At 40.8% G+C, this 144,179-nt stretch overlaps 3 protein-coding genes across 3 annotated transcripts in view; 1 reads left to right on the top strand and 2 right to left on the bottom strand.

The window, feature by feature from the left end:
- Positions 1-73,297: 73,297 nt before the first annotated feature.
- LOC306980972 (palmitoyltransferase ZDHHC3) lies at positions 73,298-79,129 on the bottom strand. Its single transcript, XM_079580520.1, has 9 exons — positions 78,995-79,129; positions 78,283-78,371; positions 78,126-78,199; positions 77,942-78,054; positions 76,728-76,789; positions 76,539-76,659; positions 76,268-76,340; positions 73,670-73,853; positions 73,298-73,573 (listed from the first exon to the last, which is right to left on the bottom strand). Exons 1-9 carry the CDS (start codon positions 79,117-79,119, stop codon positions 73,482-73,484), a joined length of 933 nt encoding a protein of 310 aa, XP_079436646.1. The 5' UTR covers positions 79,120-79,129; the 3' UTR covers positions 73,298-73,481.
- A 1,367-nt stretch (positions 79,130-80,496) lies between these two features.
- stk26 (serine/threonine protein kinase 26) lies at positions 80,497-123,384 on the top strand. Its single transcript, XM_079579952.1, has 12 exons — positions 80,497-80,663; positions 106,198-106,266; positions 107,080-107,241; positions 107,353-107,409; positions 107,690-107,798; positions 110,184-110,341; positions 118,565-118,750; positions 118,898-119,040; positions 120,115-120,223; positions 120,353-120,421; positions 121,330-121,466; positions 123,143-123,384. The coding sequence occupies exons 1-12, from the start codon at positions 80,643-80,645 to the stop codon at positions 123,156-123,158; spliced, it is 1,236 nt and encodes a 411-aa protein (XP_079436078.1). The 5' UTR covers positions 80,497-80,642; the 3' UTR covers positions 123,159-123,384.
- A 5,350-nt stretch (positions 123,385-128,734) lies between these two features.
- LOC306980489 (FERM domain-containing protein 7-like) overlaps positions 128,735-144,179 on the bottom strand; it is a 20,883-nt gene continuing 5,438 nt past the window's right edge. Inside the window, exons 2-13 of the mRNA XM_079579895.1 lie at positions 141,417-141,521; positions 141,302-141,344; positions 139,611-139,689; positions 139,441-139,538; positions 139,249-139,363; positions 138,060-138,207; positions 134,509-134,604; positions 134,260-134,423; positions 132,963-133,031; positions 132,818-132,893; positions 131,070-131,262; positions 128,735-129,840 (exon numbers count right to left, since the gene is read on the bottom strand). Coding sequence (XP_079436021.1) covers positions 128,816-129,840; positions 131,070-131,262; positions 132,818-132,893; positions 132,963-133,031; positions 134,260-134,423; positions 134,509-134,604; positions 138,060-138,207; positions 139,249-139,363; positions 139,441-139,538; positions 139,611-139,689; positions 141,302-141,344; positions 141,417-141,521 — 2,211 coding nt within the window. The 3' untranslated portion in view covers positions 128,735-128,815. The remainder of the gene's footprint in view (positions 129,841-131,069; positions 131,263-132,817; positions 132,894-132,962; positions 133,032-134,259; positions 134,424-134,508; positions 134,605-138,059; positions 138,208-139,248; positions 139,364-139,440; positions 139,539-139,610; positions 139,690-141,301; positions 141,345-141,416; positions 141,522-144,179) is intronic.

The raw sequence follows: 144,179 nt of genomic DNA, 5'->3' as shown, positions 1-144,179 counted from the left end.
ACTATTAGTCCGTTCTATAGCTGTCCTGTATAGAACGAGGGGAGTACTATTAGTCCGTTCTATAGCTGTCCTGTATAGAACGAGGGGGGTACTACTAGTCCGTTCTATAGCTGTCCTGTATGGATGAGGGGGGTACTATTAGTCCGTTCTATAGCTGTCCTGTATAGAACGAGGGGGGTACTATTAGTCCGTTCTATAGCTGTCATGTATCACTGTTGTTGTGAGTTTTTCCAGACAATGGTCCATTGGTTAGGGTTGCAGCACATATGGCAGAACAACATACAGTACAAAAACATTCACGTGAAAACAGGAGTTTGTAGCCTCAGATTTTCTTGAGCACCTTCTCAACAGCCGTGAGTGGATTACGTTATAGTTCCTGGTAGTTTTCGCGCCACAGCAGTGTTCTATCATGGGTTTGTCGCTTGTTCCTTGCTGCGTTGTTTGAGGAGACGATGCAGGAAACGCACTGGCATCACGAGACTGCTGGGAATGTTGAACCACTGCACAGACGCTTCAAAAAGACAGAACTGAGTGTCATCGAAAGTTCCAGACAAATACACCATGAACAGGACAAACAGCGTGACAAACTTCAGCATCAGTGCCGCCGCAATGGCCGTCACGGTGTAGAAAGCCCGGCGTTTCATCCGGTCCACGTGCCTCCTTTCTCCCAGACCCGGACGAGTCAGGACGAAGAGGACGCTGGCGCAGAAGAAGGAGACCAGCACGAGGGATAAAACCTCCGTGGTGATGACAGTTAACAGACTGAACAAGGGGATTTCCATGTGGTTCACGGAGGTCATGGCGGCGCTGAGAAGCCAAACCGCCGCGATGCTGACGTTCCTGATGTCCGGGCCGTTCTTCTTCAGGCGCAGGTAAGTGACCGGGTGACCCACGGCTAAGTATTGCTCCAAACAAACCAGGATGTGCAACAGGGCTTGGCCAAACATCGCCAGAGTATTCAGGATTTCTCCCGGAACCGTCAGAGCTTCGTTCTTTACGTGGAGAGCTGCGATGATGATGCAGTAGGCCAGGATCCCGATCACCTCGAAGGCGGCCAGGTGGAAGGTGAAGAAGTCAGAGTGGGTCACGGTCGAGGAACGGGAGCGCGGATTCTTGCAGTGTTGAAATCCAAAGAAAATGACAAACAGAAAAACAGGCAGCAGTGACAAGTACACACAACTCCCCGCCACGTAGATGTAATCGCAGGTCGCCATGGCGTCGTTCCTTGAGATGTTCATCTTGACAAAAACTGAAACAAAGAGTGTGTTGTGATGTTACTTTGTTATTGGCGACTGGCAAGTGGAAGGAGAGGCTGGAGCTGACAAAGGCATGTTGTCATGTCGCAATTTGAGTCGGAGCAAGAAATAAATCTCCAGTGAGAAAATATCCAAATGTTTTTCTGATCATTATTTGGAAGTGATTAGATTCACAAACCTGACCACCTTTTGGAATATTGTCTCCACTTTTGGACGCCTTTATGAGACAGTCATGTGACATTAGTTCAAATGTGCTGAGAGAGAAGACCATGGACTTTGTGTTTGTTTCATGTGGACGGGTCCAGCCGGGACGAAGAGATTACCCTTTAAGTCCAAAATTCAGCATTTTGACAATTCTCATTGTTACCATGATCGAATTATCAGCTGCACCCAGTTTTTAAATCATAGAAAGTTAACAATATTGTGATGTTATGGGAACCATTTTTTTTTTTGGATCCCCAGACAATGCTTTTCTGTGCGGTGTTTGCATGTTCTCTGTGTCTGCGTAGGTTTCCTCCTCATCTCATCTTAGATAAATGGCTTGAATTAAGACAAAGAATGAGTGGGTTCGGACTGTCATGAAGATGTCCATCTTCAATGAAGGTTCTTGAGTCATCTTCTGACTCAAGAGCCTTCATTGAACTTGAATAAGAGAAATCTGTGTAAGCTCTCAGTCGTAGTGGAGTTAAAGACAAGAAAAATCAATCTTAAGATAAGATCACTAAAAGTTAACATACTCAAAATCAGCACAAATTCTGATCATTCAGACACTTTTAAGTCTGAGATCAGTGAGGAAAGATAGGCCAGAATGAATGTGTCAACCCCAGGGGAAGCTACGTAGCCACCTCCGTGTGGAGTGAAAGAAGAACAAATCTCCTAAAATTGTGTGAAGCTCATTGGGCGACCTGCGTCACGTGGAAAGCGCCATACAGTGATGTTTCTAGGTTAAGTTTGCCTCAAGACTTGAACATGGGTTCAAATGAGGTTCCATCGAGATTGATAATTTACTTACAAAGCTAAAAACCTGCACATACAATATTGTGTCGGCCTTCGATTCACAAAGTGGTTGTAGTGAAGCACTGAGCCGGAGTTCCAAGACTATTTCAAGATATCATTGTCATATCATATCATTCTGAGTATATTAGATAAGAAAAGCAGCCTAAATCAGTTAATCCCTATATCAGACTAAAAAGTTCCCAAGCCTTTGCTCTCACCTGTCCTCTGCTTCAGTCGTTCTGCGTCTGGAGTTTGCAGCTATAACATTATCACAGCTGCAGGACTCTGAGCTTTGCATAGTTTACTCAAAATGACGGTTTCTGTGGAGCTTTCATGAATTCCAGAATTTGCATGTTTGCTGCACCGACAGAAACAACACTCAGGTGATTTGAATTGAGTCATGGAACGATTGTGATGAATCTACGTCTTGTGCCAGATTTTTGTTTTGAGGTGTTATGTGTCGCCAACCGACAAGCACAGGTGCTTTTGGTCCAATAAAAACAGGGGTGGGCAGGTTTGCTTGGTCTGCGCCAGGCGTGAAATGGAACCCTCTGAAGTTAAATAGACACCATGATATCACAAAAGGGCTACACACAGATTTTATTATTGTCACATTCAAAGACAAAGTTTAGAATGTGTGCGACAGGCGAAAAATAAACTGAAGTAAAAATATAGAAGTTCTACACGATACAAGGGGGATTAGGGGGATTTGTTTTGGGGCCTTTTAGCGTTGTTTGACTCGACGATACAGAAAGAGCAGGGGCGTCACGAAGCTGCTGGGGATGTGGAACCACAGGACAGACACTCTAAGCAGACATCGTTGATGCTCATCCAATATGTGAGACATGAATGCCATGAACAAAACAAACAAAGAGACAAACTTCAGCATCAAAGCCACAGTAATGGCCGCCACGGTGTGAAATGCCCTGCGTTTTGTTTGATCCACGTGACTCCTGTTGCCGGCCCTTTCTCCCGGCCCGGGACGGATCAGAGCGTAGAGAACACTGGCACAGAAGAATGAGACTAACGCTTGAGATAAAACACCGGTGATGATGATGGTAAACCAATTAACAAAGAGAATGTCCACATTAGACACGCACCCAATGGCAACGCTGACCAGCCAAACCGAAGCCAGGCTGACGCTCCTGATGACGGCTCCGTTCTTCTTCATCCTCAGGAAGGTGATGGGGTGAACCACGGCTAAGTAACGCTCCAAACAAACCAGGATGTGCAACAGGGTTTGGCCAACTGTTGTCAAAAAGCTCACTGAATCTACCACCTTTTGTAGATTACTGTGGTTTGTGTTGAAGAGCGAAACAGCGATGCAGGCGTTCAGAACCCCCAGCATCTCGATGGCGGCCATGTTGAAGGTGAAGACGTCAGAGTGGGTTGTGGTTGAGGAATGAGAACGCGCTTTGCGACACTGCTGAAAGCCCACGCAGAGGACGAACAGAAAAACAGGTGACAGCAAGACGTGTGCTGAAGTCCAGGCCACAAAGATGTTGCTGCAGATCGTCGGGTTGACGTCGAAGGAGGAGTTCACTGAGATGTTCATCCTGCCCAAACAAGAACAATGAGCTTGTTAGATTACGCTCGTGACCAAGACACTACAGTGCATCCGGAAAGTTTTCACACCACTACATTTTAGAACATCAATCTCCAGATGTGAACTTCGATACAAACCTGTTATAGAGGTCAGACAGTTCCTTTGACTCCAAGGCTTGGTTTCTGCTGTAAGCGAGACCAGGTGGTGCAGCCGAGGGAGGAGGAAGGCGCCTGGAATCAAGACGGACCCATCACGGCCCAGAGAACCGAGAGCTGCCTCGGATCACGCTGCTGCTTCTGCTTCTCCTACACACAGACGCCTCATCATCAGTGTAGACGATAAACTCTCCTCTTACAATTTACAGTTTAGGGTTAACATGGAAAATAAACTTCTGCTAAATGTATGTTGGACACATCGTTGATCAAGTCAGATCCATCTGTGTTGACAAAACTTAATTTCCCATAATCTGTCATCAAGTTCTTCATGGTGGCACAGTATCGCAGCAGTTAACACTTAGAAGGTCCCGGGTTCGATTCCCAGTTGGACGGGTCCTTTCTGTGCGGAGTTTGCATGTTCTACCCGTGTCTGTGTAGGTTTCCTCCGGGTTCCCCTTCCACTAAAACATGTATAATAGTCCTTCAGGCAGGTGATTCTGACCATTAGCCTGACCCCACATCGGGAGGTGGGTCTCTGGGCGTGGTACTGCCGTCACCCACTGCTCCTTACGGGTTGCCCCAGCGGCATCAAAGATGGAGAGGACAAATGTACCTTCCGGAACAATCAAGTACACCTTTGTAGGTCAGGCGGCAAAGCCAGGAAGTGAAAACCTAGCCCAGGAGCTGCAGCCCCCTCGCTCTCACAAAAATCAATCAATCAAACTTTATTTATAAGGCGTTAAAAAACATGAACGTTCTCTGCAGTCCTGAGCTCCTCCGGCAGGTGGTTCCAGAGGCGAGGGCCGTAAAATTGGAAAGACGCCTCACCATGAGTCTTTTTGTTGACTTTAGGAATAACTAGGAGACCCCTGCCGGAGGAGCGAAGGGGCCGTGAAGGTTCGTAAGGTAAAAAGCAGTTCTGAAAGATATGAAGGACCAAGACCATTAAGACATTTAAAAACCATTAAAAGAACTTTAAAATCCCGGCATCTTAGACACCACTCCCCTGCAAAGACTAGGCCCATCTTAAACACACCTAATGTGGGAAAAAGCTGGGGTGTCAATCATTTCCAAAAGCACTGTATAATTGAGCCCAGCCCAGGGTCAAAGAACAATACATTTCCAGGGTCTTTCTTGCACTAAGAGGATTGTTACTATTTTTAGCAGCGTTTTTGTATTACCAGGTAACTTCTACATTTAAGCAAAACTTTAGCATCTGCTCTCACCTGTTGCTGCGTCAGTGGTTCTGCTGCTGGAGCCGTTTGTACGAGGCTTTAACATATCACAGCAGAAAGACCCAAGAGCTTTGCATAGTTCATAAACAATGATGGATTCAGTGGGGTTTTGCATGGAGAATAGTGGGGAATTTGCATGTTCATGACGCCGACAAAAACAACAGGAACAATGAATATGGAATGAACTGAGTCATGGACTTCTCGTGCTCCGTCGAAGTGAAGTGTTCTGTGGATTTAAAGGTATCGTGTTGAAGGTTTTTATGGCGCCAAGCGATAAAGAACAATCCTTATGCCACAAAAAAACACTTGAGGGACACACAGTTTTCTTTATTGTCACATTTCAAGACAATGATTATGTTTACATGCCTCCAATATTCCGGTTTCTGAAACGTTTGGAAAAACAGGTACTTCCTTAAAATGTACACAATAAACCGCTTCAGTTGTTTGAATGAGGCTTCAACATTATCACAGCAGAAAGACCCTGGAGCTTTGCATACTTCATCGACTCCGCGGAGTTTTGCATGGGGAATAGTGGGGAGTTTGCATGTTCTCAACACCGATTAAAAAAATACAGATGGATTTCATGGGTTTAATTTGGCTCATGAAATGCTTGAGTAAAGTAGCTTCTATAGCGTGCACTTTAACCCCTTAACTCCCACCTGAACCGAGCACATTTTCTCCAGTTTGGCTTTACCCCAATCCAAAAGCTTCTGGAAAAAAGCTGTGAAAATTGCGACAGAACTGAGACAAAAACAATGATGAAGATGTGACAAAAAAGTGAGAACTTTGACAAAAATGTGACAAAAAATGACGAAAAATGTGACAAATAAATGACCAAAAAATGTGACCAAAAAATGACAAAAAAGTGACGAAAAAATGACAAAAAATGACATAAAAAAGAAAAAAAAATTACAAAAAATTACAATAAATGTGACAAAAAATGACGAAAAAATGTGACAAAAAATGACATAAAAAAGAAACAAAAATTACAAAAAATTACAATAAATGTGACAAAAAAATTACAAAAAACTTACAAAAAAGTGATAAAAAAATTACAAAAATGTGACTAAAAAATGACGGAAAAATGTGACAAAAAAGAGCAAAAATGACAAAAGATGACTTAAAAAGCCAAAAAAATACAATAAATGTGACAAAAAAGTGATGACAAAATGACAAAAAATGACAAAAAGTGACGAAAAAATGACAAAAATGTGACAAAAAAATTACAAAAAATGTGACAAAAAAATGACAAAAAAGTTACAAAAATGAGTTGAATGAAGATGGAAAAAAAATTTATGACGTGAGGAAAAAGATCCATTTAGATGAGTTTTGTAGATCTTAGCTTTCAAAAGAGGTGTTTACACTGGCCAACAGGATTTGGGTAAAGCTGAACTTGTGAAAATGCTCTCGGTTCAGGTGGGAGTTAAGATGTTAAGGCACCGTGTTGTGTGACCAGGGGAAGACCAGATTTCTCTGCCTTTTCCTCCTGGCATCACAAGACGGGGGAAACGAGCCACTCCAGGGCGGTTCAAACTCATGCATTGCTCAGCTGTTTGCAAGTGTTTCGATGTGTGTTGTGTCAGTTATAGTTTAGGTTATCCCTGACACCTGTATAATCTACGGGCACGCTATCGGAACAATCCTTCAAGGAGTTAGGAGTTCAAAACAGTGCAAACATGACACACGTTCACAATAATCCTACAATTATAAGGCCATGCAAATAAAGAGGTTCAAGTAAAGTAAATTTAAGCTAATATTATTTACATTTAGCGATAAAACAAGCAGCTTAGATGACTTTTAGTTATCGAAGGCTCATTCCTGTCCACTCCTTTGTCCTTTAGCCTCGATGTCGGGAGGGTGTTTCCATTTACCATTGACTATCACTGAATGACTAGCGGAGTAGAAGTGTGTTCAAAATATCATTCTTGAGAAGGTAATTGAGAGATAAAAAACAGTAATGGTTAAAAGTGAAGAAAGAGTAGAAAGAGAGGTAGAGGAATGTTATTTTGTGTCTGTTTTTATTTTGTGGGAGGAATACGGGATGTGGAGGGCGACCAGATTTTCCAATTCAAAACCTGGGACACAATTCGGGAATGTGCCTCAGGGGTTTCTTCTTGAGGACGAGCTAGTGTCGGCCAAACGCCGGGACAGATGAGTCAGAGACGGAATAAAACTGGGACAAATCAGTGGGTTTGGTGAAAAAGAAGTTAAAAAAAAGGATTCAAAGCCGGGACATCAGGTCGCCGTACCAATATGGTGGTTTCCATGGGAGACTGTGCAGGTTTGTCACCTCGAAAAAACATTTACACATCATATATACAAGTGCAAGTACTTGAGTAACTTTTAAGAACTGTGCTTATTAGAGTAGTTGTATCATTCTGTACCTTTACTTTAACTTGAGTAAAAAGAGTAAAAAGAAATAATTACTGTACATTTTAAAGTTAAAAAAGCTTCATGTCAACATAAAATATATTTGTGTTTCATGCCCCCTTTTCTTCAGAAATATACATATTACATACATACAAATACATTTACAAGTTTTGTTTCTAAATAAAGAACTAAATAAAGTATCAGACTTTTACGCTCAAACAGTGACTCACCGTACTCACGCTACATGTTCTCCAAGTACTTTTTTACTTTAGGTCTTTTTTATTTATCTTTATTTCTGTCACTTCTTTGTTCTTTTACATGAATGAAATTACTTTGGCAACCACCTGTTTGTAGTCATTCTTGTCTTACCGATTCAACTAATGGGTATTAAATACAGGTGAGTTTATTAACCTCTTAACTCCCGCCTGAACCGAGAGGATATTTTTCATCACGTTATCAGATTTTTTTTTTCCATCATTTTTTTGTTGGGCGTTCAACTCATTTTTGTCTTAACTTATTTGTCTTTTTTGTCTTTTTTTTTTTTTTTTTTTTTGTCAATTTTTTTGTCGTTTTTTGTCACATTTTTGTCATTTTTTCATCCATTTTTTGTCAATTTCTTGTGACATTTTTGTGACATTTTTTGCCACTTTTTCCATCCATTTTTCGTCACTTTTTTGCCAATTTTTTCTCACTTTTTTGTCACATTTCCATCATTGTTTTCGCCTCAGTTTTGTTGCGATTTTCACAGCTTTTTTCCAGAGGCTTTTGGACTGGGGTAAAGCCAAACTGGAGAAAATGTGCTCGGTTCAGGTGGGAGTTAAGGGGTTAATGACCTCAGTAGGAAGAGCTACAGCATCGAGCTAGGCTAACCATTAGCATGTTCACATCCTTATTGCGCCTCTGACAACAGCTGTGAAGGAGAGATTACAGTATGTTTTCAAATGAGTGTGTTCATACGTAGGTGAGGTGTAAAGGCTCATTTATGCTTTACATTTGGATACGCCTGGAGCTTTCTCAGTCGGTTTGTTTTACCAGACCAGGTAAGGATCACATCAGTGGAGCAGAAGACGAGCTAACCACAGTAATTTAAAGGAATAGGCCACCGTTTTTACATACTGAGATATGTTCTTACCTCAGCTTTGACGAGTTCTATAGGACCTGTCTGATCTTCACCCGTGCCTTCAGTCACGTAAACACAGCGCAGACGGCGTTAGCATTTAGCCTCTCCCTCTCTCCACTATAGCTCCAAAACAGGTCAAGATAGAAGCTACCGAGCTCTTCCACGTTTTCCCTGTTTAAATATGGTTACGTGAAGTGTTACACTACAAAGTATAATTACACAAAATTAAACAACGTGGATTTTCTAAGCGGATAGAAGGGGGAACTATATTGTAAGGCGTAATAATACCAGGAGTAGTTCGAAATCCGCGCAGTAATCTTCACTTTACTGCGCAGTAATCTTCACTTTACTGTGCGGATGCCAAACTACTCCTGGTATTATTACGCCTTACAATATAGTCCCCCCCTTTTATCCGCTTAGAAAATCCACATTGTTTAATTTTGTGTAATTATACTTTGTAGTGGAACACTTCACGTAACCATATTTAAATAGGGAAAACGTGGAAGAGCTTGGTAGCTTCTATCTTGACCTGTTTTGGAGCTATAGTGGAGAGAGGGAGAGGCTAAATGCTAACGCCGTCTGCGCTGTGTTTACGTGACTGAAGGCACGGGGGAAGATCAGACAGGTCCTGAAGAACTCGTCAAAGCTAAGGTAAGAACATATCTCAGTATGTAAAAACGGTGGCCTATTCCTTTAAACAAGTTTGACCTCTTTTCTCGTGTATTCTTCAGTAACTGTGGAGTAAAATCTATCAGAAGTGGCTCCATATTGCTTACCTTTCTCCTCTCACTTTTTTATTTTCTGACGCGCCCTCTGGTGGTAACTTTTGATAACATATGCCTGCCATTAGAAACCTGTGGAAGCATAAATGCAATGGCAGTAAATACGCTTAGAACGCATGGATTTGTTTACAAAATTGGAGCATGAATGAGCCTGAAGTAAAGGCGTTTGTGCTAACACCGAGGACGGTCCGGCCACACGGTTTGCTTTATTTTGTATTTGTTTTGCATGGTTGGACTCGTCGACACAGAAACAGCAGTGGCATGACGAGGCTGCTGGGGATGTTGAACCACTGTGCCACCAGACCCAGCGCACATTTTTTAAGTTGATTGTGCTTATCTGACAGATCCACCATGTACGCGACGAACATAGTGACAAACTTCAGCATCAAAACCGCCGTGATGGCCGTCATGGTGTGCAAAGCCCTGCGTTTCGATTGGTCAACGCGCTTCCTGACCCCGCCCCTGTTTCCCGGGCCCGGACGAACCAGAACGCAAAGAACACTAGCGCACAAGAAAGTGATTAACGCTAGCGATAATGCGCCCGTGGTCATGAGAATTAACAAGAACTTTCCACGCTCAAAAGGGTAAACAAACCCCATGCCAAAGCTGAGCATCCAAGCCGCCGCGATGCTGGCGTTCCTGACGGCGGCTCCGTTCTTCTTCATGTGCAGGTAAGTGATGGGGTGAACCACGGCTAAGTAACGATCCAAACAAACCAGAATATGCAACAGAGTTTGGCCAAATGATACCATGTGCATCAGGGTTTTTATCACTTCTTTACCAAAGAATAAGCGCGGAGTGAACAAGAGAACCATGTAGATGCAGGCGCTCACCACCCCGACCATCTCCACGGCGGCCATGTTGAAGGTGAAGACGTCAGAGTGGGTTGAGTTTGAAGAGCTGGAGCGCGTTTTCCTGCACTGTTTAAGTCCGACGTAAAGCATGTACACAAAAACAGGTGACAGCAAGGTGTATGTGCAGGTCCACGGCACGCTGGCATACTGACAGACCAAGAGCACGTCCAGCGAGTGGTTTTTCGGGATGTTCATCCTTCTAGAACTGAGACAAAATGCAGTTATAGATTATATTTAAATCAGGCCTTTCTTTGTGGACTTTCTACAGACTTCCCTTGTTCTGACAAGCAGAGCCGTGCACAAACAGGTGCCTTCTGCATGACGGCGCGCCAACTAAGTGACTCCATCTGGACGGGGTACATGCTAATGAACTCCAGATAAACTCACACCAACGTTTCATTTAAAATCTACATTTCAAAACCGCTGAAATGCCTGAAAACTTGTTGCGCAGTTGGATTCAAATTAGTGGTGTCAGAATTTCTCATGTCTTTACTCTTTTAAAGGAACAGGCCACCGTTTTTACACACTGAGATATGTTCTTACCTTAGCTTTGACGAGTTCTTTAGGACCTGTCTGATCTTCCCCCGTGCCTTCAGTCACGTAAACACAGCGCAGACGGCGTTAGCATTTAGCCTCTCCCTCTCTCCTCTATAGCTCCAAAACAGGTCAAGATAGAAGCTACCAAGCTCTTCCACGTTTTCCCTATTTAAATATGGTTACGTGAAGTGTTCCACTACAAAGTATATTTACACAAAATTAAACAATGTGGATTTTCTAAGCGGATAAAAGGGGGGACTATATTGTAAGGCGTAATAATACCAGGAGTAATTTGGCATCCGCACAGTAAAGTGAAGATTACTGCGCGGATTTCGAATTACTCCTGGTTTACGTGACTGAAGGCACGGGTGAAGACCAGACAGGTCCTAAAGAACTCGTCAAAGCTAAGGTGAGAACATATCTCAGTATGTAAACACGGTGGCTTATTCCTTTAATGGGGTCCCATTGTACTTTTCAATCGGATATCTCATCAAATTATTGGCCTATTGAAAACTGCTGTAGCATAGAAGGATTTACTGTTCATTAATCTGTGAAAGATAACTATCTATACAACAAGCTGAGTGTCCAATTCAGTGTGTTTTACAGTATTATTAGCCTGCTGGTTTAGCGAAGTGTCAAGTAACTTACTCCGGACAATGAGAATATCCTTTCTTTTTGGTTGCCATACCGTGGTTGCCGTATTCGATACCCATCCTGACTCAAAATATCTGTATGCAGAAAAGCTTTTATGCTTTCAATGATTTTCCTGTGTATGAAGACGGAAAGTCTTTCAAGAAACTATGTACTATGTAAATATAGCCAAACTCGGGGACTATGTCGGCCAAACACCGGGACAGATGTGTCAGAGACTGAGTAAACTGGGACAAATCAATGTGTTTGGAGAAAAAGAGGTACAATAAGGACTCAAAGCAGGGACATCCGGTCGTCGTACCAATATGGTGGTTTCTCGACCAAAACAGGAGACTGTACAGGTATCATATATACAAGTGCAAGTACTTGAGTAACTTTTTGAAAGGACTGTACTTATTAGAGTAGTTGTATCATTCTGTACCTGTACAGAATGATACAATGATATGATACATGATACAGTCTGTACTTTAACCTTTTTTTTAGTTAGTTTTAGTTTATTTCAGTCAGTATCTTCACACAGACACGATTTACTACAAAACATGAAAACACAGAACAATGACTGAAAAGGGTTTTGGCTGAAGTGAAACACTTATCTAAAGCCAAACCCTATTGCAACTTGAGTAAAAAGAAAGAAACATTTTAAAGTTAAAAAAGCTTCATGTCAACATAAAATATATTTGTGTTTCATGCCCCTTTTTCTTCAGAAATATACATATTACACACATACAAATACATTTACGAGTTTTGTTTCTAAATAAAGAACTCGAGTGAAGGTATGTTGACCGAGAACTTCACGTCAGTAAATAGGCCGGAAGCGTGTATGAGTCTGGAATATCCAACAATGACAGTTTGTTTGCAAATCGAAGTGCCGCATTTCCATGTAAGTGAGAAAACACTGCATAATCGTGTGGAATCGCGATCGTTTTCTGTTGCATTCGCCATTTTTGTGTCTGGGAGACACCTATAGAGACTTAAGCACATGCCCTTTGTGCCATTTAAAGTGATATGAACAACTAGGGAACTCAGATCCAAACGATTTTGTTTCGATTCCCCCAGTCGTTTTCCCCAGGTGAGCGGTCGTTCATGTGCATTTTCCAACTGGGGAAAAGGGCCACATGCACACAGCAATGGTTTGCAAAATAAAGGGAGCGAGAATAAACCTACAAAGGTAAAACATTCGAGCTCCTTCTGTCACGGTTTAGTGTAAAAATAAAGAAAGGCTCAAAATGCAAACTGCGACGAAACTGGTTTAATAAGTGAAAAACCCCAAACTAAAACATGGGGCAACTGAAAAACAAACTCACAGACAGGAACATGAAGACAATGAACTGACAAAGAACAAGGGAAACACAGGGGTAGAAATACGTGAGGAAACAGGGCACAGGTGAGACATTAAGGCGGGGCAGGCAATAACGAGAGGGAAGTCAAAATCCCAACAGACCAAAAAAACATGTCAAAATAAAGCAAGGACATAAACACAAGAAAACAAACCAAAAAGCGACATTTAAACAATAAAGACATGAACATAAACCTCGGTGTTTGCTCTCACCTGTTGCTGCGTCAGTCGTTCTGCCGCTGGAGCCTGTTTGAATGTGGCTTTAACATTATCACAGCAGATGGAGCCTGGAGTTTTGCATAGTTTCCCCTAAATGGTGGATTCTGTGGAGCGTCCAGGGGGAATTTACATGAGCACGGACACGAACAACACTCGGACGTGCAATGGATTTGAATTTGAGTCATGGAACATTAAAGCCTCGGTCAGATCAGACTCATGAAGCTAAATGCGTTCTGTGCAGGATGTTTTTGTGCATTTCAAAGCTTCTTTAATCGAACACTGTACCAAAATGAGCCCAGTGAGGGTGGTTTTGTTGGCAAATGTGGGCTGAAGATCCACAAAGAGAAAACCAGGGGGGAGAGTTCACAGCCCTGGGGGAAGCCGGTCTGCCAAACTGAAGTTAAACAGAAACCATACAATTTCAATTCAATTTGTCTTTATTCCCAACTCCTCGTCCATTTAGAAACAAGACAAACACTTGCTGTATAAACAAATAAATGGGTATTTTGAAAAGGAACTCTTCCCAGTGTCAGACTGACAGCGTATTGAGGGACGCTATCATTACATTTTCAGAGTCCACATGACTAAATGATTACATTTATCACAAAAACACTCAAAAAGCTACACACATGTCTTTGTGTCACAATACAAGGCAATGACAAAGTCTAGCATGTGCGCTACAGGCTAAGGTAAGGCAGGGGAAATCTATTTATAAGCCTAGGGTGACCATATTTTCCACACTGTCCCCCCAATGTCAATTAAATGGGACTTTTGTGCTTGTTTATTGGTTCGTGCAATGGAAAGTTCATGTTTGATGCACACATTCCCAAAAGTCAAAGTTTCAAGTAAAAAAACGCTGCTTACGGCCTGGGACTGGGACACAGCTTGTATCAAACTATGTATCAAATCAATGGTTTTGGATAAAACCACGGGGACATGGGACATAGGCTTCAAAACTGGGGTAAACTGGAACATCTGGCCACCCTATATAAGACATATCTCGTGCCTTAGAGAAGGAGCAATAATTTATGTTCAAAGCAATATTAATGAGATTGCACAGAGAAGAACAATCATAGAACATAACAGAACATAAATATAATCATAAATTAATTACATCAAAACAAAATGTTCTCCTAATATATTTTCAGCTGTTGTGGGCAATCCTAAAAAGAGCTGTTTTTAGCCTGGATTGTACATCAGTGTATCCACCTGGGCCTTACAGTTTCAGATTGTTCTTTTTTCTTGCACAACTGGGACCCATCCCCTTTTACCATTTCAACAGAGACAAACAAGTGAATGAATGGACTTAGACTCCTGCAGCTGGAGATGCCAAGGAAGGAAGGAAGATGTTGGATTTGTTTGGGATAAAGATGGAAATGTTGTTGAATGACTGAGAATGGAGAGGGGGTGTTGGAGGAGATTCAGAGAGCCAGTGACAGGAAGAGCGAGGAGGAAGTGATTTTAGGAGCCTTTGTTTCAGCGTGGATTCACTTTGCGTTGTTTGACTCGTCGATGCAGAAACAGCAGCGGCATCACGAGGCTGGAGGGGAGGTTGAACCACAGGGTGGCTATGTATGTCACAACTCCTTTTGAATTGTCAAAGTGATTGGTTAAAAATATGATACTTGTGACAAAGAACAAGCCAAACTTCAACAGCAAAGCCACCGTAACGGCGGCTATGGTGAAAAAAGCCCTGCGTTTCGATTGGTCGACGTGCTTCCTGTCTCCAGGCCCTGGACGGATCAGAACATGGAGGACACGAGCGCAGAAAAAACTGACTGACACTAGAGTGAAAATGCTTGTGCTGAAAATAATCACCCAGCAAATATGAGACAAGTGGTAGGTTACGCCGATGCAGAGGCCGAGCAGCCAAACCCCGGCGATGCTGACGTTCCTCATGGCCGCGGCGTTCTTCTTCAGGCGCAGGTAAGCGATGGGATGAACCACGGCGAGGTAACGCTCCAAACAAATGAGCAGATGCAAAACAAGTTGGCCAAATGTTGACATGGAGAGCAGGGTTTCTTCAAAAACAACAACGCTGGGCTTTGTGTAGGAGGCCACAATGCTGATGCAAGACCTCGAAATCCCGATCACCTCGAAGGCAGCCAGGTTGAAGGTGAAGACGTCGGAGTGGGTCGCGCTTGAGGATCGGGAGCGTGGTTTCCTGCACTGTCGAAACCCGATGCAGATGATGAACAGAAACACAGGCAGGAGTGATATGTGCGTACAGCTCCACGCCAAGTAGAAGTAATAGTTTGTGGAGACGTTTGTGGAGACGTTTGTGGAGACGTTTGTGGAGACGTTTGTGGAGACGTTCGTGGAGACGTTTGCGGAGACGTTTGCGGAGACGTTCATCCTGGCGAAAACTGAACAAAAAACATCACCATGAATCAGGTTAGTAGAGATGCGCAGGTTGGCTTTTTTCCTGACCCGCACCAACCCGACCCGCTGTAATTTAAACCCGACCCACCTGACCCGGAGGAAAGCCTCTCAGTTTGCCGACCCACACTGCAGGTGGCTGTCACTCAAACGGGAGTTTACAGGAGAATTAGCACTTGATGCTTTGTTTTGCTACTGCACCGCTGAGGAACCTTTGAAATCGCTTATGGACTTATCAGGAAACGAGGAGCAGAAACTATCACGAGGCTTTACTTCCACCACGTCATGGACGACTCTTTCTGTCAAACTAAACGGAGTTTGGACTTTGGAAGTGGAGGAGCTTTACCTGACGCTAAGAAGATGCCCTCCTCAGGTTATTAAGATGCTGTGTCTTTGATTTTAGTTTCACCTTGCCTCTTGTTGATGCATTACTTTCATCACATGCACGTGTCATTATGTGCTTGGGAACGGCTATTGTGACGCATTGGTAGCGGTGATCAAAGTCATACAGAAGCGATAGGTCTGGTGACATCTAAACATAACATGCTATGACACGTTTACCCCATAAAACTAAATATTCATCTTTGTGACATTTATGGACCCCTCCTGGACCCACCACCTTAACGTGGTGGAGGGGTTTGAGCGCCCGAATGATCCTGGGGGCTCTGTTGTCGGTGCTTCGTGCCCCTGGTAGGGTCTCCCAGGGCAAACAGGTCCTAGGTGACGGGTCAGACAAAGAGCGGTTCAGAAACCCCTTATGAGAGACCAACAGGCCTATTTAATCGTGAGGCCGTCCTCCCGTGAACCCACCACCTGCAGGAGGAGCCATAGGGGGCTGGTGCAATGTGATTTACGACCCGGCAACGGACAAGTGGAAGAAGATGGATGGATGGATGGATGGATGGATGGATGGATGGATGGATGGATGGATGGATGGATGGATGGATAGGAATGCACTGTATGTTGTAAAGCGCACAATATAAGGACAAAAAAGTGTGCTTCATGACCCGACCCACCCGCACCCGAAGTTTGCCGTAATTTTGAGGAACCCGACCGAATCCGTGGGTTTCAGGTCGACCCGCGCACCAGGTCAGACACATCCTGCAGCACTGCACGCACAGCTCCTGCAGGTGCGAGCGCTGACCTGCTCTATCAGTGTCACTAAGGCGTGGCACCGTGTGGCGCTCACCGAGTTTGTCATTGGTAAAACCATCAATACTTCAATGTGAGGATGAAGCCACAGATCTACAAAAGTTATTATTTTCTTGGCATTTCGAAAACTAAACCAGGACCAGGGCCAAAGGCAAAACTAATGCAGAGCAAGTGTTTACGGAGGAAGGAGAATGTGCGTCAGGGGAGACTCTACAGGCAAAACGATTTCTTATTTTTTTTCATATTATAGGTTTTGGGCCAAATTGTTTAACCTGGAAACCAAAAACATACTTAGGCTTCATAATATCATGTTAACATGTTACTCCATAGATTTATTTGGGAAATTAAACAATATTTTGAAAGTCTGATTTATTAAGCTTTGAATTAAAAAAACAAGTTTACAGATTTTTTTTAAAAACTTAACAAGATCCGAAATCCCTTTGCAATTAATATGTCACAAAAAAAGCAAACGGGGAAAAAACTGGCTCAATCCATGTGAAATTGTTGGCCTTTTTTTGGCATAAAACTCCTTATTTTCATTTGAAAACTTAAAATGACAGAAAACTTGCAGCACATTTTCCCCTCATATTTATGTCAGCAATCTATAGTTAAATGTCTCTACAATATTTACCCTCTTAACCCCCGCGTGAACTAGTCTACAGTTTGGCCTAAATCTGAAAGCAAAAAAGTGGCAAAAGAGCAACAAAACATGTCGGAAAAGCAACAATAACAACATTTTAAAAAAGCAAAAGAGAGTGATGAAATAGCAACAAAAAAGCCACAAAAAGATGAGATTAAAAAAAAGCACTCGGTAAGAGCGTCTCGCCTTAAAATTACACTTTAAACAGCACAGAATACGAATAATAATATCAAATTGTAGGTTCTAAATGTGAAAGTTTCCCCCGGTGTCTCTCACCTGTTCAAACCTCAGTCGTTCTGGAGCCTGAGTGAGACTAAATCACAGCCACACGACCCTGGAGCTTTGCATAGTTCCTTCAAAATGATGGAGTTTTCATTGGATTATTTGCCTGTTCGACGCACTGACAAAAACCACACTAACAAAGTATTTGAATGGAGTCATGGAACATTTCACTGTCAGACCAGAGAGTCCTGACAAACTGAGACAGGTCCAGGATTTAACGGTTGTGTTTTTTTTTTTAAACTACTTTTAGTGCAAACGTTTATAAGGTTCTTCTATGTTGTTAAAGGAACAGGCCACCGTTTTTCCACACTGAGACATGTTCTTACCTGAGCTTAGATGAGTTGATGTGTACCTGTCTGGTCTTTGTGCGTGCGCTCAGTCACGCAAATAGACCAAAGTTGCTATTAGCATTTAGCCTCTCCCAGTATGTTCCTATAGTTGGAAGTGAAGTTGGAAGCGAACAAAATAGCGTACCCCTGCCTTAACCGTGCACATTTTCTCCAGCTTTAACCAAATCTAGTTTACAGCCTATAGGCCAGACACACCTCATTTGAAAGCTAAGCTACAAAACTGATCAAAGATATTTCCTCGTGCGGTTATTTTTTGTTGCTTTTCATCACTTTGTTTTGCCTGTTTTGTTGTATTTTTGTTGTTGTTTTAGGATTTCTTATCATTTAAATATGTCACTCCAATACAGGTGGTAGCAGACCAATAAATGCATTGTTGTAGTAGTTCATGTTTCACGTTTCAGTCCATCAAACAAAAAGATAAACACTTTGGATGTCCATTTATGTTAAAGAGGGGGTATTTTGTTTCTTTCAGTCACATAGCACCAGTCTATATCACACTACAATGATGACCAAACCTTCTGTTGGTCTGTAAATGCAGTAAATTAGAATAACTGCCTTGTATAGAATTTCTCTCTCAAAATGGCTGTAGTGAGGCCTTGCTGTGGATTCCCTTAGCGTTGTTTGACTCTGCGATACAGAAACAGCAGCGGCATCACGAGGCTGCTGGGGATGTGGAACCAGTTGACGGACGTCGTCATCAGGCAGATCCTCGCCGGATGAAGCGCTTTAGCCCAATACAGCGTCATGGAAACCGAGATCGTGCCAAACTTCAGCATCAGCGCCGCCGTCGAGGCCGCGATGGTGTGAAAAGCCCTGCGTTTTGATCGGTCGACGCGCTTCCTTTCTCCCGGCCCCGGACGAACCAGAACGTACAGGACACGAGGTGAAAACGTTCAACCAAACTGCTTTTTATTTCCCTTATGTGTCACTTTTTTAATGGCACTATTGCCATTTGCTTGATTTTTGCCTTTTTTTTTTGCTGGATTTCTGTCTTTTTTTGCTGGATTTTTGTCATTTTTTGCTGATTTTTTGTAATTTTTTTGCTGAATTTTAATTTTTTTTTTGCTGATTTGTTTGTCATTTTTTGCTGGATTTTTGTCTTTTTTTTTGATGGATTTTTGTCTTTTTTCTTTTATGGATTTTTGTCATTTTTTATGGATTTTTGTCATTTTTTGATGGATTTTTGTCTTTTTTTGATGGATTTTTGTCTTTTTTTTTTATGGATTTTTGTCATTTTTTGCTGGATTTTTGTCTTTTTTTGATGGATTTTTGTCTTTTTTTGATGGATTTTTGTCTTTTTTTTGATGGATTTTTGTCTTTTATTGATGGATTTTTGTAATTTTTTTGCTGGATTTTTGTCATTTTTTGCTGGATTTTTGTCATTTTTTTGCTGGATTTTTGTCATTTTTTGCTGGATTTTTGTCATTTTTTTGCTGGATTTTTGTCATTTTTTTGCTGGATTTTTGTCATTTTTTGCTGGTTTTTTGTCTTTTATTGATGGATTTTTGTCATTTTTTGCTGGATTTTTGTCATTTTTTTGATGGATTTTTGTAATTTTTGGATGGATTTTTGTCATTTTTTTGTCACATGTTTTGCTGGATTTTTGTCTTTTTTTGTTGAATTTTTGTCACATTTTTATTGAATTTTTGTCACATTTTTATTGAATATTTGTCACATTTTTGTTGAATTTTTGTCACATTTTTGTTGAATTTTTGTCACATTTTTGTTGCATTTTTGTTGCATTTTTATCACATTTTTGTTGAATTTTTGTCACATTTTTGTTGAATTTTTGTCACATTTTTGTTGAATTTTTGTCACATTTTTATTGAATTTTTGTCACATTTTGGTTGAATTTTTGTCACATTTTGGTTGAATTTTTGTCACATTTTTGTTGCATTTTGGTCACTCTTTGGTTGAGTGGATTCCCTTAGCGTTGTTTGACTCTCCGATACAGAAACAGCAGCGGCATCACGAGGCTGCTGGGGATGTGGAACCAGTTGACGGACGTCGTCATCAGGCAGATCCTCGCCGGATGAAGCGCTTTAGCCCAATACAGCGTCATGGAAACCGAGATCGTGCCAAACTTCAGCATCAGCGCCGCCGTCGAGGCCGCGATGGTGTGAAAAGCCCTGCGTTTCGATCGGTCGACGCGCTTCCTTTCTCCCGGCCCCGGACGAACCAGAACGTACAGGACGCGAGCGCAGAGGAAACTGACCGACACGAGAGATGCGAGTCCTGAGGCGAAAACGGTCAACCAAACTGCTTTTTATTTCCCTTATGTGTCACTTTTTTAATGGCACTATTGCCATTTGCTTGATTTTTGCCTTTTTTTTTTGCTGGATTTCTGTCTTTTTTTGCTGGATTTTTGTCATTTTTTGCTGATTTTTTGTAATTTTTTTGCTGAATTTTATTTATTTTTTTGCTGATTTGTTTGTCATTTTTTGCTGGATTTTTGTCTTTTTTTTTGATGGATTTTTGTCTTTTTTCTTTTATGGATTTTTGTCATTTTTTATGGATTTTTGTCATTTTTTGATGGATTTTTGTCTTTTTTTTATGGATTTTTGTCTTTTTTTTTTATGGATTTTTGTCTTTTTTTGCTGGATTTTTGTCTTTTTTTGATGGATTTTTGTCTTTTTTTGATGGATTTTTGTCTTTTTTTTGATGGATTTTTGTCTTTTATTGATGGATTTTTGTAATTTTTTTGCTGGATTTTTGTCATTTTTTGCTGGATTTTTGTCATTTTTTTGCTGGATTTTTGTCATTTTTTGCTGGATTTTTGTCATTTTTTTGCTGGATTTTTGTCATTTTTTGCTGGATTTTTGTCATTTTTTTGCTGGATTTTTGTCATTTTTTGCTGGATTTTTGTCATTTTTTTGCTGGATTTTTGTCATTTTTTTGCTGGATTTTTGTCATTTTTTGCTGGTTTTTTGTCTTTTATTGATGGATTTTTGTCATTTTTTGCTGGATTTTTGTCATTTTTTTGATGGATTTTTGTAATTTTTGGATGGATTTTTGTCATTTTTTTGTCACATGTTTTGCTGGATTTTTGTCTTTTTTTGCTGGATTTTTGTCACATTTTTGTTGAATTTTTGTCACATTTTTATTGAATTTTTGTCACATTTTTATTGAATATTTGTCACATTTTTGTTGAATTTTTGTCACATTTTTGTTGAATTTTTGTCACATTTTTGTTGCATTTTTATCACATTTTTGTTGAATTTTTGTCACATTTTTGTTGAATTTTTGTCACATTTTTGTTGAATTTTTGTCACATTTTTATTGAATTTTTGTCACATTTTGGTTGAATTTTTGTCACATTTTGGTTGAATTTTTGTCACATTTTTGTTGCATTTTTGTCACTCTTTGGTTGAGTGGATTCCCTTAGCGTTGTTTGACTCTCCGATACAGAAACAGCAGCGGCATCACGAGGCTGCTGGGGATGTGGAACCAGTTCACGGACGTCGTCATCAGGCAGACCCTCGCCGGATGAAGCGCTTTAGCCCAATACAGCGTCATGGAAACAGAGATCGTGCCAAACTTCAGCATCAGTGCGGCCGTCGAGGCCGCGATGGTGTGAAAAGCCCTGCGTTTCGATCGGTCGACGCGCTTCCTTTCTCCCGGCCCCGGACGAACCAGAACGTACAGGACGCGAGCGCAGAGGAAACTGACCGACACGAGAGATGCGAGTCCTGAGGCGAAAACGGTCAACCAAACTGCTTTTTATTTCCCTTATGTGTTTTTGTCACTTTTTTAATGGCACTATTGCTACTTTTTTGTTTTATGCATTTTTGTCACATTCTTTGCCTGATTTTTGTAATTTTTTGCTGCTCTTTTGTCAATTTTTTGCTTGATTTTTGCCATTTTTTTGGCTGGATTTTTGTCTTTTTTTGCTGGATTTTTGTAATTTTTTTGCTGGATTTTTGTAATTTTTTTGCTGGATTTTTGTAATTTTTTTTGCTGGATTTTTGTCATTTTTTGCTGGATTTTTGTCATTTTTTTGCTGGATATTTGTCATTTTTTGCTGGATTTTTGTCATTTTTTGCTGGATTTTTGTCATTTTTTGCTGGATTTTTGTCATTTTTTGCTGGATTTTTGTCTTTTTTTGATGGATTTTTGTCTTTTTTTGATGGATTTTTGTCATTTTTTGATGGATTTTTGTCATTTTTTGGTCACATTTTTTGCTGCTCTTTTGTCACTTTTTGATGCATTTTTGTCACATTTTTTGCTAGTTTTTGTCTTTTTTTGCTGGATTTTTGCTGGATTTTTGTCACCTTTTTGTTGAATTTTCGTCACATTTTGGTTGAATTTTTGTCACATTTTGGTTTAATTTTTGTCACATTTTTGTTGCATTTTTGTCACTCTTTGGTTGAGTGGATTCCCTTAGCGTTGTTTGACTCTCCGATACAGAAACAGCAGCGGCATCACGAGGCTGCTGGGGATGTGGAACCAGTTCACGGACGTCGTCATCAGGCAGACCCTCGCCGGATGAAGCGCTTTAGCCCAATACAGCGTCATGGAAACCGAGATCGTGCCAAACTTCAGCATCAGCGCCGCCGTCGAGGCCGCGATGTTGTGAAAAGCCCTGCGTTTCGATCGGTCGACGCGCTTCCTTTCTCCCGGCCCCGGACGAACCAGAACGTACAGGACGCGAGCGCAGAGGAAACTGACCGACACTAGAGATGCGAGTCCTGAGGCGAAAACGGTCAGCCAAACTGCTTTTTATTTCCCTTATGTGTTTTTGTCACTTTTTTAATGGCACTATTGCTACTTTTTTGTTTGATGCATTTTTGTCACTTTTTTGCTTGATTTTTGCCATTTTTTTTGCTGGATTTTTGTCATTTGTTGCTGGATTTTTGTCATTTTTTGCTGGATTTTTGTCATTTTTTGATGCATTTTTGTCACTTTTTTGCTTGATTTTTGTCATTTTTTTGGCTGGATTTTTGTCTTTTTTTTGCTGGATTTTTGTCTTTTTTTTCTGGATTTTTGTCTTTTTTTTCTGGATTTTTGTCTTTTTTTTTGCTGGATTTTTGTCTTTTTTTAATGGATTTTTGTCATTTTTTGATGGATTTTTGTCATTTTTTGGTCACATTTTTTGCTGCTCTTTTGTCACTTTTTGATGCATTTTTGTCACATTTTTTGCTGGATTTTTGTCACTTTTTTTGCTGGATTTTTATCACTTTTTTTGCTGGATTTTTGTCACCTTTTTGTTGAATTTTTGTCACATTTTTGTTGGATTTTTGTCACATTTTTGTTGAATTTTTGTCACATTTTTATTGAATATTTGTCACATTTTTGTTGAATTTTTGTCACATTTTTGTTGAATTTTTGTCACATTTTTATTGAATTTTTGTCACATTTTTGTTGAATTTTTGTCACATTTTTGTTGAATTTTTGTCACATTTTTATTGAATTTTTGTCACATTTTTGTTGAATTTTTGTCACATTTTTGTTGAATTTTTGTCACATTTTTATTGAATATTTGTCACATTTTTGTTGAATTTTTGTCACATTTTTATTGAATTTTTGTCACATTTTTGTTGAATTTTTGTCACATTTTTATTGAATATTTGTCACATTTTTGTTGAATTTTTGTCACATTTTTATTGAATTTTTGTCACATTTTTATTGAATATTTGTCACATTTTTGTTGAATTTTTGTCACATTTTTATTGAATTTTTGTCACATTTTTATTGAATATTTGTCACATTTTTGTTAAATTTTTGTCACATTTTTGTTGAATTTTTGTCACATTTTTATTGAATTTTTGTCACATTTTTGTTGCATTTTTGTCACTCTTTGGTTGAGTGGATTGTTTTGGGGCCTTTTAGCGTTGTTTGACTCTCCGATACAGAAACAGCAGCGGCATCACGAGGCTGCTGGGGATGTGGAACCAGTTCACGGACGTCGTCATCAGGCAGATCCTCGCCGGATGAAGCGCTTTAGCCCAATACAGCGTCATGGAAACAGAGATCGTGCCAAACTTCAGCATCAGCGCCGCCGTAGAGGCCGCGATGGTGTGAAAAGCCCTGCGTTTCGATCGGTCGACGCGCTTCCTTTCTCCCGGCCCCGGACGAACCAGAACGTACAGGACGCGAGCGCAGAGGAAGCTGACCGACACGAGAGATGCGAGTCCTGAGGCGAAAACGGTCAACCAAACTGCTTCAAAGAAAGAGTGGTATAAGCTCCCCATGCCGAAGCTGAACAGCCAAACCGCCGCGATGCTAACAGTCCTCATGAGCTTCCCCTTCTTCTTCACGCGCAGGTAGGTGACGGGGTGAACCACGGCGACGTAGCGTTCCAAACAAACCAGCGCGTGAAGCAGAATCTGCCCGAAAAGCGCCGCGTAGTGCAGGGTTTCCGCCGGGAATAACAGACCGTTGTTCTTCGCGTAGGAGGCCACGACCCTGAAGCCGTTGCCGAGGTTTGCGAACACTTCGAAGGCGCACATGTGGAAGGTGAAGACGTCCGAGTGGGTCGTGGTCGAGGAGCTCCCGTTGGGTTTCCTCCACCGTTGAAATCCCACGTGGAGGACGTACAGGAAGATGGGCAGCAGCAAGACGTAAGCGCAGCTCCACGACACGAAGATGGGCAGGCAGATCGCATTGGTGTGGTCGACGGAGAGGTTTCCTGAGATGTTCATCCTGCCGGGAACTGAACAAAGAACATCATCAAAGTCAGTAATAAGAGAATGTTTTGGAGAATGTTGTTTAATGGAGTAAAGAAAACTTGCTTGCTTTTGAACACTTCAAAAACAGATGAACTTGTGAGTCTGTGGTTCTGAGGTGCAGATTGTTGAGAAATGTAAATTCTTGGGCGTGACTCTTTCCCATGACTTGAATTGGAGCTCTAATATTACTAGTATTGCTATGAAAGCTTTGAGAATTTACTCAAAATACTAAGATTCATCAACCTCTTAACCCCCACCTGATCTGAGCACATTTTCACCAGTTTGGCTTTACCCAAATCTAAAAACTTCTTAAATAGAGCGTCAAACCAGCGATGAAAACGAGGATGAAAATACAACAGAAAAAACGTGATGAGAAAGCAACAAAAGGGCGACAGAAAAGTGACAAACCGCAACAAAAAAAGCCTCAAAGAAGCAACAAAAATGTGTCGGAAAAGCAATAATGACGCAATTTTAAAAAAGCGACAAAAACACGACAAAACAGTGTCAAAAGAGCAAGAAAAAACATGATGAAAAAACAGAAACAAGACAAAAAAGAGAGGAAAACAGGGCAGACACGCAACAAAGAATCATTATCAGTTTTGTAGGTGTTTCAAATGAGGCGTTGCTCTGGCCTTTAGGCTATAAACTCCAGTCGAGAAGCTTTCAGATTTGGGTAAAGCTGAACTCGAGCTTGGTTGAGGCGGGGATTATGATATTCAATTTGTTTTCTAACCAGTTGTATCACTGTGTGGTTTGGTAATCTTACACTGAAAGAGAAGAAGACTTTGAACAAAGTGGCTCTCTCAGCAGCAGGACTAGTCTGGTTTTACCAGACCCTCGTAATCATTTCGTACAAGGGTCTGGAACTTCACGATTGAGCTGTGTTATCAGGTGAGAGGGGTGAACTCCTTTGAAACGATTGGATCTGGGGTGTACGGATGGCTAAGGCCAGGCTACAGCAGGACCATTGGCTGCACTTTATCGCTCCTGGAGGCCACACACAAAGCTCGACTCTCAAATCAGGCTTTACAGATTTGTTAATGACTCAGGTCATTGTTGAGGTACTTCGTTCAGGGAAAAGGAACCGTTTGATCAAATGTTCTACTGATCGCGTCTAACTGTGATGACTCTAAACAAGGCACTCCAATATGGTTTCATGCTGCAAATGGCCAATAAACTGAACTGAACTGTCGGTCAGGTCCAGGTTCAGAAACACTTTAAGCTTAACCTCTTAACTCCCGCCTGAACCGAGAGGATCTTTTTCCTCACGTCATCAGATTTTTATTCCATCATTTTTTGTTGGGTATTCAACTCATTTTTTTTAAACATTTTTGTCATTTTTTTGTCATTTTTTCGTCAATTTTTTATCACATTTTTTGGCATTTTTTTAACATTTTTTCCTCAATTTTTTATCAAATTTTTGTCATTTTTTGTCACATTTTTGTCATTTTTTTGTCATTTTTTTGTCGCACTTGTCATTTTCTCATCAATTTTTTGTCAATTTCCTGTGACATTTTTGCCACTTTTTCATCAATTTTTCCTCACTTTTTTGTCACATTTCCATCATTGTTTTCATCTCAGTTTCGTTGCTATTTTCACAGCTTTTTTCCAGAAGCTTTTGAACTGGGGTAAAGCCAAACTGGAGAAAATGCGCTTGGTTCAGGTGGGAGTTAAGGGGTTAAACAATGAGATTTGCTGACGACCTTAAGATCCTGAATGACCAAGTTATTCCATCAAGGGATTTCCTCTTCCCTGACATTCCAAGATGAGACCCAACCAACAAACCTCTTCTGTATAATCTAACTCGCACTTATAGTAATTTAAAATGTGTTTCAATGATGATCAATCAAAGACACATCAAATTCAATGTCAGAAATGTCAAAAATACTGTCTGAAAATCATGTTGCGACCCCCACTTTGGGAACCACTAGTGTCAGCACTCACCTGTTTTTCGATGCTTCAGTCGTTCAGCTGCTGGAGCCGGTTTGAAAGTGGCTTTAACACAGTCAGCTGCAGGACCCTGGAGCTTTGCATAGTTTGCTCTAAATGGTCGCTTGTGTGGAGTTTTCAGGGAGGATTTGCATGTTTAATACACGCACAAAAACAACACACATGAGTCATGGAAAGTCTGAGCCGTCAGTTCAGACTGGCTCTCCAGATGCTGGTCACAGGTGTCCAAACTATGGCCCGGTCGGTCGGTCGGTCGGTCGGTCGATGACGCAGACTGGTTGGCTCGCTTCCGTCAGTCTACCCCAGGGCAGCTGTGGCTATAATAGCAGTTTACCACCACCAAGTATGGAGTGAACGAATAGTGCAATGTAAAGCGTCTTTGAGTGTCCAGAAAAGCGCTATATAAAACAAACAAAAAACCAATGCATTTTTACTTATTGTGGTACTTACAGTGGTACTTATTGTGGTACTTACAGTGGTAATTACCAATAAGTAGGGTTAGGGGTTAGGATTAGGGTCAGGGAGATACAGAGTTACCACTGTATCTCTCATTACAAAGAGATACAGGGGTAACTCTTAGTAATGAGGGTTGTACTTCTATTTACTTTGGTACTTTGAGTGATAGTTTCTAGTAGTTACAGTGATACATCTATGGTACTTATTGGTAATTCAAGGATACTACAGCAGCAATTCATAGGTAGTAAATGTGGTACTTCTACAAACAGAAGTCATTTCTAGGATTGTGTGACTATAAAACAACATAAAACAGCATTAGGGAAAACAAGAAGTACAACCTTCATTACTAAGAGTTACCACTGTATCTAGAAGTACATACCTTGTAATTCTCACTATTGTATCCTTTAAGTACCACCATAAGTACCTAGAAGTACCACTATTATTACTAGAATTTACCACTGTAATTACCACCATAAGTATCACTGTAAGTACCACCATAAGTACCACGATAAGTATCCAGAATTACCTTTGTAAGTACCAAGGACTTGCCGGCCCGTAATGTAAAGTGTTACCGCTCTTCCACGTTTTCCCTGTTTAAATACGGCTATGTGAGTAGTTACACAATCCAAGTTTAGCTACACAAAATTAAACATGTCGATTTTCAAAGCGGATAAAAAGGGGAACTATATTGCAATGCGTAATAATACCTTAGGAGCTCTTCAACATTACTGTGTGGACATTGAAGTCAAGGGCGTAGGTTTGGTGTTACTATTGTTGTTGCTTTACTAGTGTCCCCATTGTATCTGCTTAGTAAAAGGTGCATCTTCGTCCATCGACACCGATACTGGTCATTTCATATGGCTGAAGGCGTTTCAACAAAACTGGTTATTTTACATCATCACTATGTCAGCTTCATTAAAATGTTAATTTAACTATTAACTTATTTTCATTGTTAAAGGGACTATGCAGAGTTTAAAAATGTCAAAATTATGTATGTTCCTCCCCCTACATGTTCCAGCCATGTCCTAATGTGTAGAATGAGCTCAGACCTGTTCACCACAACTGGCTCTAAAATCCTGCACTGTCACTCAGAAAGGTGTTAATTCAGGTCCGAAGTGCCGTCATGCACGAACTTAAAATAGAAGCTGCAGTTACGCATAGGACCAGAGGTGGCAGTAGTGAGTATAAAATGACTAACTTGCATCTAGTCCCTTTAATGGCCATTTCTCATTGTTAAAGTTAAAACCGTTAAGCTTAATCAAAGCAATTTTATCCAAACTGAAGTTAAACTTAAAGCATAATCTTACAAAAACACACAAAGGCCACACACAGATTTGTTTATTGCTCCATTGAAAGATAAAATACAACAGAATGTGTGCAGCGTACTCCATAACATCGACATCAGGGCACACAAGCTCCTAAATGAGCATCAAGCAAAGACTTTTTTTTTTTACACATAATCCTTAGTTTTGACAGAAACAAAAACATTAAAAAAATCATGTTAATTCTAAAGGCAAGTAAAGGTTTGTAGAATAAATAGGTACAGTGTATAGTGCTACACTTCAACACCTGCCCCTGGCTTCTCTAATATAAATAACAACACATCAGTACATTTACTGAGGATCCCGAAAGTATCCACACTCTTTTTACACATTTTGTTATGTTACAGCTTTATTCCAAAATGCTCATAAATCTACACCCAATATGTGTAATGACAAAGTGAAAAATAAAAACAGAAATATTGCAAGTACATAAGCATTGACATCCTTTGCAATGAGCTCAGAGCATTTATTTCCTTCCATGGATCGTCCTGGAGTCCACCTGTGATGAATTAAATGGATTGGACTTGATTTGGAAAAGGTCGCACAACTGACAGTGACGTCAGAAACTAAGCCCTGGAGTCAAAGGAAGTGTCTGTAGACTCCGAGACAGGTTTGTATCAAAGCACAGATCTGGAGAAGTTGAGAAACTGTTCTGAAGAGCACAGCACAGCATCATTATTTGTACATCGTAGAAGATCTTATTTAGAGCTGGCCGCCCGTCCTTATGGAGCAATCAGGAGAGTAGGGTCTTCGTCTGGGAGGTGACCAAGAACCCGATGGTCACTCTAACAAAGCTCCAGCAAATGGGAGAACCTTACAGATGGACAACCATCTCTCCAGAATTCCGCCAATCAGGCCTTGATAGTAGGGTGGACAAACAGAAGCCTCTCCTCAGTAAAAGACACCAGACAGCCGGGTCAGAGTTTGTCTAAAGGCACCGAAACAACTCTCAGACCATGAGAAACATCTGGTCTGACATACAAACCATTACCCTTGGAAGTTTTAACTCTCCATAGCCTGGTTTTACAAGACCATCATATGCATAGCTCTATCATAGCTCTATCATGACTCTATCATAGCTCTATCATAGCTCTATCATAGCTCTATCATAGCTCTATCATAACTCTATCATAGCTCTATCATAACTCTATCATAGCTCTATCATAACTCTATCATAACTCTATCATAGCTCTATCATAGCTCTATCATAGCTCTATCATAGCTCTATCATAGCTCTATCATAGCTCTATCATAGCTCTATCATAGCTCTATCATAACTCTATCATAGCTCTATCATAACTCTATCATAACTCTATCATAACTCTATCATAACTCTATCATAGCTCTATCATAACTCTATCATAGCTCTATCATAGCTCTATCATAGCTCTATCATAGCTCTATCATAGCTCTATCATAGCTCTATCATAGCTCTATCATAGCTCTATCATAACTCCATCATAACTCTATCATAACTCTATCATAACTCTATCATAGCTCTATCATAACTCTATCATAGCTCTATCATAGCTCTATCATAGCTCTATCATAGCTCTATCATAGCTCTATCATAGCTCTATCATAACTCTATCATAGCTCTATCATAACTCTATCATAGCTCTATCATAACTCTATCATAACTCTATCATAGCTCTATCATAGCTCTATCATAGCTCTATCATAGCTCTATCATAGCTCTATCATAGCTCTATCATAGCTCTATCATAACTCTATCATAACTCTATCATAACTCTATCATAGCTCTATCATAGCTCTATCATAACTCTATCATAGCTCTATCATAACTCCATCATAGCTCTATCATAACTCTATCATAGCTCTATCATAACTCTATCATAGCTCTATCATAACTCTATCATAACTCCATCATAACTATCATAGCTCTATCATAACTATCATAACTCTATCATAACTATCATAGCTCTATCATAACTCTATCATAACTATCTTAACACAATCATAACTATCATAACTATCATAACTCTATCATGACTCTATCATAACTATCATAACACAATCATAACTATCATAACTATCATAACTCTATCATAACTATCATAACTATCATAACTATCATAACTCTATCATAACTGTCATAACTCTATCATAACTATCATAACTATCATAACTCTATCATAACTATCATAACTATCATAACTCTATCATAACTCTATCATAACTATCATAACTATCATAACTCTATCATAACTATCATAACTATCATAACTCTATCATAACTCTATCATAACTATCTTAACACAATCATAACTATCATAACTATCATAACTCTATCATAACACAATCATAACTATCATAACTATCATAACTCTATCATAACTATCATAACTATCATAACTATCATAACTCTATCATAACTGTCATAACTCTATCATAACTATCATAACTATCATAACTCTATCATAACTATCATAACTATCATAACTCTATCATAACTCTATCATAACTATCATAACTATCATAACTCTATCATAACTATCATAACTATCATAACTCTATCATAACTCTATCATAACTATCATAACACAATCATAACTATCATAACTATCATAACTATCATAACTATCATAACTCTATCATAACTCTATCATAGCTCTATCATAACTCTATCATAACTATCATAACTCTATCATAACTCTATCATAACTCTATCATAACTCTATCATAACTATCATAACTCTATAATAACTCTATCATAGCTCTGTCATAACTATCAAAACTCTATCACAACTCTATCATAACTATCATAACACAATCATAACACAATCATAACACAATCATAGCTCTATCATAACTCGCCACAAATCCGGTGCAAATGCTTGACGTCACCTACAAGCCCCGCCTCCCCTGCTCTCTGAATGGTAGGTTGAAATTCAACTGATGTAAGAATGTAGAATGTAGGGAAATTTTAATTGACCAGAGTTTACGGACGGCTAAGGCCAGGCTAAGCTCTCCATGGCTTGACTTTCCTTTACCGTGGACTAAGTTAGTCCTTTGCCGCCTTGCGTTTCACCCGCCGGTGCAAAAAGATCACTGGCATCACGAGACTGCTGGGGAGGTAGAACCACAGCGCGGCCGTAGCCAACAGATAATCTCTAAATGTAGGTAGGTGTTGCGAATCTGACAAAAACACCATCCGGGAAGCAAACATTATGACGAACTTCAGCATCACCGCCACCATGATCGCCGCGATGGTGTAAAAAGCCCTGCGTTTCGACTTGTCCACGCGCTTCCTTTCTCCCGGCCCTGGACGAACGAGAACGTAGAGGACGCTGGCGCAGAAATAGGCGATGAAACAAAGCGAGAAAGCACCTATGATGAACTCGGAACTTGTTTTAAAAAGTGAATTTCCGTAAAAGTACGCGATTATCATGATGGAGCTGAACACCCAAACCGCTGTGATGCTAATGTTCCTCACGACCACGCCCTTTTTCTTCAGGCGCAGGTACGCGATGGGGTGGACCACGGCTAAGTAGCGCTCCGCGGACACCAGGCAGTGGAACAGCGCCTGCCCCAGAGTCGTCATGTAGCACAGGGCGTTTCCCAGGTCAAGCAGAGGGAAGCGGAAGAGGAAAATGGCCGCGATGTTGATGCCGGAGCCCAGGACCGTGAGCATCTCGAAGGCGGCCATGTTGAAGGTGAAGGCGTCCGAGTGGGTGGTGGAGCGGGAGCGCGGTTTCCTCCACTGTCGAAAGCCGACGAAGAGGACGTACGCAAAAACGGGCGACAGGAAGACGTAGACGAAGTTCCACGCCAAACCTATGTACAAGATTATCCCGCTATCGTTATCGGCGACGGAGACGTTCATCCTGCAAGAAACTGAGCAGAGAAGAGCATTATCCTTTTGGTTTGTGGTTAATCTCTTTGTAACGGCTGGACAAATCTGCATGAAACAAAAACGATCACTAAGTCCAACGTCTTCTCTCTCAGCACAGATGAACTCAGGTCACATGACTCTCATAAAGGCATCTAAAAGTGGAGACTGTATTCAAACTGATGAAGGACTTTCAGCCATAAGAAAGAACATAGCCAGAGTCCGCCCCATTCTCTCAACACGGAGACACTCATGCATGCTTTTATCACCAGTCGTATCGACTACTGTAATCCCCTGCTTTCTGGTCTTCCCAAAAAGAGGATCTCAGGTTTACAACTTTTACAAACTTCAGCAGCTCGTGTCCTGACGAAGACCAGGGGGCGGGACCACATTACACCGCTTTTAGAATCACTGCATTGGCTCCCTGTGTGTTTCAGGATCAATTTCAAAGGAATAGGCCACCGTTTTTACATACTGAGATATGTTCTTACCTAACCTTAGTCGAGTTAATATATCCCCGTCTGGTCTTTGTCCGTGCGCTCTGTCACGCAAACGGAGCACATACGCAGCCTCTCCCACATGTCACATAGCTCCAAAAAAGCTCACGATAGAAGCTACCAAGCTCTTCCACGTGTTCCCTATTTAAATAAAGTTACGTGAAGTGTTTTCATGCAAAGTATATTTACACAGGAATGTAACATGTCGATTTTATAAGCAGATAAAAAGGGGGACTATATTGTGAGGCGTAATGATACGAGGAGCACAACGTCCGCGCAGTAACTCCTAAAGACTTCGCCGGCTCACTTCCGTCAAAAACCTTTAGTGGTTAATTTGGTGGGGGAAAATTAGTTAAAAACGTGGACAAAAACTGGGAAGATTTTTTTTACACTGCCCAGCCCTAGGGAATTGTAGCTTCAGGCCAGTTTCTCAAATGCATTTTCTTGTGTGGAAGTGAAAACATCTCAGTTTTTCACTTGTACAAGGAAGGGATTCAATGGAAAAGAGTTCTTAATCTCTTTTTTTCAGTGGAGTCCTGGACCAAGAGGGAACCACGTAACTACTTCCACTAGCTCAAAAATAGACAAAATTTGACTTTTTCCAGATTATTTCCATGAAAAAGCAGTTTGTTCACAGATACAGTAAGATATCTACAACCTACAGTTCCTTCTATTACATCTAACATCCTCAAGGTAATATTAGTAAACCTGTGGCAACATGGGGAAAAAGCAAAGTACATACACCAGAACTGCCCAAATATTCAACACAATGTTCTCCAACACAAACCGTCTTATATTAGTTATTGTAGCCGTAAAGACTTAGATGATCTCACCTGTGGAGGCTCCGCTCTAACAAAGGAACTAAACCAGGACCGGCTGTGAGGGACTGATTCTGCTGAGTTTTGCATGGAGAATATAGTGAACTTTCCATTTACGCCACAGACAAAAACAACACAGACAAAACAGATGATTTGAATCGAGTCACGGAGCTTTTGGGCTAAATCTGTTCAGGAAAATCATTACAGCCCTTGATTTATAAGGTTTACGACTAACACACGTTTTGTTTCACGTTTGTTTCTTTTGGGAACTGCCCATATATGGTCATGTTCAAAGCAGCGAGGGAAACTAAGAAGAGAAAAACCTGTACTTTCTCTCATTTCCCCAAAGCAACAAAAATGTAACAAAAAAGCAACAAAAATACAACATAAGGTGATTAAAGAGCAAATAAAAATGTGGCAAAACACGATTAATAGAGATGGAAAAAGTTTTTCAGGCCTTAGCTTTCAAATGAGGCATTACACCATTGCTCTCCGGTCGAGCTTAAGGCGAGACACTGAAGGTAAATAGGGGAGAAAAAAATGTAGATGTATTTCAATTTGAAACTTTTGCTGAACATCACAGATATAAATATGAGAAAAAAATGTACTGCACTTTTTCTGTCATTTTATGTTTTCACAAAAAAATAAGGCCCTTTGAGCATTAAAATGGCCAAAATTGCCTATATTTTGGGCAACGAAATCAAAATAATGAATTGAGCCAGATTAAAATTTATTTATTAGTAACTAAGATTTTTTCAAAGGGGACTTTGGATATTTTGTTTAGTTTTTCAATAAACTAATCATCAGTGAAAAAAACTGTAAAAACTCAAATTCCACCTGTTTTTTTGGTTTCAAAGTTGAATAAATCAGGCTAGGAATTAGATATTAAAAAATCCCTCTGAAAAAACCTTCAAAATGTTATTAAGTCCAAGACTGTAAAGTTTGGAGTCTGTGGGAGCTTCTATAAGGGCTCAGGCTCTGCCCGAGTGCGGCTTCTCTCATTCAGAGAAAACCAGCCCTGAAGTTTTGTAGCGAGTGCGCATGCTCGGCCCATTCTCCGACTTTTCCGCACCAGCGTCTCGTAGGAGGAAAAACACCATATTTGGGTGAAAGCGTCGTCACGGGGCCCCTTAGCAGGACACGTGGATGTCAAATCTGTCAATATTTATGAATGAAAACCCGCTTGAAAGACGGCGTTTCTACGCGGCGCAGCAGCTACTTCCGGGTTACCTCCACCTCGCAGACAAAACATCATAAAATAAACATCATGCGGGTGAGTTTTGTCATTTTTATATCTGACATGAAAACTAAGATGTAAAGGGAGGAAAATAGATACAAATCTCCACTTCGACCACTGCATGAAAAATCAATACTTTCACCTGCCGTGTCTCGCCTTAACACTTCAGTCGGGAGGTCAGAGGTCAACAAACGCTGAATTGTGAATACATTTTTGTACTAAATAAAGATACAGAGACAGAGAGGAACAAAGTGGGTCAACAGCCCATGAATACAGGAAGCTACGTTAGCTTCATGCTACATTAGCTAACGTTAGCATCAAGGGCAGTTTTTCTTTTTTGATGCTTGGGGATACAGTCGGGAATTGTGTGATATGAATCTCGCTGATTTTGGTAAAACCAAGACGAACCAATCATAGCACGGGAGGCGGGACTTAGCGGAGCGTCATCTTCCGTGCTAGGACAGTGAAGTCTAGTAAAGTCCGGCTTTATGCCAGGCTAGTAAACTGGAGGAATCTGGATAGAAGAAGACGTAGAACTAAAGATAATAATGACATTTTCAAATACAGTTTATTAGGCCTATTAATAGTTGGTAATTAATTATTTTAACCTCTTAACTCCCGCCTGAACCGAGAGGATCTTTTTCCTCACGTCATCAGATTTTTTTTTCAGCATTTTTTTGTTGGGTATTCAACTCATTTTTGTATTTTTTTTTTGTAATTTTTTGTCACATTTTGTCACATTTTTTTGTCAATTTCTTGTGACATTTTTGCCACTTTTCCATCAATTTTTCATCACTTTGTCAATGTTTTCTCACATTTTTTGTCACATTTCCATCATTGTTTTCGTCTCAGTTTTGTTGCTATTTTCACAGCTTTTTTCCAGAAGCTTTTGGACTGGAGAAAATGTGCTCGCTTCAGGTGGGAGTTAAGGGGTTAAGCACTGTCTCATTTGTTTTTATTGCAGTTTACTGCTGTCAATTTAACACCCATTTCTTGTGCAATTTACGGTAAAACCTGTATTTTAGAAAAAATAAATCTGTACATTTTACAGTAAAAAATTGGCGACCACAGCTGCCAGTTTTTTACCGTAAAAAATACAGGACAATTGTCATTAAAATAGAAAATAATTCCAGCTGTTTTTATACGGTTTATTACTGTCAATTTAACACCCATTTCTTGTGATATTTATGGTTAAAACTTTTAAAATACAAAAAAATCTAATAATGACATTTTCAAATACAGAGTTATTTAGGCCTTTTAATAGTTGGTAATTAATGATAAAGACCAAGTGTAAAATTCTTCTGCTGAGATAAAGTGACGTTTGATGCAAAGGTATTTTTCTGACTCTTGCTCTCCCAGAAGCAGTGGACAAACCAGTCCTTGTTTGGTTCCTGGTTCTTATCGTATCTTTGTCTCATGTATTTGATAAAGTGTTAGTCGGGGTTTAGAGTTCAGAGGAAGATGACTCTGCGGATTCTGCTGCTGTTCATGGGCTTCACTCACGCTGTTTATTACGGCTCAGTCCTGAATTATTATCCAAGACTATCTGCAGGTCCCAATGGCACTCATCTGGTATGTATGTTACATGTGCATTTTAATTCATATTATTTATTTGGTCGGGACAGTGCGTGTTAATGAACATACAGTGTTATGCAAAAGTTCGGGCACCCCTGTAAATGTTCATGATTTTCCTTTATAAATCAGTGGTTGTCTTGAGAAGTGAAATAAAGTTTATGTGATTTATGGAAAATGTGCAAGAATTATTAAAACAAAATTAGGCATGTGCATAAATTTAGGCATGGATGTAACCGCCACCACGTTTTACTGCAATTTCATTCTGTGTTTGTGTTTGCTGCTATTCAAGAAGGCCTCGTTATTATTAAGCGACATGTTTGATGAGAGGAAGTGACTTTGTCTGATGCAAAGGAACATACAGGATTCCTGACTCACACTCTCCCAGAAGCAGTGGACAAACTAGTTCTTGTTTGGTTCCTGGTTTTTATCATATGTTTGTGTATTTGATCAAACGCTAGTCGTGGTTTAGAGTTCAGAGGAAGATGACTGGTTTGTATGTTTAACCCCTTAACTCCCACCTGAAGCGAGCACATTTTCTCCAGTTTGGCTTTACCCCAGTCCAAAAGCTTCTGGAAAAAGGCTGTGAAAATAGCAACAAAACTGAGACGAAAAAAGTTATGGAAATGTGACAAAAAAGTGATGAAAAATTGATGAAAAAGTGGCAAAAATGTCACAAGAAATTGACAAAAAATTGACGAAAAAATGACAAAAATGTGATTAAAAATGTGACAAAAAATTACCAAAAAATTACCAAAAAAATGACCAAAAAATGTGATAAAAATGTGATAAAAAATTGAGGAAAAAATGACAAAAATGAGACAAAAATTTGATTAAAAATTGACAAAAAAACAACAAAAAATTGACAAAAAATGACACAAAAAATGGCAAAAATGTGATGAAAAATTGACGAAAAAAGGACAAAAATGTGACAAAAAATTACAAAAAAATGACAATAAAGTTACAAAAAGGAGTTGAATACCCACGAAAAAAATCTGATGACGTGAGGAAAAAGATCTTCTCGGTTCAGGCGGGAGTTAAGAGGTTAATAGATTATTTTATTGCTTTGTGGTATTACTGAATCACATACACATTTACCCGGCTATATTGCGTTCAAGTGGAACAAAAAAAGTAAGTAAAGGGTATATGTGATGCTCCGAGTCCCATTTTGTGATTGGAAACGAGCGTCATTCGATCTAAAACCTGCACGTGTGCTCCCCCTCGTGGCCAAACGGTGAACTGTGATGTGGATGTTGTATTTTGTCAAATGTTCATTAACCTGCAAAAACCAGATTGATAAAACAGTAGAAAGGTTTAACTGGGTCATGAAGAGAACAGACAACAGTTAAAATGTTTACCTGCACCCAGGGGCATAACCTTTATTTGAATACTGCGGGGGCGAGAGTCAATTCTTTTTGGGGGTTTGTCCCCAAAAGGGGAACTCCTTTTTTGCAAGCAAAAAAAATCTGAAATAAAAATGCTTGTGCAATAATCTTACTGTGACCCCCTATTTTACACCTACGCCTCTACGTATCACTTCCTGCTGTGTCCAGTCCTCTTGTTCAGTGATGATGTCATCGCTCTACTTCCGGGTACAATTGAACTGAAATTCTCCATCCATCCATTTTCTTCCGCTTTATCCGGGGCCGGGTCGCGGGGGCAGCAGTCTCAGCAGAGATGCCCAGACTTCCCGATCCACACACACCTCCTCCAGCTGTTCTGACCCCGAGGCGACACCAGGCCAGCTCGGAGACATAGTCCCACCACCGTGTCCTGGGTCTTCCACGAGGCCTTGTCCCACTAGGACATGCCTGGAGCACCTCCCGCGGGAGGCGGCCAGGAGGTATCCAGAACAGATGCCCGAGCCATCTCAGCTGGCTCCTTTCAATGTGAAGGAGCAGCGACTCTACTCCGAGCTCCTCCCGGGTAACTGAGCTCCTCACCCGATCTCGGAGGGTGCGCCCAGCCACCCTGCGAAGGAAACTCATTTTGGCCGCTTGTATTCGCGATCTTGTCCTTTCGGTCATTACCCAAATCTCATGACCATAGGTGAGGGCGGGAACGTAGATCGATCGGTAAATCGAGAGCTTTGCCCCGACTCAGCTCCCTCTTCACCACGACAGACCGATACAGCGACCGCATCACTGCTGACGCCGCACCGAACCGTCTGTCGATCTCACGCTCCATCCGCCCCTCACTGAGAACAAGACCCCGAGATACTTGAACTCCTCCACTTGAGGTAAGGACTCCCCACCGACCTGAAGAGGGGAAACCACCTTTTTCCGGTGGAGAACCATGGCCTCAGATTTGGAGGTGCTGATCCTCATCCCGGCCGCTACACACTCGGCTGCAAACCGCCCCAGTGCAGCTGAAGGTCCAACAGAACAACATCATCCGCAAACAGCAGAGATGAGACTCTGAGGCTCCCAAACCGGACGCCCTCCGGCCCCTGGCTGCGCCTAGAAATTCTGTCCATAAAAGTAATGAACAGAACCGGTGACAAAGGGCAGCCCTGGCGGAGACCAACACGCACCGGGAACAGGTCTGACTTACTGCCGGCAATGCGAACCAAGCTCCTGCTGCGGTCATACAGGGAACGGACAGCCCTTAGCAGAGGGCCCCGGACCCCATACTCCCGGCGCACCCCCCACAGGGCACCACGAGGGACGCGGTCGAACGCTTTCTCCAGATCCACAAAACACATGTGGACTGGTTGGGTGAACTCCTGTGAACCCTCGAGCACCCGTTGCTGGTCCAGTGTGCCACAACCAGGATGAAACTTAAATTCTATTTGTTTTAATTGGATTCTACAGTTTTTAACCTTTAGCCTCAGAGCTTTGTACAAGGCTCTTTTGAACAGCTGATCACAATGATCACTCTTTTTTTTATGAAGGCTATTTTTCAATATATAAATGTCTCCATTTTGCCTGGAGAAATGGCGAGGGATGTTACTCTAATTAGGTGTAAAACAGTTGTTGGTCTTTGGAGATTATGACAAACTTGCTGTGTTTGTTAATGGAACTCTCAATAAGTTGGTTATTGTGTGTGATATCACAACCAAAGCTCCATATAGTCAAATGGTAAATGGTCACATTTGTATAGCACCTTTCTACCTGCTTTAGGCACACAAAGCACTTCACATCAAGGAACCAGTCACCCATTCACACACCAGTGTAGGCAGGACCAAGGACTGTGTGCACCTGCAGGAATCAAACCGCTGATCCTCCCGTCACAAGAGACAAGAGTGCACTTACACCAAGCCTCCATCTGTACAAATTCAGCTGCATGTTTGAACACATAATAAAGTGGTGTTGTTGTTCGGCTGCAGGTTGAGATTCACTCGGAGACGACCACAGACGACTGTTCAGAGACTGAGTGGAGCTGCCTCGGGTTGAACTGCACACAGGTCTCCACAGCCACAGAGCGCCTGGATCCAAACTCTGACGCCTTCTGTCAAACCCAAACAACCTCCGTGATCCAGGTCTCCTCAGACGCACCCTTTCAGATCAGGTAGGTCCGTCAAACAGAGCAAATTAAGAACAATCCAAATGTTTTCATCGACCACATGTGTGTGAAGTCAAAGCCTGGTTAGAAATCATTACTAAATGTTCAAACCTTTTGACATTTTACTGTAGATAAGTAAGGTGACCAGACGTCCCAGTTTGTCCCATGTCCCAATAGATTTCTCCACAATCATTATTATGTCCCAGATCTGTCCCAGTTGTCCCGGTCTTTAGTCAAAATATTCACTTCACTTGAAAATTACAGTTTTTTTAGGCCGTGTGAATATAAATCACAAATTATTAGTGCAAAGAAATTAGAGGAAACCAATAAAACATTTCACCTCTAGCATTAAAGGTTTACAGTTTTATCATTCAACATGGGCCAGCCAAGGCATCTTCACGGATTGGGTCAGAGTTTTTCATTTGGGAAATCTGGTCACCCTAAGTATAAGTATAAGTGCAGTTTCCTCATAGCTGAGCTGGGTGTGGGCGGTGACATCAGAGGAACAGTGGAGAACGTAAAGTCTTCCTGGATGAATTCTCAGTAATGTGTTGTTTGTTGTAGACTGGACGGCGGCTCTCAGCTTTGGGTCGTCAATAATGAAAGTGTGAAGTTGGTCAGAGCCTTGTCAGTGGTGGACCTGAGGAGACGCTCTGACACTGGACAGGTGAACCGCCCCCCACAGGCCGCCATCATGTCCCCCATACGGTGAGCTCACCCTGAAAACTGACGGGACACCCACATGTCTTGATGGAAGGCCCAGCTACAATGAAACACTCATATAGACTCAATATGAAAAATGTATACATTCATTTTCCCAGAATTCCTTGGAACTGTGCCAGACAGATGCCTCTGCTGGCCTTCGATCCTGACGGTGACCAGGTTTTGTGCCGATTTGCCCGTGACGCTCCGTACGAGTGTGATCCCTGTCCACCTTCATCACTCGCCCCCTCGCTGACTCTCGCACCTGTAAGCAGCTTTCAAACTAACTAATCCTTCACAGTATGTACTTAATGTTCTTTACTCTGCTTTAGACTTGTGTTTTAAGTTGGTTCCCGTCCACAAACCCCCCGGCGGGTCTGAACATCATGGATTTGGTGATGGAGGATTTCCCCCAAAATGACGTCACTCTGACTCAGAGTAACGGGACACAGGAGACGAAGAGCAGCAGCGACTCCATCAGCCAAGTGCCGCTACAGTTTGTGCTCAACTGTAAGTTTACTCACATTCAATTTAACATAGTGTCACATGCAGGTGTAGAAAAGCAGATTTTTTGCAGTTCCTTTTCCACATTTGTGTGTCTTGTGTTGAAACTGACTGCTGCATATCTTAACTCTTAACTCCCACTTGAACATGTTTTCTCCTGTTCTCCAAATTCTCCAAATCTAAAAGCTTCTTCAAAATAGCGACAAAAAACGAGAAGAAAATGAGGATGTAAATTGACAAAAATGACAAAAATCCAACAAAAAAATGACAAAAATCCAGAAAAAAATGATAAAAATCCAGCAAGAAAATGATAAAAATCCAGCAAAAAAAAGACAAAAATCCAGCAAAAAATGACAAAAATCCAGCAAAAAATGATAAAAATCCAGCAAAAAAGTGACAATGGCAAAGAGGAGAGACTATTTTTGGTTTGCGCAGCGGTTAGTGCTCGTGCATCACAGCTAGAAAGTCCCGGGTTCGATTCCCACCTGGACGGGGCCTTTCTGTGTGGAGTTTACATGTTCTCTCTGGTGTAGGTTTCCCCTACCACTAAAAACATGTACAATAGGTGCCCCTCTGGGACCAGGACTCCCCTGTAAAAGAGAATCTTTATCTCAGTGGGACTTTCCTGGTTAACCTCTTACCACCCGCCAAAACCAAATGCATTCTCTCCTCTTTGCCATTGTCGTGACTTTTTATTTCCCTTATACGTTTTTGTCACTTTTTTATGGCACTTTTGTTACTTTTTTTGTTGCTTTTTTGTCACTTTTTTTGTCACATTTTTTGCTGCTCTTTTGCCATTTTTTGCTGGATTTTTGTCCCTTTTTTTGCTGGATTTTTTTCATTTTTTTTGCTGGATTTGCGTCACTTTTTTGCTGGATTTAGATAGAGATATACATCCTCATTTTCTTCTCATTTTTTGTTGCTATTTTGAAGAAGCTTTTAGATTTGGACAATTTGGAGAACAGCGCTTTGTTCTACACTTCCTGCATACAGTTGTGTCATTGCTCAAACCCAAAAATGTCCTCCACATTTTTAAAGCCCATCATTCAACATGTTATCGGTTCTGAGCCTGTGTTTCTCCGGCCGTGCTTAAGTGTAAACCACGCTGTAAATCGAAACTGGAAGTACGTTGTTAATAAATAATTTCCACACCTGCCAGCAGGAGGAGCTGAGTCATCCCCAGCTCCAGCACCTGTGTTTCATTGTTAATTTCGTACAGGCATAATTTCAAATGGCGAACATTAAATAACAATACTGAGGCCACAAAATAATGATGATGAGTCTGTTTTTAAGCCCCATAGTTTGTCCCGTCTACCCAAACAAGAATAGAGAGCAGGGCAGATCAAATGTGTATAACCTTCGTAATAACTGTAGTACTTTTTAACTGTGATGTTTTACAAATTATATATTTTTCATTCAGCACAAAATATTACCAAGATTTACTAAACTGAGTCACTGAATAAAAAAGACATAATAATCCAAGAGAACAACAATAATGGAAAAAGTGTCTCTATCTGGTTGAGCTGCTCAGACTTAGTTTTGACACTTTGTTTTTCAGTGACCTCTTCCGTTCCGTCCTGCGCTGAAGGACAGTTCGTGCCAAAGTTTGTTGATCCCACTCCGGAACACGGGACTCGGTTCTACGTGAATTTTGGCCAGCAGCAAATAGTGATTCAAGCTGAGGCGTCTGCCGCCGCGTAAGACCCTCTGGGCCAGATCTTGTGACTGGCGCAGTCCGTGCACAACTCTAAACGCAACGTGGTGCTCGCGTGATCTTGCATGTGGCGCAGGTTTTGCGCTAAAGGCTGCGCCGCCAGGAGAGGGTGTTATTTAAGAAAAAAAGGCCGACTGAGGCGTGGTTCATTACAAGCAGCACAATTGAAAACAAAAGCGAAATTGCCTTGAAAAGTCTGTTTGAGCGTCGGTTACGCACAGGCTCAACGCGCACATCCCTAACACCAAAACAAAAACAGTTTTCCATAAACCACATACACCTTCAAGTGCCACAACACCACGTCTACTCTGTGTTTTAAGGAGACATCTCCATCGTGTGTGAGTCTTTACCTCCTGATGATGCTCCTTGTGTCGCAGCTCAGTCCAAAAGAAAGAAGCACATTTTACAGGGGGCAGAGCAACTTTTTTTTTTTCTCCAATTCAGCCGCTCCAAGAATCCTGCAGCTGTAGCGCAAATGTTCCAATACGCTACAGTTTTCTTGCAACTACTGCATAACTCTGCAACTCCTCCGCAGCCGATATGACAGTTTCTGATCGATTAAATCCTGTACATTTCGTAACTTTGCGCATTCGAACGGTGTCCAGGCGAGGCTGCTGCCTCTCTGTCCCGCCCGCTCACCTTGGATCTGCAGCGAGTGGCTGCAGCAGCGGAGGGACAGTTTTATTTCTTTCATCTTTATTAAACATTGCGCTGCATCATGCATGTTGTTACGCATGTACAAGAGAACCCCCCCCCCCTCACAACCCACCGCCTTCCGCAGGTCTGGGGAAAGCATGGGGAGGGGGCGGCACCACAACATCGCACGTCCCGCCCTCCTGTCCTGCCCACTTTTTGCACCAGGTATGACACCGAAGATTGCAAGGAGCGCCACCCGTCTGCGCAGTCGTCTGCGCTACAGCCTGCGTATGAACCACAAGATCTGGCCCTCTGTCTCAGAACGTTATATAAGAGTCTGGCTAACTTTTATATATATACTGTATATAAACTTTCATTTCTTTTGACTTAATCTGCAGCTCTTGTATGTGAGTCACATGACGGTTTTCCGTGTTATTATTGTATGTGTGTAGAATTGAAGGCCTGTTGTTCAGTGGACCGGCGAATGTGACTGAGGAGGCTCAAGGAAACGGCCGCTTCGTCTTGACTTGGACACCTGGAAACATTCAGCAGAGATCGTATCCTCTCTGTTTTGTTGCTCGTGCAGAGGTTGAGTAAGTGTCACAGTATCATTATATCATTGTCATATTTTTATTCTTCTGTTGACAAAGACTTTTTATTTTCACAGTTCAGAGATTCGCTGTGTCATTTTGAACTACGTACTCCGTGAGAAAACACAACTATGAAAATATTCTCTCCACAATCACTGAAGATTAACTCCATACTGTGTGTTTTACCTATAACAGCACAAGCTTCTTCATTAGTATTTTTCCCTACGGCAGCGATTACGTACTACTACACCTCTACAAATGGTTCTGTGACGGTATGAACAATGCAAATTAAAAGAACATTTACATTTTCTTTATATTTTATTAATTTCTGCTCTTTTCTTATAACTAACAGCTTACGCTAAGGGCAAAATTCACCAGACCAGTTTGCTTCTCTGTTCCTGAAGATGTTTATACACAGGAACTCAAAAGGTTCCTCTGCCTCAACTACGACCCCAACCTGACCCCTGTGGCCTGCCAAAACTCGACTCTAGTTGGATATTTCCCTGTGGACAGTGAAAACAATGGGTTTTGCCAAACAGAGACAGTTTTTACTTTTGAATCTCCTGTTTCTCTGTTTGGAGTACACTTGTGAGTAAAAAAAGCTGCTCTGACTATCATGTTCCTCTTGTGTTCGACCCAGAGAAAGTCACTCTAGTTTCAGGTTCAGGGACCCCAGACTGAACGAGCCCGGTGTCCAGAATGAGACCCTCTGTATCATTTATACTTGGGGACCTCAGTCTGGGCCGGTGCTTTTGCCGCTGCTGCCAAACTCAAACGGATCCACTTAGTTACATTCATTGTGTCTACTTGTGCTACTGGTATAACTTTCAGAGTTTATCTGATCAGACACTAGGATTAGAGATGTTGAAATCCTTACCTGCAGATGGCGGCTGAAACAATCTTTAATCCTAGCGTCTGATCAGATGAACTCCGAAAGTTATACTATCAAACGGATCTGTGTAATCAGAATTGTTTAACTGCAGCACGTGTAGTTTGTGAGCGGTGTCCATAAACTGTAAAAAATAATAGACAGCGTCTCCTCACTCCTCCCCGTTTGCGTTACTGATCACGTTTGAAAGGGAATCCATGACGGATTTACAGTCTCCTCCAACTCAGCTCTGCCCGAGCATGTTCCTATAAAGGGGTTGGATCTTCATTGTACAATATGTTGCAAATGGTATTTCAGTGTCTTAAAGGTCAAATGGATGGTATTGTATCTCAGGACTCTTTGAATCACTGACATCAATCTCAGACGAGTGGGATGATTAGTTTGGTAATTAAGGGAAAAACTACTGAAATGGACTTTCCACATTATTAAGCAGACCACCATTTTCAAGCAATAAGGGAAAGAAAAAGGATCTCTCTGCTGATGAAAAGCGTGAAATAGTTGAATACCTTCATCGTACTGATTAGTGGCTGATTCAGACACACACAGGTTTGTGCAGATAAAGGCACAATGAGGACGGTTTCTGCCAGACAAATACATCAGATTAAGAGAACAGCAGCTACAAAGCAGCAAACAGGAATTTGAAGCTGCTGGTGCCTCTGGAGTCTCCTGAAGATCAAGGTGTAGGACCCTCCAGAGGCTGCAGTTGTGCATAAATAAATAAAATTGAAGCTGACGAGCAGAAACGAGCAGATCTCTCTCTTCCAGACAGATCCTGCTCAGCCTTGTCTCTCACGCCTTATGGTCTTTTCTTTACAAAAGCTTTCTGTGTAGAACACAATGAGACGTGATATGTCTGGTCAGGCAGATCCCTCAGTAACATGGAAACTGTTCTTTTTCAGCTGGTCAACTTATATTTTGATGGATTTGAGGATCAGGTCTGATACAGGACGTCCAAACAGAGCCCCGATCACCACTGGTCCTCTGATCTTACGGTGAGACGAACCGCTCTGCTACATACAGTGGGGCAAAAAAGTATTTAGTCAGCCACCAACTGTGCAAGTTCTCCCACTTAAAATAATGACAGAGGTCTGTAATTTTCATCATAGGTACACTTCAACTGTGAGAGACAGAATGTGAAAAAAAAAATCCAGGAATTCACATTGTAGGATTTTTAAAGAATTTATTTGTAAATTATGGTGGAAAATAAGTATTTGGTCACTTCAAACAAGGAAGATCTCTGGCTCTCACAGACCTGTAACTTCTTCTTTAAGAAGCTCTTCTGTCCTCCACTCCTTATCTGTATTAATGGCTCCTGTTTGAACTGGTTATCTGTATAAAAGACACCTGTCCACAGCCTCAAACAGTCAGACTCCAAACTCCACTATGGCCAAGACCAAAGAGCTGTCGAAGGACACCAGGAAAAGAATTGTAGACCTGCACCAGACTGGGAAGAGTAAATCTACAATAGGCAAGCAGCTTGGTGTGAAAAAATCAACTGTGGGAGCAATTATCAGAAAATGGAAGACATACAAGACCACTGATAATCTCCCTCGATCTGGGGCTCCACGCAAGATCTCATCCCGTGGGGTCACAATGATCATGAGAACGGTGAGCAACAATCCCAGAACCACACGGGGGGACCTGGTGAATGACCTGCAGAGAGCTGGGACCAAAGTAACAAAGGTTACCATCAGTAACACACTAAAGTCCGTGTTGCTCGGCGACAGCCCCAAAACATCACAGCTCTTGAGAAGATCTGCATGGAGGAATGGGCCAAATGACTAGCTACTGTGTGTGCAAACCTAGTAAAGACCTATAGTAATCGTTTGACCTCTGTTATTGCCAACAAAGGTTATATTACAAAGTATTGAGTTGAATTTTTTTTATTGACCAAATACTTATTTTCCACCATAATTTACAAATGAATTCTTTAAAAATCCTACAATGTGAATTCCTGGATTTTTTTTTTTCACATTCTGTCTCTCACAGTTGAAGTGCACCTATGATGAAAATTACAGACCTGTCATTATTTTAAGTGGGAGAACTTGCACAATTGGTGGCTGACTAAATACTTTTTTGCCCCACTGTACCTTTGTACAGGCGTCCCTGTTTGCCGTCCTGGTGTGGAGTGATCGTGAACTTAAGGAAAAAGCAGCTGCAGTAACAAACAGTGTAATTAATGTCAATGGAATGCTGGGTAATCTGAGTAATTGTTTTGATGAAGCTAAACGTTAGTCGGTCTCCGTATCGGGCTTCTCAGTCACAGGTAGAAACAACTCTGTTAAATGTAATCCTTTTCCTTCTTTCATCAGGATCCCAAACAACTGCGCAAGAGATTATAAATTACTGACTTTTGACGAAGACGGAGACGAGGTCAGAATGTGCCCAAATTTGAATAACAATAACAACTGTACTTCCTGCTCATCCGTCACCAGCTTCGGCACCACGGTGAGAACCCTCAGTCACAGCCACGACAGTGAAGAAAATCAAACCCATCACACACAAAAGTGTGTGGTTTTATGTATTAAGATGGTAATGATACTGTTTATTGGTATATGGCAGACTCCAAGTTTGTCTTATTATTATTATAGTTAGTCGAGTTGTACTTAGTCAATTAATAAGTCAATTTATACTTCTGTGCTGTAAATGTCAGTCTGGTGCTGTAGTAGATTACTTCCAAATTCAGGAGATTGTTTTTTTTTAATGTTTGTTTGTTTGCTTGAGATTAAAGGGACTATACAGAGTTTAAAAATGTTAAAACTATGTATTCTCCTCTCCCTACATGTTCCAGCCATGTCCTAATGTGTAAAATGAGCTCAGACCTGTTCACCACTAGCCTGGTTTTACCAGACCCTGGTACTCATTGCATTTCGTACAAGGGTCTGGACTTTCACAATTGAGCTCCGTTATCAGGTGGGAGGGGTGAACTCCTTTGAAACATTTGGATCTGATTTTCGCTAGTGTTTGGTCGTGACGTATGTAATGCGCCCGAGTGAGTGAAGCAGCTATCATAAATCTTGGGGACATTCCGTGCACATTCCAAGGCTTCAATTTTAATTTCTGGATATTTTGGAGCCGAGCCTGGACAGATTGAAGAGCTTCTATTACTTTCGTATCCGCCGCCATTGCCAAACTACAACCAGCAAATGTAGCGCAAATGCTTGACGTCACCTACAAGCCCCGCCTCCCCCGCTCGCTGAATGGTAGGTTTAAATTCAACCGATGTAACGCGGCCACTGAGATCAGACCCAGGCGCACATGCAGGGGAATGATAATTGACCAGAGTTTACGGACGGCTAAGGCCAGGTCTGTTCACCACAACTGCCTCTAAAATCCTGTACTGTCAGAAAGGTGTTACTTCAGGTCCAAAGTGCCCTCATGTACGAGCTTAATATAGAAGGTGCAGTTACACGTATGACCTGAGGTGGCAGTAGTGAGTATAAAATGGCTAACTTGCATCTAGCCCCTTTAACTGTGGTCTGATGTGATACAGCACTGCAGGACAGTCTTGGTGAAGGCGAGGACGCGAACCTGTGCTCACACAACTTTGCGCTGGTGCTTCTGCCTGTCGGTGTCGCTGATGCCTTTGCTCGATCTCCTCTGCGCTCACACGTGCCCAAGCGGAGACGTCCCGCTCAGCACAGTTTGTTTCTCAGGGTTTATACAGGCAGAATCAAGTCAAATTTAATGCTTTTTAAAGACTTAATGCCACAAACGGAAAAAAAGAATCTGCGCATATTTATTTTCTTAAGATTTGCTAGCATTTCATTAAACGGAGGAAAGAGACTTGGACAAAACGGGAAACTTATGACAAAAAAAAGTGATCAATTTAAGCCAAAACTGTTTATACCACTATTTTTTTACCATGTATTTTTGGAAACTCATACAGTGAAAACTGTTGAACACGGTTATAATTTTAGATTTAACGCCAGTGTGAATCCAATTAAATGCTTTATAATGACATTTAAGGCCTTGATCTTGGCAACATTTATTTAATATTTTTTTATGATTTTTTGTGCCTCTTGGAAACTCTGGTTTGTGTCGTGTGAGACAAGACACAGACACAGAACTCCTGTCTGACTGCCTTTTTCAGGCACCTCATGTGTTTCTCTCTGTTTTTTTTTAGTTTTGTACTTACTCCAACCTTCTGAACACATATAATGGTGGCTTTGGAGTTATTAAGGATTTTCCAAGACAAAATCTCATCGTGACAAACACTAACGGATCATTGGTCAGGCCTCCTAATGAGGCCATCAGCATACACTTGTTCCACATACCACGGCAGGGTAAGTCTTATTGTTATCTCCAGACGTTTAACTCCAGAGACACTGAGGCCTCTTTCACACCGCACGCCGAGCTCAGAGCCAAGCGCCCTTTGCGGCCGAACTACCTCGCGGCGAGTGGCATGTATTCATACCGCCAGAGTAGTATTGGACTCAAAACAACTCCTCCTGGTTCATTCTAAAGCAACACTATAATAATTATAAGATAGAAATACAACTGATATGTCTCCTTAACATGCACAATGTGTTTTAAGCACAATAAAAAAAAAAGCAGGCATGGAAAATGATGTTATTAATACGCCTAAAGTTATATTTAAGCACATTTCCTTATGTATTCCAAGTATACGATTGGATAGACGTGAAAGAAATGCGCTCGAGTTCCATTTTTGGGAGCGGAGGCAGCAGCGGCTCAAGCCGCTTCTCCGTGCGCAGCCTCGGCGTGCTGTCTGTACACACAAGAGCTTTCCCATCTGCACAGCAGGATCCGACTTGAAGCGCGGCTTGCGAATGATGGCGCTGGCTGGTTCGCTCGTCAATTCGTTGACGAATCTGCGTGCGGTGTGAAAGAGGCGTGAAGGATGTGTCAAAGTCCAGGATATATTCCCTTTGAGACCAATAAAGCATCTGAATCAAAGACTCTTTCTATTGTGTGATCCGTCTGTGATGATGTTTCAGTGGAAGGACCTGCTCCATCCTGCACTGAGGGAGTTTATATCCCAAAGTTCACCTCACCGACCCCAGAGTTTGGAGAAATACTCAATGCCACTGTTGGAGAAACATTTCTCATTGAAGTCTCCGCTGAGGCCAACACTTCCAGGTGAGAATCAGTGGTTTTCACAACAAGTGTCCTGTATGAGCTGCATGTCCACGTGTATCTCTATAGTTTTATAAATGCAGATATTTTTCTGCTTTTGGGCCTTTGGGCCTCACACCAGAGGGAAATATTTGTCACTAGCCACTCAATTTATTCAGAAAAAAAGTTGGTTTGGCCTTTAGTTGCTCATTAACCTTTGCATTTCCATAATGCACCTTTAAAAATGATACGTTCTTCAATGAAACTAAAACTATGCACTAATATAACAGTACCTGTAACATAAAATAAATATCTTAATCATGTTAGTCGTTAAATATATCGTATTTAGACATTTGTTTGATATATTGAACCTGTAATTGTTGCTGTCCCTGTGATCTGTGGTGCAGCGTGTCTGAGCTGCTGTTCAGTGGGCCGCATGAGGTGGAGAAGCTGACCATCAGAGCGGGACAGTTCCGATTACAGTGGACTCCGTCAGAGGCAGAGGTCGGACAGAGCCATTCTGTCTGCTTCCTGGTGGACGCTGTGGAGGGGTGAGTCTGACCCTTAAACTCCCCCCGAGAGGCGGGAGGAAGCGGGAGAACCACTCTGCCACAGCAACAGGGAGGACGATAAAACTGACTTTATTCTGTTCAGGTCACGCAGATACCAGACGGAGCCGCGTTGTGTCGTCGTCAGAGTGTGTGAGTTAACTTGTATTTCATATTCATATCAAAAGCTTCACTCGAGCCCTATTTGGATATTTGGATTAGAATTACCTGGGACATCGGTAATTTTAATGGTTATTCACACAGGACCAGCAACGTTTTTTCTTCTTCGGTGAACTATGGCTTATTTTGCTTTTTACACAGTTCAGACGGCGCAACCTGCAACAACTGCCCCGCCCACGACTCCGCCCACAACGACCCCACCTCCATCTGATGATGCTGCAGAAGGAGACAACTGTACGTATTTGTTTTTGTATTGTATGTATTTCCAGTATTGAAGTTTCTACAGGTAATATTGGGCGTCCATATAAAAACATTTATATGGACGCCCAATTTTGACTTGACGATTGGGCGGGGCGATATATGCAGTTCGGGAAAATCCACCGTTGCCATGGAGATCCGCCATGTTTGCAGGTGCTAGCATACATCTTCCATTGACTAACATTGGCTAAAAACAGTATAAAAAAGTGGAGAAAAAACTGTTTGCTGGTAAATTCATCTCACTCACTGTGGTGTCCAAATGGTTTGATGTGAACAATAACTCCTGTATTTCACCTTTTAAAATCTCCATTAGTTTATTACCATTTTTTTTTTTAATTTCCAGCATGTTTATTTATTTATTTATTTTTTTTCACCCATTTTGAATCATTATTATTATTATTTATTATTTGTTTATTTATTTGTTTATTTATTTATTTTGTTTATTTTATTAGTTTTTTTAATTAGTTTTTTATTTTAATTTTTTTTATTAATTAATTAATTATTATTTTTATCTTATCTTATCATTTTATTTTATTTTATTTTATTTTAATTTATTTTTAATTTATATTATTTTTATTTATTTTTATTTATTTATTTTTATTTATTTATTTTTTATCTTATCTTATCTTTATTTATCTTTATTAATTTATTTATTAATCTATTATTTCCAGACATTGGAGATCGACTCGATAAAGTAAATTTGCGTATCTTCCAAACACCAATTCCAATATTATCTTAGACGATACATTGACCTCTACTTTACTATTGGTGTGTGCTAAATATATTCATGTTTAATCCTGGAAACCAAGAAAGAGAAACTTTGAATAAGCCTTTATAGATCAATGTAGCATTTTCTAACAAACAAAATGTAAGATAGTGAACAATAAGCGTTTTAATAATGTGCATAATTTCTGAATCCTTCGTCTCCAGATATCATCGTGTTGAACGCAAAGCTGACCTCTCTGTCGCCTCTCACTCAGTCTGACCTGGAAAACTTCCGAACACAGGTGAGTTTGAAGCTGAATGTTAATGTAACTGATCAGATGTTACAGTGTGTTTGTGTTTTTTCTTGCAGCTGAACAGCACTTTGGTCGCACTGGGCCTTCCTCCAGAGACGACGATAAAGATCAGCAACACGTCGTCCACTTCTGGAGGAAACTGAGCCAAGACTTCAGCACTTTCTGATCTTTGAATGTTCTCTTTAATATACATTCATCATTATTAACCGTGTTTTCACAGACGAAGGGCTGTCCGTTTTGTCTCTGGATTGAGATGTTCATTTCATTTCTTCATTTCCAATATAATTTACAAACAACTGAACGGCTCACATACATTATTGTGTCTCATGAAGGTCGAACATATTTTCCGTATCGAAAACTAGAAGCCAAATTGTGACGTTTTTGTCAATTTCTCTCGTCCGAAACACGTGCCTGGTAAATGTTGAGAGACCGGAAGTTGGGATATAAATCTGTAATAAACTAGTATTTGAGCGTGACCTTCTGGACAACGTCAGGGGCGGACTGGCCATATGTCCATTCTGGAAGAGCACAGAAGGGCCACCGCCTCAACCGAGCTTTACCCAAATCTTAAAAACTAAAAAGAAAAGCATCAAAATAGCGAGAAAAAGGGGATGAAAAGTCAACAAAAACATGAGAAAAACACGAACAAAAAAAAACTACAAAAACTTGAGAAAAACAAAACAAAAAATGATAGAAAAAAATAAGAAAAAAACATGACAAAAATGTGGCGATGTGACGAAAAGTTTCCGTCACTTTTGTAGGTCTTAGCTTTGAGGCGCTACATTGTTGTTCTCCAGTCGAGAAGCTTTTAGATTTGGGTAAAGCCCAGTATAAAAAAAACATGAATTCCGTGGAGTATGGTGTACCACAAGGTTCAATTTTGGGGCCGTTATTATTATTTATTATTTATATTAATGATTTTGCTTCTGTTTCTACGACCACCTTTCTCGTTCTTTTTTCCGATGATGCCGATCAAAATAATAATAATAAAAAGCAGAACTGGGGAAAATGCACTCATTAATGTTAAGGCGGGGAGTAAGAGGTTAAAATATGTATTTGTGGAAATGCACAGTTACGCTAATTTGGACCAGGCTGGTCAGAGTCCAGGGCTGTTTTTCAGTCCCAGTCCAGCCCCTGTACAACGTGATATTTTCACTTGGATCAAAGGCTCAGAAGATTCTTGAATAAAGAGCATTCATGCTGATTTTGAGCAGGTTTGGACTGTCTTGAAATAAAGGCCAATGGAAACGAGCATTATTTTTGCCTAAAGGAACAGGCCACTGTTTTTCCATACTGAGATATGTTCTGTCTGGTCTTTGTGCCCGTGGAAGAGCGCGGTCGCTTCCACCTTCACCCCCGTTTGGAGCCATAGGAATACACTGGGGGAGGCCAAATGCTAACAACATCTTTGGTCGTTTTGTGTGACTGAGCGCACACACAAAGACACATCAGGTGCACATCAACTCGTCTAAGCTCAGGTAAGAACATATCTCAGTGTGGAAAAACGGTGGCCTGTTCCTTTAAATCAAGAGAAATGAACTAAAATGATCTGTACACTAAGAAAGACGACACTCTGAGTGAGACAAAAGGAAATATATCAAAGACAAGACGTGCTTGTTTCATTGGCAACACAAAATCAGAATATATTCTCTTAATTCAAGCGCCTTTTATAGACCCTTTAACTGCTGACTTCATCAGTAACATCAGCTGGAAGCAGGAAGTGATCAAGAGAAATAAGATTAAACTAAAACTCGTGATTGTAAGTGTAAAACTACAACTAAAATACTGTGGTCCTGTTGTGGCTTAAGGTGCAAGAACAAGAGGAATGACATTTGAGACGATAAAATAAGATTTATCCTATATTTCCAATCAATCAATCAATGGTTTTGCATAGTCCAACATCACAATAGGAGTTGCAGATATAATACAAGCAGAGCTAATCGGTGCGATAGCCAGTAGCGCCTCCTAGTGGAGCTTACTGTAATCGTCATTCAAATCACATCACAAAATGTGCCAGAAAAGCAACAATAAAACAACAACAACGCGACAAAAGTTAGGATCAGTTTTCAAGGCCTTAGCTTTCAAATGTGGCACTACACTGTTGCTCTCCGGTCGAGAAGCTTTTAAATTTGGCTAAAGCCGACCTGGACTTGGTAAGAGCTTGACAAATGCTGAAATATGAATAATTTAACTAAATAAAGACACGGAGACGAGCAACGTGGTTCATCAGCCCATAAATACTAATTGGTGTGATAAATATATTTATAATCTGCCAGAAACGGCTAAAAGTAGTGAAAAATTGAGAATCCCAGTAGAGGTTTGCCTCCACCTCGGCTAGGCCACGCCCCCTTGTATGACACATTGCCACGCCCCACTGAGAAATGTCCCAACTCCTCCAAGTACCCAGCATGCCACTGCCAAAAGAAATAACTTCTCTTTGCAGCATTGTAAAACTGATTCATAAACACACTGAATAAACTGGAGGAATCAGGATGGAAGAAGACATAGCACTAAAGATGATAATGAAACTTTCAATAACAGAGTTTACTTGGCCTTTTAATACTTGTTAAATATAAGTGTCGATCTACCTTTGATGGGATAATGTGATTGTCTGACGCAAAGATATTTTTAGTCCAGGGACGTTCCCTTTTAATGACAGGATTCCAGACTCATCCACTCCCAGTAGCAGTGGACGAACCAGTTCCTGTTTGTTTGTCTGGTTTTGATCATATAATTGTGTCATGTATTTGATAAAGTGTTAGTCGGGGTTTAGAGTTCAGAGGAAGATGACTCTGTGGATTCTGCTGCTGTTCGTGGGCTTCACTCACGCTGTTTATTACGGCTCAGTCCTGAATTATTATCCCAGACTGTCTGCTGAGCATCATCTGGTATGTTTAATATATGATTTCATCTGGTATGTTTAATATATTATTTCATGTGTTTTTATCATGTAATATTGTGTTCTCTTGATAAACTGTGTGCATGTGATGTCTGAGGATCATCATCTAGTCCAAATGTTTAGGGTAACTTTGTGTGATTTGTACTTTTCTGGTCTAAAACCTGCGTGTGTGCTGCCCCTAGTGGCTATATGGTGATCTTTTCTAATCTGTTTTTTTGATAAGTTAACCTCTTAACTCCCACCTGAACATGTTTTCTCCTGTTCTCCAAATTCTCCAAATCTAAAAGCTTCTTCAAAATAGCGACAAAAATGAGAAGAAAATGAGGATGTAAATTGACAAAAATGGCAAAAATCCAGCCAAAAAGTGACAAAAATCCAGAAAAAAATGACAAAATCCAGAAAAAAATGTGACAAAAATCCAGCAAAAAAATGACAAAAATTCAGCAAAAAAGTGACAAAAAATCAGGAAAAAAATGACAAAAATCCAGCAAAAAAGTGACAAAAATTCAGGAAAAAAAATGAAAAAATTCAGCAAAAAAGTGACAAAAATTCAGGAAAAAAATGACAACAATCCAGCAAAAAAATGACAAAAATCCAGCAAAAAAGTGACAAAAACCCAGAAAAAAAGTGACAAAAATCCAGCAAAAAATGTGACAAAAATGCATAAAAAAGTAACAAAAGTGCCATAAAAAGTGACAAAAACATAAGGGAAATAAAAAGTGACGACAATGGTAAAAAGGACAGAATGCATTTGGTTTTGGCGGGTGGTAAGAGGTTAAACTTTCATGAACCTACAAAGGCCAGATTGATATTAGAGCGCAAAGTAAACATCTGGAAAGGCTCCGGTTAAATCTTTCTTAAGAGAACAGACTTTTGGGTATTTATTTTATTCTGATTGGATCAACTCAGACTGAGCACAGGCTACATGATTTTTTTTAGGTCGTCGTGGTTAGTTGAAGGCAGTCGTGTCTGTCACGCCACTTGTCGCACTGTGGGTGGTTCACGACTGGACTCGTGTTCGAATCGTGAAATGTGGGCGGTAGAAAGACACGCCTAAACCCAGTCCCATGTGTTTTTTAAGTCAGATTTAGGACGCACAGGAGCATCGGTGATTTATCGTCACAAAAGCAACACACTGGAAAACAGTGGCCTCCTTTTCCATCTCCTTTCCTTATTGAATCCACTGGAAATACGTCCTGCTTCTTTGTGTTGCCAATTTGATTTCCATTTGACAGAGTTTAGGAAGATTCATACTTGCAGTGATCACATGACACTGTTGACCAATCGGGACACGCTCACAATCAGAGGCATATCTTTGCTGATCTGGGGTCAGTTTTTTCTCCAAAAAGAGAAATCAATCAGGAGAGAGGACGTTATAGACGCACAGACAGACTGTAGTGTGTCCGCTCTGTCGGTCTATTATTGTGCTAAATTCAGTCCTGTAGTGTGGACCCCCCATTCTTTACAAAATCTCTGAAGACTGACAAAATCGTGTGGTCTCTGCTCAGCTGAAGATTCAAATGACAATAATCATCAAAGCAATCAATTACTTTGTGTTTTTCATGATGTTGAAGTGCATACTTACAGGTTTCAGTCCAGTTATAATTATATGATTTCATTTGACGAGTCATATCTGCGGTAACTATTAGTCATTTCTTTACTTCAGTGAAGCCACAATTTATTGAAGAAAAATGGGAAGAAAATATAATTTTATTGACATTTTTATGTTGGTGTGTATTTGGTACTTTGTGCCGTAAAGAAGCTCACACTCCTCCTGCCGTGTGAAGATGCTTTGTGTTCATTAGGGCTTATTACAAATGTATTTACACATCGATCTTTGTGACTGTGTGAGGTCCATGCAGTGGAGCAGTTGCCACAGGTTAGGACTGTTCATCTGTGCACTTGAACTCATAATAAAGTGGTGTTGTTGTTCGGCTGCAGGTTGAGATTCACTCGGAGACGACCACAGACGACTGTTCAGAGACTGAGTGGAGCTGCCTCGGGTTGAACTGCACACAGGTCTCCACAGCCACAGAGCGCCTGGATCCAAACTCTGACGCCTTCTGTCAAACCCAAACAACCTCTGTGATCCAGGTCTCCTCAGACGCACCCTTTCAGATCAGGTAGGTCCTGCTGCAAAACACTTCAGATCCTGACAACTGGCATCTTTGGGGAAGCAGCTGTTCATGTGGGGGATTCTCTACCAAATAAAGACATGGAGAACAAAGTGGTTCATCGCTTAGAAATAAAAAGGAGAAACTGGAATTTATCCTAATGTATTAGTATATAATAGTTTCCCTGCAACTCCTGGAAACTTTCCAGAAGTGTAGCCTGGTCAATGTATTTTTTCCTAGACCTTTATGACAGTCTGCAGTTTAACAGAACAGTCTGCTTATATGACACAGAGGCTAGTTTTATTATTATATGTGTTTGAAACAGAGGACATTCTGCAAAGACACCATGCACACATCTGTGACGACAAGCACACGAGCATCAGTCTGGCTTAGCTCTCCGGTCACTCCGAGTCAGGACAGAAGTGTCAATGACTGTCTCGTCAGCAGAAGGTCAACAAACATATATATCAGACATATATATCCAAGAGAGGAGGGAGTGCACTTGGTGTGGTGTTTGATTGGATTACTACAGTTAAACATTTTCTACTTTTCTACTAATGTTCCTGCACTCGAATATTGCAACAGTGCAGTTTCCTCAGGGTTTTCTGATCTGACCATAAACCTGCAGGCGGTGACAGAGGAACAAGGGAGAAAGTAAAGTCTTCGTAATGTGTTGTTTGTTGTAGACTGGACGGCGGCTCTCAGCTTTGGGTCGACAATAATGAAAGTGTGAAGTCGATCAGAGCCTTGTCAGTGGTGGACCTGAGGAGACGTTCTGACACTGGACAGATGAACCGCCCCCCACAGGCCGCCATCATGTCCCCCATACGGTGAGCTCACCCTGAAAACTGACGGGACACTGACGGGACACCAACATGTCTTGATGGAAGGCCCAGCTACAATGAAACACTCATATGACTCAATATGAAAAATGTATACATTCATTTTCCCAGAATTCCTTGGAACTGTGCCAGACAGATGCCTCTGCTGGCCTTCGATCCTGACGGTGATCAGGTTTTGTGCCGATTTGCCCATGACGCTCCGTACGAGTGTGATCCCTGTCCACCTTCATCACTCGCCCCCTCGCTGACTCTCGCTCCTGTAAGCAGCTTTCAAACTAACTAATCCTTCACAGTATGTACTTAATGTTCTTTACTCTGCTTTAGACTTGTGTTTTAAGTTGGTTCCCGTCCACAAACCCCCCGGCGGGTCTGAACACCATGGATTTGGTGATGGAGGATTTCCCCCAAAATGACGTCACTCTGACTCAGAGTAACGGGACACAGGAGACGAAGAGCAGCAGCGACTCCATCAGCCAAGTGCCGCTACAGTTTGTGCTCAACTGTAAGGACAAAGTTTACTCGTTTTCTAAAGGTCATGTGAGGTCATGGGGCGGAGCAACACACATTCCTCATCATTGAGTTAAACGACTATACGATCATATAAAGAGAGTTCAATACAGGCGCTGCTTCAATATTATTCACTGATAAAGATGCAATGATTTTAATCTACGAATAAACAAATTTTCATGAACTGTCTCCACCTCCTAAACCTATTCATTACTCTCATTATGAGAGTTGAAAAGTGGAGGAGTTTCTGGTTCATTTCCAGCAGCTCCACTTCTCTGCAGTCAGACTTAGTTTTGACTCTTTGTTTTTCAGTGACCTCTTCCGTTCCGTCCTGCGCTGAAGGACAGTTTGTGCCAAAGTTTGTTGATCCCACTCCAGAACACGGGACTCGGTTCTACGTGAATCCTGGTGACCAGCAGCAAATAGTGATTCAAGCTGAGGCGTCTGCCGCCGCGTAAGACCCTCTGTCTCATAACGTTATATAAGAGTCTGGTTAACCTTTATATGTATATAATATATATATACTGTATATAAACCTTCATTTCTGAGACAAAATACTCAATGTCTACAGTCAGATACATGTAATGCACAGGTAGTACTTTGGTTGAATTTATTTTTTCTTTTGACTTAATCTGCAGCTCTTGTATGTGAGTCACATGACGGTTTTCCGTGTTATTATTGTCTGTGTGTAGAATTGAAGGCCTGTTGTTCAGTGGACCGGCGAATGTGACTGAGGAGGCTCAAGGAAACGGCCGCTTCGTCTTGACTTGGACACCTGGAAACATTCTGCAGAGATCGTATCCTCTCTGTTTTGTTGCTCGTGCAGAGGTTGAGTAAGTGTCACAGTTTCATTATATAATTGTGCTGGTCATACCGCCTTTGCGATGCCCAATCCCGTCAGACCTTGGAAGCTAAGCAGGGAAGGGCCTGGTCGGTACTTGGATGGGAGACCGTTTGGTAACACCAGGAAGCCTAGCGAATGTAGTGAGTGAGTGAGTGAGTGGTTGGTGGTCGGAGGGGCCGATGGCGCAAACTGGTTGCCTCGCTTCCGTCAGTCTACCCCAGGGCAGCTGTGGCTACAATAGTAGCTTACCACCACCAGGTATGGAGTGAATGAATAATGCAATGTAAAGCGTCTTTGAGTGTCCAGAAAAGCGCTATGTAAAACCGATGCATTATTATTCTTATTCTTATCATTGTCATATTTTTATTCATTCTTAAAGACTTTTTATTTTCACAGTTCAGAGATTCGCTGTGTCATTTTGAACAACGCAATCGGTGAGAAAACACGAGAATGAAAATATTCTCTCCACAATCACTGAAGATTAACTCCATACTGTGTGTTTTAGGTCCAACAGAAGGAGATACTTCATTATTATTTCCCATTTCATCAGTGATGACGTACGACTACACTTCTGCTAATGATTCTGTGACGGTATGAACAAGGCAAATTAAAAGAACATTTATATTTTCTTTATATTTTATTAATTTCTCTTTTCTTATAACTGACAGTTTACACTTCGGGCAAAAACAACCAGACCAGTTTGCTTCACTTTTCCTGAAGATGCTTATACACAGGATCTCAAACGGTTGAGCTGTTACTACGACTACAACCCCAGCATCAACGGGTTTACTTATGTGGACTGTGCAAACTCTCCAACTCTCGTTGGACATTTCCCTGTGGACAGTGAAAACAACGGGTTTTGTCAAACGGAAACAGTTTTTACCTTAGAACCTCCTCCTGTTTCCCTGTTTAGAGTATCAACGTGAGTAAAAAAGCTGCTCTGACTTTTATGATCTTGTTGTTGTTGAGAAAGTCCCCCAGACTGAACGAGCCCGGCGTCCAGAATGAGACCCTCTGTATCATTTATACACGGGGACCTCAGTCTAGATAGATATAGACAGAGAAGATTTTTTTATATTTAAAATAATGCATGGAATAAATTATTAGATAATTCATGTCAGAAAAGATTTACTACAGATAATCTGAAGTAAAAGTAATATTTGATCCGATGTTAAAATCAGCAACATCCCATAATAGTGAATAGGACCAAAGCAATGACATCATCACTTAACAAACGTATAACAATCTACGGGCGGCGCACAGGAAATAGAGCTTTTTTTTAGTCGGTGGTAAATGATGAAAAACACTTCAACAATAGGTGAGATTTGTGATTCATAATCTTGTTAAAGCTGAAGCGATATGAAAGCCGCTGACTGCCCTTCACTGATTGGTTTACGCTGCTTCCTGTTTCTGTGGAAATGTAGTTGATGTCGACTCTAACCAGACTCAGTGACTGAACCAGGCCCGGATCTACGGGGTGCAAAAGGGTGCATTGCAGCCTCATTCTGAAATGTTTGCACTCTCAGTTTTAATGACATCCCAATGTATTTTAATGGCGAGAAACTCCATTTGCCCCTTTTGAAAGTCGAATGCACCCTCAGTCAGTTTGTCCTGGAGCCGGTGCTGGACTGAACAGAGAAACTCTAAGAGCTCGAACATCGTCACAAGGTGACGTTATGAAGTCAGGCGTAAAACTAAATGTAAATGTGAATCTAAGTGATTTTTGTTTTAGTATAAAGTTGTTTTGTAAACTTTAATCCAGACAGATCCTGCTCAGTCTTGTCTCTTATTCCTTATTGTCTTTTCTTTACAAAGACTTTCTGTGTAAAACACAATGAGACGTCCTGTCTGGTCAGGCAGGTCCCTCAGTAACATGGAAACTGTTCTTTTTCAGCGGGTTAACTTTAATTTTGGTGGATTTGAGGATCAGGTCTGATACAGGACGTCCAAACAGACTCCCGATCACCTCTGCTCCTCTGGTCATACGGTGAGACAAACCACTTTTGTAGCTTTAACGTCACATAAACAGTTTAGAGAACTATAGCATAAAGAACAAACCAAACTCTCCAAATCACTAAAGCCACTGAAATCTTCATCCTCGGTGTCACTTCTGAACCATCGTCTTGGCAACGACCTGGAGGCGTAACTGTCCTGCAGACAAGCCTCTCCCGGCAGCACGATTTTCAAACTCATTTGTGAACTCGTTCCTCTGTCTTTAAGCCCGTGATCAGCTTTGTTTGTTTTCTTCAGTGCAGTCAGAGAAACCTCTGCTTTTCTCCACTCACTCCAAACCCTCTTCCTGCTGCTCCATCACCGTTTTCAGCTGCACATTTCTACACTTGCAGCTTGTAATCTGCAGAATATCATTTTCTTTTTGGTGGCATTTGTGTTCAGTCTTTGCTTACATTTTTAATTTTCAGTGATGCAGATACACAAGCCTGCAGCGCCCTCTAGCGGCATGTGAAATTATATATTTGAATTAAGAAAAAGGAAAATCACATATTAATCGCTCCGGAGTTTCAGACACACCCCCTGCCAAACTAGGGACAAAAGTGCGACGTGTGGTCTGGAAAATACGGTAATTGTTTTGATGAAGCTGAACGTTGGTCGTTCCCAGTGTCGGGTTTTCTTAGGCTCAGGTAGAAACAACTCTGTTTAACGTCGGCCTTTTCCCTCTTTCATCAGGATCCCAAACAACTGCGCAAGAGATTATAAATTTCTGGCTTTTGACGAAGACGGAGACGAGGTCAGATTCTGCCCAGATTTCTATGAGAATACCAACTGTGTTTCCTGCTCATCCGTCACCGGCTTCGGCACCACGGTGAGAACCCTCAGTCACAGCCACGACAGTGAAGAAAATCAAACCCATCACTCACAGGAGTGTGTGGTTTTATGTATTAAGATGGTAATGATACTGTTTATTGGTATATTGCAGACTAACTTAATCTTCATAAGGTAATAATTAAGGTAATAATAAAAATGATAATAATAATAATAATAATAATAATAATAATAATAATAATAATTATAATTATAATAATAATAATTATTATAATAATAATTATTATTATTATTATGATGTCGAGTTGTAGAATTAGTAGCTAGTCGATTATTAAGTCGATTTATACTTCTATGCTGTGAAAGTCAGTCTGGTGCTGCAGTAGATACTTCCAAATTCAGGAGACTGTTTTTTTTTTTTTTTTAAGCTTGTTGCTTGAGTTTAACTGTTCTGATCTGTGATACTGCACTGCAGCCCAGAAAGATAAAGGGCCTGATCTTGTCCCTGGAGCAAGGACAGTCTTGGTCGACACGAGGCCGTGATCCTGCGCTCACAGAACTTTGCCCTGGTCCGGTCGCCTGTCGGCGTCGCTTAAACCTTTGCCTGATCCTCTTCGGTTTCTCACTCTTGTCCATCTGAACCCAAGCACAGAAAACCCCTCAGCGCAGTTTTTCAGGGTTTATACAGTCAAATCAAGTCAAATATAATGCTTTTTAAACACATTCTCAATACCACAAACGGAGAAAAACATAAAATCTGCGCATATTTAATTTCTTAAGATTTGCAAACATTTCATTGAACAGAGGAAAGGGAATTGGCCAAAACAGGAAACTTTTATGACAAAAAAACGTATACAGTAAAAAATGTTGAACAAGGTTTTAATTTTCCAATAATTTTAGATTTAATGCCAGTTTGAATCCAGTTTTTTAATTACATTTAAGGCCTTTATTTTGGCCACATTTATTTAATGATTTTTTAAATTATTTTTATGCCTCGTGGAAACTCTGGTTTGTGTCGTGTGAGCGCAATCAAGACACAGACACAGAACTCATGTCTTTTTCAGCCGCCTCATGTGTTTATCTGTGTGTTTTCTTCTAGTTTTGTACTTACTCCGACCTTTTGGGTGCCTATGCATTTATCAAGGATTTCCCGAGACAAAACCTCACCCTGACAAACACCAACGGATCACAGGAAGTCATTACTCCTAACGACGCCATCGGCGCACACTATGTCTACTTATTAGACGGCTCTTCACAACGTAAGTAGAAGCTCCGTTGATTTGAATGGGATTTCCCAACGTTCTACCGGTCATTATTTTCTGATAAAGGACCTCTGAGAAAAATAATGACGCTGCCAATGGCAACGGAGTTGGTGCTTTCATATCACTCCGCACGTACGTAGTAGCGACACTATCTGTCCCGTCACTGAGAGAGAAGTCGGGGAATCGCTCGTGAAGTTAGCGTGAGTCTGACTTTCAACTTACCCAGAGATTCACCACCATTCCTCCAACTGCCCCTTCAACTAAGTAGCTAGGCTAGCTGCTAGCCTTGATCCTTCTAGCCGAGCAACGCGCCAACTTTTGGGAACTATTTGTCGCGGAAGTCATTAAATAAACCTTTCGACCTTCATAAAAGCGTACGAAGTTTATGTTGTGTGTGTTCAGTTGGCAAATGGCCGAATAATAAGCGGGATAATGTATAGAACGCTGGTCATTATCGGGAAAATAAGCACCGACAGGGCGAACCGGACCCCGACGCGAATCGGAGGGGTCCGGTTCGCACCTGAAGGGGCGAAACATAAAACAACAGGGTAAGTATTATTGTTTTCTCCAGACGTGTAAAGGGATATTTCAGGATTTTTGACATGGGGCCTCATTTCCTAGTTATCCAGAGTGTTGCTGGTACCTGGAGATATTTTTTTGTAATTCATGCAGTTCTTATATTTGAAGAGTTTCGTGGCGCTAGGCTAGCGCATTTCTATGGTATCAGCTAGCCTGCATTAAAAACAGTGTGACCCGCTCCACAGAGCACCTGAGGCAAATCACTTATAACACCAGACTAACCATATAAATGTCTGTGTCCATAGAATAATTTTAACCATTTTGCATTTGAAATACCTTATATTTGAGCAGCATCAGCTTCGTGGTTGTATAAGCTACACAGCGGCGGAGTGATCTGCTAGAAAATAGTCCCTCAAAATGCGATCATTCATGTGATGCAGGTCAGTTTTATTCCAAAAATGATTCTATGGACACAGACATTTATATGGCCTCAGGTGCTCTGTGGAGCGGGTCAGACTGTTTTTAATGCAGGCTAGCTGATACCATAGAAATGCACTAGCCTTGCACTAGCCTAGCACCATGAAACTCTTCAAATATAAGAACTGCATGAAATACAAAAAAATATCTCCAGGTACCAGCAACACAAACTGGGAAATGAGGCCCTATGTCAAAAATCCTGAAATATCCCTTTAACTCAGGTTTAACTCCAGAAACATTGAATGACAAATTTCCCTTTGAGACCAATAAAGCATCTGAATCAAAGACTCTTTCTATTGTGTGATCCGTCTGTGATGATGTTTCAGTGGAAGGACCTGCTCCATCCTGCACTGAGGGAGTTTATATCCCAAAGTTCACCTCACCGACCCCAGAGTTTGGAGAAATACTCAATGCCACGGTTGGAGAAACATTGTTCATTGAAGTCTCTGCTGAGGCCAACACTTCCAGGTGAGAATCAGTAGTTTTCACTCTTACAGATGGAAAACTGGAGGCATTTTTCTACAGTGAGTGTCCTGTATGAGCTACATGTCCACATCATATCTTGATAGCTTTAAAATTGCAGATATTTTTGGGCCACACACCAAAGGGAAATATTTGTTATTAGCCGCTAAGTTTATTTTGTAAAAGCACATCTTGTTGAATCCAGTTTTATGAATGTTTTTTTTGGACATGATCCCAGTAAAAAGTCCATTACAGTAAGTCAGTCTTGAGGAGATAAAGGTCAAGTATTTCTGCATCGGAGAGGGTGAGGAGTGAACTTTAAGCGTCACTTTAATGCCTGATCTGACTTCAGTGACAACAATAAAAAAGAGGAGAAGAGCACATGTTTTTTGTTTGTTTCCACTTCTTAGTTGTGCAGCACAACTAGAGAACAAACTCCGCCCACATTTGCAGTTTGAAATTGCTGCTAATGTGGGTCGGCTCAGCGGACCGTGGGGGGAACCGAGAAGGGCGGCGAGGGGGCACAATCAGTGCCACGACAATCACGAGCATCCGTCTCTGAGGACCTGACATGAAGGACAAACACCAGGGAGCTGGTGACGAAGGGTCAACAGAAGTTCTTCTTATTGCGGTTCCACAGGAAGACTGCTCTGCCAAAGAACCTCCTCACCAACTTCTACAGTCGCACTATTGAGAGTGTGCTCACATACAGGTGCACCATGTGGTTCTCTAGATGCTCCTTGAAGGACAAGAAAGACCTTCAACTAGTCGTCAAGTCTGCAGAGAGGATAATTGGCTCCTCTACCTTCTCTTGAGCAGATTTACTCCACCCGCCTCAAGAACAGGGCTAATATCTGCTCTGACAGCACTCACCAGGCACTGCCTTTTTGAAACACTTCCCTCTGGCCTCTCTGGTTTCTCAGGGCACAGGAGAGACTGAGAAGGACCCCCCCAGGGCGGTGAAGGCCCTACTGGTAGTTTAACAGGACATGTCATGAGGCCAGTGAGTAAATCGCTGGTCAGCACTTGAAACGATTTTTAATGATATTTATACAGATTTATAATTGATGTTTGATATATTTCACGCTGTTATGCAAGGGAATGCTCTCAAAGTGAATTTCGTTGTGATTCATTTTGCAATGACAATAAAGATCTATCCTATCCAACGAGAAACCACGTCAAATAAACACGGAAAATTCTCAAGTTGCTCTTTATGAAAAGTTCCATAATGCACCTTGATACATGATGACACATTCTTCAATGAAACTAAAACTAGGTACTAATAAATAAAACCACTACTTTAAGCAAATAAACCACCTTTAACATATCTAAATCGCATCAGTTGTTAAATATGTCAGATATACTGTATTTAAACTAATTGTTGCTGTCCCTGTGATCTGTGGTGCAGCGTGTCTGAGCTGCTGTTCAGTGGGCCGCATGAGGTGGAGAAGCTGACCATCAGAGCGGGACAGTTCCGGTTACAGTGGACTCCGTCAGAGGCAGAGGTCGGACAGAGCCATCCTGTCTGCTTCCTGGTGGACGCTGTGGAGGGGTGAGTCTGACCCTTAAACTCCCCCCGAGAGGCGGGAGGAGGCGGGACAACCACTCTGCCACACATGGAAACTGTGAAAACTGACTGTGATTCTGTTCAGGTCACGCAGATACCAGACGGAGCCGCGCTGTGTCGTCGTCAGAGTGGGTGAGTTAACTTGTATTTCATCAGAATATTCATCAGAACACATAACTTAGACAACTTAGACGGGTCCTGGAGGTGAACACGTCCTGGAGAGATGGAGCTCACAGCCAACGGAACCACACGGTGATGGAGGAGGAGAGGATGAACCACACAGTGATGGAGGAGGAGAGGATGGACCACACAGTGATGGAGGAGGAGAGGATGGACTCGCTGATGGCCGTGTAGGGATGGGGGTGGGACAGTCTGTCAGGGCGAGGGGGGTTTCCTGAAGTCCACGATAATCTCCACTGTCTTCTGGGCGTTCAGCTCCAGGTCTGGCTGCACCAGGACGCCGGCCGGTCCACCCCTCTCCTGTAGGCGGACTCATCACCGTCTGAGATGATCAGTTTAACGGACTGGTGATCGGAGGTGCAGGAGTTTGTGTACAGGGAGAAGAGCCAGGGGGAAAGTACACAGCCCTGAGGGATGCAGTGTATAAAAACTGAAAACTGAAGACTGAAATCTGAAAATACATAATAGAAAACGTTAACCCCTTAACTCCCACCTGAACCGAGCATATTTTCTCCAGTTTGGCTTTACCCCAATCCAAAAGCCTCTGGAAAAAAGCTGTGAAAATAGCAACAAAACTGAGACGAAAACAATGATGGATGTGACAAAAAAGCGAGAAAACATTGACAGAAAGTGACGAAAAATTGATGAAAAAGTGGCAAAATGTCACAAGAAATTGACAAAAAATTGACCAAAAATGACAAAAATATGACAAAATGTGACAAAAAAATTAGAAAAATGTGATAAAAAATTGACAAAAATGTGACAAAAAATGACAAAAAATTGATTAAAAAAAGTGGCAAAAATGTCACAAGAAATGGACAAAAAATTGATAAAAATCTGACAAAAAAATTACAAAAATGTGATAAAAAATTTACCCAAAAAAATATGGAAAAAAGATCTGATGACGTGAGGAAAAAGATCCTCTTGGTTCAGGCGGGAGTTAAGAGGTTAAACACTATACCATATTTTTGCATTTTACAGTTGAGACAAATGCAACGGCACAACCTCCAACAGCCCCGCCCACAGCCCCGCCCACAGCCCCGCCCACCCCACCTCCATCTGATGATACTCCAGTAGGAGACAACTGTACGTGTTTGTATTTCATTTCTATTTTACATTATTGAAGTTTCTACTATTTGGGAAAAGAGGCCTCTATAACTAATACTTCTAATCTATTGCTCCACATTTTTGCTAGAAATGAGTTAGATTTTTTGTGATGTTTTTAGTTTCACTTCCTTGTTGGACACTGACAGTAAGTGACAGAGGTTCATTACTGACACCTTCTGACAAAAAGTAACCCAGGAGCATAGAACTTAAAACCAATGTAAGATAGTGATCAATATGTGTTTCTGAATCCTTCATTTGTCCACGTCTCCAGATATCATCGTGTTGAAAGCAAAGCTGACCTCTCTGTCGCCTCCCACTCAGTCTGACCTGGAAAACTTCCGAACACAGGTGAGTTTGAAGCTGAATGTTGATGTAACTGATCAGATGTTACAGTGTGTTTGTGTTTTTTCCTGTAGCTGAACAGCACTTTGGTCGCACTGGGCCTTCCTCCAGAGACGACGATAAAGATCAGCAACACGTCGTCCACTTCTGGAGGAAACTGAGCCAAGACTTCAGCACTTTCTGATCTTTGAACGTTCTCTTTAATATACATTCATCATTATTAACCATGTTTTCATAGACGAAGGGCTGTCCGTTTTGTCTCTGTTCATTTCTTGTATTAATTGTTTCATTTACGATATGATTTACAAACTGAACAGCTTAAATTATCGTGTCTTATGTAGGTCGATCATGTTTTCTGTATCAAAAACTTGGGACAGAAAAGGGAATAAGTAGGTGAAGCCAAATTGTATGTATTTTGCATCAGTATCTTCATAGATTTCAAGTAGTTTCAGCATTAAAAGCTTGTTACTGGAGCCACTCGAGCTCCAAGAATCTCAACCCGTGTCCATTTTCTGCCTAATCCATCCTCCCTTTCTTGCAAATAAACCACAGAAATCCAAGTTTAGTTCAAAAAGACATCATCGGTTTTACTTCCAAGTCGAACGATCAGGAGCAGCATGTCAACAGGAAGATCGTACATGAGAAGAGGATGTCAGGTTTTTATGGTAATTTTTCCGTCAATCTTTTGTCACTTTTTGGTCTTTTTTTTGGTCTATTTTTTTGTCATTTTTCCATCAAATTTTTGTCACTTTTTGTAAATGTTTTGTCACTTTTTGTCACACTTTTGTCATTTTTTGTGTCATTCTTTGTGTCATTTTTATCACATTTTTGTCAATTTTCGTCAATTTTTTGTGACATTTTTTGTCAATTTTTTGTGACATTTTTGGCACTTTTTCATCAGTTTTTGTGTCATTTTTTGTGTCAATTTTCGTCAATTTTTCGTCACTTTTTTGTCAATGTTTTCTCACTTTTTCGTCACATTTCCATCATTGTTTTCGTCTCAGTTTTGTTGCTATTTTCACAGCTTTTTTCCAGAAGCTTTTGGACTGGGGTAAAGCCAAACTGGAGAAAATGTGCTCGGTTCAGGTGGGAATTAAAAGCTTGTTACTTGAGCTCCAAGAATCTCAACCCGTGTCCATTTTCTGTCTAATCCATCCTCCCTTTCTTGCAAAAAAAACACAGAAATCCAAGTTTAGTTCAAAAAGACATCATCGGTTTTACTTCCAAGTCGAACGATCAGGAGCAGCATGTCAACAGGAAGATCGCACAGACCACGATTACGTAAACATGGAAGGAAATCAAAAGAAGAGGCGATAAATTAATAGTAAAGCTGTGTTACATTGGATTTAAAACATAAGAGTGTGAGATTCACAGGTGGCCAACAACGGGAACCTCTTATTTTTTCGTTGTCGGCGACTTGTGAATTTCACGACCGTGTTTTCTGTACACACATTCCTTCACGCTGTCCAGTAAACAGTAAAGAGGTGCGCTCGTTTTACATCCCAACACATGTCAGTTGTGTACATACTAAGTGCCATCTTGTAATGGAGGGTTAAGAGGAAGCAGAAAGTCACATTTAACACCTTTTAACAAACAAATATTGTTTTTTCGTGCCACAAGAATCTGTGTGGACGTTCCACCAAACAGAGGAACGAGGGGAATTCAAGAAAATCAGAATTTTCGAGCCCAAAGAAGGTCATTATTTTCCAAGAAGTTTAGATTTAAAGCCAGTTTGAATCCAATATGACTCTGGATGGGGCCTTTCTATGGAGATGCGTCGGTTAAAGGAACAGGCCACCATTTTTACATACTGAGATCTGTTCTTACCTGAGTTCAGACGAGTTGATGTGTACCTGTCTGGTCTTTGTGCGTGCGCTCAGTCACGCAAAACGACCAAAGATGTTGTTAGTATTTGGCCTCTCCCAGCATATTCCTATAGGGTGAAGTTAGAAGCTCCCAAGCTCTTCCACGGGCACAAAGACCAGACAGGTATGAATCAACTCGTCTAAGCTCAGGTAAGAACATATCTCAGTCTGGAAAAACAGTGGCCTGTTCCTTTAAAGGGAACTTACTGTCCTCGGGAAAATGTCCTCTGCATTTGACCCAACGCTGCTGAGGCGACCTGCAGGAGCAGGGGGCGACCTGCAGGAGCAGGGGGCGACCTGCAGGAGCAGGGGGCGACCTGCAGGAGCAGGGGGCGACCTGCAGGAGCAGGGGGCGACCTGCAGGAGCAGGGGGCGACCTGCAGGAGCAGGGGGCGACCGCAGTGCAGCGCCCGTGTCTAGAATCCAGTGTGGCGAGTTTATTACATGCATGAGACCCAAGCGTGCTGCTGGGTCTTTGGCTCCAGTTCCTCATCGTGGGCCATTTCGCTAATACTGACAATTTTCAGTAGCCTGGCTAACGCCAAACTAAAATCACAAGTGATATTTAGTCTGGGGACACCAATTCATTTTCTGGTAGGAGAGGTTCAGGCTCACACAGAGAGCGCACACAGCTGCCTGGTGTTAGCCAGGTTAGACTTTCAGGAGGATTCTGAACAAAACGGGAGCACCTCTTGTACAGTAATACATGTAAAGTTACCAAGAAAAGTCATTTCTTCAAGACACCCGGACACAGACGGGGAAAATCCCGGTTTGGAAATGTTTTTGTGCCGAAAACAACATGGGAACCTAAAAATGTGCAATTATAGTGCAATTTTACTCGTGGTTTAGCTCAATAGCAACATTTTGTTTCTGATTTAGCATGTAGCCTTATTTAGTCATGTTGTTGTTATTGACCTTTAAAAAGCGGCAAAACATTTCTAAACTTTGGCATCTTCCCCGTTTACAATAAAAAACATCAGTAACCGTCCCTTTAAGAGAATTGCACGTCGTATAAAGTTTAAAATATGCACCGTTTTATGTACAGGTAAAACCGCCCGAGATGGGAAGAGAAGCATCGTGACAGTTTCAGAGTTAGTGAATCCTTCAGCCTGAAACCGGCCGATCCATGAGCTCCACAATAATAAAATAACGGTTAAAAGTCCTGAAAGTCGTGTGAATGAAACCCACGGATAAACGACAACAGTAACAAGTAAAATGAGACGCGTTTTGTTGAAAATACTGCTGACACGAAATCGAATTTAGCCAAAACAAAACCAAAACAGGGTAACATGAGGCGTCTTTTCATAAGAGCAGGACGGAGCGGTTTTCAGTCAAAATGTAACAGGTTTGTGCACCAAGGCCACTGAAATCAATATTTGAATAGCCGGCTATGCAAATATTGATTTCCTGTGCTCATGAGCTCATGCCGTTATTTTCCACGATACTGGGCCCTTGTGAGAGATAAAGCATGGATTTGTCATATAATACGCTTAACATTTTATAATTAAGGGCCCGATCTTGTGTTTCTAAACGCAAGGAAAGGCTCAGAGACAGATGCCCGTCTGCCCCGCCCACTGCCTCAGCTGAGCAGGCGACACGGGGACGCGAACAGCTCTGCTTCTATCAGCTTTAAGGCTGAGTCATTAGGTTAGTAAGATGACGAAATTATACATTTTAAAGGGACTATACGGAGTTTAAAAATGTAAAAATTAAGTATTTTCCCTCTTTGGGGGCAATGAAAGTGTTAATGGGATGATTGGTGTCTCTGGCCAGAAAACCACCAATACACACTAATGAAATCATGAAGAAGAACCTAACAGGCTAATGTACAAAGCTAACTGTGGGCTAGCACCACTTAAACAGTATTTACAGCCAAGTTTGAGTGAAAAAAAAAAAACTTCCATTGTGTAATTGGATAAAAAATATCCCTCTGTCCCTTTGTCTTTTCTGTCAGCGTAGTATTTACTCTCACAGACAATTAATGAGTAAAAACCGTACCATGCTTCGACACCTGCAGTTGCGCTTATGGCCTCTAGGGGCAAGAGTTACTTAGTACTGCTTCATGTAGAAAAGGGTATAGTATTCAAATTAAATGTAATAAAATTAAAATTTGTTTCATTAAAAGAGGTTGGTGCCAACACCAATATTAATTCTCAGCACGCCCCCAGAGTTATTTTTAACTCGTAACCCTTGAACAACTTAAAGGTATACAGGAGGATTTTCCCGAATTTTAGGAAAGAACCGCCCTCTCTACTTTAAAAAAAAAAAGCGCATCTCCCATAAACACTCTGGTCTTGTTTCTCTCTTCTGAAGCCTTTCTCTTCTCCTCATACACTTCGAAGACACTTTTTCTCTTGCGACCCTCTGCCATTTTCAAACGACTCGGTGTGTTCTGCAGCAGCAATGAATGGCTAACAGCGTAACTCACATAGGCCTGAAAGTGCGCATGCGCAGAAAGTAACAAGGGGCGAGAACGCACGGCGGCCTTACGTAGGCATATCACCAGAATGATTGACAATTAGGACCAATCGTCTTGATGATCCACCCGGAAATAGAACATCCTCCGCTATACCTTTAATGCTTGAAGTTAAAGTAAAGGTTTATGACCCGCCCTGTCCTGCTCCCATCGAAGCACAGCTGTTCAGTAAAGCGCCTATAGATACAGACGGCATCTCGTCATAGAAGGGGGCGTGGCTTCGCCGGGGGGAAAATAGAATCTTTAAAGAAACACAATTTTCCCTCTTTTTAGCCATTTTCTGGTGGAATATAAACTTATTTATCACACACAAATAAAGTCAAGTGTAAATCGGGCCCATATGGATATTTTCTCACAGCAGATTCTTCAGTAGAAGTGAAAAAACGGCAGTTGTAGCAAGCGCTAGCTAACCGTTAGCATTAGCCCGATGCTAACATGTAGCATCAAGTTAGCATTCTCCGTTATTCATGTATTTATGGGCTGTTGAACCACTTTGCTCCTCCCCATGTCTTTGCATCATTATTTAGTAGAAACTATATTTATAACTCAGCATTTGTTACAGTAGTTTTTGAATAATTAGAGAAAATTTACATTTTTTCAAAATTGTTTTCCCCCTTAACTGTTTTCAAAAATGACCATATATGGGCGATTCCAGAGATGCCGTCTGTATCTATGACGGGTTCAAGTTTGTCTAATCATTGCTTTGAGGGGACAATTATACTTTGACATCAGAGAAATGGCAACTTTATGAAGACAAGTAGACATTTCCTAATAGCTTATTACAGTCACACCAGGGGAATAGTTTAGCCACATCTTAAACCTGGCTGTGTGACCCGTCAGAGGCGCTTTAGCCGCGTCACATTTTACAAACAAATCTGCAAACAACGAGAAAAAAAAATCACTCGAATAATTTACAACGTTAAAAATCAGAAACTTCCCTTTGTTAAAGTGTAATGTTGATCAGTGATGCGTTCAGGTAACACCGTTAGGTCACGTCAAACTCAACACAAAGGTGTAAGTCAGGAACGCGTCTCTGAGGAAACACGAGGAGGCAAGAATAGAAAAGAAAAGTGCAAAAAAAGGGAAATCGGGAGGAAAAAAAGTACCCGCAGCGCCTCGACTGTAAATGCTCTGTAGTGACACTTTTGTTTGGGCCATGCACGTGTTCATATCAGTCAGTTATATCTGTCTAAAGGTAAAATCCTCTTTCCCTTTAATCCATAAAACAGAAAACGATGAAGAAAGTACAAAAAAAAAAAGCACAATAAATAAGTCACAGTAATCGCAATCCAGTAACAACAGAACCCAGTGCAAAAAAGTCTGTTCATTTCTCTGGTCCCGGAGTAAGACACTGCGTTCATTAAAAACCTGTTCTCGGGGTCAGAGGTCACACGTCGTAGTCGGGGAGAGCGGAGTACGAGATGCCGCCGACGGTGGGAGCGCTGCTGTGGAGCGGGAGGAGCCAGCACCACACGGAGCCTGGGCACAGACGGAGGACGTTCAGAGTTCAGGAGGTTTTCAAACAAGATGACAGTTAAAAAACCCTCTCCTGTAACTTGTGAGCGAGTTTCGTACCTCGGCCGAAGACCTCCCGCAGCAGCGCCAGTTTGGGCTTCCTGGTGTGCGGCGTGTGGTTGGTCGGCTGTGACGTGGTCGTGTTGGAGGAAGAGGAGGAGGAAGAAGAGGAGCTTCTGTCTTTGATCATCAGCCTGTTCTTCATCTGCTCGATGGGAGTCTCGTCTGTGATTATGGATACGAGCTGAGAGAGAAACAGAAGCGACACTGACATCTGCACACTGTACTGCCGGCAAATCCTAAAACTGGACGTACTGTATGACCACGTAGTCCGCATAAAAGACGCTGAAATAAGTTAAAATGATACAAATAACGCCACAGGGATCACGCCGCCATCTTGTCTCCCCCGCCCCCTGACTGCAGCACCTCCGGGTGACGTCACACGCAAATTAAAATATGATAAAATCCGAATAAAATAAAGATTGAATAAATTGTAATAAAAATGAAATAAAATCCAACAAAAAATAAAATAAAATAAAGGTGGAGTTAAATAAAATAACAATAAAATCGTAATAAAAAAAAACTAGTAACGGTAATAAAGAGATAAGTAATTTTATAATCTTATAATAAGTAATCTTAAAAATAGCAACAAGCAACTCTATAAAAATGCAGTTCATGTAAAGAACTAATTTTTCCCCATTAATTTTTTCTTTTTACGTTTGTTTCAAGGCAGCGAAGTTGTTCTAAAATGTGCCTTTTTGTCACTTTTTTGTCAATTTTTTGCTGCATTTGACACTTTTTGTCACCTTTTTGTTGTATTTTTGTCACTTTTTGTCACTTTTTTGTTTTATTTTTGTCATTTTTTTGTTGTATTTTTGTCATTTTTTTGTTGTATTTTTGTCACTTTTTTGTTTTATTTTTGTCATTTTTTTGTTGTATTTTTGTCATTTTTTTGTTGTATTTTTGTCATTTTTTTGTTGTATTTTTGTCACTTTTTTGTTGTATTTTTGTTGTATTTTGTCACTTTTTTGTTGTATTTTTGTCACTTTGTCACTTTTTGTCACTTTTTTGTCACTTTATTGCTGTGTTTTTGTCATTTTTTGTTGTATTTTTGTCACTTTTTTGTTGTATTTTTGTCACTTTTTTGTTGTATTTTTGTCACTTTTGTTGTGTTGCTGTGTGAAACAGAGGCGACACTGACATCTGCTGGACGTCTGGCGGAACTGCAGCCACATTTACACTATGCTGCTCACAATAATGCTAGATTTGTCACTGATGTTTGAGCAGAATCTCTTTTGTAAAGGCCTCGTGTGTTTGTTTTGGCTCCAAACACATGAGGAGAAGGAAGTTTTTGGTGCTGTTTCAGTCCTAGACCTCGTTTGCTGGGTCATGTTTAGAAGGAACGTCGATGCAGCCAGAGACGTACGTAACATAGTGTAAGTAAATGGACTCAACTTATATAGCACTTTTCTACCTTTAACAGGCCCAAAGCGCTTTACAGCAAGGAACCAGTCACCCATTCACACTCTCATTCATACACCAATGTACGCAGACACATGTGAATTATGCATTTGGCAATTACCGTCAAATATTTATTTGAAAGGAAGTGGATATTTGTTCATGCCAGTGGGTCCTAGGGCCAGGTACTGCTAAACAATACCAGTGTGGTATCAGAAAAAAAGTTTAAATGGAAGTATCGAAAGCAAGTACAGTGGTCCCTCGCTGTAACGCGGTTCACCTTTCGCGGCCTCGCGGATTTATTTTTAGTACTATTTTGCAGCTTTTTTACAGCGTATGACTAGCCAGTCTCTGCGCCCTGACTGTCCGAGTGAGTCTCCTCTCGTGCAGAGAGGATCTCTGTCAGCGTCGGCGCACACACCGCAGTCACGGCAGCACAGGCTGGGCTTGAGCTAAACACTCTCCTGCTACGATAAAACTTTGATCGTTGCTACAACTGTCTCTTAGTTTGAACAATCACACAGCGGAGACGAGAGCGGCTCACGATGTTTCCATCCCCACGTCTGTGATGTGAATCTAAAAATCTTATTAGACAAAAAAAAATCACCCAGTGACACCAGGCATAAGGGAGAACCTGTGTGAACTAGTGAGAAAAGAGTATAAAGTGTGTGGTGAGGGGTTTTACAGCCTTAAAACATATATAATAGTCGTAAAAAATAAAGCTGACTTTGCGGATTTCGTTTATTGCAGGTTATTTTTAGAACATAAAAAAAAAAATAGTTATATCTTTAGATCCAATTTTCTCCCCTATTTTTCCCCCAATATTGGCCCCATTTTTTACACAAACTTTCTATATTTTTCTCCCAATTTTATCTCGTTTTACCCAACTGGTTCCCAACCTCTTTTGTCCCACGTACCTCATTGAGTGCATTAATTACAATCTGAGTACCCTCTAACTAAAGGATCCTGCCAAAATGTAAACAAAGTGAGCAACTAAACATAGATTATTCAGTATTTAGTGAGTGTTAGTTCAAAATATAGCTAAAACACTGTCCCCGTACCCCAAGTTGGGAAACACTGGTTTACACTATTGTGTCGTAACTTGCTCCTAATTCGTCAATTATGATCATGTGGGTAAATCTCATTTAAACTCAATGATGAATAGTATCCCCACGCCTGCAGAAACACGTGCTGTTGTACCTGGTCGTAGAAGATCACCATGACGAAGACCCCGAACAGCACAGACTCCACCAGGAGGATGATGTAGTGCGCCCTGAAGCACAAACACACTTCAGCACAAGCAGCGAGGCAAGGAGCGCTCACAGAAGTCATTCAAAGTGACTAGCTCATACAGAGAGGCACAAAGAGTTTAATGACTTGATGAAAAGTGCAGATAAAACCTGTTTCAGAGTGAATCTGAACAGGGTCAGAGTTCAGGCCTTATACTTTAGGTCTAACATGATGCGCTCACACGATGAGGTGTTTACTGGGCGACTCCTCGTCCTCCTTCTCAGCGTCGCCTTCTCTCTCGCTCCGGATCCTCCAAACCCAGGCAGACACCACGAGCACCAGAGAGTACAGGCTGGCCATCCCTGAGCCGCAAACATGTCCGGTTAGATACGTGTCATTCAGGGCAAATCCAAACCAGAAACTAACTGACCAGTGTAAAAGAGGAACTGGATAAAGTACTTCTGATTGAGCTCCCCGACGCAGTTATTGATCCTGAAACAGAGAGAAAACAGATGAGGAACTGACTCGAGCATGTTTTCGTAGGTTTAACACTACAGTCCTACTGTCATAGTGTCAAACAGGAAGAGCCACACGTCTGTAATGTAACGCCTTACAGCATGATTTTAATTTACAAAACAGCTATTTAATTATCTCTGTCGTAAGAAAAAAAAAAAAAAAAAAAAAAAAAAGAAGTGCCCGGCGCGTCCATGATGCCCCTGCAGGGAAAACAAACGCACCCCTGAGTGTCTGAACAGATGTCATGTTTGCACCGTAAGCTGTGAAGAAGGAGCTCTTTCTAACCTACTCTGGACACGCCTGTTCTTTTTCTTATCTAACGACAATGTCATGGCAAAAATGTGCCTTTTCGTACGGAAATACAGGACTTTATTCAACCTTCCCAAAGAAGAGGCCACTCGCCAGAAGTTGGAATTTTCCGGGATTCAGGTTTTCTTGACCATCTACCTGTTTCAAATTTTAGGTAGTGGGAGCCGAGTCATGTTTGCGTGAAAGATAGATCTTGTTCATTGATCGGGTTGTTTAACTTCAAAGACAGGACAGGACTCGGGACAGGTCTGGATTGATCTGATTGTACGTTTTTCATCTGGTTGAGGTGGAGAGTTTGATTTTCCACTCGCCAGAAGTTGGAATTTTTCCGGCATTCAGTGAAAATAGTGTTTTTCTCTTACTGTCTCTTCACTGATGGATGTTTGGTGAACCTTCGCCAGAACCAAAGTGGATTAAACTCTTATAACCAGTGATGATGGAGAGGACAGAGCGGTGCTGAGTCAAATCACGTGTTAGCTTGTTTGTTAGCCATTTATGAAGCTGTGTTGCAGATGTCAACTCCTTATAACTGCATTGTGAAGTAACTTCACTTCTTATTACTGTTATGTTTATATTTATACTACTGCAAAAGCTGCATCGGCTGTATCAACTCGGGGAGAGGGGGCGGAGTTAACTGAATCCAAGTGATTTGTTTTGCGGGTTTGAGAAAAAACCTCCAGAAAATGCTTATATTTATCACACATATGAGTGCTCCATAGTGGTAGAGGAACAATATATCATATAAATGCCTATACTTTACTTTGGAATGGCTAAAATAGCATGATACAGATCCTTTAAGGTAATTCGGGGCAGCAGTACCAGGGGCAGTGGTGGTCCATGCGGCGGATGCATCTCTGACAGACTCGACAGTGATGGGCTCTGGGAGGTCTGTAGGTCTCACAGCGACTGCACACGGTCCAGCCCTCGCAGCCCTGAGAGCACGCGGACAAATCAAGACAGGAAAAACTACGTATGTTTACTACAGATCAACTTTAATATTTACCCGATCGTTCATCCGAGACGACTGAGAGCGCAGGTCTGAGAAGTCGATGGCGGTTTCAGGAAGAGGCACCATCCCTGCACAAATCAAACAAATTAACGGCTCTGTTTTCAACTTTTTCACATCGTTGTTGCGCTAGAGGACGCTCCTGTTCACTTGCCTGGGTCTGAGAAGACGGCTTTAGCGTGGCAGGCGAGGAGCAGCAGCAGAATCAGGTTAAACACGGAGCCGTGGAGAGTGCACCACACACTGGAAAAACACAAATCACAAGTCAATACTAATATTTCAGATTAAAATACACCAGAGAAACATTTTCCCCGAGGCAGTTTGATGCAAAGTGGTGGATTTTCACTTTCCTAAAACGGCTCATATCGACTTACAGTGTGACATCCTTTTTAAAGCTAATGGGTTACTTTGAAATCAATAGTTTTGGCCATAGAAAGGTTACAGCAGAGGCAGTAAAATATGGGATAGAAGCATTTATTTACAGGCCATTGCTTTTAATGATTTTGGATTAACTCTGATCTATCTGGGGCACACAATTTCCTCATTTTAAAGTCTTTATGGCCTTTATTTTTGAGTGCATGAGCGAGAAATGTCAATTCAAAATAACAAAACAAGGGATGCAAATGGTAAACAAAGGAGCAACATGTGCTTATATAGTCACTTTGATACATAACACACACGAATAAACTTCTTAAGCTTCCAGGAAGACTGTTTAAGAGAAGGAAAAGCACATTTGAAGAGAAGTAAAGCCCCAACTGAATGTGCTGATGGATGAACAAACACACGAAACCTGTCAAATGAATGGTCGCTGACGCCATTTTCTGTTTTATCGCTTAAATGGAGAATGAGAATAAACTTGTACGAACCTGTCGGAGTACGCGGGGATGAGGACATACTGTATGACCACGTAGTCCGCATAAAAGACGCTGAAATAAGTTAAAATGATACAAATAACGCCACAGGGATCGCGCCGACAGCGGAGCGCCGCCATCTTGTCTCCCCCGCCCCCTGACTGCTGCACTTCCGGGTGACGTCACACGTAAATTAAAATAGGATAAAATCCGAATAAAGAATAAAATAAACATAGAATAAATTGTTATAAAAATGAACTGAATAGTCCAACAAAGAATAAAGTAAAATAAATTAAAGCTAGAGTAAAATAAAATAACAATAAAAATAAATTTGTAATAAAAAAAATTAAATAACGGTGTAACGGGTAAGAGATATAAGTGATAAAGAGATAAGTAATCTTTTTTTTTTTTTTTTTTTACAACAAGCAAATCTATAAAATGTAATTCGTTTTTTTTCTTTTTGTGTTTGTTTCAAGGCAGCTAACTTGTTCTAAAATGTGCGTTTTTGACACTTTTCTGTCACTTTTTTTGTCACTTTTATGTTGTGTTTTCGTCACTTTTTTGAAGCATTTTTGTTGTGTTTTTGTCACTTTTTTAAGCGTGTTTGTTACTTATTTGTCACTTTTTTTGAAGCATTTTTGTCACTTTTTGTCATTTTTTTGCCACGTTTTTGACACTTTTCTGTCACTTTTTTGTTGTGTTTTCGTCACTTTTTTGAAGAATTTTTGATGTGTTTTTGTCACTTTTGTAAGCGTGTTTGTCACTTTTTGTTGCATTGTCACTTTTTTGCTGCGTTTTTGACACTTTTCTGTCACTTTTTTTGTCACTTTTTTGTCACTTTTATGTCACTTTTTTGAAGCATTTTTGTCACTTTTTTGAAGCATTTTTGTAAATTTTTGCTGCGTTTTTGACACTTTTCTGTCACTTTTTTGTTGTGTTTTCGACTTTTTTGTCACTTTTTTGTTGCATTTTTGTCACTTTTTTGTTGCATTTTTGTCACTTTTTTGAAGCATTTTTGTCACTTTTTGTCAATTTTTTTGCCACGTTTTTGCCACTTTCCTGTCACTTATTTGTTTTGTTTTTGTCACTTTTTTAAGCGTGTTTGTCACTTTTTTGTCACTTTTTTGTTGCATTGTTGTCACTTTTTTGCTGCATTTTTGACACTTTTCTGTCACTTTTTTGTTGTGTTTTCGTCACTTTTTAAAGCATTTTTGTTGCATTTTTGTGAAACTATTAGATTCTGGTGATGGCAAACTGAAAGAAAAAGTGCTCGGTTCACGTGGGGGCTAGGAGGATAAACTTTACAAATTATGTAAAACAAATAAAAATCAAGCTCGCGTCGATAAACAACACACATAAATCCCTTAAACGTCCACGAGAGGGCAGTATTTCCCGTGTTATTTCCCCCTGACACATCGCTCCTGGCTCCTCCTCTAAAGTGGGCAGCAACTCAGCGCTTTCTCAACTCTTTTAACACTGCTCCAACCTCTCCGTGCGTCTCCTCTAGTCTCTTTTTTTTGACACTTCTTCGGACACGTTTGGACTTCTGAATAACCCGTTTGATTGTCCACCGATTCGCTTTGGGATTATCGTCGTACAAACAAGAATATTCGGATAAAACTGGCGGAGGAGAAGGGAGGAGGTGATACTTGGAAGTAAAACCATGGAAGTTCCTGGTATGCAGGTAAGTCAAAAAGGTGCACTCCTGCGGGGGTTTCGACGGCGATAAAACCCCGAATGTAAATCCGTGTAACCGTGTATAAGTACTCGAGTACACACCGAGGCCTGTGTTGTTCGTGTACGTCAGCAGCGAGTTGTGAAATGTTGTAAAAAAAAAACTACGTGGAAATAGTCAAAGTAGCACAAACGATCTCGGCTAACCATTTAAACCGATGACAGGCGTTCACTGTAAGCTACAAGTTAATTCTAGCCAGTTTACACACTTTTCTTTGATTTACACCGTGTGGAAAGTGTCATTATTCAGTTTAAATCGTCATATTTCCATTTTTATACGTGTCATCGTGGTTTGTTGAACGATTTTGAGCTTTTTTAGCTGCTCTGAAGCTAGGATGGTTGTGAAATCGTTGGTCATTTGTAGCTAGAATTAGCCACTGAAGTGATAAAGTATCTGAAGTACATGCTTCACATACTTCCTTTTATCGGAGTTATTGTAGTGATTACCTCGTAGCCCCACCTGAACCAAGCGCAGTTTCGACAGTTTGGCTTTACCCAACTTTAAAAGTGGCTTGGGAGAAAGTTAGTGTTGACAAAGTGACTAAAATGTGTTGGAAAAGTGACGAAAATGTGATGAAAATTCAACATAAAAGCAACAAAAATGTGACACAAATATGTTGGAAAAAAGTAAACAAAAATGTGTTGAAAAATTCAACATAAAAGCAACAAAAAATTGACTAAAATCCGTTGGAAAAGTTACAAAAATGTGTTGAAAAAATGACAAAAATCCGTTGAAAAAGTGACAAAAATCAGTTGAAAAATTAACAAAAATATGTTGAAAAAGTGACAAAAATGTGATTAAAATTCACTATAAAAGCAAAAAAAAATTGACAAAAATCCGTTGAAAAATTGACAAAAATCCGTCGGAAAATTGACAAAAATCCGTTGAAAAATTGACAAAAATCCGTCGGAAAATTGACAAAAATCCGTTGCAAAAGTGACACAAATATGTTGGAAAAAGTGACAAATTGTTTTTGAATAATTGACAAAAATATGTTGAAAAAGTGACAAAAATGTGATTAAAATTCAACATAAAAACAAAAAAAAATTGACAAAAATCCGTTGGAAAATTGACAAAAATTCGTTGAAAAAGTGACAAAAATGTGATTAAAATTCAACATAAAAGCAACAAAAAATTGACTAAAATCCGTTGGAAAATTGACAAAAATCTGTTGAAAAAGTGACACAAATGTGTTAAAAAAGTGACAAAAATGTGATTAAAATTCAACATAAAAGCAACAAAAAAGTGACACACATATGTTGGAAAAAGTGACAAAAATGTGTTGATAAATTTACAAAAATGTGTTGAAAAAGTGACAAAAATTTGATGCAAATTCAACATAAAAGCAACAAAAAAGGGACAAAAATATGTGTTGAAAAAACTAAAAAGTGACAACAACACGGCAACAACGCAAAAAGACCTGTTAAGATCAATTCTGTAGGTCTTAGCTTTCAAATGAGGATGTTGGCTCCAGTCAAAGCTTTTAGATTTGGGTAAAGCCAAACTAGAGAAAAGGTGGGGGTTAAGAGGTTAATCAAAGCCGAATCCAAATCTTACCAGAAAGTACATTTGAATACTTCTCTCACGCAGTCGCCTATAGTACTTTGATTCAAATCACAACGTTTTCTTTCAGGAGTCTTTCGGAAAACAAATGGATTCAGTAAAATGCGTCGTGTAGATTTATTGGGTGGGTACAGCACGTATGTGGAAGTACTTATTAAATTCCCCCCAGTGGCTTTGGATCCATTGAAGCTCTAAAGTGCTATTTAATTAGGCGTACCACAGGGATCTATTCTGGGCACGCTGCTATTTGTGGTCAGTTTAAACTCTGAAGGACGCCCGGGAGGATATTTAAGCTGTGAATCATTGTATGGATTAAACATTAGACAGTTGAGTGTGTGCAAGTATTTTCTTTTAAATTAATCTTGGGTGGACGACATGACTTTAGTTTTGTGCGGCCCTTTGAAGGGAACGGTTGGAATTGAAACGAATGAAGCAAAACAACAAACAAAAACTGACTTCATAAGGCACTTGAAGCCGCTTTTCTTGATTTGAGGCATGAGGTTTTATTGTCGGGACACGCTTTTCAAACGTTCTGAGCAGATTTGTTTTCTGGCTGATCTAAAGCCTGTCTCAATAACGACAACACTTGCAGTTTGATGTGTTGAGGCAGGAATATTCGCTCTAAATGCAGGGTTTCCGCCGGGCATTAAAGCATAAAAGTCATCAAATTAATTGTGTTAATGTCAAAGCCTTAAATGTGAACTATGCAACGTTTTATGTGGAAAAAAACACCTTGATATTTGTGCATATTTGGGAACATGGGAGCAGCATCTCTCACAGTGGCCTTTATGACGCTCCAGAATCAATTGTTTTACAGGGTTTGTACCAGAAACTGACCAGAAACACAGCAGTTTCAACATAATTTTTTATTTTTATTGCTCTGTCCATCATAGACAGAACAGCCCATGTCCAAAAGCTCCTCAAAGCTTGTGCTTTATTCTTTTATGTATTTAACAATAGTATTGAGATGTTACTTATTACTGCAGATAAATGGTCTCTTTTCTCCTTTACTTCAGCTCCGTGTGGATTTTCTCGTGTGTTTATAGTAACTTATCCAGTAGCTTCAGCATTTTCATTGTTTTGCTGCAGCTCATTTTTGCTGCAATATAAACATGCTGCATCTCTTTATTATTGATTTTCTGAGGACTTTTTAGTCGCTGGGTTAGTTTTTCAGTTGAATAAACCCCTGGGCATAAAACTGCGTAAGAATCGCCAGAACTGTTAGCCACGAGTTAGCGGCTAGTTAGCAACATTAGCAACATTAGCCTGTATCTTGTAGACGCTGCAGCACTAACAACATTTAGCTCTGGTTAAATGCAGCTCAGGCTCTGATTTAGGGAGTGTCGTCTGTGATAAAGTCAGCTCCATGTGGAATATTGGATTTACACTAAACTATTCTCCAGTTTGTTGCTATTTTCTCTCCTGCGTCCTGTAGGAGCACCGGACACACGGCAGGTGGTATCGGTTTCTGGTATAGGGACCTCATGAATGAGGACGAGCATGTGGTATCGGCCCGATGCTTGATACTGGTATCGGTGCATCCCTACCAGAAAACCCCCAAACAATTGATTCTGGAGCATCATAGCGGCCACTGTGAGGGAAAGCAATGGTGGCAATATGCACAAATATCATTTTTTTTTCAAAAGTTGCACCTTTAAATGTCATTACAAAGCATGAGATTTTATTCAAACGGGCAGTTTCAGTGTTTGCATTTGGTTTGCTGAGAACTTCTCTTTCCTCTGATGAAATGTTTGCTGATCTTTAGAAATGAAATGTGTGCAAACCTTTTTCTTCATCTGTGTCATTCAGTTATAGTATCTGGGCATAAAAATGGCATCAAAAAGCTTTGGATTTGCTTTAAACAACATTCAAGCTGCAAAAATGTTAAATACAGACGATACTGAGCTGTTTTATCTGTCATTTATTGAACAATGAGTTGATATAGTTTATCGTGGCTTCTGAAGAAGAGCATCTGTTAATGAATGATGATGATAAAGGGATGATAAGGCGACATAAACCCATCACTACTGTCTCTTTAACTCTGCCCCTGATCAGAAGTTTAACCCCAGTGGAAGTTGAACAGTTTTCTCCACTAAAGTACAGTAGCTAATCAATGGCACACACTTTAAACTGAACCTGGACTGAACCAAGAGCAAAAGCTGAGTCTGGGCAGAGCCGAGATGTAAATCAGGGCGCTTTGCCGCACAGAAGTGGGTCACGGCGTTGGGCGAAGTGCGTCTCTGTCTGAAGAATGCTCAAGCCCAGCCCTCAGACGCAGCTTTGAATAGAAAGGCGTGTGCTGCGCTCTGTGCGGTTCAGCCGGATCCTCCTCAGGTGTGTCTCCACCAGAGCCAGACGGAAACACTCCAGAAGTGCTGTTTTAGAATTACTAAGTGAATATGCCACAGTAGATGCTTTTTTTTGTCAAACATAGACAACACAATCAAGACTTTGCAGGAAAAAGACGTTTTATGTGATTTTTATTCTTTGATTCTTCCACTTCCTTATTGGAAACTGGCAGGAAGTGAAATCCGGAGAGGCGTAGGGATCATAGAAATGCCTCTCGCCCTGAGCCCGATTTAGACTGAATGTTCCATCCCCATGCAAATTAATATGGAAGCCAGGCGCAATACTAGCACTAAAGTATGTAGTTTCTTTAGCATTAACATATTATAACATGATGTTTAGTGGCCATCCAATGTGTAGCCGACCCACAAAACCCAACCACTTAACCTCTTAAGTCCTACCTTAACAAGCTCGTTTTCTCCAGTTCAGCTTTAACCAAACCGTTTTGACTGGAGAGTTTGCAGCCTATAGGTCAGTGTTAACGCAAGTTTTGAACGCTAAGACCTTCAAAACTGAGCTAAACTTTTTTGTCACGTCCTTGACTCGTTTATATCACTCGATTGTCAGTTTTTCGTTGTGTTTTTTGACGTGTTTTCGTCGCTTATTTCTTTTCATTGCGTTTTCTCCCTAATTTTGCCGCGTTTTTCTCATTTTTTGCCTAATTTTTCGTTGGTCTTTTGTTGCTTTTGTCGTGTTTTTGTTGCTTTGGTCATTTTTCACAGCTTTCTTTTCTCGCTATGTTGTCGCTTTTTCCTCTTTTTTTTTCTATTTTCAATTTTTTTTGTCTCGTTTTTGTCTACAGCTTGTTCATGGCCAGTGAAATGCCTCATTTGAAAGCTAAGACCTTGTAGTTTCTGAAGGTGGCTGGCAGGTAACTGGTGAAGTAAATTTGAGTTAGCATTTAGCTCAGAGGACACTTTTACTCGCTAACCAGTATCTCCAGTAAAATCTCAAAAGGTCTGTACATTCAGTAGTGATTTCTAACCAGGCTTTGACTTCACCTACATGTGGTGGATGGTTGACAACAGCTGAAAACATCTGGATCGTTCATAATGTGTGTTGTTTGGTGGCTAATGCTAAGAGCTATAGGGGAAATACATAGAGCAGGCTAATGCTAACGGACTCTGAAAACACAAGGCTCAAACCTGATGGTAGTTTAGGTCCCAACGCTTTTGCAGCATCACAATTCTTCACCGGGACGAGTTTATCGGAATGTTTCACGGCTTCCAGGGTCACTGTCAGAGAAAGACTTGAAAACTGACCTGCAAGTTCATGAAATTGATGCAAATGTTGTATAAATGGATGCCCAGAGGTTGTTCCCTACAATCGTTTGACTTAACAATGTACTAAAGATGATAAATTGTGGAAAATAGACTAAGATATTGCGATCGTGATTTATATTTGATACATTTAAACGAATAAACTGCCAACATTGGGGAGGTTAGGTTACCCTGATTGTGATTCGATATCGAAACCTTTTTGACCGCTGTAAACTTAGCTTTCTTTGGCGTTTGAGTGATACATGTTCACCGTTTCGATCGATATGTGATTCCATCCCTGACCCGTCACGTGGCTGTCCCCCAGAGATACTCTCTGAATGTCGGGGAAAGTAGATTATTGTGTGTTGTGTGGGACAGTTTGAATGGATGTCGGCGAGCGCATCAGGCAGGTCAGGTTAGTGTGTAAAAAACCAGACCAGGACGACTTGTTGTACCTTTGTTTAGTGCAGTCATTAAAAAATAAAGTCTTTTATTTACATGGACAGACTCGGCGTTTCGACACAAGCCTGTGTCATCGTCAGGACAGGAGAGTTTGAGAACATCCTGTTCTGTTTTTTGAGCAAAATATGTTGTTTGACTAACGTGACTCCTTTCACTCAGCACTTTATACATTTACATTTATCTTATATATGAAATCACAATATTTGTCAGAATTAGATTGTCACGTTCATGCACTGAGTGTGGAGTGAATGTGTAACAACGACAGTGCGGAGCTTTGAGACACTTGGTAACACAGGCTTGTAAAGCACAATACTAGAAAAGAATATTAGAAAGAAAATAAAACCTCTTAACTAGGGAGGCACCGATACCACTTTTTCTAAAACCGATACGAGTACTTTGATTTAAGTTCTTGCCGATACCGAATACCGATACGAGTACAAAGCATTTTCTTCAACAGACTTTTCCACAGCAGCTTTAGTAATTAGTCAATTTACTCATGTACATTTCCTTGAGTAAAGTAGGCGACACTTTTAAGAGAAGTTATATGAGAATTGAACAGATGCCATTTTATTTATTTTTCAATCAATATATTTTTTTTATTTTTATTTCTCTGTCCATCACAGAACAGCTCATGTCCTAAAGCTCCTCAATGCTTGTGCTTTATTCATTTATGTATTTGTATTTAACAATAGTATTGAGATGTTACTTATTACTGCAGATAAATGGTCTCTTTTCTCCTTTACTTCAGCTCCGTGTGGATTTTCTCGTGTGTTTATAGAAACTTATCCAGTAGCTTCAGCATTTTCATTGTTTTGCTGCAGCTCATTTTGGCTCAATATAAACATGCTGTATCTCTTTATTTTGGATTTTCTGAGGACTTTTTAATCCCTGGGTTAGTTTTTTCAGATGAATGAACCCCTGGGCATAAAACTGCATCAGAATCACCAAAACTGTTAGCCGTGAGTTAGCGGCTAGTTAGCAACATTAGCAACATTAGCTTGTATGTTGTAAACAGTGCAGACGCTGCAGCACTAACAACATTTAGCTCTGGTTAAATCCAGCTCAGACTCTGATTTAGGGAGTGTCGTCTGTAATAAAGTCAGCTCTATGTGGAATATTGTGTTTACACTAAACTATTCTCCAGTTTGTTGATATTTTCTCTCCTCAGTGGAGCTGCTCCTGTAGGACACACGGCAAGTGGTATCGGCTTCTGGTATCTGGACCTCATTAATGAGTACAAGCGGGTGATATCGGACCGATACTGGTATCGGTGCATGCCTGCTCTTAACCCCCGCCTGAACCGAGCACATTTTCTCCAGTTCAGTTTTACCCAAATCTAAAAGCTTCTCGACTGGAGCACACAGTCTGTAGACCAGAGTAACGCCTTATTTGAAAGCTAAGGCCTACCAAACTGATCCAAGATTTATCGTCAAGATTTATTGTGTTTTTGACCCTTTTTTTTCTATGTTTTCCTTCTGCTTTTTCTAACCGCTTTGTTGCTTTTATCAAGAAGCTTGTAGATTTGGGTCAAGTCGAACAGGAGAGAGTGTTCTCGGTTAAAGTGAGAGTTAGAGATTCATTCTAGGACCTCGAGTGGAGCTTGTTTTTTGGAGCTGCTGCTGAAATGCTACGGGCAGCCCCTGGAAAGATTTAAAGATTACTCAAAGATGTGCAAGGAGCTTGAACAACATTGTAACATGTTAAAAAGCTTCGTGTTCCCACATTTCATCCGGCCATTACGACTCCTGAAGTGACTTTCCACTATGGTTCACACATGAGCTGAGCTGCGTTTCTCCGCCAGGTCCCCACAGACTCGTTTATGTTGAAAGGCCTGCAGGTCTAACAACTCTTTATGTACAGTGAACAAAAGCAGCTCTGTCTTCAAGTGGCGTCGAACCGAAGGAAAACACGAGTCCACGGCAACAGGAAACAGGCGTAACGGGAGGAACACCTCACTGGGCAGGGGGAAAGTGCTGAAAATCAGAATCAGAATGTGCAAATGGGATTTTATTTCCTATACCAGGGCTTAGACAACACTTTGTTTCTGATACAGATGCCTGAACGATGCCTGTACGGAAATATGTGTCGAACCAGAAACGGAACAATGATGTGTGAAAGAGCTGCAAATTTACTATATCAGGTTCATCTCCAATGTCAAGGAATGTGTGGAAAATGGGGAATCATTTGGGGAAACATTGGGAGAAATTGTGGCAAAAATTAGAAAAAATGTTGGCAAAAATAGGGGGGGGAATTTAAATATATTGGGGATAATTATGGTAAATAGTTGTATTATATCAGTAATAAAAATGAGGGAAAATTGTGGCAAAAATTAGGAAAATAATTAGCACAAATAGGGGAAAAAATTGGAATAAATTGTGGTAAATAGTAGTATTATACCCGTGATAAAAATGAGCAACAATTGGGGAAAATTATGGCAAAAATTAGGAAAAAAAATGGCAAAAATAGGGGGGAAAATTTTAATAAATCCGGGAATATTGTTGTAAATAGTAGTATTATATCAGTAATAAAAATGAGCAAAAATTAGGAAAAAATTGGGGAAAATTGTGGCAAAAATTGTGGAAAAAATTGGCAAAAATAGGGGGAAAATTTTGAATAAATTGGGGAAAATTGTGGTAAATGGTATTATTATATCAGTTATAAAAATTAGGAAAAATTGGGGAAAAATAGAAAAAATTGCGGCAAAAATAAGAAAAAATAAATTGGGAAAAATGGGTGGAAAATGGAGGGAATACATTTTTTAATTGGGCAAAATAAAATGAAACAACTAAGTCACTTCCTTTTAATGCTGACCCTGGACCAGCTTTTTCCGGTTGTACCTAAACTTTTCTCCCTAACCCAGACTGGCATGGCTGAACCGTACTCAGTCCTCGCCCCGTCTGAGCTAAATGAGTTGTCCCTCGACTCTTCTGTTTCGTAGCTAAAATGGCGGATTCTTACAGAGGCCCTTAATCTTTGCGTCAGACAGTTTTTGTTTTGTGTGGACAGGCTGGAGGGCTGGCCGATATTGACCAGAAGGAATGTGTCAATATTTGTGGGGACTTAAGATCTGTGATCATAGAGGTTAGAGGTAGAGGGGGGGGCAGCAGAACCACCGGTGCAGATGTAAACAGTCATGGAGGATTAGCTTCATCGTGTTGTGAACCTCAACACCCAAGAAAACTTACCCAGTGGCTGTATCCGCGATATGACTGTGTTTAGGCCTTGATGATGCACGAGCATTCCCAAAGCTAATGCTACGAGATGAAGTTCAAGATCATGTGAAAATGAGAAATATGCATGAAATAAAACCACCATGTACATAACATTTAACAATGATCACACACTGAGTCGGGCTTGGTTGTAGTTTATTACTCATGTTTCTCGTACAATTGGCCGTAGCCGATTGTTTAGCACAACTAGCTTCTTAGCAGCTCTAACAGCTATCTCTTATAATGTATGTTTTGGAATCAATTATGCACTAATAATGTCAATGAAGCAGCCTTGAAGATGATCACACACTGAGTCGGGATTGACGTTTGTGGTTTACAGTTTTGCAGACTTTTTAATCAACAATGAGGCCGATTGCAGATGCTAACCGAGCTAACCTAGACTAACTATTGTCCACTGGCTTTACATCATGTTTTCATGTCATTCCCTCATTAAAAACATGCCTGAAGTGTTGCCTTGGCACATTCACGTAGTTTTGAGTAATCTGTAAAAACTCTGATGGCGGCCATTTTAGGGATAGGTTTGCCTGAGTCCTCCTAGGAACGCCCCCACCTCCTGGAGACGCCTCCGAGCTTTCATCACCAGCCGAGTAACCAACCACTGCTCCTCAGCAGAACCCCCTCCCCACTGATGCCACAGACAGCGTGTGGAGGGGGCGTGTCGGAAAGGCTCAGAGGTTCTTAAAGAGACAGAGGCCTATTTCAAGACATTCACTACAGCCATTTTGAGAGAGCAATTTTATACAAGGCAGTTATTCTAATTTACTGCTTTTACAGACCAACAGAAGGTTTGGTCATCATTGTAGTGTGATATAGACTGGTGCTATGTGACTGAAAAAAGCAGAATACCTCCCTCTTTAATCAAGCGTATGGGCTTAAATGCTGGGGAGACCATGGGGGTTGGCATAGGGCATGGCAGAGGCAAAGAGGGACGAGTTTGCCCCAAAATAGCAGTTGTTTTTCAAGCATGATACGATTCCCAGATACGGCTGCGCTTTATTTTCAGCTCCGTCAGCACTGGCCGGATCAAGCTCCACAGTCCAGACCTGCATCAGACAGGAAAGAGAATAACAACATCCGGATTTTCAACTGTTACTTCCACTTTCCCACATTTTCCTCTCACATTTCTCCTCCATTTCTTAACATTGGAGAAAACCTCACATTGTATTTTTAATAATGTGTATGTATCTTCAGGGTCTCTCTCTGTATCTTCCCTCCAGCGTCGTATAAATTCCTGAGTTAATCTCTGCAAATATTATCTATCTGTAGGATTTCCAAAGGTCTTCTGCCTCTGCCGACGTTATGACAGCGCGTTACGTAAGGCGACACTTTGGAGACGTCCTTTTGCAAAGAATTCCTCGTTGCGCAAGTTTCCCGACAAAACCTTTACAGTCTGAGAACAATAAAGCGTTTTCTGTGAAGATTTATGAGTCATAGGTCGCGGTCATGTGACGTCACGAGCCTGTGTTGGAGGAACCTCTTATCCCCCGCCTCGACCGAGCACATTTTCTCCAGTTTGGCTTTACCCAAATCTAAAAGCTTCTTTAAAAAGTGTCAAAATAGCGACGAAAATGAGATGAAAACAAGGCAACAAAAGAGCGACTGAAAAGTGACACAAAGTGATGAAAGTATGGCAAAAATTAAAAGAAAATGAGGATGAAAATGCAACCAGAAAGTGACACAAAGTGATGAAAAAGTGACAAAAATGTGTGACAAAAACGTACCAGAAAAGCCATAAAAGAGCAGCAGAAAACTGACAAAAGAGAACACAAAAAAGCATCAAAATAGCAAAGAAAACAAGGATGATAATGCAACAAAAGAGCGACAAAAAGGTGACAAATAAGTGATGAAAGAGCGACAAATGTGTGACGAAAACATAGGGCTGGGCAATTAAGAAGAAAAGAAAAGATCAATCTCGATAATCACGTGGTGCGTTTTAATCGAGGAGAATTGACCGGTCCTGTTGCATTCTGGATAAAAATAATGATGGTGCAGCTGCAGAGCCTGTCAGGTCAATCCCAGGGAAACACTCGGCCCAAACAAACAGGAAGCACAGGATGATACATGCGGCATAAAGAGGACCTGGTGATTTTACTGTAAAAAACACTCGTCTAAAAGGCAAAACAGAAAAACACAAGGAGCTTCAGAGACCAGGACACACACAGGGATGAAGAGTTTACCTTTAAGAGGAAAACTATCGGTCACTATTCGGACCATGTGGATTTGTTTTGAGGAGCAGCCGTGGATTAGCTGGACTTCTAACAGTGAATTGTAAGTTTGATCGTCTTTTTTACTGATAAATGTGCGGTTTACTCATGTCTTTATGTACATACTAAGTTGTTAGAGCTCCACTCTGTGACGTCGTGGCCTTTTGAGGCTCCGCCCACAAACATGCGCTCGCTTTCTGCTTCTGACATTCTTCAAACATTCCACTTTTTTGCATCTCCTTTGCAGATGTTTGTGTGTTGCAGATGTTTGTGTGTTGCAGATGTTTGTGTGTTGCAGATGTTTGTGTGTTGCAGATGTTTGTGTGTTGCAGATGTTTGTGTGTTGCAGATGTTTGTGTTGCTTGTCCAGGTGAAGGGGTGACATGGGGAGGCTGTTCTGTGACATTAGAAGTAGGGCTGAAAGATATATCGGTATCGTATCGATATCGAGATATGAACATTTCAAAATATTAAAATCGAAAAGCAAGATATAAACAATGTAGATTTTCATCAATAAAACTGCACTTTTTTGTGTTATGATTTTATTTTTCAGAAAAATGCTGAGTTTTCACCTAACCCATAGTTTATAGTTTCATAATTTTGTTCATATCGTTCAGCCCTAATTAAAAGTGTGGAGTTTGTTTTTACTGCTGAGTCAGTTTAGTTATCATGTTGTCCAGGAAAGACCACATTTATTTTTTTTGTTTTTGTTTAAAGGAATAGGCCACCGTTTTTACATACTGAGATATGTTCTTACCTTAGCTTTGACGAGTTCTTTAGGACCTGTCTGATCTTCACCCGTGCCTTCAGTCACGTAAACACAGCGCAGACGGCGTTAGCATTTAGCCTCTCCCTCTCTCCTCTATAGCTCCAAAACAGGTCAAGATAGAAGCTACCAAGCTCTTCCACGTTTTCCCTAATTAAATATGGTTACGTGAAGTGATACACTACAAAGTATAATTACACAAAATTAAACAATGTGGATTTTCTAAGCGGATAAAAGGGGAACTATATTGTAAGGCGTAATAATACCAGGAGTAGTTTGGCATCCGCGCAGTAAAGTGAAGATTACTGTGCGGATGCCAAATTACTCCTGGTATTATTACGCCTTACAATATAGTTCCCCCTTTTATCCGCTTAGAAAATCCACATTGTTTAATTTTGTGTAATTATACTTTGTAGTGGAACACTTCACGTAACCATATTTAAATCGGGAAAACGTGGAAGAGCTTGGTAGCTTCTATCTTGACCAGTTTTGGAGCTATAGAGGAGAGAGGGAGAGGCTAAATGCTAACGCCGTCTGCGCTGTGTTTACGTGACTGAAGGCACGGGGGAAGATCAGACAGGTCCTAAAGAACTCGTCAAAGCTAAGGTAAGAACATATCTCGGTGTGTAAAAACGGTGGCCTATTCCTTTAAAAAAAAAAAAAACTAATCGAAAATCGAGTTCGATCAATATTGTGATTACTTTTCTTTCCAAAATTGCCCAGCCCTTTGAAAAAACAAAAGAGCAACCGAAAAAAGTGTCATAAAAGTGAAGAAACTGTGGCATGAAAAAGTGACAAACTCATTAAAAAAGCAAATATAAAAGTTGAGTAGATTTGGGTAAAGCCGCCCTGGTTAAGGCGGGGGTTAAGAGGTGACCTGTGAACACTTAAGTACTAAACAAAAGGGCGAATGACTGACTCGTGACTTCCACAGATGATTTCCCCCGATGATTCAGCCGACTCTGAGTTACCTGCTGGTCCCGGAGGAGGGGGCGGGGCTTAGGCAGACTCACCTGTCGGTTAATAATACCCACGAGGCCGTTCTGTCATCGGGCTGAAAGTGTGTCACTGACTTCTGCAGGTGATTCATTTATTATTGTCGAGAGAAACGAACACAGGTTAGACACGTCGTCCAGGAAAGTTCAAATACGAGAGAAGAAATACTACGGTGATACAACAGTTTCCACAGAGTTATATTTAGGTACGACTGGTATCGAAAGAATAAAAGTATCAGGAGCAGGTACCAAGAAATACAAAGTAAAAACATGGTCTTTATATTCAAGTTTTGATGCTGCTGGTTATCAAAAAGTGAGGAAAATTTGCAGGAGGGAATGGGGGAAAAGGGACAAAATTTCAAATAAAGTAAAGGGAAATAAAGTAGAAAAAGTAGAAACATTTTTGGAAAGAAGTGGAAAAATTGGGGTAAAAAGGAAGAAAAAAAGTAGAAAAATTGGGGCTTTTTTGGGGGGAAAAGGGTAGAAAAAGTGTGTGGGGGGGGAGTAGAAACATTTTTGGAAAGAAGTGGACAAATTGGGAGGAAAAGTGGAAAAATTGGGTGAAAAAATTTGAAAAAAGTGGGAAAAGATTGGGAAAACATGTGGGGGAAATAAAGTAGAAAAAGTGGGGGGGGGGAATAAGTTGAACTAGAAACATTTTTGGAAAGAAGTGGAAATATTGGGGGGGAAAGGAAGAAAAAAATTGGGAAATTTTGGGGGGAAAAGGTAGAAAAAGTGTGGGGAGGAGTAGAAACATTTTTGGAAAGAAGTGGACAAATTGGGAGGAAAAGTGGAAAAATTGGGTGAAAAAAGAAACAAAAAAAGTGGGGAAAAATTGGGAAAAAATTGGGGACAAAAGTGGAAAAAATGTGGGGGAAATAAAGTAGAAAAAGTGGGGAAACATAAGTTGAACTAGAAACATTTTTGGAGTGGAATATTGTGGGAAAAAAGGAAGAAAAAGTGTGGGGGGGAGTAGAAACATTTTTGGAAAGAGATGGACAAATTGGGTGAAAAAAGAAACAAAAAAAGTGGGAAAAAAAGTGGAAAAAATGTGGAGGAAATAAAGTACAAAAAGTAAGTTGAAGTAGAAACATTTTTGGAAAGAAGTGGAAATATTGGGGAAGAAATTGGGAAAAATGGAACTAAATGGAAGGAAAAGGAATGAGTAAACAGTATTAATCTGTTTGTATAGGTATCGGAAAAAGCATCGGTATCGAAAGTATCGTTAAAGCAGCGGTATCGGGGAAAAAATGTAGCATCATCCAGCCTTAGTCATATTTAATGTATTTTAATGCAATACTATTAAATGTCACAAATACACAAGACTGAATGAGGAATAGTTGTTTCATTGTGTTGTGGTGATATCACTTTACATAATATAGTGATAATAAAACCATTCTTACAGTATATAAGTCTGCTTTTCCTCACACTGCCCTGCACTCTCGGCTGAGGCTCGGCGTGTCCTAAACTTAGCTCTGACGCTGCAGTTATCTCAGATCAGAAGCTGGGAGTGCCCTCTCGTCCTCCTCCTCCTCCTCCTCCTCCTCCTCCTCCTCACGCTCTGTAATTTAGCGGCTGCACCTTTTTTTAGCCCGTGACATAATGACACAGTCCAACCTCCCTCCTCCTCCTCCCCCCTCCGTCCTCTCTGTCGGAGGGAGAGGAGATGCTAATGTGCGGCTAGTGCTAAAGGCTAATTGTGAGTCAGTTTTCCTCACGGTGAGTCATCAGGTTTGTTTACACTTCTCCGTGAGTGAGACGGGAACGAGACACAAACAAGGATGAAATAAAGGAGTTTTTGTAAAGTTGAGGGAAAAGGAGGAGAAAAGCTCATTCCCTTGTGGTTCGGTTTCCACAGAAGCTAAAACCTGGATGTGTGACAAAGGTTAATGGTCTGGAGATGACGCTTTCCGTGGAGTGGAGTTGTAAACAAACCTGTTCCCTGCAGAGCAAACTCGTGTGTTTCCAATTCGTGAACTCCGGGGATTAAATCTCGATGGAGAGGCTCGTCTGTCGGCCGTAGACCTTGTACAACCTTGATTGTACTAATCGGAAAGTGAGTGTTTTACTAAGTGCAGACCCACAGAAAGGAGGAATCTACTGTGTGCGACACTAAAATCTCTGATAATCACTTAACAAGTTGTTCTTTGATGCCTTCACTTCGTCTTTAGAGTGGAAGAACTAGAATCTGTGCATATTTGGCGTCAGAATCAAACTTAAGAGCCGTTCGTATCGCACACTCAGATGCTTGTTAACCTCTGACCCCCCGCCATTTTGCTTTTACCCAAATCTGAAAGCTCCCTCAGTTGAAAGACCTACAAAAGTGATCCTTTTTTATCTTTATCTTTTGTCATGTTTTCATATTTTTTTCTGTCTTTAGTTGCCATAACATCACTTACTTTCTTCGCCTTTTTGTGACTTTTTTGTCGCTTTTTTGTGACTTTTTTTGTTGAATTTCTGTGACTTTTTTTGTGACTTTTTTGTGACTTTTTGGTTGAATTTTTGTGACTTTTTTGTCGCTTTTTTGTGACTTTTTTGTTGAATTTCGGTGACTTTTTTGTTGAATTTTTGTGCCTTTTTTGTGACTTTTTGGTTGAATTTTTGTGACTTTTTTTGTTGAATTTCAGTGACTTTTTTTGTGACTTTTTTGTGACTTTTTGGTTGAATTTTTGTGACTTTTTTGTCGCTTTTTTGTGACTTTTTTGTTGAATTTCGGTGACTTTTTTGTTGAATTTTTGTGCCTTTTTTGTGACTTTTTGGTTGAATTTTTGTGACTTTTTTGTCGCTTTTTTGACTTTTTTGTTGAATTTTTGTGACTTTTTTGTTTTTTGTGCCTTTTTTGTGCCTTTTTTTGTTGAATTTTTGTGACTTTTTTTGTTGAATTTTTGTTCCTTTTTTGTGCCTTTTTAGTTGGATTTTTGTGAATTTTTTGTTGAATTTTTGTGTCTTTTTCATGACTTTTTTGTTGCTATTATGTCACTTTTTTTCAAGAAGCTTTCAGATTTGGGTAAAGCCGACCTGGGGGTTAAAAACTTGCACTGGGAACTGACTCTCCTCCTCATTCGTGCTTGTTTGAACAGAGCGGTGCCTCCTGTATCTCCTCGTACTGTTTTCTCAGCCTCCCGCTGCGTCCCGCGTTTGTGGTTCTGCGAAACAGGAAGAGCGTGTGATATTTTCACATGATGACACGGCCGGGGTCAGAGGTCATGTGTGTGTGTGTGTGTGTTTGCACTTCCTCCTCGGACCAGTTGCGACCTTTAAACCCCTCAGAAAAAACATTGGAAAACACAAACGTTTCCAGAGTTTTGGCCAAGTTTATGTTGCACGATGAGTTCACGGACCTCGGGGGAAAACGCCGCTCCGTCCCGTGTTTAATGAAGGTCGACTGTTTGTTTCTGTTTTGTTTCCAGCTTTTTAATGGTTTTATTGCCTTAATGGTCAGGGACGTCAGGGGCGAGTGATTTTGAATGTGTTCTGAAGCAGGAAGGAGCTCTGGACTGAAAAATAACTGCAGTTTTAGTTCTAACTAGTCCCTCTTTGTTACTGCCATGTCCTGTGGATCTTTAACTATATCTATACACACGATCTACGCAAGGATCTCCCCAGTATTTAAGCTCATATCCAGCCCATATGTCTGAATTAAGGACTATTATTTGTGCCAGTGGACAATGGTGATTCCAGGTTAGCCCTGTTAGCTTGTTACAATCGCTAACAGCTCATTGTTGATGAAAAGTCCACAATTAACCACAAATGCATCAAGCCCGACTCAGTGTGTTTCATCTCAAAGGCTGCTTTATATAGTTACTGGCTTTATTTACGTTATTATTGCATTAACTGAGCGCATTCATTTTGGTTTTACCTAAATCTGAAAGCTTCTCAGAGCTCACAGCCAATAGGCCAGTTGAAAGCTAAGACCTACAAAACTGTTTTTTTTGTGTCACATTTTTAAAAAAATTTGTCATGTTTTCATAGTTTTTTAAATTTTTTGTTGCCACAACATCACTTACTTTCTTCACCTTTTTGCCACTTTTTTGAGTTTTTGTGACTTTTTTGTCACAAACAAGTCACTTTTTGGTCACTTTTTTGCCACATTTTTGTAACTTTTTTGCTGCATTTTTTGTGATCAGTGTATGATCGTCTCAAAGGCTTTATACAGTTACCGGATTTATTGATGTTATTAGTGCATAATGCTAAAAAGTGCATAATAGTGCATAATACTTAAAAAAAAGCAGCTAGTTAGCTCTGGGCGAGCGGTTAGCTGCTAACCGTTAGCTATGGACTTATTGACATGGCTGATGTTCTCACGTTGAAAACACGGACACGATAAGTTGTATTGGGCAGAGATAATCAGAGGCTGTCAGTGTTTATGAAATGCCTGCTTTTTACTATACGTTTGTTAAGTGGTGACGTCACAGCTCCACTTCCGGGTTCACAGATGTGCGAGAAACTACAAAAAACTCTTTAATAACACAATCAATATTTCTGAAACTCAACAGAGAGTTACTGAACATACTTATTTATCAGGCCTATGAGCCAAAAATGCTGCACCTACTGCTGTAAAAGTAATATTTACCAAAATCGGTGCTTCCGGGTTAGCGGAGATAAATGCTAACGGCGCAGCAGCTACGCTAACCCTGGACGTAGTGACTTTAGTACATTTTTTAGCAGCAGGTGCGGCATTTTTGGCTAATGAGTTTGAGAAATAAGTAGGTTCAGTAACTCTCCGCTGAGTTTCAGAAATATTGATGATTGTTTTTAAGAGTTTTTAATGTTTTTTTCCTCGTATATTAGCCGGTTTGCTAGGACTCGGAAGTGGAACAAACACAATGATTCGCTGATGTGGCTCTAACACATATGAAAAGGAAGAGTTCACATGGAGGTGTCAACGATATAAAAATGCTGAATCTATTTCTAATTGTAAAGTTTATCTTCCACTTCCTTAAACTCACAGACGGGGATTTTTCTGAAGCTTTATCAGGTGCTATTTATATCTATTATTATGTTAACAATTTCCTTGTACAGTTCGCCCTGGGCAGATCCGAATGTCTAACTGGAGACGTTGAATATTAACTTCTCTGTTTAGGGGGCTGTGGAAGAGTCTGGATAATGGTCTGAATTGTGCTGAAATGTAGAGGAGATCAATTTTTAACTTCCCCCAAGACACTCAGAGGTCACAGTCTATCTACAGGTTTATCAGCGACAGGATGGTTGTGTTTTGTGTGTTTTCTGATGAGAATATCCCTCGTGATCCACAATCTGATTGATCAGCCTATCTCAAACGGACAGGTTACTGTGACGGTAACTGCCAATAAAACTGATAACTGTTTCTATTCCTGGATCAAAACTGGCCTGGATAAGGATTTATGAACCGAAGGTGTTAAAGTCGACGTATTGAGGGTTATCGAACTGCTCTGGGGCACTTCAGCAATGACCTTTCACTTCTTATAACTTAAAATAATGTCTCTGTGGAGTTTGTGGAGTTGCTAGTTTTATACTTTTAATTTTGAGGTCAAATTAATAATTAAAACAAAAATAGACCAAACTGTCCCTTTACAATGGTTGTTACACGCCGGCTTTCGTCAGGAAATCACAAAATGTCGCTAATCGTCGCTTTCTTTGCGTTTCCCATTCACAAAATCATCGCATCCTTAGTATCGTAGTAACTTTTGGAACTTCCTAAACCAGTGATTTTCAGCTGTAACGTCGGGACTCACAGTCGGCCTGGGATGAGAAACCACGACCCAAATACGACTTATAAATCATAATGCAAAAGATTTTTTTTTACTCCAAAATAGTTGTTGAATAAGCATTATGGCCAGACCGCCTTTGCTCCGCCCCATCCCGTCAGACTTTGGAAGCTCAGCAGGAAGGTCCTGGTCGGTACTTGGATGGGAGACCGTTAGGGAAACACCAAACGCTCTCCCATCCAAGTGAGTGGTTGGTGGTGGGAGCGAGCGTTGGCGCAGACTGGTTGCCTCAGTCTACCCCAGGGCAGCTGTGGCTACAACAGTAGCTTACCACCACCAAGTATGGAGTGAATGAATAATGACGACAGTGTTGTGCTTTAAGAAACTCGGTCATACAGTCTTGTAAAGCGCAACACAAGTGTAAGGCATTATTATTATTATTAAATAAGTAAATACAAATAAATGCTGAAATTATGATAAAAACAACTGATGAGTAATTTTAGCCGACTCTAGTGATTCCTTACTTTGTCTGTACATAAATATTTTTTTTAAAACGTTTATGGGAAAGGCTCGAACAGTTTTGAAACCCACTTGTGGGTCCCGACCAATGGGCAAAGCTCTTTTCTTCTGACATTGCTGTAATATCGCCCCCCGGTGGCCAGCGGCAACTCCAAAAGACATTTTGTAAACAGGATCCCTGTAGAGCTTTGGACCTGCTTTAAAGCAGCTGTGATCCATGTGACAACACATGGCGAAGGTGTCATATTTTTAAACCACATTGTTTTTTACTCATTAGAATTACAAAGCTGAAACCTGAATCTATGATTGGCAGGTGGAGGCTCGTAACCGACTCCTAGGAGGAGATCGAGCAGCCATGTTAATTTCACAGGCCACACAGGATCATTATGGGACTGAATGGATAACCGTATCTCTTGTCTAGAGGGGGTATTATGCAGTCACATATCAGGCCTACGTGAGCGCGGAGTGTGTGGATTCAGCTCCATATGCACATGAGCAGGACGCATTTACTTAAAGAGGGGGGTATTCTGCTTTTGTCACATAGCACCAGTCTATATCACACTACAATGATGACGAAACCTTCTGTTGGTCTGTAAATGCAGTAAATTAGAATAACTGCCTTGTATAACATTTCTCTCTCAAAATGGCTGTAGTGAATGTCTTGAAATAGGCCTCTGTCTCTTTAAGAGCCTCTGAGACTTTCCGACACGCCCCCTCCACACGCTGTCTGTGGCATCAGTGGGGAGGGGGTTCTGCTGAGGAGCAGTGGTTGGTTACTGGGCTGGTGACGAAAGCTCGGAGGCGTCTCCAGGAGGTGGGGGCGTTCCTAGGAGGACTCAGGCAAACCTATCCCTAAAATGGCCGCCATCAGAGTTTTTACAGATTACTCAAAAATACGTGAATGTGCCAAGGCAACACTTCAGGCATGTTTTTAATGAGGGAATGACATAATAACATGATGTAAAACTTTAATACCCCCCCTTTAAATTACACAACGCAATTCAAATATCATAATTTCCTTTGTGGAAGAGACTAATCACAAAGTACGTGGGGGCTCTTGAGCTTGTAGCCCTTATGTTTAATTTAGAGCCCCCCATTCAAAAACTATATAAGAGTATATCTTTGTAACTAACATGTCTTCAAAATAAAACATACTCAACCTACTTACACCTGGCTCTAGATTTCATCATCGTACATATTGCAGGCGATTGTAGATTAGATTCTTTTATCTATTCGTTGAGACTTATCAGAAGTGGGTGGAGTCCGTCCGCCAAAGGATCTCATTAAGTCGTAATAAAAGTCCTTATCGCTCATATCAGATGTACACGATTGTAGTTGAGGATGTAAAACAAAAACAACGTTGACTCTGCTCCTCTGGCCCTTGTGTCTCATTGTATCGAAGTGGAAAGCTCTATGACGTTTGCGAGGGGTTCCCCAAGGATCAGTCCTGGGACCTACACTTTTCCCTCTTCACGTAAATGATATTGTTCCTGTGTCCCATTTACCAAAGTGGATTATATTCACGGACGACACCACTTTATTTTATGCCTGAGAAAATATAAAAGCTCTTCCACAAAGGTTAGAGAATGAATTTCAGAAAATTATGAAATGGTTTAATGCCAATTGTATTTTTCTGATCCATTTTTCCGATGCGTCCTCCTCCCAGGTCTTTGTCCCTGTATGTGCAGAAGCTTATTGTGCTCGGCCTGACTTTGTTCTGCCCTGTGTATCTAGCGGTTTAGCTGTCTGACGGTATAATATTATTGGACCGTGCTGTGTTTGGGGACTGGGTGTGGTGTCACTGTGGTCAGCTGCTCTTCCTCTTTTCAACCAGACACAACCGAGCATCATAAGGCCGTCATGCTCTGTTTTGAGGCTTATCACATACGTCAGAATAGATGCTGAACAGGGCTTAAAAAGGAATCGCCATGAAATTTAACTTTTAGTCGAATGGAAAGATCCGTAGTTGCTAGATTCTTGTCACTAGACTAGACATCAGGGCCTGTCACAATTACAGTTTGATATATTACATAAAAGGAGCGGGCTGAAGCCAGAAGCTAATGAGCCCAACCCCAACTCAAAGCAATAAAAATGTTCATTTCACAATAATAAAAAGGACATAGTACAAAGGAGAAAAAAACACAACAAAGAACAGCAGCAACACGATGATAATATGCACTCATGATGGGATTTACCTTAAGATTACATGACTTAACCTTATCCTGTGGCAAATTACTTCATCAATCATACAATAAGCAACATCATTAGGGATACACCGATACCAGTTTTCGGGTGTCGGGCCGATACCACATGCTTGTACTCATACTCGTACTCATTATGAGGTACCGATACCAAGACGCAGCTCCACTGAGGAGAGAAAATAACAACAAACTGGAGAATAGTTTAGTGTAAATCCAATATTCCACACAGAGCTGACTTTATTACAGACGACACTCCCTAAACCAGAGTCTGAGCTGGATTTAACCAGAGCTAAATGTTGTTAGTGCTGCAGCGTCTACAACATAAAGGCTAATGATGCTACTGATGCTATTTAGCTGCTAACTACTTTTATGCTCAGGGGTTAACATCTGATAAACTAACCCAGCGACTAAAAAGTCCTCAGAAAATCCAGAATAAAGAGATACAGCATGTTTATATTGAGCCAAAATGAGCTGCAGCAAAACAATGAAAATGCTGAAGCTACTGGATAAGTTACTATAAACACACGAGAAAATCCACACGGAGCTGAAGTAAAGGAGAAAAGAGACCATTTATCTGCAGTAATAAGTAACATCTCAATACTATTGTTAAATACAAATACATGCATGAATAAAGCACAAGCATTGAGGAGCTTTAGGACATGAGCTGTTCTGTCTATGATGGACAGAGCAATAAAAATTATATTGAATGAAAAATAAAATAAAGTGGCATCTGTTTAATTTTGATATAATTTCTCTTAAGTGTAGCCTACTTTACTTAAGGAAATGTAAATTGAATTAACTAATTACAAACCAATCTGCTGTGATAAAGTAAGAAAATACTTTGTACTCGTATCGGTATTCGGTATCAGCGAGTACTTAAATCAAAGTATCAAATCAGAATAGGTGTTGGTGCATCACTAAACATCATATTGTGATTAGTGTCATTGGCAAAAGAACTTATTAATTAACAGAGACCAACTTACAGACCCTTCCCTGAGCTGTTCATATAATTTAACAAAACAAAGCACAACAACGATGTCTTGTACACAGAATATATACATTATACTCCATAGTCTTGCTCATTGTTGTCATTTCCATCCTCATTATAATACTATTTGTGTACAATTTGTCTTCCCCTTTTGTCTTCCCCAAAAGCTTTAAAATGTCAGAAAAGCTTTGTTTGAAAAGTTCTTAATATTAAAATATCCCACAATAAACTTGAATTACAAGCTACGTAGGGTGAAAACTAAAGTATTACATGAGAAAAATGTGACATAAAATAAGAAAAAACATGTAAACGATGAATTTTGAGGCAAAGCATGTATTGTTTATGTGTCATTTATTGGATGAGTCGATACAGTATTTATAGTGACGGCCCAGAGTGTCGTGTCATACTTGGGAGAGAAACGGTTTTGGAAAGAAATGTTCAAATGTTTTCCCTGATTTGTGAGTGATTGGATGCATAAACTTGCCACATTCGTGTTTCTGAACATTGTCTTTATCGTCATGGACCTTAGTTCAGAGAAGACATTGAGCTTTGTGTCAGTTTTTGTTTCATCTGCATAGGTCCAGTCATAAGGCATTTTACACTTAATTTCTGAGGCTGAATTAAACATCTCAACAATTTGAATAACATTGAAATAAAATGGCAGAATTATTGACTCATTGATCAGCTTTGCTTTGTAAATAAGACAAACCTGTGCTCATGTTTTAACGTTTTCAAGAGCGATGACTGCATAATGTCCAGACCTTGGACTTATGTCGAAATCTATGAAAGAAATGTTTGCAGGTCTTTAGCTGATCGAGTTGGGGACCCCTGTTTTACAGCTACAATTACATGAAAACAACATCTACAATGACTGTGGCTGAAAACTGATTAAAGCAGTGCTAAGTAACTCATGCCCCAGTGCAACGGCAGGTGTCGTAGCAAGTTACGATTTTTTTACTTTTTAACTACGCTGACAGAAAAGACAAAGGGACAGAGGGATATCGTTCATCCAATTACACAATGAAGATAATTTTTTCAGTCAAACTTGGCTGTAAATACTGTTTAAGTGGCGCTAGCCCGCAGTTAGCTTTGCCCGTTAGCCTGTTAGCTTCTTCTTCGTGATTCCATTAGTATGTATTGGTGACTCCAACCCGGTGCAAGAAAGTTGCAAGTGTGTTTTTCTGTCTTTCATCTCACCAGGGGGAGATGAAAGACCCTCCATCATCCCATTAACAGTTGTTTACCTTAAGAAATCCTTCCAATAGTCCCTCTGGGGGTAATACAAGTTACTTAGTACTGCTTTAAAAGCAGGTTTTAAAAAACAAGTCATTAAAAGAGTTGCGTCAAAATCAAGGCCTTCATTGCCATTAAAAAGAGTTAAAGTTAAACTTTTTCTAACTGAAAAGTCACTGTGCAACAAAGATAAACATCCTTATTTATACTGTGTTTGGATTAAGCTTGTAAAACAATAACAATCCTGAGGTGACTGAGGCACACTTGTGCAGCAGTACCTTCTTCCTCTGAGCAGAGGGTACGGAGCTTTATTTTTTTTTTTTAAGTATGAATCGATTTGATCTACCAACTCGATTTTTAAATCAAATAGATTTTTACCCTGTCTTACCCAGCAGCTGTATGAGTGGACAGCATGGAGCCTTTACTTTCCATCACAGTGGTTCTATAGGACACTGCAGGATCAACTGTGTGGAAGGTTTTCACTGCTGACCTACCAAACAATTGATCCTGGTGTAGTTTAGTTTAGTTTATATAAAGGACAGTGTGCAGGTGCATTGAAAAGATGTCTGCACCAGATTAGCACTATAGTTTAAATCTGTAGTCCTACAGTCCGGATCAGCCGGCCCAAACCACAATACAGGACCAAAGCTGGAGTCATTTCTTCACAACTTTCCTCCTTCATTATTCGTACTTTCCCTGTCGTGACCTTGAGCGCCTCTCCCCCCGCGGCCCCCGGCCCCTTATCTCCGTTTGGCACCGTGGGCGGCCGGTCGGTGGAGTTTAGGAAACGCCTGTGACTCAGTGTAGAAAGACAGAGATACACGTTTGTCTGAGCGCAGTTCCTGTTCTCTCCAACTGTCAGCGACTTCCTGCTGCTCCGCACATTATGACACCGGCCTCGCTCCTCCTCAGCGCCTCCTCAGCGCCTCCTCAGCGCCGCTTCACGCTCGCGGGCAGGAAATTGGGGTCGAAAGATACGACATGTCAACAAAGGCTATTTTTAGACTCTGGACTCACTGAAAATTCCACAGTTTTTCAGGATTTGGACTTCACTTTTACTCCACTGCATTTGAAAGATAAATATACACTTTGGAGCCTTTATAGAAACGTATGGGCGTATAAAGTAAAGGAAGTGTGTCCATGTGCGGTTTGGTTCATTGTAAAAGCCTGATGAAGCAGATCCAGAGCAGTAGGTGGCGCTGTGGAGATGAACTGTCAAATACCACTGACTCACAACAAGGAAGAAAGTTCATCCCCGTCGTGTTTTTGAAGCTGCGAAGTTATTTTTCATTACACTTTCTACAACACGTTCCATAAACACATTTAAATCAGATGTTTCCTAAAGTAAGGACCCCTGGGAAAAAACACTAAAACAGCCACAGAAAATGAGAAGAGAACAAGGATGTAAACGCAACAAAAAAATGACAAAAACTGAACAAATATTTGACAAAAACTCAACCAACAAGTGACCAAAAATGTAAAAAAAAAAATGTGAGAAAAACCTTCACAAAAAATGACAAAAACTCAACAAAAATGTGACAAAAATTTGGAAAAAAATGTGACAAAAAATCAATCAAAAAGTGACACAAATTCAACAAAGATGTGACAAAAAGTCAACCAACAAATGACCAAAAATGTATAATAAATGTGAGAAAAACTCAACCAAAAATGTGACAAAAAAGGTGACACAACACAGCAACAACATGAGGAAAAATATCAATTTTGTGGGTCTTAGCTTTCAAATGAGGTGTTATACAGACCTATAGCCAAAGAGGGCAGCATGCATTGGGTTTAGGCGGGTGGTAAGAGGTTAAAACAAGCCTTAAAAGAACATTAGATCGAGACCACGTGAGGTTGAATCAGGAACATTATGTCTGTGGTATAGTGCGGCTTCTTGCCATGAGGAAAATGAATTCCCTGATCTAATAATTTGGAGACAGATTATGCTCTGCAGACTTAAGTGAAGCGCTGAGTTATATTTTCTCTAAAGTGTGGTATTAACTGCTCGTCTGTGTTTTCTTGTGTTTCAGAGCTCGCAGGTCGATCCAGAGGAGCTGTTCACAAAGTTAGACCGAATCGGAAAAGGCTCATTTGGAGAGGTGCGTCTGTCAGCCGTTTGTCTTTCAGGTTTTGAACCTTTGGTCTCTTAACATATAAACTTTCATCTGGAAACAAAAAAAAAACCTAATCCTTGACAATAAAGTGTTATGTTGCCACAAAGCGGCGATTATCGGCCCTCTCCGGCTGCCTTAGGTTTGGTTTTTGGACAATGCAGTTTTATTTTACCTTGTGCATAAATTTGTATCACTATACAGGCAAAGTTAAGTTTATTTTAATATGTTAAAATGTCAAAAACAAAATAATTCAGATAAATGCCCTGAGTCGAGGAGATAGAAAAAGCACAAGGCGCTGAATTATGTGATTGTAACTTTTTCCCGTTCTGCTCATCACTACGGCAACATCCTGAAAAAAAAGGCACGGGTATGATTGATTTTTCAGAACGACAAAATTAAACTTTGTACCACATTATTTGAATTTTCATAAAATTAAAACTAACATTAAAAATACTGTCCATATGAAAATGTGTTCAATCTCGTAGGGGGCGCTTTGAAAATGTGTTCAATCTCATTTTCAAAGCGCCAATTTGAATTTTGCCAAATGAAAGGATTCGGTCTGTGGTTTTTATTTATTTATAATTTTTTATTTATAATTTGTAAAAATCAAACTTCATTTAACAACTGGAGCATTTTTTTCTTTTTTTTTTCATTTATAAAAATTAGGAAAACTCTGTACAGTTTGTGGCTTTGCCACATGTTTTATGTTTTTGAAAAGTGGAAGAATATTAGGTACACAAAGGCATTAGAAAGAGATAAAGTAAAATCCAAAGTGACGCTGTTTGTTTGTGGCGGCAGGTGTTCAAAGGCATCGACAATCGCACTCAGAGCGTCGTGGCCATAAAGACCATCGACCTGGAGGAGGCCGAGGACGAGATCGAAGACATTCAGCAGGAAATCACCGTCCTGAGCCAGTGCGACAGCCCCTACATCACCAAGTACTTCGGATCCTACCTGAAGGTACTTTTACTACCAGTATTACGGCACAATAGAGGATTATGCAAGTAAAAAACATGATACAAAGTGGACAAAAGGACATTTTTCCAAGTGGATGCTGTTATTTCTCCTCAGGGCAGTAAACTATGGATCATCATGGAGTATCTCGGTGGAGGCTCGGCGCTGGATTTGGTGAGTTTCATTTACAAAAGTAGAGGCTTGACTTTGATGCTGCACCTAAACCTTAGACACTGTAAGTTAGACATTAACTCGCTGAAGCGCCACTGAAACTTTAAAGAGAAGTAATAAAGTCTCCAGACAAGACCAGACTTGGATTTTAATCGACAAACTGCCCGCGGCGTTTTCCGTTTGATCGATTGTGTAAGACTCGTTTCTCCGCTGGTGCCGATTGCACAACGTTCAGAAAGTTCAGATCTTCTTTGCTGTGGTTTTGATATTGTTCTGTTCTCAGTTACGAGCCGGTCCCTTCGATGAGACGCAGATCGCCACCATGCTGAAGGAGATCCTGAAGGGCCTGGACTATCTGCACTCGGAGAGGAAGATCCACAGAGACATCAAAGGTGCGCGACACACGTTTATCCACGAGGAGGTGTCTTCAAACCAAGCATTTGTCGGAAGCTCTGGCTCTGGTTTTCAGGAAGTAACTCCAACATGGACATTATTAGTGATGTGCAGGTCCGGGTTTTGGAGCCGCCCCGCAGCATTGTTTCTGTTTTTACGACCCGACCCGCCCTGACCAGCTCTACAGCCATTAAAATGACGCGTTACAAATATGATCCGACTGAATTGACCACGGCTTTAATTTCCTTACGAAAATGAGCTTGGAACGAGCGGGACTGGCGTGTCTTATCCCCTCGCGCTCTCTGACTTGTTTGAGTGAAAGAGATGTTTACCAATCAGAATCACGCAAACCGTTAGGGCTGCTCGATTATAGAAAAAATAATAATCACGATTATTTTAGTAATAATTGAAATCACGATAATTCAAACGATCATTTGTTGCCTTAAAAAAAAATCCTTATTTTATTTATTCATTTTTATTATTATTTTATTATACGGCAACGTAAGTAGAAGCTCCGTTGATTTGAATGGGATTTCCCAACGTTCTACCGGTCATTATTTTCTGATAAAGGACCTCTGAAAAAAATAATGACGCTGCCAATGGCAACGGAGTTCGTGCTTTCATATCACTCCGCACGTACGTAGTAGCGACACTATCTCTGTCCCCGTCACAGAGAGAAAAGTCGGGGGAATCGCTCGTGAAGTTAGCGCGAGTCTGACTTTCAACTTACCCAGAAATTCACCACCATTTCTCCAACTGCACCTTCAGCTAAGGAGCTAGGCTAGCTGCTAGCCTTGCTGCTTCTAGCCTAGCAAAACGTTTCCTAGCAATGCGCAAACTTTTGGGAACTATTTGTCGCGGAACTTATTAAATAAATCTTTCGACCTTCATAAAAGTGTACGAAGTTTATGTTGTGTGTGTTCAGTTGGCAAATGGCCGTATAATAAGCGGGATAATGTATAGAATGCTGGTCATTATCGGTCACTGTCGGTGCTTATTTTCCCGATAATTCTTGTTCTATACATTATCCCCATAATCCCACTTAAAAAACAACTATGGACTACATTATCTTTGGACAATAAAAACATATATATATATTTTTGAATATGCTCAGTTTCTAAACTAATCCTATAGGGACACCTGCCCCCTGCTGGCCAGCCCTCACACCTGTCCAACAGAGCCGCGCGGCCTGATGACATCATCACACAGCGCTAATGTTTTTATGTCAGACCAAAGCCTGAGCCTTTAGCTCGTGAAATGTGAAGGGAACAGAAACAATCATCTCAGCAGCATGAAGTAATAAGAGTCTGTTTGAGTTCCGTTGATCTGCTCCTGAAGAAGAGTTTTAGACTTTTCTACTAAACAAAACCACTGCCTGAGCAAAGGATGTCGAGGCTTCTAAAACATCTGTTCTCCTTTCAGCACAAGGTGAGCTCTTAACAGTGGCGTTAAAACATATGAGTACAATGTTATTCACAGTTCTGTCACGCTGGTGTTTCATCTGATCAGACGCGTCACACAAACCGCAGAGGACGGACTTTTTGTGCTTTGGATGAACGAGCGGGAGGCCATCCTTAATCGTTTGTTCTCGATTACTCGCTATTTTTGTGATCGTCTAGTGTAATAATCGAAATCGTAATCGAATTTCGCTTAATTGCACAGCCCTACAAAACCGTAAACTATTCTCACTGACCGCTCTTGGCCAACGGCGAGTGTTTCACGACTCGTGGGTCAGGTGGTTTCAGCCTCCACTCAGCGCCGTTTTTGACCTAAATATGAGGCAGATCTTCATGAAACAAGCAGCGTTTTGCAGCTTGTGATTTCGGAGAATGCATTTACAGTATGTAGCTTAACGGACTGGGAGAAAGTGTGCGAGAAGATTAAAACTGAGGATGTTTCTCCCTAAAATGCCTCGGTGCCTCTCACAGATTTGTATCTTGTTGCTGATGAAGCTGAAATGTTATATCTCAGAAGTCTCAGAGGTGCAGCTGTTGAGGAAAATCTTCATAAATCAAAAAACAGCATCGCACACTCAAGTAGCTGATGTCCAATTTCTTTAATCAAGGATGACTTTTTTGTTTTTATTGTTAAACTTCAATAGCTTATTCAAAAACTAAACATGATCCAAAATCTGGCTCCTAATATATGAGCATGCAATACATATTTACATAATCCACAGCCAAAGGTTGACATTGATATCTCCTAAATTAAATATTCACCTTGACAGAACTTGTTTCTGAATCACTAAAGCGCCGCTCTCCCCACGTCGCTCCCTCAGGGCTTTTCTTCACGAACCCGAGTTCAGCTTTGTCGACTTTTGTCCAAACGAGTTACATCAGCGCAGTTTCTCCACTTGTCTGAGTTCTGGTTCTGAATCTCCACAGCGGCCAACGTGCTTCTGTCGGAGCACGGGCAGGTGAAGCTGGCGGACTTCGGCGTGGCGGGGCAGCTCACGGACACGCAGATCAAGAGGGAGACGTTCGTGGGGACGCCGTTCTGGATGGCGCCCGAGGTCATCCAGCAGTCGGCCTACGACTCCAAGGTGAGTGCAGATCATTGTTATTGTGTTATGATAAAGGGAACGAGAAGGAGAGTGTCTGTTTTTATCTTGTTTCCCCCAATATTTTTCTCAATTACCCTCAGTTTTTTTTACATCCGCCCCACACTTTTCTCTCTTTCCCCCCCATTTTTTTGATTTTTTTTCCTACAATTTTTCCCATTTTTTCCCCCACTTATTCGCACTTTTCCCCCCTACATTTCTCCCCATTTTCTCCCCTTTTGCCCTACAATTTTCCCCAATTTTCCCCCCACTTTTCCCCTATTTTTAATTGTTTTAACCCACATTTTTCTCATTTTTCTTTTCGCCCTTTTTTCCCCATTTTTATTTTTTTTTCCCCCTACATTTCCCCTCCCATTTTTCTCAATTCTCTCACACCTTTTCTCCCCTTTTTCTACACTTTCCTCCAATTTCTCCCTTCACTTTTGCCCCTTTTTTTATATTTTTCACCCTACGTTTCCCCCCCGTTTTTCTTCCCTTTTTCCCCCTCAAAATTTTCCCAATTTTTTCCCCACTTTTCCCCTATTTTTAATTGTTTTAACCCACATTTTCCTCAATTACCACCACACTTTTCGCCCTTTTTTCTCCCATTTTAAATTTATTTCTACCCCACATCCCCCCATATTTCTACATCTGCCCCACACACTTTTCTCCTTGTTCACCCATTTTTCTAAATTTTTTCGTACAGTTTTTCCCATTCCCCCCACACTTTTTCCCCCATTTTTAATTTTTTTCCCCCTACATTTCCCCTCCCATTTTTCTCAATTCTCTCACACCTTTTCTCCCCTTTTTCTACAGTTTTCCCCAATTTCTCCCTTCACTTTTGCCCCTTTTTTTTATATTTTTCACCCTACGTTTCCCCCCCGTTTTTTCCCCCTTTTTTTCCCTCAAAATTTTCCCCAATTTTTCCCCACTTTTCCCCTATTTTTAATTGTTTTAACCCACATTTTTCTCAATTACCACCACACTTTTTCCTCCCATTTTTTTTTTTTTACCCCCCCCTCATATTTCTACTTCTGCCCCACACTTCTCTCCCTTTCCCCCATTTTTCAAAAAAAAATTCGTACAGTTTTTCCCCCATTTTTTCTTTTTTCCCCTACATTTCCCCTCTCACACCTTTTCTCTCCTTTTTCTACAGTTTTCCCCAATTTCTCCCTTCACTTTTTCCCCATTTTTATATTTCCCCCCCTACATTTCCCCCCATTTTTTTTTCTAATTTTTTCCCCACTTTTCCCCTATTTTTAATTGTTTTATCCCACATTTTCCCCCAGTTTTCTAATTTTTTCCCTCACCCCCTGCACTTTTTCTCCCTTTTTTTTCTAAAATGTGTCTATTTTTTTAAAATTATTGTTTTACCCCAGATTCCTCACACATTCTCAATTCCCCCTCCACTTTTTTCCTCCACATTTCTTGCCACTGAAGATAAACTTAACATTGCAAACTTGCATATCATCCAAACAGATATATCAATATTATTTAATATGAACTTATTTCCTGAATGCCCTCCTGTGATCGTGCCTTTGTAAAGCCCATGTCTTAAATATTGACGTTGCTCGACTGTTTTCACTGAAGCCACTTCTTTGCCCGGAGCAGAATGAGCAGTGATTTTTTTTTTTTCAGGCCCGACTTGTTCAGACTCACTGGGATTTGCATCGACTTCTTTTGTCCTCAGTCATTTGCATCCAGTTAAAGCTTCTCTTAGAAAAGACGAAGCTCCTGGACTTTTAAAAAAACCTTTATATTCATTCAAACTATACAATGTGATTCCAACAAAATACTGCACAGGTTTACCGTCTCTACGCCTTAAATATCATCACATTTATCCTGCATTAACAACCATTTAAACGAGCTGTTTGGTTAAATCTTAAACCGTGGCTTCATCAGGCTGGTTCTGACTCTAAATGACGTTGCAGGAGCTCCAGAAGCAGCAGAAGAAGAGATAGTTTTTCTGTGACGCCGCTCTCGGCTGTCGTCACATGATTTGCATTTGGCGAACAGACTTTCCATACAAAGTGCGTTCAAACATTACACTTGATTCCAGCCGCCATTAGAGCTGCATTTCTTAAATAATAGGCATATTTATTTATTCCACACATAAGATCTCACAACTCGTTACATTCAGCTCTCAGAAACACTCAGGGTGTGCAGGATAGATAATAATAATAGTAAAATAAACAGACTATAATAAAAAGTGTCAGTATATTAGCAGTGCGGGTTTACGTCCTGGTGCATGTGGTTGATGAAGTGACGCAGATACAGAGATTGTATCCTGTATTTTGCAAAAGCGTTATTGCACATGTTGCTTCACAGTCTTGTTGTTCAGTCTGACAGTGACGTGGGTGAAGGACCTGAGGGTGTCTCAGTCTGCCACTGAAACTGTAGAGCAGGGGTCGGCCAGTTTGTGTCGTGAAGGGCCGATTTTCATCATCGCCAAAACACCAAGGGCCAAACCTCACCATAGTAGCCTAAAGTTAACTTTTTTTCCTGCAAATGCTAATGTTTTGCATCTGTGGTTCTTAAGTGGTACGGCCTCGGGGCCAAACATTACCCTAGCATGACAAGCGGCGACCCAAATGTACTTTGCCATATATCGCATACAATATCGTATTTTCCATTGAACAAATAGTAGATACGGTTTTAAGAGATCAAAACAAGCCAATAACATTCTCTATACCTGCTGACACTATTTCGCACATTTTTAGACAACTTTAACAGGTAATTGATCTTGTTTGCATAATAATATTTCTCAAATTTTTCTTGAGGGCCAGAGGTCAATGTCAGCTTTATTTGTATTGCACATTTACAACAACACCGGGTGCCCAAAGTGCTTCACATACAGGATATTATACACAATATAGTCGATCTAAACTACAGTACAAAACAACAAGAGAAACACACACAATAGAGTCATAATGCAGCTCAGCTTAAATTGAACGCCAACGCAAACACATGTGTTTTGAGGGCAGTCTTAAAGGTTTCTATGGTTGGAGCAGCTCTGACGTTTAGGGGAGACTGTTCCAGAGTTTGGGAGCAGCCACACTAAACGCCCGATCTCCTCGTGTCTTTAAACGGGATCTGGGCTGACCTTACTGATGGGGCATAAACAGACAAAAGCTCAGAGATACTCCGGAGCAGATCCATGAAGACGTTTAAACACAAGCATCAAGATCTTAAAGTCAATCCTATGGCTGATAGGCAGCCAATGGAGGCCGGCACAGGGGTGATATGCTCCCGCAGTAATGTGCGGGCTGGATTTGTCCCCCGGGCCTGACGTTGCCTACCCCTGCTGTAGAGAAAGACTCTCAGTCTGCACAGGACCATAGAGAGAGACTCTTCAGTCCCGTGCAGTGGGTGGGAGGTGTTGTCCATGATGTCCTCCACAGAGTCCAGAGCTGGCCCTCCTGACCAGCTTGTTCAGTCTGTTCTTGTCCCGCTCCAAGCGGCCCGGGGCCCAGCATGCGGCAGCGTAGTGGAGAGCAGAGGCCACCACAGAGTCAGAAAAAGTCTCCTCAGAAGGTTGAGGCGACTTTGGTCCTTCTTGTTCAGGGCGTTGGTCCAGTTTATTGTTGAGGTGAACACCCGGGTTCTTGAAACTGTCCACCTCCTCATTGTCCTGGATGTTCAGCGCTTTGTGCTGTGGTGTCATTGTAACTCAGTGACTTTGCTCCAGTTTTTACTCCGTATCTTCATTGGAAATACAGAAGTGAAGGTCTGGAGCAGGTGCCTGGTCCGAAACGCCTTCATTTCTACGTTTTGCTGGAAAGTTCTGATAATTTTCTGTCACTGTTGCACAAAATGTTGCTGAAAAGTTGCAAATTGCATCTTTAATAGTTTCTTGCCTCAGTTAAAACCAACTTTAACTTTGATATCGTGACCTCAGAGCGACAGAATCAAACATGGCGGCGCGTGAGAGGAGACGCCATAAACAAGGACCTGACACCATGAGCTTGTTCTGGAACGTTTTAGAAAGAGGAACATCTGCCCGGATTAGCCCCAGAGCGAGTGCTTCTGGACGGCTCCTCAGTCCGAGCCGCCGTGTGCTTTGGAAGTGCGGGCGTGTTTGTTTTGAGCAGCTCAGGTAACGCCACTTCCCTCTGTTTACGTAACGCCGACTCGGAAACAAGCCCCACTTTGTCTCTGCACTTCAGACGCATCAAACTCGCCTGGAACAATTACTGCAGCCGTAAATCTGTCAGACCAGAGGAAACTCGCCCTGGGATTGGCCTGATGATAAGTTTTATTTCTACAATAAAGTTAAAGTCATTAAAAAGCATGAAATCAGATTCAAACTATGGCCTTAAACTAAGCTGCACAATATAATATTATTAGATTAACCTAATATAGGCGACCATTTTTACATTTTCCCATGGGTGTTTGGATTTTCCTCACATTTATGTTCAATATTTATCAGTGAGTTCCACAGTTTATGATCTAATTAGACACATGTAATAAGTCTGTTCTGCTTAAAACAAGAGGAGCTAAAATCAGCATTTAAGGGGAAGTTCAGGACTTTCTACAAAATCTAGCAGAGCATAATTCATGTGACTGAAACAGATGCAACAACTTCAGCGAAACAGTTTAGGCTAAAGTCACTGTTGCATTTAGCTCGGGTTGGGTTTATTTACAAAGTACCAGCAGGATTTAAATTTGATTTTACTGTCGTCTAATCGCTCTAGTTAAACGAACGATGAAAATGTGATTAAAAAATGGATGAAAAAGTGATGAAAAAATTTAGAAAATGTGACAAAAATGAGACGAAAAAATAACAAAAAAGTGACAAAAATAAGACAAAAATGAGACAAAAAATGATTTAAAATGTGATGAAAAAGTGACAAAAAAGTGATGAAAAAGTTGCGAAAATGAGATGAAAATTGACAAAAATTAGCCAAAAAACTGATGAAAAAGTGATAAAAAATTGATGAAAAAGAGACAAAAATGAGACGAAAAAGTGACAAAAATATGATGAAAAAATTACGAAAAAGTGACAAAAATGTGACAAAAAATTATTCAAAATGTGATGAAAAAGTGTCAAAAAAGTGATGAAAACGTTGCGAAAAAGTGACACAAATTAGCCAAAAAATGGACGAAAAAGTGACAAAAAATGTGGTGAAAAATTGACAAAAAACACCGCAAAAGAGCAACAGAAAAGTCACACAAATGCAACACAAAACCAGTGAAAAAGATCTGTTTAATTATCTTTTGTGGATCTTAGTTTTCAAATGAGGCACTACCCTGACCTATAGGCTGTAACCTTTTAGATTTGGGTAAAGCTGAACTGGAGACGTATAGCATTAACCCAATAACAAGCATTGAATTTGCTGCCACTTGTAAAAAACCTCAGTGTATATTTGCAGGTCACAGTAAAAGTCCACCTGCGCCTCCTGGTGGTGGAAAACGCTACAACTCAAAAGTCCCCATCTATTTTCCTCCTCTCGCTGGTTTAATGAAGTGGTTCCTGTCCCTTTAAGAGGCGCCGGGCGCTCGGGCGCAGCAGTCAGTCAGTCATTCAGTCAGTCAGTCGCCATATGCCGTCAAACCGTCAAACGCTCGTGTAATTTGACCCTCCTCAGCCACTGTACGAGGCCTTTGTGTGCGGAGATAAGAGCCGCGGTGACACCTGGCAGACGGCGGAGTCATGACCTCACACTGTCCACGTCTCAGAGCAGAGAGAGAGAGAAAAACATCATGTAACGTGTACAAAAAACAATAAAAGTAACGACAAAACGGAAAACACAAGGAAAAAGAGAGTTTTGTAGAGGCATTACTCTGGCCTTTTGGCTTCAAGCTCCATTCAAGTACCTTTTAGATTTGGGTAAAGCCGAACTGGAGAAAATGTGCTCGGTTTTGCATTTTGATGTAGAGTAAGTAATAATATATTTTTGTAAAGTCCCTCCTTCCCGGATATCAGCAACTAATCAGTCTAGTATCCTCCTACGTCGACCAATGAGATGAGCTTTTCCTGTGAGTCAGCCAATCAGGAGGGAGGGGGAGGAGCCTGAGCGTTTAAAAAAATGTGTGCAAACTAAGAAGGGTTTAACCTCTTAACTCCCGCCTGAACCGAGAGGATCTTTTTCCTCACGTCATCAGATTTTTTTTCCATCTTTTTTTGTCGGTTATTCAACTCATTTTTGTAACTTTTTTGTCATTTTTTGTCACATTTTTGTCATTTTTCGGTCACATTTTTGTCATTTTTTTGTCCATTTTTTGTAATTTTTCTCGTGATTTTTTATCAATTTTTGTCATTTTTTTTGTCTTTTTTTGTGGTAAATGGTCTCAACTTATATAGCGCTTTTCCACCTACATTAGGCACTCAAAGCGCTTTACAGCAAGGATCCACTCACCCATTCATACACCAATGTACGCAGACACTGGGGGCAATGTGGGTGAAGTGTCTTGCCCAAGGACACAACGACAATGTGCACTTTCAGGAGGTGGGATTCGAACCCCCGACCTTCCGATCATGAGACGACCCTCTCTACCATCTGTGCCACTGTCGCACATTTTTGTCAAATGTTTGTAATTTTTTCGTCAATTTTTTATCAAATTTCTGTCATTTTTTCGTCATATTTTTGTCAATTTCTTGTGACATTTTTGCCACTTTTTCATAAATTTTTCGTCACTTTTTTTGTCAATGTTTTCTCACTTTTTAGTCACATTGTCATTGTTTTCGTCTCAGTTTTGTTGCTATTTTCACAGCTTTTTTTTCCAGAAGCTTTTGGACTGGGGTAAAGCCAAACTGGAGAAAATGTGCTCGGTTCAGGTGGGAGTTAAGGGGTTGAAGTGGGAGGAATTTGATTGTTAACTTGCAAATTTCACTCTCCTTAATTTGCAAACTTACAGATTGTCACTTTAAGCTCTTACCCGCCGCCTTAACCGAGCGCATTTTCTCCACTTAAAAAAACATGATAGTCGTCGTGTTTGTGGAGAGGTTGATTTATGGTTAAACAAACCGGAGAGTGGACTTTACCCCCCACAGACACAAAAACACAACATGACCCTGGGAAAAATGAGGAAGTGACCGGGACGGGGGGGAAAGGTGGACGGAAAGTACGAAAAAACAAAGTTCTGCTGTGAAAGTTACTGAACGTCGTTGTTAACAATTACACTCCGTTCGAAACATGGAAAGCTTTAATGATATTGATCAATCCCTGAACTCATTAAAATGTGTTAAATTAGGAACAAATATGTAAAAGAGAATCAGTTTTAGATTTGGGCAAAGCCGAACTGGAGAAAATGCGCTCGGTTAAGGCGGCGGGTAAGAGCTTCAAGTGACAATCTGTAAGTTTGCAGTTTTGGCGGGAAGGAGGACGGGGTGGGAGGGGTTTATAGATACAAACGGCATTGCGGCATTGAAGGGGGCGTGGCCTCTTATTAGCCGTTTTCTGGTGGAATATAAACTTATTTATCACACACAAATGAGGTTTTTTCACAGCAGATTGTTCGGAAGAAGAAAGCGGCAGTCGTAGCTAGCGTTAGCATGCAGCATGATCCGTTATTTTTGTATTTATGGGCTGATGAACCAGTTTGCTCCTCTCCATGTCTTTGTATCTTTGTTTAGAAGCTTATATTAATAATTCTGCATTTGTTAGAGTAGTTTTGAAGTAAATATAGAAAGTTTGGATTTTCCCCCTCTTTGGTTTCCCCCTCAACTGCTTCAAACATGACCATATACGGGCGATTCCAGAGGTATTCCAGTGTTTATATTGGAGATTGTGTGAAAATCAGGAAGTGAAGTTTGAGGATTTTTACGGATTACCTGCAAAAAGCTGAAGAAGCTTTAAGAAATTAAATCTGTACAAGGAAAATATGCCCTGATGTTTTGGTTGGAAGATATGCACATTTCCAATATGGAGTTTATCTCTAATGTCAAGAAATGAGGGGAAAAATTGGGGGGAAATTAAAATGAAAAAATTATCTTGAAAAGGAGGAAAATTCTGAAGAAAATAAAAATGGAAAAGGAGTTTATCTCTAATGTCAAGAAATAGGGAAACACTGGGCAACGGTGAGGAAAAATTGAGGAAAAAAATATGAAGGAAAAGGTTTTTTTGAGCAACAAAGCAATGTAAAGCACATTTTTGCACATTTCTTCATCATCATTGTGGAGAAAGTCGACATATATGAGATTCATGTTTTGTCAGTATCACCCAGCCTCATCTCTGCATTAATCACCTCCCTGTTCTCTCCTCCTCGTGTCTTCTCCTCGTCCAGGCCGACATCTGGTCTCTGGGCATCACGGCCATCGAGCTGGCCAAAGGGGAGCCTCCCAACTCGGACATGCACCCCATGAGAGTGCTCTTCCACATCCCCAAAGCCGCTCCGCCCACGCTGACCGGGGACTTCTCCAAGAGCTTCAAGGAGTTCACCGAGGCCTGCCTCAACAAGGACCCGGCTTTCGTAAGAGACGCTCAGATGCCCTTCCAGAGCCCAGTGTTCATGTAGAGTTCAAACCACTGTGGCTGCACTTAGAATTGTGTGACTCTTTGCTGCCCCCTGGTGGACACATTCACTTGTTTATGGAATATATACTGTTGTGTTTTCCAGCGTCCCACGGCCAAAGAGCTGCTGAAGCACCGGTTCATCGTGAAACACTGTAAGAAAACGTCGTATCTGAGCGAACTGATCGACCGCTACCGACGCTGGAAGGAGGAGGGACACAGCGACAGCAGCTCCGACGACTCCGACAGGTCACTCAGCTTTATCTGGCTTATACTCGGTGTTGTTATTGTTCATGTGGCACAGGGGAAGGAGCGGGAAACATTTTCTCCAGTTCAGCTTCAAATCTACAGAACTCATCTAAATGGATTATTTGTCTCACATTGTTGGCGCTTTTTGGACTTTTTTTAATTGCTTTTGTTCATGCTTTTTGTCTCTTTTTTGACACTTCTCTCTTGATCTTTTGTGGCTTTTTCTGTTGCATTTACTTCACTTTTTCATCACTTTTTTTTGTCACTTTTTCATCACTTTTTTAAATAATTTTTGGTCACTTTTTTTTATCCGTTTTTATCAGGTTTTTTGTCACTTTTTTGTTAGTTTTTAAAAATCATTTTTTAAATATTTTTTGTCACTTTTTTAATCAGTTTTGTATCAATTTTTTGTCACTTTTTTAGCACTTTTTAATCTGTTTTTAATCATTTGTTTCATTAGTTTTCGGTCACTTTTTGTCCCTTTTTTCACACTTTTCTCTTGATATTTTGTGGCTTTTTCTGTAGCATTTACTTCACTTTTTCATCACTTTTTCGTCAGTTTTTTTGTCACTTTTTCATCAGTTTTTTATAATTTTTGGTCACTTTTTTATCTGTTTTTATCAGGTTTTTTGTCACTTTTTTATTAGTTTTTTTAAATCATTTTTTAAATATTTTTTTATCACTTTTTAATCACTATTTCATCTGTTTTTTTTCTATAATTTTTTGTCGCTTTTGTCTGTTTTTATCTTTTTTTATCACTTTTTTTATTTTTATTTTTTTAAATATTTTTTTGCACTTTTTAAATCAATTTTTTTTCCATTAGTTTTTGGTCACTTTTCGTTACTTTTTTTCATCAGTGTTTGGTTGCCCTTTTGTCCCCCTTGTTGTATTTTTATCCTCGTTTTCATCTCATTTTTGTCACTTTTTCATCACCTTTTTTGTCTCTTTTCTGTTGCTCTTTTGTGGCCTTTTTGTTGCGTTTTCATCCCTGTTTTCTTCTCGTTCCTGTTTGAAGCAGTCGTATCTAAATCTCCACGTTTTCCAGCTCAAACTGACTGAATGTGTTCCTTCCAGCGAGTCGAGTAACAAAGAGAACAGCCAGTCTCCGGAGTGGTCCTTCACCACCGTGAGGAAGAAGAAGAAGAAGCCCGAGGGAACAACCATCAAAGTCCTGAACGGCACGGTCAGTTTTTATCTGCCAGCGGTTTATTATTATTATTATTATTGTTATTATTATTATTATTATACTGATCCACAGACAGACTTTTACAGCCGCGGCGTCTAATGAAGCCGCTCTTATCTGTGTTTTCAGTCTCAGAGCCAAGAGCAGCTGAGCAAGTCCACCAGCCTCTCCACCGTCATCTCCCCCGTCTTCACCGAGGTCTGAGCTCCATTTAAATACGGATTAATAGTTTTTTTTTTTCACGAGTGCCTTGTTTTCATTACACATATCAATTAAAGCAGTTGTATTTATACATATCTAATACTTGTGAAAGAGGCACGGATGAGTTCAATTGTAAAAGTCTTTGTAGTTCGTTCCATTTGTGGGCAGCGTAAGAAGAAAAGCCTCTTTTCAAGTCCATTTTTCAGAACTAAACAGTCATGTGACCTGGTGTTGTAGCTACTTGAGCTGTAGTTTAGTTCACAAGTGACATAATCAGGAAGTCCCTTCTATATAGATAAATAAAATGCAGTGTTGCTCTCTCCGATTTGACAAGAAAGACCAGCCGACTTACAGTAAACAGTGATGAGTTCTGTATCTGTCTCCTGTTATAAATGGAATTGCAGATAATATCGCCATAATCAAGAACTGATAAAAACGTAGCTCGAACAAGTTCTTTTCTCTAATTCAATGGAATACAAGATTTGTTTCTGTAGTAAAATGATCATTTCGATTTAAAGGAACAGGCCACAGTTCTTCCATACAGAGATATGTTCTTACCTGAGCTTAGACGAGTTGATACGTACCTGTCTGGTCTTTGTGGAAGAGCGTTTGGAGCTATCGGAATACACTGAGAGAGGCTAAATGCTAACAACATCTCTGGTCGTTTTGCGTGACTGAGCGCACGCATAAAGACCAGACAGGTACACATGATCTCGTCTAAGCTCAGGTAAGAACATCTCAGTATGGAAAAACGGTCGCCTGTTCCTTTTAAAAAATCAATTTCTTATCCAGCCAGGAACCCGTGCCATAAAATGTATGGATAATTAGAGGTTTAACTTGGAAATGAATTGAAAGGAAGGCTCCTTAAGTGTACACGCCTAAAGTTCTTGTTTTCCCGTCTCCAGTTGAAGCAGCAGCACAAGGAACAGTCTGAGCAGCGTTTGGCCATCGAGCAGCTGGAGAGGAACATCTGTCTGGCCGAGGAGGTTTGTCCAGGAATCACAGACCGGATGGTGACGCACATCATCGCCAGATTCAACAAGTACGACCGACCTCACGCTGATATTTAAGGCAGAGGGAACGAGAGTTTACAATCACAATGAGTTTACAGGCTCTGGAGTTTCCTGGTTCTTTCCCAGTGATGACAACATTGGTAAAGATGACAAACTGTGAGAAAGATTCTGACTGAAGCACGTTTAATACAGCCTGTTTTGTAACGCTAAGTTTGTCTGTAGCTTTGTAAACAATGCAGGTGTTTCTCTCAGATGGTGAACCTGTAAGTTCGTAGCGTGAGCTCTCAGACTCTTTTCTCCGACATGTTCCTCATGTGGGAGTTTCACCTTAAAGCAGAACTAAGTAACTTGTTTACCTTAATAAATCCTTTCCGTAGTCCCTGTGGGGGTAATACAAGTGTTAAAGGGATGATTGGGGGGTCTTTCATCTCCCCCTGGTGTCTCTGGCCAGAAAACCACAATTGCAACTTGACTGCCACCGGACCGGAGCAACCAATACACACTAATGGAATCACAAAGAAGAAGCTAGCAGGCTAACAGGCATCCTAACTTATACGAACAGTTAGCAAGCTGGCTATTCTAGGAAATTTATCAGCATTTGTTAGCCAGCTCAATGTATTTTTCCTATAGCCGTTAGCATTTAGCAATCAAACATCCCAAATTATGAAGGCTCCAGATGTTTTTAGCTGTTATCAACCAGCGACTGCATTTAGGTGACGTCAAAGCCTAGTTAGAAATAATTAATGAATGTACAGATCGTTGGAGATTTTACTTTTGAAACAGATTAGCGTTAAAAAAGTGTCCTCTGAGCTAAATGCTAACTCATATCCCGTTCAGCATCTGCTTTGCTTGGGTCGGAATCACATCCAATGTCCACAAAACATCATCTTATAATATTTAAATGATAGAGAAATCACAAGTGCACATTTGTAGGCTCCGTTAGCTGTGATTTTAATGGTATAACTGCCCACAAAAACACAAAGAAGAAGCTAGTAGGCTAACAGGCAAAGCTAACTGTGGGCTAGCACCACTTAAACAGTATTTACAGCCAAGTTTGAGAGAAAGAAAATTATCTCCATTGTATAATTGGATGAACAATATCCCTCTGTCCTTTTGTATTTCTGTCAGCGTAGTATTTACTCTCACAGACAATTAATAAGTTAAAAAACACAACTTGCGACGACACCTGCAGTTGCGCTTATGGCCTCTAGGGGCATGAGTTACTTAGAACTGCTTTAAGTTTTCTTTTGCTGTGAATCCAAACTGGCTCATTCTGCCTAAAGCTTGTAATGATTAGGGGAGCGGGGCCCCCTTGTGGTGAAACAGCATCATTCACAGAGGTACATTAGTGGGACCGGTGACAGTGGTTTTCTGGTATTAAAAAAATATGGCGATCAATGACTTGCTGCATTTTTTATCACAATTTGCGATATTATTGTTTATCGTTCTGTCTCTAATTGAGATCTTCATTTTTGTCAATATCGCCCAGTCACATATTTATGTTTTTTGATGTTTTCGCCGTATTGTGCTCAAAAATAACCAAAACCAGATTATGGCGAATAACCAGGAAACTCCAGAGCATGTAAACACACTCGACGCTGATGTTTAAGTTCATATCTTGTGACTTTTGGGACCAGGCAGTTCCGTGATGATCCTAATGTCTTGTTAAATCTAAAGTAAACCCTTTTGTCCTCCTCTGTTTCAGATTTCCCTCCAACTGATCGCAGGAGAAGCTTTTTGTTGGACGTTTGGACTGTGTTTTTTTGCGGGGAAAAGCTGTGGAGATTTTGCTGCGCGATGTCTCCTCTTCATGTACACTTTATATATATATATATATTTACACGAGTCCTTTTTGAATCACTGCTGCTGGTCTTTCTCTCTGGGATTCACCTTTTTGACAAACAAATCAAGAAAACTGTAACTTTTAACTCTTATTTATGTTCAAGAACATTTTAGCCGGACAGTTTGGTCTTTTTTATAGAATCGTGCGGCTGCCAGAGGAGTTTATATGAAGTTTTATCGCGTTTTTACAAGATGCAAAATGATTTGGCTTTAGATATCACTCATATATCATGGTTACTTATGTTTTTAACAGGACACTTGTTGTGTCCTTGGGCAAGACTGCTTTTCTTTGATAAATGCCTTAAAATGTGTTTGAGCTAGTAGCTATTTGTGCTGATTTTGAGCAGGTTTGGACAGTCTTGGAATAAGAGCCAATGGAACAAGCTTTAATTAACTCTATATAGGAGGAGAGAACTTTCGAACAGCAGAACCAAAAGTCTTAGAGCTTAGAACCGGTCTGAAAAGTCATCAGACAAGCAAAGTATTCTTGGTCCGATCAGGAAAATTATTTAAAACCACCCAAAACAAGATCGATATTTTCAATTCAAGTCATTTTAACAGGGTCAATAAAGCGACAGTAGATGACGCCATATAATGATCAATGATCTATCTTCAGTTTTTGTTAGTTGTGACTCAATTGACCTTGTGCAACGGTAGCTCCACTGCCCGCAAAGTGATTTCCTGTTTTGATCCTGAGTAAAAGCACTGTCTAATTAAGTAGTTCAACTTTTTTTTATGCTTAACTATCATCAGACAAAACACATTGAATCTCCCACCTGTTGTTATTGTTCAGCAGCTCAAATGCTAGCTTTAGCTCTGCTGCTAGCGCGAATGTCTAAACTTTAGCCTACTTGTTTATTCGAGCATCTTTATCACTGTTTATCTGCTCATGCTGCAACAAGTGGAAACCTGGCTCTGAAAAGAGACTGGTCCTTAAAGCAGCACTAAGTAACGCATTTACCTTAATAAATCCTTCCCGTAGTCCCTGTGGCGGTGATGCAAGTGTTTATGGGATGATTGGAGGGTCTTTCATCTCCCCCTGGTGTCTCTGGCCAGAAAACCATGTTTGCAACTTGACTGCCACCGGTCCGGAGCCACCAATACACACTAATGGAATCACAAAGAAGAAGCTAACGGGCAAAGCTAACTGCGGGCTAGCGTCACTTTAAACAGCCAAGTTTGAGTGAAAAAAAATATTTCCATTGTATAATTGGATGCACAATATCCCTCTCTCCCTTCGCCTTTTCTGTCAGTGTAGTATTTACTCTCCAAGACAATTAATAAGTTAACAAATCGTAACTTGCTACGACACCTGCAGTTGCGCTTATGGCCTCTTGGGGGAACATAAAAAGCTGCGTCTCGATAGCATTTCAGTGGCAGTTAATGATTGAAACGAGCTGTGTGCTTTTATTCTCACTGTGGGCTGTGGAGCGACCTTTTAGCTTGATGTTTCAATTTGCTGAAAAACAAATTTCTAGATGTTTTATCATAATGGAAAGATGCTGTATTGAACTGCTTCCGTAAAACACTGCATCAGTTCAGTTCAGTAAACTTTATTTATCCCACATGGGGCAGTTCCTTTATAGAGTATCATGATTGTGATATTGCAAGACAGTTGTTGAATATCGCACAATAGTAATGCAGTAATGTTTTGACCCCGATTGGAGGAAAAGGAAAGTAGAATTAGAGCAGTTTTAGCGAGGTACGTGAGCTCTTAAAACTAATAAATCCATTGTCCACGCAAATAGTTTTTTATTATCTCATAAAACTGTTTTAAACTCTTATTATTTTGTGTCTTGTAACAAACTCCTGCATATTCTCCGTCGGCAGCCGTCCTCCAAACACAAGGGCTCGGGTTTTACTTCAAACTGCGACAAAGTGCCTTAATTGCGTTTTTTTTTTCTGCTGTACATGCTTTTACTTTGAAAGGGCGGGCGGAGCTTCCTGTCCCGCCGCGGTGGTCCGTTTGCGTCATGTAGCGTTCGTTTAGGACTTGATAAATGCCAATAATATGTTTGTTTTTTCTTGTAGATAGCTTTCAAACTATAGCCGTGCTCCTTTTGGACGGTCACACGGACCAATGACTAAAGAGCGTTTAACTCAAACTTAATATAAATATAGTTTAAATAATAAAGTTTCTGAATTATTCTGTATAAGCTAATGTCCGTTTGTGCCTTACACGTGACTTTAAAGGCTCAATATTATGGAAAAAGGAAATGTTTTGGAAAATACTTGATGCGTGAAATACACATTAGCCATAACATTATGACAATCAGCATTATTATAATCGCAAATGCTTCTTTTATGTAACAATTTTTAGGTTGTGTTCCAGAAAAGATTCATTTTTGATCATGTATTTGACCTGGAATAACCAAATAACTTTTAGTTCTATCCCAGTAACTCGGAATCTAAAGAAAAACCTTTTTAATTTTTTTAGTAAACAGAACTACACTTTCATACATTACTCCAACACAACTTAAACAATTCCTGAACTATGGATGTGTTTTCTACCAAATAAAGATACAGAGACATGAGGTGAGGCGCCCAGCGGTTTAAAAACCCATAAATTCATAAATGACAGAGAATGCTAACCATGAAGCTAACGTTAGCTTCATCTAATGCTAATGGCTAGCTTCGAGTCTAGGTTTTTCACATAGAAATAAAACAAAGAAGCGGTATTCGATCCTAACTTATGCGAATAGTTAGCAAGCTGGCTATTCTGTGAAATTTATCAGCATTTGTTTGCCAGCTCAATGTATTTTTCCTATTGCCGTTAGCATTTAGCAATCAAACATCCCAAATTATGAAAGAACCAGGTGTTTTTAGCTGTTGTCACCCAGCGACTGCATTTAGGTGACGTCAAAGCCTAGTTAGAAATAATTAATGAATGTACAGATCGTTGGAGATTTTACTTTTGAAACAGATTAGAGTTGACAAGTGTCCTCTGAGCTAAATGCTAACTCATATTCCGTTCAGCTACTGCTTTTCTTAGGTCGGAATCACATCTAATGTCCACAAAAAATCATCTTATAATATTTAAATGATAGAGAAATCACAAGAGCACATTTGTAGGCTCTGTTATCTGTGATTTTAATGGTGTAACTGTCCATAAAAACATAAATAACGGAGATGCTAACCATGCTAGCTTTAGCGCCGTGCTACATGCTAACGGCTAATTCCGACTGCCGATTTTTCGCTTCTACTGGAAAATCTGCTCCAATTTTTGACGCAAGAATGAGACAAAAGTTCCACAAGGACCTGATTTTGACTTGACTTTATTTGTGTGTGATAAATATGTTCATGGTCCACCAGAAATTGAAAAGTTGAGTGGAGAAAAAAAAATTGAAATTCCAATAACTAGCTTCCTTCTCTCTTGGCTCTTGCATTTAAACCATCCTAATTCAAATCCAGTGTAACCTTTTTTTTAATATAAATTAGTTGTCCCCGATTCTTTGACCGGTGCCAATCTGACTTGTTAATCTGTCATAATGTTACGGCTGATTTTTTTTTTTTGTGACACAATCCAGTTCCAGCCAAATAATAAATGCTCTTTAAAACAGTTGATGGAAATCTAAATACCTAAAGGTACACGTTTCATAAGGAGCTGTGGAGGTTTTTTCCTGTTTGTACCAAAGACACTATAGGAATCGTTGTACATGTTTTATCATCTGTATATTCTTCATTAGGGATTGTTTTGAAGGAGGGAGGGGCGGTGTTTGTTTTTGTAGAGGGATTTTGAGTTTTATGAATAAATATTTAAGTTTGATCGGGATTTGTGTCTTTCTTTCTTTTTGAGAAAAGTTTGAACACGACAACTTTTGTTTCTCAGCATTTTATTGGCAAATAATTTAACATAACAATAAATAAATTACATCAAATTTCATACTATTTTTACACAAACAGACAGATTTTCCACAAATCAGCTGCTCTCAGGACATTTTCTTCTGCAGTCAGTAAAGTCCTTTATACTTTTAAATATGAGGTAGGCCTCGTCCATAGCTTTAAACTCCATCCATCCATTTTCTTCCGCTTTATCCGGGGCCGGGTCGCGGAGGCAGCGACCAGAGGCGACCAGGAGGTATCCGGAACAGATGCCCGAGCCACCTCAGCTGCTCCTTTCAACATGAAGGAGCAGCGACTCTACTCCGAGCTCCTCACGGGTAACTGAGCTCCTCACCCGATCTCGAAGGGTGCACCCAGCCACCCTGCGAAAGAAACTCATTTCGGCCGCTTGTATTCGCGATCTTGTCCTTTCGGTCATGACCCAAATCTCATGACCATAGGTGAGGGCGGGAACGTAGATCGATCGGTAAATCGAGAGCTTTGCCCCGACTCAGCTCCCTCTTCACCACGACAGACCGATACAGCGACCGCATCACTGCTGACGCCGCACCGATCCGTCTGCGTCTTTTCCCACGCCATTTGTCGTTAGTTTCAAGACAAACTTCCACAAACACAGGCATGGTGTTTCCTGAAGTTTTTACAGTGACAGTTTTGAATGTCCTCTCTGGTTTTCCCACTGAAACCTGCTGTCCTGTGCGTCATTTAAAACATCTTGATTCATTTGCTTGAGATCTGCCGAATTCCCCATAACGGCTCGTGAAAGAAGAAAAGCTTTCTCATGGGGCTGTGGTTTACGGCAGATGTTTTGGTGAATGACAGATAAACAGCTGATCATTACTGACCTGTTACAGCACAAGGGAAGCAGTGCTCTGTTTGTGAACACTGTTTCTGTTTATCATTGAACTATTTTTATTTATTTAAAACATCAGATTACCTACAAGAGCCCCCCGTGACGACATCAAATCCTGATTCGATCCGAATGACACTTGACTGGCCGATACCGATCCGATACAGTTTTATATAATGTATATCATATGTTATAGTCTATGGATATTACAGTAGATTTACCTTCTTTTTTATTTTATAAACATGCAAGAGGTTTTGGCTTTAGCTTTGAATTTTAATTAGAAAGTTTTTCCAGAAGCCGGTGTTAGCGGCAGAATAATGATAGTAAACAAACTAATTTATATCCTCCTGTGTGATGTGGATGTTGTTCTGGTATGATTGTATAGTTTCTGTGATTTTGTTGTGGCCTCTGAATTCTGTTTTGACATGTGTCTTGTAAACCCATGAGGGCACTCACTTATGTGCAAGACACAATAATAAGAATAAATCAAATCAGTAGCCTAGCTTAGCGATGGTGAATCTGTGGTCCTGGATCTGCAGCGGCTCCAGTCTGCAGGTACCACTGTGCTGTGATTAACCTGCAGTCTGGAGCCGCTGCAGATCCATGACCGTAGATCTTTCGTATCGGGCCTGTTCACAGTCATCAAATCCGACCCGATACTCTCAAAATGCCCGGATCGGCTACCGATACTGAATATCGGATCGGTACATCCCTAATTTCTAGAACGGAGTTGAGTATTGTGATACACTGCAAAACCATCCCATTTGTTAATTTACTTTTGTGTTTTATCTATTCATTATTATTAAATATCTAATGAGTTGTCGCAGCCCGGCGTTCTCGTCTCCTCTACAGCGTGATCTTGGTGATTTTGGCCGCTCCCATCTCGCCCTCAGTCCTCTCCACTTCAATCCTCACATCCCTCTTCACCTTCCCCCCCTCCTCTTCATCCTCCTCGTCCTCCTCCTCCAGCTGCAGGCTGCCGGACGAAAACCGCATCCTGGCCAGACCGGCCGCTGCAGCCGCCGCCCTGCCCGCCTTCCCCAGCGGGGGCGGCGCCAAATAATACGGGAAGAACACCTCCTGCTCCGTGTCGCTGTAGCTGCCGCCCGCCCCGCCGAACATGTACATGGACGCCGGTCTCTCCGGTAACGGCGACGCGTTCAGCGGCAGGTACGTGGGCCTGGACGGGCGGTTTAGGTGCGGGTAGTAGCCGAGCGGGCGGAACTCGGACGCCAGGTTGGTGCTGCGCGGGTACGTGAACTCGACGTCGGGCTGGCTGGCCACGCGGCGCGGCAGCCCGGGGAGGAAGCTGGAATCGTCGCTGTAGTGCCCCGCCTCCACGTGCCCGACGCCCAGGAACCGCCCCCCGTTGCTCCCCCCCGCCGGCGGGTAAACCCTCGGCAGCCCCGCGACGCCAGGCCGCAGGTGATTCCGCCTCTGCGTCGGCGAATCGTGCGCCAGCGGGTAAAGCGACTGGCGCCCGTCCATCGCGGGGTAGAAGTCCCGCCTCCTCTGCGCGGGCTGCGGGATCCGCTCCAGCGACGCCACGTAGTCGGAGAAGTACGGGTGGTGGGGCGCCTGGAGGGGGAAGGTGGGCAGGACCGGGTGATACTGGTAGGCGGGGTCGTTGGGGTACAGGAGGACCAATCCCTGAGGGGCGTCCGGGTGCGGCTGCGGGTTGGGGCGCCTCTTTGAGCGGTTGCCGTACACGCCGGCCAGTCGCTGGGCCTGGCGCAGCTGCCCCGCCCGCGCGAACTGCCTCGGGTCGTCGGCCGCGGAGGTGGAGGCGGAGCGCAGTTTCGGGGACGGGCTGGGGTGGAACGTCGGGGGCGTGAGGGGCGTGACCTGAGTGAAGGGGCGGAAAGGCTGCACTGCAAAAGAGACACATCTGGATAAGTAACAGTTACTGAAATACTTAAATAATTAAGAAGAAAACAAGGATGAAAATGAAGAGACAAAAACGGGACCAAAAAATGACTAAAATGTGACCAAAAAAATTATGAAAGTGACGAAAAAGTGATTTAAAAAAAAGTTATGAAAATGTGATAAAAAACCTAACGAAAAAATGACAAAGTGAAAAAAATTATGAATCAATTATAAAAATTTGATGAAAAAACATCACGAAAAAAACCCTGAAAAATTGGAAAAAAAATTACTAAAAAATAACAAAAATATGAAAAAAAAAATAATTGGACAAAAAAATTCCGAAAATGTGACGAAAACGTGACATAAAATATGAAGTGAAATACAAAGAAAAAAAACACGAAAATATGATATGACAAAAACATAACAAAAAAGTGACAAAAAATAATGAAAATTGGACAAAAAAGTGACAAAAAACATCACAAAAACATGATGAAAAAGTACCAAAAAAAAAAATGAAAAATTGGAGAAAAAAAATACTAAAAAATTACACAAATATGACAAAAAAATGATGAAAGTGACGAAAAAGTGATTAAAAAAAGTTTTGAAAATGTGATGAAAAATGTAACGAAAAAATGACAAAAAAGTGGGAGAAAAAATTAAAAAATTATAAAAATTTGACAAAAAAATTACAAAAATGTGACGAAAACGTGACATATAATATGACATTTGAAAAAATTATGAAAATGTGACAAAGCCATGAAAAAGTGACCAAAATACGAAGAAAAAACATGAAAATATGATGTAAATATGACAAAAACATAACAAAAAAGTGACAAAAAAATAATGAAATTTTGACGAAAAAGTGACAAAAAACATCACGAAAAAATGAAAGTTTAAAAAAAACTGAAAAATTGGGGGGGAAAATTACAAAAAAATTACCAAAATATGACACGAAAAATGACGAAAAAGGACAAAAATAAGACAAAAATATTACCAAAAAATTACGAAAAAGTGACAAAAACATGACAAAAATTTGCAGAAAAAATTATGAAAATGTGAAGAAAAATTTAGAAAAAAATTGACTTTGAAATTTGCTTTCAAATGAGGCATTGCTCTGGCCTATAGGATTTGGGTAAAGCTGAACTGGAGACGATGCACTCGGTTATGACGGGGGTTAAGAATATTTGACCTTAGTGAGATAAACTTATTTCCAGAAAACCCATTTCCAGCTTACGTTTTGCAGTGTGGGAGACCTCTGCGGACGAGTGGCTGCGTCGGGCCACCGCGCTTGGGTCGAACGCCGGGTCAAACGTGGCGTCGAAGGCGGCGAAGTCGTGGAGGTTGCGGCGCGACGGGTCCAGCTCGTTATCGCTCTGCACGGCCAGCACCCGAGACGAGGCCGGGAACGGGAACGAGTGCTCGAAAATCTGAGGAGACACGGGACGGAGGGAGACGACACACACGGACATTACAGGGTGTGCGTTAAAACTGTGTCATACACGGATCCTCGACGACGCCAAACTAAAGGCCTTAAAGGTCAAATCGATTCAAACTGATGTTGCTCTTCTATTTCTTTATCCATCAAAACCATCACCTCATTCCTTTATTTAATGGAAGGTTTGCAAATGTTCAGAAATGAAATAGACACATTTAAAAAATATAGTATTCAAAAGTCTGTCCTGCCAACGATGTCATTATTTAGACCAGGGGCCAAATATGACCCGCTAGGACAATTCCGTTGACCCGCCAGAGGGTGACCTAGGCTACTTTTGTGCAGCATCTGGTTAATACTAATGCTGCGTCCAAAATGGTCAGATTGCTAAGAGCTCTTATGCCAAGCCGGATGTGCGTCAGCGTCCGCCATGGCAAGTTGCTTCCGAATTGGTCTGTCAGTTAGGAAGGAGTTAGGAAAAGGAGCCTCGATGCTAACTATCATAGCCACTTTAGCATAGGGAACTCTGATGCTAACTAACCGGTGATTAGGAGCTATGTGCCATCCCACAAGCCACTGCGCCAAATCCCCCCACCCCCCTCGCCCCCACCCTCGAGTGATTCATGCGCAACCACTGTTGATTGACAGGAGCACATTTAATAATAACAATAATAATAATTAAAAATGAAGATTCTGCACAAGCCAAACTTTATAAAAGTGATAAATCCATGTTGTCGTCCCCACAGCTCAGTCACATGTCAGTGTTAAAGAGGAAACTCAGGAAACAGATTAAATGCTTTTGTTTTCATTTAGTAGAAACTTAAGCCACATGGATCATTTGCTACTGTAGCTTTATGAAACAGCTGTTGAAATAAAATAACACTAAAGGGAAATATTTGGATCATTTGGATTTATTTTTCTCCTTAAATGTCTTTGTTTGGACACTATGTTGTTGTTGGACACTGGACAGTAGGGGGCGACATGCACTTTTGTTTGGCCTGCACTCCACCAATAACTTTAAAGAAGAAGAAAAACAGCTGTTGGTGATGTCACTTCCCTTTCCCCTGTTTAAGGACGGACGGATTGTGCAAATGCTGCTGAAGCTCTAGTTCACTAACTGCATAGATCTAACAGTCGACCCCATGAAAGGTTAAGGAGTTAGTTGCTAGTGTTAGTGCTTAGAGGCTACAATTTGATGGTTTCAGACGCAGCCTAACTCTCTCCCATTCATTCTCAATGGTTAATATGGATGCAGTACACTTTTTGGCCACCAGCGTCAAATTGGGGGCGCTGTTTCACTCCTTCCGCAAAGTTTGAAGCATAAGTAGCTCTCTTCCGTTCTTATTGAGTAGAAGTAGCTCGCTGGGTGAAAAAGGTTGGAGACCCCTGGTGTAGATAGCCTCAAATGCAAGTATATACCCCCCCAAAAAATAACTATTTGCAGTTATATGTGTTTCACGTGTGACATTGCTGTGTTTGGCCCCTGATTTAGACTCTGGGAACCACTGAAGTGCTCTGTAAGCTGCTTTATGTGTAGTGGATGTTCTCACTTGTTTGGAGACGTCTGTGAGAAGGTCTGGAGAAGATCTGCACTGTCTGTCGTCATAGTCCGACTGGTAATACGTTCTGGAGGTGAAAAGGAAAATACAATTGGTAAAAATGATGACACCTTGACGTCTTGTGCCTTTAAATTACCTGTCGAAAGTTGCGATCTTCTTGTCTCCTGATCCCAGACACTCCAGCAGCTGCATCTGAGTCCGACCACTGAGGAAACAGAGATAATCCACAGACTTTTCATTTCAAATACAGACTTGAGCTGGAGTCGACCTACACTCCTGGGAGGATTAGTTTTCAGGTTGAGCCCAGTTAAGGGAAAAACTACTGAATAAGGACGTTCGACTTTATTAAGCAGATCATCATTTTCAAGCAATATAGGAAAGAAAAAGGATCTCTCTGCTGATAAGTGTGAAATAGTTGAATACCTTGGTCTAGGTATGAAAACCTTTGATATTTCATGAAAGATTAATCATCGTACTGTTAAAGGAATAGGCCACCGTTTTTACATACTGAGATATGTTCTTACCTTAGCTTTGACGAGTTCTTTAGGACCTGTCTGATCTTCACCCGTGCCTTCAGTCACGTAAACACAGCGCAGACGGCGTTAGCATTTAGCCTCTCCCTCTCTCCTCTATAGCTCCAAAACAGGTCAAGATAGAAGCTACCAAGCTCTTCCACGTTTGTGGGTTTTCTAAGTGGATAAAAGGGGGACTATATTGTAAGGCGTAATAATACCAGGAGTAATTTGGCATCCGCACAGTAAAGTGAAGATTACTGCGCGGATTTCGAACTACTCCTGGTATTATTACGCCTTACAATATAGTCCCCCCTTTTATCCGCTTAGAAAATCCACGTTGTTTAATTTTGTGTAATTATACTTTGTAGTGGAACACTTCACATAACCATATTTAAACAGGGAAAACGTGGAAGAGCTTGGTAGCTTCTATCTTGACCTGTTTTGGAGCTATAGAGGAGAGAGGGAGAGGCTAAATGCTAACGCCGTCTGCGCTGTGTTTACGTGACTGAAGGCACGGGTGAAGATCAGACAGGTCCTAAAGAACTCGTCAAAGCTAAGGTAAGAACATATCTCAGTATGGAAAAACGGTGGCCTGTTCCTTTAAGAGATTTGTGGCTGATTCAGACACACACAGGTTTGTGCAGATAAAGGCACAATGAGGACAGTTTCTGCCAGACAAATACATCAGATTAAGAGAACAGCTGCTACAAAGCTCTGGGAGGCTATTCTGACATCCAGCAAAGAAATCCAAGCAGAAACTCTCCAAAAACTCACAAGTTTAATGGATTTAAGAATTTTGAAGCTGCTCAAAGAAGGTCCTATGGTAAAATACAATTTGACCTGGTGTTTTTGATTGAAATAGCTTTTGATTTCCGTAAATATGCTGCAAATTTAACAAATCACCACTGTTAGTCCCACCTGTATCTGAAGCGGGAGCCCTTGCAGGACAGCAGCGTCTTGTGCACGGCCTCGGGTTCCTCCGGCAGCCTGAAGAAGGCGTGGTACTCCACACACATCTTCCAGAAGGCCTTGCACACGTCTCGACTGGCCATGGCGAACTCCAGCGTGTCCTTCACCGGGGCCTGAACACACCAGCCACAGCACAGCGGGTTTCATTAGGGTTTATCTCCGGGTAAAGCCGGGGGGGGGGGAGGTCGAGTCACGTACCCCGACCTTATCATGCAGCTTGATCAGGAAGTGCCGCCGCTTGAAGCTCAGTTTGCGGATCTTGGCCCAGTTGAAGGAATTGATTTTAGTGTTTCCCTAAAAGACAAATGAGACGATCAATGGAGGAGGAGGAAGAGAGTGATGAGAGATGTAGTAAGAGTAGGAGGATAGAGCAGTAGTAAGAGGAGTAGTGGGAGTATGAGTAGTCAGAGTAGGGTGACCGGACGTCTCAGCTTTGAAGCCTTTGTCCCCTTGGATTTTGGCAAAACCATTGATTGGCAGAGTGGGGGGGTCTGGACCTTTATTTTGAAATGTATGCACAAATATGACAATTTATGGATAATACTCTTCAATAGCTTCTACAGTTTTCAATGTAGTGGCACCAATTATTACATTAGCAACTTACTACAACCTTTATTTTTCAGGTCTGGACATTTATTTTGAAATGTGTGTCACAATATGAACATTTATGGATATTTCTCTTCAATAGCTTCTACAGCACGGGTAGGCAAGTTTACTTAGCGGAGGGCCGATTTTCTTTACTGTAAATAGACTGAGGGACGAAGGCGCTGATTATTACGATTATTAGCCCAAAGTGAAGCACAACACTGGAAAAATTACCATCTTAAATGAGATAAATGACTTAAAATGGCTTGAATTCATCAAATTCTATGTTGAATTTGAGTCGGAACAAAACAAATAATTGTTTTTCCCTTGAAATGACACAAAATTAAGAGAATAACTACTACTAGAGGTTCTATCTCATCTTAAACCAGACCAAATCTACTCAAACCTTAGATTTAATCTGTTAATTCAAGTAGATTTATATAATTTCTTCCATAAAACGATGATTCTTTTTCCAGTGCACTTCTTTCAAACGCCAGTGTTGTACATATTATATGACCTAATCGGGTGCATTGACAGTATTTCTACCTTTTTTCTTTCCCATTTAACTCTAACAATGTTAAAAGTACTCTCTGATTTGTGTAATAATGTTTCTCAAAATCATCTTGAGGGCCAGAGGTGCTGTGCTGGAGGGCCGGATTTGGCCCTCGGGCCTGACGTTGCCCACCCCTGTTCTGCAGTTTTCATGTAGTGACACTAAATTTACTCCAGTTACCAATTATTAAATTAGCAACTAACTACAACCTTTATTTTTTGGATCTGGAGATTTATTTGAACATTTACGCCAAAATATGACGATTCATGGATGACAAATGACGTACCTTTTAGAATGACAGTTGGTTGTTGTTAGCAGTAGCAGTTAGCTAAGTTACCGGGTTAGCCGCTACATCAAACACAAAGTTACCAAAGCGAATGAACCAATAACAAAAGTCTATGGTCCATTTAATCGACTTTAGACTTTTACAAACGATATTAATGTTGAAAATCTGGTCACCCTAAATAAGAGTGAGAGGAGCAGGAATAGAAAAAAGAGGAGTAAGAGTAGTGTGAAGTTAGAGTAATTAGAGTAGTTAGAGTATTGTAATAATAGGAGTAGAAGTAATTGTAGTAGTACCTGAAACACGAGTACTCCTGAGTACGTGATAACAGTAGTAGTAAAAGTACCTGAAACACGAGTACTCCTGAGTGTGTAATAACAGTAGTAGTAGTAGTAGTAAAAGTACCTGAAACACGAGTACTCCTGAGTGTGTGATAACAGTAGTAGTAGAAGTACCTGAAACACGAGTACTCCTGAGTGTGTGATAACAGTAGTAGTAGTAGTACCTGAAACACGAGTACTCCTGAGTGCGTGATAACAGTAGTAGTAGTAGTAAAAGTACCTGAAACACGAGTACTCCTGAGTGCGTGGTAAACAGTAGTAGTAGTAGTAAAAGTACCTGAAACACGAGTACTCCTGAGTGTGTGATAACAGTAGTAGTAAAAGTACCTGAAACACGAGTACTCCTGAGTGTGTGATAACAGTAGTAGTAAAAGTACCTGAAACACGAGTACTCCTGAGTGCGTGGTAAACAGTAGTAGTAGTAGTACCTGAAACACGAGTACTCCTGAGTGCGTGATAACAGTAGTAGTAAAAGTACCTGAAACACGAGTACTCCTGAGTGCGTGATAACAGTAGTAGTAAAAGTACCTGAAACACGAGTACTCCTGAGTGCGTGATAACAGTAGTAGTGGTAGTACCTGAAACACGAGTACTCCTGAGTACGTGATAACAGTAGTAGTAAAAGTACCTGAAACACGAGTACTCCTGAGTGTGTGATAACAGTAGTAGTAAAAGTACCTGAAACACGAGTACTCCTGAGTGTGTGATAACAGTTGTAGTAAAAGTACCTGAAACACGAGTACTCCTGAGTGCGTGATAACAGTTGTAGTAAAAGTACCTGAAACACGAGTACTCCTGAGTGCGTGATAACAGTAGTAGTAAAAGTACCTGAAACACGAGTACTCCTGAGTGCGTGATAACAGTAGTAGTGGTAGTACCTGAAACACGAGTACTCCTGAGTACGTGATAACAGTAGTAGTAAAAGTACCTGAAACACGAGTACTCCTGAGTGTGTGATAACAGTAGTAGTAAAAGTACCTGAAACACGAGTACTCCTGAGTACGTGATAACAGTAGTAGTGGTAGTACCTGAAACACGAGTACTCCTGAGTACGTGATAACAGTAGTAGTGGTAGTACCTGAAACACGAGTACTCCTGAGTGCGTGATAACAGTAGTAGTAAAAGTACCTGAAACACGAGTACTCCTGAGTGCGTGATAACAGTAGTAGTGGTAGTACCTGAAACACGAGTACTCCTGAGTACATGATAACAGTAGTAGTAAAAGTACCTGAAACACGAGTACTCCTGAGTGCGTGATAACAGTAGTAGTAGTAGTAATAAAAGTACCTGAAACACGAGTACTCCTGAGTGCGTGATAACAGTAGTAGTAAAAGTACCTGAAACACGAGTACTCCTGAGTGTGTGATAACAGTAGTAGTGGTAGTACCTGAAACACGAGTACTCCTGAGTGCGTGATAACAGTAGTAGTAAAAGTACCTGAAACACGAGTACTCCTGAGTGCGTGATAACAGTTGTAGTAAAAGTACCTGAAACACGAGTACTCCTGAGTGCGTGATAACAGTAGTAGTAAAAGTACCTGAAACACGAGTACTCCTGAGTGTGTGATAACAGTAGTAGTGGTAGTACCTGAAACACGAGTACTCCTGAGTGCGTGATAACAGTAGTAGTAAAAGTACCTGAAACACGAGTACTCCTGAGTGTGTGATAACAGTAGTAGTAAAAGTACCTGAAACACGAGTACTCCTGAGTGCGTGATAACAGTAGTAGTAGTAGTACCTGAAACACGAGTACTCCTGAGTGCGTGATAACAGTAGTAGTAGTAGTACCTGAAACACGAGTACTCCTGAGTGTGTGATAACAGTAGTAGTAGAAGTACCTGAAACACGAGTACTCCTGAGTGCGTGATAACAGTAGTAGTAGTAGTACCTGAAACACGAGTACTCCTGAGTGCGTGATAACAGTAGTAGTAGTAGTACCTGAAACACGAGTACTCCTGAGTGCGTGATAACAGTAGTAGTAGAAGTACCTGAAATACGAGTACTCCTGAGTGCGTGACGGCCAGGTTGAGCCTCAGCCCCTCCCCGTCGTGGGCCGCGTGGGGTCTGATCCCGTACATGTCCAGTTTTCGAGCCACTTCCAACAGATGAATATCCGACTCAGACGGAGTCGCTCCTCTGGAAGTTACACATGAAGGTTTTCGTTAAAGTGATAATCTGTCATTTAAATGTTTTACAAATGTAATAGATGTAATTTAACAGAATGTAAAAATACTTGTCCCTCCCTTTGCTGATCTCAGACACTAATCAGAATCTACTGGGCCGTCACTTTGACCAATGAGATGAGCTTAAACGAGGGGAGGGGGAGGAGCTTGATGATTTACTCCTGAAAATTCTGTGTCTCTCTTCTAATTTTGTAAACTAGGAGTGGCTCTCAGGTCCAGTCAGGAGGACACTGTTTACATTTGAAACCAATGATTAATTGAACTTTACTGATTGAGTAATATTATTAGTTATACTGTAGCTTACAAACATTTTAGTTATTAACCTCTTAACTCCCGCCTGAACCGAGGATCTTTTTCCTCACGTCATCAGATTTTTTTTCCATCATTTTTTTGTTGGGTATTGAACTCATTTTGTACGTTTTTTTTGTCATTTTATCGTCCATTTTTTGTCAATTTTTTATCATATTTTAGTCACTTTTTCGTCATTTTTTAAAATCAAATTTTTGTCTTTTTTTGTCACATTTTTGTCATTTTTTCTCGAATTTTTGCAACTTTTTCTTCATTTTTCGTCACTTTTTTAAATCAAATTTGTGTCATTTTTTCGTCACTTTTTTGTCCATGTTTTCTCACTTTTTTGTCACATTTTGTCAATTTTTTTGGCATTTTTTCGTCATTTTTTAAATCAAATTTTTTGTCATTTTTTCGTCATTTTTTAAATCAAATTTTTGTCATTTTTTGTCACATTTTTTGTCAATTTCTAGTGACAATGTTGCCACTTTTTCTTCAATTTTTCGTCAGTTTTTTGTCAATGTTTTCTCACTTCTTTGTCACATTTCCATCATTGTTTTCGTCTAAGTTCTGTTGCTATTTTCACAGCTTTTTTTCCAGAAGCTTTTGGACTGGGGTAAAACCAAACTGGAGAAAATGTGCTTGGTTCAGGTGGGAGTTAAGGGGTTAATGATACTGGACATGGGAATGTTTGTTTTGTCTGTACCTGTGTTTCTTGTGGAGCTTTATGATCTTATGGTCCAGATACTCCTGGTTGGGAACGTACTTCTTCATCTCCAAATGTTGTGCGTCGATCTCCTCGTCGTAGTCCCCAAGTTCTGCTGCAGAGAAACCGAACAACCAAAACCGAACATTACTCATCGTCTCACGGACCTGGCTCTGCACCGGCGACACTCACACTGCAGGATGTGGGACACCAGCAGGGCGGCGCTGTTGTCGTTACACGTCAGTCCGCCGTTCGACAAGTCGTGTCTGATCTGTAAGGCGAAGAGATACCTGCGGAGAGACGGGAGAGACGGGATGAGGCGGAGGAAGGGCAAAAAATCACACAGAAGGTTTGGTGCGTACCGCGTGAGGCCTCTCTTGAGCTGTCCGGGATCGGGAGGAAAGAACTTTACGATGAACCGGAAGAAGAGGTCACTTGTGTCTGAGGAGAGAAAAGGACAATATTGCAAGTTGAAGATCTGTGAGGTGAGACTAAAGGCTGAGGTTGTACAATTAACTCAATATCGAATTAACGCATGGAAAAAATACAATATCTGGCATCAATTCCAAATATCTGATACTAAACCGACACCTATTTTGAGCGTCACCATAAAAACACAACTTTCACCGACTAAATCTCAGTGAATATGGACAAGCTGCACCTCAATTAAATCTCTGGGAGCGACCTCTGTCTGTGGCCAAAGCGCTGACCCGGGTCTGATGTGACGTGAACAGACTCTGGCCCCTGATTGGCAACGAGAGAGTGGACAGTCCTGCTATTAACACGCAGGTCATACAGATTTACTATTTAATAACTGCTGTTCTAAAAGGGGATTTTGCTGGTATTAGCATGTATCTTAGCATGTATCTTCTGTTTTACTAACGCTTGGCTCCTCTGAATGATTCCATAACTCTCACCAGAGGGCAGTATTTGTCCACATTTGTTCTCATCGCGGCTCTAAAAACTTTTAATGACGATCTGTACAGCGTGCTCCTCCGTGGGGGCGCAGGCCACAACAAATGTGAGTGTGTGTGGTGGAAACAGAAGTGTGTACGGGGAAGAGTCGATATGTGGAACGATGGCGGCTCCGTCTCCTGCTACAGACGGTGTTCCTTTAAACCAGGTTTCACAACTTTCAGGAGGAAAACCATCACTTCACTGCAAGAAATGCCTACAAGCCTGACATTTTATGACTGTTTAAAAGGCTTTAAAACGAGTGTTTTTTGGATTAATGTCTGCTTTTACCATATACTAAAGGACAAAACTAATTTTATTTCAATAACAGAAAATAAAAAAATCAAGGACAGTTCCTTTAAAAGGCAAGAAGGTGGGAGGCGGACCGGCTACAAGCCTCCACAGAGCTCCAGAGCCTGTCCATCATACATTTAAAAGTTAAAAATATGACCCAGTTCCGCAATTTTTAGAAAAAAATTAACTATTTGGAGTCAGGTTTTAAAGCAGTGCTACAGAGGTGCAAAGTCTTCATAAGAACGCTGTGTACAAAGTGTCTTTAGAGTCGCCCCTGGCCACTAGGGGGTGGTATTACAGCAATGTCAGCTGGCTTGTTGCACAATGTGGCTACGCTAGTTCCTCTGAGCTGAAGTTGTGGGCGCTAGTACTTCCTGTTCGTGTTACTGCAGGTTAACGAGTTGCTGTACAGTGTAAATATTTCCGTAGAGGAGACGTCTATGTTTATAAGGATCTGTGAGTTTGTCTTGAAGCTAAAGGCTAACATTAATTTCATGCATTATATAATTTGAAATAGTGCATTCTTTATTTTTTTATAGCATGTTAGCCTTTAGCTTCAAGACAAACGATCTCTGAACTCGTTACATCAAGATTTGAACACAGAGTAAATGATCATCTACCACGAACTCACTGCCCACAACATAATCTTTAGAAAATATGATTATTATTCCAGGAAAAGAACACAGACAGGAAGTACTGGCTCTCACAACTTCAGGTCAGAGGAACTAGCATAGCCGTACCGTGCAGCAGAGGGGCTTTCCTCACCCAGCGAGCGCAAGGATGACGATCTACGATATTGACTTACATTTAATCTGTTTGGCCAGTGGCTTCATCAGCTCCAACCAAACCTGCAGAAAAAAACATCCTTAACTGAATATTCTGAACACGCTTTGCTTCTCAAATCTTATTTTGTATCTCACGTAATGGCCGCTGTGGTGTCTGAACTCCAGTCCGAAATACTCCTTCTCCAGCAGCTTCAGGTGACCACACACTTTGTTGAAGAAGTCGACGCCTAAAACTTTGTGCTGCAAGAAAAAAAAGGAACAGAGAGAAAGAGAGAGAACAGAGTGAAGAAGATAATTGCGTTGCGCCGAGACTCAAGCGGCTGGAAACCTCCGGAGACGGACTTCAAAATGTGGCGCGGATCATTCACATCGGCTTTGGAGGATTTAGGGAACGACTCTTTGAACTGGGATTTCGGATGTCACGCTGCTTAAGGAGGAAATTGTTTTAAGGTTTTTGTCTGCATGTGGATTTGTTGAAAGGAAATCTCCTTATTCTGACCTCAAAAGCGCCGAGGCCTCCATCAAGGCGCTGATGATGGAGGCCTAGACCAGGACTAAACCAGGAATCGTCTAAGTGATATATCTTGTTTTTCATGGGAGTGTTAAAGGGATATTTCAGGATTTTTGACATAGGGCCTCATTTCCTAGATATCCAGAGTGTTGCTGATTGCACCGTGGAGCAGGTCAGGGTCAGACTGTTTTTAATGCAGGCTAGCTGATACCATAGACATGCACTAGCCTTGCGCCATGAAACTCTTCAAATATAAGAACTGCCTGAATTTTAGAAAAAAATATCTCCGGAAATCAACAACACTCTGGAGTCCTATGCACTTAAAGGAGCTATATCATGCTATTTTAGCCATTCCAAAGTTAAGTATAGGCATTTATATGATATATTGTACCTCTACCACTATGGAGCACTCATTTTTGTGATAAATATAAGATAAATAAGTGTTTTCTGAAGGTATTTTTCGAACCCGGAAGACACAACGCTTCGATTCAGTTAACTCCGCCCCCTCTCTCCGCACATACAACTTTACCGTAATATAAATAAACAGCAATAAGTGAAGTTACTTCACGATGCAGTTATATGGAGTTGACATCTGCAACACAGCTTCATAAATGGCTAACACACAAGCTAATATGCTAACACACAAGCTAACCCGCGTTTGGATTGACTCACCCTCTGCTCCATCACTGTTTACAATGTGGGACTCGCGTTGGTTATAAAAGTTAATCCACTTTGATTCTGGCGAAGGTTCACCAAACATCCATCAGAGACAGTCACAGAAAAACAATGTTTTGGCTGATAGTCGCTGAATCCCGGAGAAAAAAACAGCTGAGTGGCCTCTTCCTGAAAAAGGTTGAATAAACTCGTCCTCGTAGCCAAACGCGCTTCTTTTTCTCCGTCCGTGACATTATCGTTAGTTAAGAATGAAGAACAGGTGTGTCAAGAGTAGGTAACGAGCTCCATCTTCACAGCTGCAGCGCAAACATGACTGATCTGTTCAGACGCGATGTGTTTGTTTTGGCCACAGCTGACCTGGAAGCACCTCGGGCACATCCTTTTTTCAATTATTTTTTTTCTTTTATTTTTTCTCTCTTTGTTTCTCTCTTACGACAGAAATAATGAAAACGCTGTTTTCCAAATTAAAATCCGTCCGTAAGCATAGAATTAAGACATTACATTACAGAAGTCGAGCACTTCCGTTCCGCTGTGACGACACAACTGAACACTCAGTCGTTCACCAGGAGAGGGCGGAGCCTCAGAGAGCAGGATTCAGGAGGATTACTGAGAGCTGTGTGAATGAAGCCACAAACCACTCTGGGGGTGTTTTTTATAAGGAAATAGCAAAACAACATGGCTAAAAGCTCCAAAAAGTCGATTTTGCATGATATAGGACCTTTAAATGGGATTTTGCTGAATATAACCTGCTGTAGAGCCAAAAACAAGGCTCTTTTTAAACATTGGATCACAAATAAATATTACATTCACTCTGGATTTTCTTTAGTAAGTCTTTTCTGACATGAATTACAACATTATTTTTCCATACACAATACACAGGGCTCATTTTAAATAAAAAAATCTTAATTTTGTCTGGAGAAATGGTGAGATATATTATTCCAATCGGTGTAAAACAGTTGTTGGAGTTTTATCTGTTGTTATTTTAACTGAGATTCAGATAAAGTTGCGTTTTAGTTGTTTGTGTCCAGTGGAAGTAGATTATTATTAACCCGGTTGTTACTATTTCGTCCGTGACACTAATTGTTTGCAGTACTTTTATACATGGAATGGAAGCAAATGAAAAACGATCTTGTTCCGGTTGAAAAGTTTTAATTTTTGGATTGAACTGCGGGCTAGCACTGGGTCGGAGTCACTAATACACACTAAAAGAATCACAAAGAAGAAGCTAACAGGCTAACGGGCAAAGCTAACTGCGGGCTAACGTCACTTAAACAGTATTTACAGCCAAGTTTGAGTGAAAAAAATGATCTCCATTGTGTAATTGGATGTACAATATCCCTCTGTCCCTTTGCCTTTTCTGTCAGTGTAGTATTTACTCTCACAGACAATTAATAAGTTAAAAAAAAACCGCAACACGCTACGACACCTAAGTAACTCTAGGGGCAAGAGTTACTTAGTTCTGTTAACTGTTTGTTAACAATTGCAAATTAAAATGTTCTAAATCCATCCACATCTTTCCACATCTATTGAAGCGCATTTCGTAATTAGACGTATACATACTGTACACAACAGGGGCAAGAGTTACTTAGTACACGCTGTTCTGCGAGTGTTTACCTTAGGGATGCACCGATACCGATACCAGTATTGGGCCGATACCACATGCTTGTACTGATACTCGTACTCATTCATGAGGTCCCGATACCAGAAACCGA

The sequence above is a fragment of the Gobius niger genome (assembly GCF_951799975.1).
Source record: "Gobius niger genome assembly, chromosome: 21".
In the NCBI taxonomy this organism is placed as follows: domain Eukaryota; kingdom Metazoa; phylum Chordata; class Actinopteri; order Gobiiformes; family Gobiidae; genus Gobius; species Gobius niger.
Note: the sequence above shows the minus strand (reverse complement) of the source record. Positions and strands in the feature narration are given on the sequence as shown.

Coding starts and splice junctions, on each gene's coding strand:
- LOC306980972 (XM_079580520.1), bottom strand. CDS start 79,119: ATGGCGGCGCTCCGCTGTCGGCGCGATCCCTGTGGCGTTATTTGTATC. Junction 76,660..76,727: donor CCAGTTCCTCTTTTACACTG/GTCAGTTAGTTT, acceptor TTTGCGGCTCAG/GGATGGCCAGCCTGTACTCT. Junction 76,341..76,538: donor CCCAGTAAACACCTCATCGT/GTGAGCGCATCA, acceptor TTTGTGCTTCAG/GGCGCACTACATCATCCTCC.
- stk26 (XM_079579952.1), top strand. CDS start 80,643: ATGGAAGTTCCTGGTATGCAG. Junction 80,664..106,197: donor TGGAAGTTCCTGGTATGCAG/GTAAGTCAAAAA, acceptor CTTGTGTTTCAG/AGCTCGCAGGTCGATCCAGA. Junction 120,224..120,352: donor TCAAAGTCCTGAACGGCACG/GTCAGTTTTTAT, acceptor CTGTGTTTTCAG/TCTCAGAGCCAAGAGCAGCT.